This window comes from Saccopteryx bilineata, chromosome 3, assembly GCF_036850765.1.
Source record: "Saccopteryx bilineata isolate mSacBil1 chromosome 3, mSacBil1_pri_phased_curated, whole genome shotgun sequence".
NCBI classification, from domain to species: Eukaryota; Metazoa; Chordata; class Mammalia; order Chiroptera; family Emballonuridae; genus Saccopteryx; species Saccopteryx bilineata.
This window is the reverse complement of record NC_089492.1, coordinates 2,480,784-2,621,155: the sequence shown is the minus strand read 5'-3', so window position 1 is coordinate 2,621,155 and position 140,372 is coordinate 2,480,784. Positions and strand designations below refer to the sequence as shown.

Here is a 140,372-nt window from a genome sequence, read left to right as displayed (position 1 = left end):
CACATGGCCCACCAGAGCTGGCCCACACTGTCCACCACACTGTTACTGCCCAGGAACCCTGCAGGGGAGACAGGACCAAAGCATAGGCTCAGGTCAGCACCTGCAGTGAAGTTTGGACGGGTGTCCCCCCTGCGGGAGTCCTGGGGCTCAGCCCTTACCTGCTGTGGGGACGGGAAGTAGGGGGGTGAACCTGGGTCCATTCCCGGGGGCTACTGCACCCAGTGACCGCAGACTGGCCTGACACAACAGGAGCATGTCTCCCCCTGTTCTGGAGGCCAGAATCTGAGATCAAGGTGTCTGGGCCATGCCCGCTTCAGGCTCCCAGGGAGGGTCCTTCCTGGCTCCTCAGCTGCAGGGGCTCCTGGTGGTCCTTGGCTGTGGCTGTGTCACGTGACGTGGCCCCTCCTCTGTGTCTCTGCGTCCACTCTTCTCCAGTGTGATCTCATCTAGCTCCCTCTGCACAGACCCTATTTCCAAATAAGGTCACATGTTGAAGTTCTGGGTGACCATGAATTTGGGGGGATGCTCTTCAACCCACTGTAGGCCCTGTTGGGGCCACCTCGGTGGGGAAACAGGGCGCTGAGCAAGGTCTCGGGGTGAGGATTTCAGCGTGGCCATCAGAGACCCGGCGGGAGAGCTAAGGTGTGTGGCTTCAGGTGGCTGTGGGTCTGAGTGGGAGTGGGGGACAAAACCAGCAGAAGGAAGACGGATGGAGCCTGGAGACCAGGGTCCCTGTTCCCCACCCTGCTACAAACATACACACGCTCACACACTCAGGTGCACACACATGCACACTCACACTCCCTCCGTTTTGCCTGGCATGGCCCAGGGTCTCTGTCCTGCATAAAGTCCTGCCCAGCGACCCTGGCCTCACAGTGTGGGCTCCCCCCAGCGCAGTCGCAGACCCCCTCGGTCCCCCCTCGGAGGCTCAGTGGCCTCGTCACTGAAATGGGTCATGCACCACCAGGCTGGGAGGGGGTTCAGCCCAGGGGCAGCGAGATGGATGGGCTCTCTGCCCCCCACAAGGAGCACGTGGTCCAGAAAGGCAGGGGTGGGGTCGCCCAGCTGCCAGCGCTGAGCGGGCAGCACCGTGAGCAAAGCCCTCCACCCTGGGGGGCCTGGGCCCCTCGGGAAGGCCTGGGCTTGCACTGAAGTCACGTCCTGGTTGCTATGGGCTCAGCACCACCTGAATCGCCCTTTGCACATGCACAGGTGTGCACACACTCACTCTCACGCTTCCACTGGCCACTCCTTGGAGTCATTTATGCCAGAACCCACCCACCTTCCTCCAACCCAGGCAGCAAGTGTCGAATCAGCTCCTTTTCCTGGAGGTTGGGGCTCCCCTGCCACACTGCTGTCCCCTCCCCTGCCCTCCTCTCCCGCTCTCTAAGCCCCTCCCACTCTCCTGCCAGTCCGGTTTCTGGGTCGTCCAGGTGGATCTCCCACACTCGAGAACTGGTGGTTCCTGGCCCACCCACTGCCTCCCCCCACCCCTTGAGCCAGCTCCCTCCTGCCCCTTCCGGAAGGTCTGGGAGCTAGACAGAGGGAGGCCATTGGGAAAGCCAGCAAGCTGGCTACACAGCAGCGGGGCAGGGGTGCAGGGTCAACCCACAGTGCAGTTTCAGGGCTCCAGCTCTTAGCTGGGGAGGTTGGGGGTACCCCAGCTTCTAGGCTAGGCAGCCCTCCCCACACCTAGCCCCTCCTGCAGAGATGCTCCCTCTCCTGGTCCAGGGTCCCAGTTACGATGACGATGACGGCACTGCCGCATGTCTGCCCTTCAGCCCCAAGCCAAACGCTGTCCTGTGGGCTGGTGGCTTGTATAGGTGGCAGAGGTCAGCCCGTGCAGGGTGGGGCCACGCCTGTGTCCATGGAGGAAGGTCCAGCTCAGCGCACTGAGTCCGTGGGGGACCTTGCACAGTCTCTGTTTCCGGGCCACCACCTCCCCCAGGCTGTCTAACCTCGCTCTCACGCCTGTCCACAGTCCCTTTGCCAAAGCCCTTGCAGAAAATCGTTTGTGTGTACCCTCTGTTTCCTGCTGGGACTGTGACAGATACAATTTAGAAAGGAGACAAGGAGAATAGTGGTCTGGTCCAGAGTCATGGAAGGAGGCCCAGAGGGGCCCTCTGCAGTCCCCGGAGGGCTGGGGCAGGGGAAGGGTGGTGAGGCCGGGGTGGGGACTGGGAAGTGGAGAACCTCCGGGCAGGTAGGACACACACGACCACCCCACACCTCTATGAGAATGTGGCCCACTGTACAGGTGAGGCTGCTGCAGCACAGAGACAGCGAGTGACTTGCTTGAGGGCACACAGTAGTCCAGGGGCAGAGCTAGAAACGGAACCCTAGGCTGCCCATGGCCCGTGTCTCCTTTACCTGTGACCCCTGGGCAGGCAGTCCTCCCCCTGTGGCTCTGTCGCCCTCTGCTCTGACGGGCTCACCCTCCCACCCGCAGCAGACATGGCCAATGCATGACACCAATGCATCTGGGCAGCTGCCCACTTTGTCCCACCAGCCCCTCCCCGCTGGTGACCTTGGCGGAGTCCTGCTGCATCTGGGTGAGGGCCTTGTGTGGAGAGCTCCCGCCTGACCTCTCTGGCTGCAGCTTGGATGACCAAGTACCATTACTCATTCTCTGGCCTCCGCTGCCGCCCGCCCGCTCGCCTCGCTGGGCAGGTTTTGTTTTACTTTGAAAAGAAAATTGATTCAAGGTCTGCAAACCACCCAGCTGGCTTCCTGCATTCGCTCTGTGAGAGATGGCTCCGCACTGGTGCTGCTGGGCCCCCGCCTCTGATGCCACCCCACCTCTGAGGCAGCATTGTTTGTCCCCTGGAGCCCCCCCGCTCCCCTCCCCCCATTCAGCACAGAGCACCCTCTGCCTTCCCCCTGCAGCTCGAGGGACCCTGCTGAACCCTGAGCCCCAGCCTGTCACCAATGCTGCAGGTCCTGCCTGCAGCCCCAGGGTCCTCTAACCAGTCTGGGAGGGGCAGGCGGGTTGGCTACTTAGACAGAGGGGTGCAGACACCAGGTGGGCACAGACCCCCGGGTGAGGATGGGCATCAGGGAGGAGTCAGATCTCGGGGGGGGACACGACCCAGGACCCTGTCCAGGGTGGCTGTTTCAACTCTCCTGTCTGAGCTTTGTGTTCTGGGGACACAGAAACAGACGCTGCTTTTCTTGCCCTCGGGGAGCTCGTGGTCAAGTGCGGCCACAGAGCACAGGGGCACCTGTCACATGGGCTGGGGTAGAGCTGGGGGCAAGGACGGGCAGGGGCCGCCTTCCATGTGAGGTAGTTGGCTGACAGAGACATGGAAGAGACAAGCAAGCCAACACTGTGTGCCCAGGAGCGTCCTTCCAGCTCAGCCACTGACTAGCTGTGTGACCTCAGGTAAGCCCCTAAACCTCTCTGTTTCAGTGTAAGTGCGTGTCTGCGTGGAGAGCTCTGAGAAACACCAGGTCTGATCACCGTCAGAGCCCCGCAGCAGTCTGGCATTGCCTGTGGCCCTGTGAGACACTCCCCGGATGGTGACACCCCCTGGGGGGGCAGATACCTGTCTCACTCAGCACTGTCCCCAAGCAGGTGCCCTCCTGACCTGCTCAGCACGCAGGGTTTCAGGCCAGCCTGCTCACTCCCACCCAGAGCTCTGCTGGGGGGCCTGCCTGTAGAGTGACACAGTGGAACAGGCTTCCCAGAGCAGAGCTGCTCAGTGGCCACCTGACCCCAAAGCCACTTTTCAGCCTCCCACTCACCCCTGGGGACGAGTAACCAGCTGTGGTTTGCCCTCCTGTCTTGGGTCTTTCTGGAGGCGGCAGAGGCTGTCGCCCCCTGCTGGCTATTCCCGTTACTGCAGAAAATAGAGTCATCCCTGACGCCCAGCAAGTGCGTGCCCACCAGGAACCAGCTGGCAATGGTTCCCATTTCACAGGTAAGAGCCAGGACTTAGTGCTTCCGGGTCACGCAGCTGGGAGGCAGCAGAGCCGGGTTTGGAATCGGGACAGTCTCTGCAGCTGATGTGTGTGGTCCCAATTTTCACTTGAGCCAGAAGGCTCAAGTCCCTCTGTCCTCCCTCCTGTCCCCAAGGCCCTACTCACCCTCAGAAAACTCCCTCAAGTCACAAACCTTGGCCAGGCATGAGCTCAAGTGGAGCCTGGCCCAGGGCTGCTGAGAGCTGGGGAGTAGTGGGGGCCAGACCACAGGTAAAGGAGGTGCTGTCCTGCCCAGGGGCCACGCGCTGGTAAGGAGTCAGTGAAGCAGTCCCTCAGTAAATAATTGTTGAATGACTACATGACAAATAAATGTCCTCAGTGACTGGCACAAAGCTCTCACATCCTAGGCCCATTGGCGAACTCCTCCTCATCCTTCAAAACCCTGTTCAGGATCACCTCTTCTGGGAAGGAAGCATCTTCTGAAACCCTTCAAGGGGGTTCATCTAGCATATTTTACTTTAGAGAAGAAGGTGATACTCATCCAAGTCAGGTGCAAAAAGTGCTATGAGATGTTGGGGACAGGGGCAGACACTTGCAGAAGTGACAGTGGGAGGAAAGAGGCAGGGGAGATGCTCAGGGAAGGCTTCCTGGAGGAGGAGGAGGGAGTATTTGAAACTAACCTGGGAGGAGGGGGTCGTATTGGGATGAGAAATGTAGAAGGGAAGTGATCCTGTGGAGGGACCAGGTTAGTGTCATCGAGGACAGTGCCACCGAGACCCACGGACCTGGTGCCTCGGAACGACAGAAACATCTCGTCGTCCCCCCCCCCCAAGCCCTGAGACCAGAAGTCGGAAACCAGGTTGTAGCCACGGCTGTGCTCTCGCTGAGGCCTCAGGAGAGCATCCTTCCTGCCTCTCCCAGCTCCGGGGAGCCACCAGCTGTGCCCGGGCTCCTTGGCTGGCGGACCTCACGCCAGTCTCTGCCTCTTCGCCACCGGCCTTTCCCGCCGTGTGTCCGCGCCCAGATTGCCCTCAGAAGGCCAGCAGTCACGGGGTCAGGACTCACCCGATTCCGTGCGACCTCATCCCAACTCAGCTCCATCTGCAGAGACTCTATTTCCACATAAGGTCACGTTTACAGGCACCAGGGTTAGGACTTGAACACACACACACACACACACACACACACACACACATATATATATATATACACACACACATATATATATATACATATATATATGTATATATATGTATATATATATATTTGCTGAGGGAGGAACACAGTTTTGCACACAACAATACGTAAAGGCGACTTATTCACAGTCAGGGAGTGGGGAGAGAGGTTCAGCTGGGAAGAATCTAAGGGGTCTGAATGTGCTGGGGTCAGGGGCATGAGTGGGACACGGTCAGCCAAGGCACTGGGGCAGTCATCTGAGTCATAACAGCCCCCCAGGGTTGGGCCCCGACTCAGCCACAGGCCTCATGCTTCGTGGTCACTTGCATTGTTCCCATTGACCCACAGGACGGCCTCCTGGGTGGGCGCTGTTATCAGCTCCAGGTTGCAGACAGGAAAATGGGGGGGGGGTGCATCAAGGCAAGGCAGTCAGCTCCAGCCCCCCCCCCCCATTGGTAAATGCTGAGCTGAGGTTTGAACCCGGGTCCTCTGTCTTCACAGCCTGCTGCCAGGCAGTGTGGCTGAGCTGTACCCTCGCCTGTAGCCGTCCCGTGTTTGTGTGTGACCCCTGGCCCGACACACGCACCACCTCGGCGTCTCAGTGTGTTTGCAGACCAGGAGACGTGGGCTTAGCTTCGTAGCCCGTGACTTTGCTGACGCTCCTTGTGCCCGTCACCATCTCTGCGCCTTCTGTGAAGAAAAGTCTCTTCAGAGCCTCTGGAGCGTTTGCATTGTTTGCCTTTTTAGTGGTGAGCGCCAGGGTTCTTAATACGTTCTGGATGCGAGTCCTTGATCAGATGTATGACGTGTGAATATGCTCTCCCGTTCTGCAGGCTGTCTTCCCACTCTCTCTTTTTTTTTTTTTTTCTGAAGCTGGAAATGGGGAGAGACAGTCAGACAGACTGTGCCCGACCGGGATCCACCCGGCACGTCCACCAGGGGCGATGCTCTGCCCCTCCGGGGGGTCGCTCTGTCGCGACCAGAGCCACTCTAGCGCCTGGGGCAGAGGCCAAGGAGCCATCCCCAGCACCCGGGCCATCTTTGCTCCAATGGAGCTTTGGCTGCGGGAGAGGAAGAGAGAGACAGAGAGGAAGAAGGGGGGGGGTGGAGAAGCAAATGGGCGCTTCTCCTATGTGTCCTGGCTGGGAATCGAACCCGGGTCTCCCGCACGCCAGGCCAACGCTCTACCGCTGAGCCAACCGGCCAGGGCCATTCCCACTCTCTTGATGGTGTCCTCAGGGGAACAAAAGCGTTTACCTTGGACGCGGTTTGGTCTCTCCATTCTTTGCTTCTGTTGCCTGGGCTTTCGGTGTCGTTTCTCAGAAAGCATTGCCTGGTGCGAGATCGTGAGGATCACCCCCGTGTCTTCTCCTAAGAGTCTTCTCGTGTTAGCTCCTACACTTAGCTCTTTGGCTCACTTTTTGGAGCTCGTTTTTGTACACGGTGCGAGGTAGGGGTCCAACTTTGTTCATTTCTGTGAGGATGCCCAGTCTGTTGAAAAGATGATATACCCCACCACCACCACCACCCATGGAATTGTTTTTGGCTCCCCTGTCAAAAATCAATTGACCATAAATGTCAGGGCTTATTTCTGTTTCATTGATCTATTCATCTATCCTATGCCAGTACCACAGAGTCTTGGTTCCCCTAAACTGTATAAGTAAACTTTAAAATAAAGACATGTGAGCTCTCCAACTTTGTTCTTTTTTCAAGATTGTTGTAGCTACCCGGGAACCCTCCCATTTCCTTGTGGATCTTAGGATCGGCTTGTTAGTTCCTGCAGCGAAGGTGGCTGGGGTTTTTATAGGAATGACATAGAATCTCAAGATGAACTTGGGGAGTATTGCCCCCATTTTAAAAATTATTTTCCACTGATTCCATTGAGGGTGGGAGGAAGAGAGAGAGAGAAGCATCAACTCATTTGTTCCACTTAGTTGCTCCATTTAATTGTCTGCTCACTGAGTACTTCTTGTATGTGCCCTGACTGGGGATGAAACCTGCGACTTCAGTGCACGGGAATGATGTATATATATAATCCACTGAGTCACCCAGCCAGGGTGGGTATCACCCTCTTAACAATGTTAAGTTTTCTGGTTCATGAACATGACAAGATTCTTTTTCCATGTCATTTTATTTATTGGGGGGGGGGGGTGGCTGGAAGTCGTACATGGTGGAAAACTAGTTTTCACACCATAGAAGGGCCTCAAGGAAGAGGAAGCCACTTGCCCTGTCCCCCTACTTCCTGGGACCTCCCACACCACATTCACTGCCTTTCAGCGATGAGCAAATACAATATGCTTCCTCCAATCTTTATTTGGCCCAGACCGTAGGTCTAGTCATGCTGTCCATCACTTGCTTTCCCCCTTCCGACTAGAAAGCTCCCTCGTGGGGTCCTCCCCTGCTGACCCCGCACCCCTCCCTGGAGCAATCAGCGCTGCTGGGATCCCCTGCTGGCTCCGTTTTAGTCCATAAAGAACCCGCTGGCTCAGAGGTAGAGCGCGGTAGAGCGTTGGCCTGGCGTGTGGGGGACCCGGGTTCGATTCCCGGCCAGGGCACATAGGAGAAGCGCCCATTTGCTTCTCCACCCCCCCTCCTTCCTCTCTGTCTCTCTCTTCCCTTCCCGCAGCCAAGGCTCCATTGGAGCAAAGATGGCCCAGGCACTGGGGATGGCTCCTTGGCTTCTGCCCAGGCGCTAGAGTGGCTCTGGTCTTGGCAGAGCGACGCCCCAGAGGGGCAGAGCATTGCCCCCTGGTGGGCAGAGCTTCGCCCTGGTGGGCGTGCCGGGTGGATCCCGGTCGGGCGCATGCGGGAGTCTGTCTGACTGTCTCTCCCCGTTTCCAGCTTCAGAAAAATATTAATACAAAAAAAAAAAAAAAAAAAGAATTTATAATCAGATTGACCTGTGAGCAAAAAAAAAAAAAAAAAAAAAAAAAAGAACCCGCTCGCTCGCTGCCGCTGCGTTCCGTTCCTTCCACCGCCTGGTTCCCACGGCATTCGCTCCGCGGATAACCTCGTGTCCATGTCAATTCCGCCATCGCGCCCGCGCGCAGGGATAAGTTTAGGATCAATTCCCAGAAGCAGAATGGCAGGGGAGAGGGTCCGTGCATTTTTGTAACCGGGAGGATGTCGCTGCGTGACCTTGCACGGAGGGGTAATCCTAGCTAACGCCCCAGAGGCGCTGGAAGGGACGGACCCACAGGCAGGCCGGGTTTGTTACAGCCTTACCTCTGGCTCCCTCCAGGGGGCGCCCACGCCCTCCGGAATGGAGGGGCAGTTGTCCAGGGGTCCCTCCTGCCTGTGGGGAAGTGGGGGACCAGGGACCTGGATTGGCAGAGCTGGAGAGATGCCCTTCGTTTTCATGTGAGGGAAACTGAGGCACGGGAAGGCGAAGGGACTTTCTGTGTTTTTTTTGTTTTGTTTTGTTTTTGTTTGTTTGTTTTTGTATTTTTCTGAAGCTGGAAACGGGGAGAGACAGTCAGACAGACTCCCGCATGCGCCTGACCGGATCCACCCGGCACGCCCACCAGGGGCGAAGCTCTGCTCCTCCAGGGGGTAGCTCTGCCGCGATCAGAGCCACTCTAGCGCCTGGGGCAGAGGCCAAGGAGCCATCCCCAGCGCCCGGGCCATCTTTGCTCCAATGGAGCCTTGGCTGCGGGAGGGGAAGAGAGAGACAGAGAGGAAGGAGGGGGGGTGGGGGGTGGAGAAGCAAATGGGCGCTTCTCCTGTGTGCCCTGGCCGGGAATCAAACCTGGGTCCCCCGCACGCCAGGCCGATGCTCTACCGCTGAGCCAACCGGCTAGGGCTGGGACTTTCTGTTTGTTCCGAGTGGCGTGCAGCCCTTTGTAATGCCACGCTCAGTCCACGCTGTCGTCTCTCCTGGGACGCCCTCCCTGGCCTGGATCTCGACCTCGATCTCCGATCTCCGGCGTCCGGTCCCAGGGCTGCGGACGGGGCAGCGCACACGGCTGAGGGAAGGCACAAGCGGAGGAGTAACCACAGATGCTGTGACCTGAGGCCAGGAACGGGGCTCCGCCTTCCCGCCACCCCGGGGGCGCCCCACTCAGGGCCTGGGGGCTGGGCGGGACCTCCTCCCGTCCCTTTTCTTCCTTCTGACTTGTTGTGGTGTTTTTTTAATTTGCTACTTAACGTGGTTTTTAAGTGAAGAAAAAAATGTTAAATTTACGTCATTGGTAGTGTGAATAAATACTAAATATGATCGACACTACTAAGAAAATACCCAGACCTTGGAATTTCACTCTCCCTCGTTATAGTTGTGATGCAGTGTTTAGCTCGCACGAGGACGCACCGGAGCCACGCAGTGTGCACACCGCGGTGTGCACGGGCAAACGCATCTCGTTCTCGCAGGGAGGGTGGGAAGCCTGTGCAGAATGAGCCCGCCCTGCTCGGTCGCTCTTGGCCTGTGCACGTTGGGCCTGTCCTCCCTGGAAGCACCACGCCTGGGACCTGCAGGTCCTCCAGCGTCCCAGGCTCACGTGACATCACAAGCACCACGTTCCCACGGGGCCACAAGGAACCGGAAATGCACAAAGCACGGGTCTCCTCTGTCCCCCTGCTGCTCCCGGTGTGTGTTCCCGAGACTGGCCCTCGTTGACTGACAGGTCGAGGAGGGACTGAACACACCCTTAGACATTAGCCGCTTCAGCTCAGGGAACGGACCAGGACAGAAATTCAAGTGTGGGGACTGCTGACGTATAGATTCAGTGCATGCAAATATAGTGGGTGTGAGTGAGGAAGGCAAAGGGCCCCAGAAGAGGAGGAGGAAGAGTCTGGACTTGAAGTCAGACAGTTGTCAGCTCTGTCATTGACAAGCCCTGAGTAGGTGACTTAAACTCTCACCCACCCAGCGACCCCGCCATCCACTAATTCCCCCATTGCTATCCACTCATCTACCCATCCACCCATCCATCCACCTACCCACCATCCATCCACTCATCTACCCATTCATCCATCCATCCATCCATCCATCCACCATCCATCCATCATCCATCCATCCATCCATCCATCCACCTACCCACCATCCATCCATCCATCCATCCACCCACCCATCATCCATCCATTTATCTATCCATCCACCCACCATCCATCCATTCACCCACCCATCCATCCACCTACCCACCATCCACCCATCTACCCATCCATCCATCCATCCATCATCCATCCATCCACCCACCCATCATCCATCCATCCATCCACCCATCCACCCATCCATCCATCCATCCATCCACCCATCATCCATCCATCCATCCACCCATCCATCCACCTATCCACCATCCACCCATCTACCCATCCGTCCATCCATCCATCATCCATCCATCCATCCATCCACCCACTCATCCACCCACCCATCATCCAACCATCTATCCAACCAATACATATTTTTTATAGTCTCCTAGGAGCCAGACACTGTGGTGACATGTGGTTAACTCGGCCTCTGCTGTAAGCGGAGGGTGACTTGCTCGTAACAATATCACGACAAGACCACAAGTGTGAGACATCTGGCACAGGCCAGGCACAGAGCAGGGGTTTCACACCTGGATGGGCCCTAACTCTCCAACGTTCTGCCTCACGTTTCCCCTTGTCTCCCAAATTGCTAAGAAATGAGATGGGCACTAGAGGCCCGGCTTCGCTCAGGGCCAGCTCAGGGCCTGGCAGGAAGGGGACAGGAAGGGGGGCGGGGCAGCAGAGGCTGGAGGCAGAGCTGTGCGTCCCAGGCCACCAGCGCAGAGACTGAGCACAGCTGCCCGTCAGAAGAGGGGGCCCTCTCAGAAGCGCTGAGGGCTGGGCTCTGCTGTGCCCACTTTACAGAGTGGTGCGGCTGCCCCTTGCTAAGTGGCAGCACTGAGATCGGGCCCTGGGTCAAGTACCCTCACTCACTCTGCTAACCTGCCCCTCCCCCAGCTCGGGCGGGTTTCAGTGACAGGAACCAGCCAGCTACCGGCTGGCTGCAGGCTCTGACCTTGCAAACAGTAAGAAAGCACCAGCCAAGTCTTGCTACATCCTGCGAGCAGCTGGGCGTGAAAAAGGGAAGAAGAGGCTGTCCTGAGCAAACGGTGGGCGCCAGGCCCGGGATGAACACAGTCACTTCTCAGAGGTCCTGGCCATCACCTCATTTCACAGATGGGGAAACTGAGGCTCCTGGAGATGAGCTGAGCTGCTCTGCATCCCAAGAACCCTCACACCCCGGCAGCCCACCCCCCAAGACCTGCCCCACCCCATCCTGTCTTCCTTCCTGAGTGTAGTGGATTGCCCCAGCGTGTGACAGCCAGAGAGGAAATGAGAGGAGAAGGAACGCCCGCTCCGGGTCCCCCTGGCCGGGTTCTTTCCAGGCCCCGTCCACATCTGGGCCACCATGTGTCGATGTCACGCTGGGTATGGTGACCTGCAGGCAGAAGGCAGTCACAGGGCTGCTTTTGGCCAAAAGCCCCTTCCCTTCCCTGTGGCCACACCAGCTGTGGAGTGACAAGGTTTTGAAATAAGTGGTAGTTGTTTTTTTCTTTTCTCACATTAGACTTTCTATATAATTACAACAAAAACATTTAAGCAAAAAAAAAATCTAAGCAAAAAGAAATAAGCAGCCCCTGTAACCCCCCTGCTACCCAGCAGTGTAAGCCCTGGGCTTGTTTATTCATTCTGCCTATTAGGCACCTACTATGTGCCCGCGTTGTTAGGCCTTGGGGAATGGAAACAGAAACACACAGGCATCTGCAGATGTGGGCTAGCTTGGTAACCAGGGCCCCTCACCCACTCACCACCACCTCCCCCCAGTGACAGGTCACGGTGTGAACATCTGCACTGGGGGGGGGGGCAGCAAGTTTCTCTGCCAAGCCCATCCAGGTGCACCCCCACATCTGGCCTGGAGCAGAGGTCACCTGCCAGGGTGAGTGTTTGGTGTGGAGGCAACAGGCCGGACGGCCCCCACTCTGGGCCCTGGCTCCTGACCCTGGGGCCCGCCCGGGGGCACCGCATCCCCTGCCCATCCTGGCTTCTGCTGCCGAGACCTTATCTCTGCAAGCAGCCCCCGACCCAGGTGCAGAGCAGAGCTGGGATCCCCACACGTCCCCCGATACTGTGTCCTCTCTCTGGGCGAGGCCCTCCTCTGCGTTCAGGGTGTGCCACCTGCCCCGTGTCTAGGAGAAGGAAGGGCTGAACAGATGAATGGGTGGATGGGAGACTGGGCTGTCTCTGGGCCCCTCTGCCTGAGCTGCAGCCAGGCCTGTGCACCCTCAAGCACACCGCCTCCAGGCCCAGGAGGACACCGTGAGGGGCGTGGGGCATGAGGAGCCTGTCCTCCGTGAACCTGGTCACATTACCCCCTGCCCCCCCGCGTCAGATTCCTCATCTGCATTCCGCCACCTTGCCTGCTCCCAAGTGCCAGCTGCTGATCTGGGGCCGCCCACCTCTCCTGGGCTCGGTCCCAGGTCCAGGCTGTGAGGTCAGCATGCAGCTGGGGTCTCTGACCCTCCCCTTCCTTCAAGTATCCACTCTGTGCGCTGGCCGCTGAGGTGGCCCCACTCCCGTCAGCCCTGGGTGTCGGTCCGCGCAGGGAATGGCTGGGCGCTGTAGCCTCGAACGCGAGGCCCCTGCGGGTGTGCCCACGGCTGTGCCAGGTGTGCCCACGGCTGTGCCCCCCTTGGCCCTGTGGGGACCCGTGCTCTGTCACAGGGAGGTACATCAACGCTCATAACACTGCCTCAGGCCTGGAGCGAAGCTTCAGTCTCCCCATCTGTCTCTAGTTTCCCCCAAACTTTCTGGGGCTCCACTGTCCCCACCTCACTGTCAGTGGGGACTTGGCTGGTGGCGGTGGTGGGGGTGGCCTTCCCGAGTGAGCGCCGCCGTGGAGCAGGCTCAGAGGGCACCAGGCCGATGCCTCCCGTCCACGCGTCCCTGCCGCCGCGGGCACGAGGCAGCCTGGAGTCAGCGCCGCACTCGCTGTAAATCGACCCGACCCGTCATCGTGTTCCCAGGCGTGGAGCCTCAGAGGCTTGCCGCAGCTGTGGCCAGACCCGGGCAGGGCTGTGGCAGGGCGGCAGGAAGTCGGGGGGAAACCCACAGTGTCCATATCTCAAGAGTATTAACCCACTCACAGCACCACAGCACCCACGGGTGCGTGCAGAGACAGGGTGACAGCAGGCAGCCCAGGCCGTGCTCTCGAGGGGCCCAGATACCCACGAGAGGACCGGTCCTGTTCTCATCAGGGGTGGGGAGCCCCTGAGGGCCGTGCCCACGCCATGAACGTTGGGCGGGAGGGGGTGAAGGTGGAGACCACGGCACGTTAGTGTCTAGGGACAGCGGTGAGGACCCGAACTTGGGCAGTGGCTGCTCCGTGAGGTGTGTGGGCAGAGTCAGCAGGGGGCGGGGCCCCAGGTGTGGGCTCCCCACAGAACAAGGTGCCCTCCCCAGCCCTCCTGGCACAGCACCTGGAGCACAGTGCCAGCGCACCTCGGGGAACCGTGGTTTGGGTCCAGACCACGGCTGTAAAGCAAGTGCCACAAGAAAGCCGGCTTCCGGCTGCCGGAGGCTCTGGCCTCTAACTTGCACCCAAGGCAGCGCGTGTGAGGTGCCGTGAACCGGTCTGCCTGTAGGGGCTCACTAGGGGTCAGGTGCAGTGACGGGTCTGCCTGTAGGGGCGTGGTCTGTGAGGGAGGCCGGGGGGCTCACCAGGGGTCAGGTGCCCTGAACCGGTCTGCCTGTAGGGGCGTGGTCCGTGAGGGAGGCCGGGGGGCTCACCGGGGGTCAGGCGCAGTGACCGGTCTGCCTGTAGGGGCGTGGTCTGTAAGGGAGGCCGGGGGGCTCACCGGGGGTCAGGCGCAGTGACCGGTCTGCCTGTAGGGGCGTGGTCCGTGAGGGAGGCCGGGGGGCTCACCGGGGGTCAGGCGCAGTGACCTGTCTGCCTGTAGGGGCGTGGTCCGTGAGGGAGGCCGGGGGGCTCACCAGGGGTCAGGCGCAGTGACCGGTCTGCCTGTAGGGGCGTGGTCCGTGAGGGAGGCCGAGGGGCTCACCAGGGGTCAGGTGCCCTGAACCGGTCTGCCTGTAGGGGCGTGGTCCGTGAGGGAGGCCGGGGGGCTCACCGGGGGTCAGGCGCAGTAACCGGTCTGCCTGTAGGGGCGTGGTCTGTGAGGGAGGCCGGGGGGCTCACCGGGGTCAGGCGCAGTGACCGGTCTGCCTGTAGGGGCGTGGTCTGTGAGGGAGGCCGGGGGGCTCACCGGGGGTCAGGCGCCCTGAACCGGTCTGCCTGTAGGGGCGTGGCCTGTGAGGGAGGCCGGGGGGCTCACCGGGGGTCAGGCGCAGTGACCGGTCTGCCTGTAGGGGCGTGGTCTGTGAGGGAGGTGTGGGGGGGCTCACCAGGGGTCAGGCGCCCTGAACCGGTCTGCCTGTAGGGGCGTGGTCTGTGAGGGAGGCCGGGGGGCTCACCGGGGGTCAGGTGTAGTGACCGGTCTGCCTGTAGGGGCGTGGTCTGTGAGGGAGGCCGGGGGGCTCACCGGGGGTCAGGTGTAGTGACGGGTCTGCCTGTAGGGGCGTGGTCTGTGAGGGAGGCGGGGGGGTGGGCTCACCGGGGGTCAGGTGCAGTGACCGGTCTGCCTGTAGGGGCGTGGTCTGTGAGGGAGGCCGGGGGGCTCACCGGGGGTCAGGTGCAGGGCCTGGTGCTCTCAGGCCGGTGATGCCATCTCAGGAGAGGAATCCAACCTGGCGACACACCGGCAGAGCGCCCTGGGGCAAGTTGCTCCCGCACTCTGAGCCTGTCACCTAGTCTGAGGCTCCCCGTTCGCTGGGTTACCAGGAGGATTAAATGAAACAGGCACGGGAACACGGCAGTTTGGGAGGGGGGCTGGACAGACGGCAGTTTGGTAGCGGCTACAAAGTTTCCCATGTCCTCACATTAAATAAATAAATAAATAAATAAATAAATAAACTAGATGGCAAACCACAGAATGGCACTTAGGACAAGACCTGGCGAGAATGGCCCCAGAAGACATGGAGGTGGGGGTGAAACCGGGTCTTCAGCTTCACAGGGGGCTCTGGTCCCTCTGGTCTCAGTCTACCTGGATCTACCCCACTGGGTGAGCTCCATTGCCCGCCCACCCACCTTTGTGCCCGGGCTCAGCCTGGGCGGTGAGGAGGCCAGGCCTTTCCATGGACCAGACCTGCATGTCCAGTGTCCAGGGCTAGGTAAGAGGTGAGAAAGGGTGCAATGGACTGCTGGTGGGCTGAGACCAGGAGAGCTGCAAGGCACCCCTGGAATTCTCCAGCTGCCTGAGGTCATGGGGTCCCACTCACCCAAAAGCACGTGCTTGCAGGGGCCTGCCTGCAGGGGGGAGGGCGGGCTGGGCCCCTGTGAACCCTCAAAAGTGCCAGGGCGCTGGGTCATGTGCCCTGCAGGGCAGCTGTGAGCGGCAGGGTCAGCCAGCACCGCAGTCCCTTCAGCCAAGTGTGATTCCCCCCAGCAGGGCCCAGGCCTGTCCCTGCGTCCTGTCCTCCTCCGCAGGCTCTGTTCTCACTGGGCTCTGACCTTCTGCGCTGTTCCCTGATGCATCCGCGCCCAGCAATATTCCCAGTTCGCCAAACTGGTCTCCCCTGACCTGCACTTGAAAGGGACTTTTTTCTATGGCAAGATGATAAAAACGGTATGAGCGGAACCTGAGTTTCCTCCTGGGGTGACCGTGCATTCCGCCCTGTTCATTTTATTCCCTGCAATGAAGTTGCGGGCGCGTCTGCTCCCAGGGCAGACTCCGTGGGGGCCCATGGGGGCGGCCCCTGGGGCCTGGTCCTTTCTCCAAGCTCTGGAGGGCCGAGCTGCCTTGTCTGGGACCCCGGACGCCCTGCTCACACCCCACCTGTCCTCTGTCTGCGAGGACAAGTCCTCTAGAGACACTTCCAGGGTTTTGTTTTATTTCCTGAAAATTTTAGACCCATGTTTTTTGGGGTTTTTTTGTTTGTTTGTTTGTTTGTTTGCCTCTAATGCTGGGACCCCAGACGGCGGGAGGGCGGGGATGGCGGCCCTCTAGTCTTAACAATCTCCTTTCACCTGTTTCTGGGGAGCCGCCAGGGCGGCGCATGCTCTCCGGGAGCAGCTGCTGCACCCTCCACCCCCACCCTGGGCGGGCCGCCTTTCTGCGGGTTCTGCACAAAGCAAGGAAGCATGAAGTCACCAGGCGGTGATAAACAGAAGGCCGCTTCCTCTTTTGCACCGCCCCCCCTCCCCGGGCTCCTGCCTGATCCAGAAGGTTCTTGAGCCACCAGCCTGCACAGGGGCTCAGATAGCTCTTCTGGGATCGCCTCTTTGTCGGGAAGAGAAGGTTAAAAACAAACGGAATAGATGAGAGTTCCCAGAGCGAGCAGTGCCCGAATCCCCCCTGAGGTGAGAGCAACGGAAGGAGTCCCCACCCCACCCCACCCCACCCACCCCACCTCTATTTTACATACAGGTGAGGGAACTGTGTCACAGCGGGTTTACATAACTCCTGAGCAGAGAACTGGCCACCACGGGGGACAGAGAAGTCCTCAATACTGTGGCTCTAGTGAGAAAACTCCACGTGCCCCCAGCTGTCCTCGCTGTGCTGGTGCACATGCCCGCACCCCACTGGGGAGTGTCTTCTCCCTGGGACATCCGGGCTGAGGGAGGAAGACACCAGGTTAGGGCAGCTTCGGTGCTGCCTTGGGTGTCTACCTCCATCTCCATTTCCCCTCTCTGACCTCAGTTTCCTTCTCAGCTGTGAGGACGGCTGAGGCAACAGATGGGAAAATCCCCAGCTTGTAGACAGGCCCAATGTCATTTCTATAAAACGGGGGGGGGGGGCCTGGCCGGTTGGCTCAATGGTAGAGCTTCGGCCTGGCGTGCAGGAGTCCCGGGTTCGATTCCTGGCCAGGGCACACAGGAGAAGCGCCCATCTGCTTCTCCACCCCTCCCCCTTCCTCTCTGTCTCTCTCTTCCCCTCCCGTTTGCCCGGGCGCTGAGGATGGCTCTGTGGCCTCTGCCTCAGGCGCTAGATTGGCTCTGGCAGCTACAGAGCGACACCCCAGATGGGCAGAGCATCGCCCCCTGGTGGGCGCATGTGGGAGTCTGTCTGACTGCCTCCCCGTTTTCAACTTCAGAAAAATACAAAAACAAAACAAAACAACAACAAAAAAAACAGGGGAAGAGCTTATACCTCTGCAGCCATTAGGGTGAGACTGGGCAACGTACATCAGTAAGCCTCAAATAAGTGACGTAAGCAAGATAAACACACGTTTCTTTCTCATGTTAGAAAAATCTGGAACTACTCAGCCCAGGTTTGGTGTAGAGCAGGGGTCTCCAAACTTAACTGACCCCCCTTACACGAAGATGGTGCGGAAAGCACAGAAGGGGCCCCTGCCCTCCTCCCAAAGTGAAAGCAGGGTTTGAAGGCCAAGAAGGCAGAACGGAAAGGCGTGGCCGGCACAAAGAAAAGGAAGGTCCGCATGTCGTCCACCTTCGGCCACCCGACATCCTCAGAAGAGTGTCCCAGGAGCAACGAGCCAGAGCTCTAGGCCTCCATCACGTTCCCCCCACCAGGGAGTGGCCGTGACGACGGAACACACGTCGTGTTCACCATGGCTGCCGAGGCTGTAGACACCGGGTCACAGGCTGGGGAAGGCGCTCTGTGACATCGCGTGGCCAAGGCTACCTCCTTGACGAGGACAGAAGGCTCCTGACTGTGAGGGCTTGGATGTTGCTGACAAAATAAGGCTCATCTCTACCGAGTCCAGCTGGCTAATTCTGAATATACTCAGCACCCCCATTACAGAGCCAGCGTGGAGAAGTGGTGGGGGTCAGAGGGCTCAGGGCCACCCCACCTCCCCCCCCCCTCTGCCCAGCTTGGCCTGCAGTGAGGGGCAGTGTCTGCAGTGAGGGCCGGCCCCGGCCCCGGGTCTGAGGCCTGTGTCCCCCTCCCCTGGACCCTTGGCCAGCACGTACCCTGAGGACACTGCCACTAGGGGGCCTGGCCAGCTGTCTGTGACCACAGGGCCAGCTCAGGAGGGCAGGCCAAGGCCCCCGCTGGGAGAAAAGGTGCTCTACCAGGCCAGGCAGGGGACATGGGTGCCAGGCAGGGAGGGCACAGAGGGCTGCCTGGGGGTGGCCACCAGTAGCCATGGACAGGAGGCCGATGGGGGGACCTACCTGCTGGAAGGCCAGGGTAACAAAGATGCTCTGAGCTGAGGCTGTGGCGAGTGGTGGGGACCAGGTTTCGGTCACCGAGGATCAGCGCTTAATTCCACTGCACTTGGACGGCTCTCCAGGCCTCTTGGGATCAGGGGACACGTGGGCTGGACTCCCATGTCCAGGCCCGCCACGGGCCCCCTGCCAGCCCGAGTCCTGTGTGGACTGGGAGTGCGTGGGTCCAAAGGGACAAGCGTGGCCACTGGTCCCTGGACAGAATGGCCGCCCGGCTGACCGCTGCTGTTATCACCAGCCGGATGACACTGGCCAGCCCCAGACCCCGATTTTCTCCGTTGTAAAATGTGATGCTGGTTCTTATGTCACGAAGCGTGGTGAGGATTAGAGAACAGATAAAGCCCATAGATAACTGTCATTCTGCAGATATTTTTTCAAATGTTATTTAAAAAAACAGCTAAGTTTTGTAAGTTGTGAAGAAGCAAGGGCTTCCCAGCGTATTTCTTTTCTATGTTTCTCTGGAGCATGTGTGAGGTCCATCAAATGAGGAGGAGGCGTGTGCTTAATTAACCCCCAGAGGAGGCGCTCAGCTTTCTGGGTAAGTCAGCAAAAGTTTCCATGGCACCAGAAGGAAGAGCTTTTGGGGACCCTCAACCCCAGAGCTCGTGGCTGTCACCATGGTGAGGGGAGGGCACAGCCTTTCTGAGCAGCTTGGGGGTGGAGGGGCCCCGGAGAGAGCTGCAGGCGTGAGTGAGACGCACTGGGCCTCCTTGAGGACAGCCCATCCACCTGGAATGACCATTCGTCTAAAGAAAGGGCTGTAGGTCAGGGGAGAAGCAGAATTGGGGACTGACTTAGACTTTCCTCTCTGTGTCTTTAAATTGGGGTTCATGAAGATAGGGTCGACACGCCTGGCCGGCAGGGGCACAGTGGATAGACCGTTGATCTGGGGTGCTGAGGTCGTCGGTTCAAAACCCCAGGCTTGCCCGGTCAAGGCCCATATGAGAAGCAACTACCGCAAGTTGATGCTTCCCCCTCAACAACCCCCCCCCCCCGCGCTGTTCTCTCTCTCTCCTCTTTCTAAATGAATAAGTGAAGGCCTAAGGGGGTTTAATGAGAATAGCTCCCACACGATTGTAAGGAAAACCCCACCATACATCCTAACCACTGTCGTTCTCTGCATTCTCCGCCATTCCGTTAGGGGGCATGGGGTTGGGGTCCCTGACCCCAGAGGCTGCTGGGTGCCAGCACGGTGTGGGTGTGTCACCCACCCCAGCTCGGTGTACCCCTCGGCCACCCTGGGGACGGCTGCCCCTGTGCAGTGACACGAGACGGTCACTCAGGCAGGGAGAAGGAGCATCCGGGGTGGAGCCTCTGGTCGTGGTCTCCGGGAAGGAGAGGCCGACACCCACGCTGAGCCAGCCACCACACTCGGGGACAAGCCCTGGAGCAGCCCCTGGACCCGGTCTGAGGCCTGTGTCCCCCCCTGGACCTGGGTCTGAGGCCTGTATCCCCCCCGGACCCAGGTCTGAGGCCTGTGCCCCCCCGGACCCGGGTCTGAGGCCTGTGTCCCCCCCCGGACCCGGGTCTGAGGCCTGTACCCCCCCCAGACCCGGGTCTGAGGCCTGTGTCCCCCCGGACCCAGGTCTGAGGCCTGTGTCCTCCCCCCACCGGACCCGGTCTGAGGCCTGTGTCCCCCCCCTGGACCCGGTCTGAGGCCTGTGCCCCCCCCGGACCCGGGTCTGAGGCCTGTGTCCTCCCCCCACCGGACCCGGTCTGAGGCCTGTGTCCCCCCCCTGGACCCGGTCTGAGGCCTGTGCCCCCCCCGGACCCGGGTCTGAGGCCTGTGCCCCCCCTCGGACCCGGGTCTGAGGCCTGTGTACCTCCCCCCGGACCCGGGTCTGAGGCCTGTGTACCTCCCACCCCGGACCCGGGTCTGAGGCCTGTGTCCTCCCCCCCCGGACCCGGGTCTGAGGCCTGTGCCCCCCCCAGACCCGGGTCTGAGACCTGTGCCCCCCCCAGACCCAGGTCTGAGACCTGTGTCCCCCCCTGGACCTGGGTCTGAGGCCTGTGTCCGCCCCCCGGACCCGGTCTGAGGCCTGTGTCCCCCCCCCGGACCCGGGTCTGAGACCTGTGCCCCCCCGGACCCGGGTCTGAGACCTGTGTCCCCCCCCGGACCTGGGTCTGAGGCCTGTGCCCCTCCCGGACCTGGGTCTGAGACCTGTGTCCCCCCCTGGACCCGGTCTGAGACCTGTGTCCCCCCCTGGACCTGGGTCTGAGGCCTGTGTCCCCCCCCCCGGACCCGGGTCTGAGACCTATGTTCTACCCCCCCCCGGACCCGGGTCTGAGGCCTGTGTCCCCCCCCGGACCTGGGTCTGAGACCTGTGTCCCCCCCCCCGGACCCGGGTCTGAGGCCTGTGTGCCCCCCCCCAGACCCAGGTCTGAGGCCTGTGTCCTACCCCCCCCCCGGACCCGGGTCTAAGGCCTGTGTCCCCCCCCCGGTCCCGGGTCTGAGGCCTGTATCCCCCACCAGGACCCAGGTCTGAAGCCTGTGTCCCACCCCCCGGACCCGGGTCTGAGGCCTGTGCCCCCCTGGACCCGGTCTGAGGTCTGTGTACCCCCCCCGGACCCGGGTCTGAGGCCTGTGTCCCCCCCCTCCTGGACCCTGGTCTGAGGCCTGTATGCCCACCCCGGACCTGGGTCTGAGGCCTGTATGCCCCCCCCCGGACCTGGGTCTGAGGCCTGTATGCCCCCCCCCGGACCCGGGTCTGAGGCCTGTGTCCCCCCCCTCGGACCCGGGTCTGAGGCCTGTGTCCCCCCCCCGGACCCGGGTCTGAGACCTGTGTTCTACCCCCCCCCCGGACCCGGGTCTGAGGCCTGTGTCCCCCCCCGGACCTGGGTCTGAGACCTGTGTCCCCCCCCCCGGACCCGGGTCTGAGGCCTGTGTGCCCCCCCCAGACCCAGGTCTGAGGCCTGTGTCCTACCCCCCCCCGGACCCGGGTCTAAGGCCTGTGTCCCCCCCCGGACCCGGGTCTGAGGCCTGTATCCCCCACCAGGACCCAGGTCTGAAGCCTGTGTCCCACCCCCCGGACCCGGGTCTGAGGCCTGTGCCCCCCTGGACCCGGTCTGAGGTCTGTGTACCCCCCCCCGGACCCGGGTCTGAGGCCTGTGTCCCCCCCCTCCTGGACCCTGGTCTGAGGCCTGTATGCCCACCCCGGACCTGGGTCTGAGGCCTGTATGCCCCCCCCCCGGACCTGGGTCTGAGGCCTGTATGCCCCCCCCCGGACCCGGGTCTGAGGCCTGTGTCCCCCCCCCCGGACCTGGGTCTGAGGCCTGTGTACCCCCCTCGGACCCGGGTCTGAGGCCTGTGTCCCCCCCCCGGACCCGGGTCTGAGACCTGTGTTCTACCCCCCCCCGGACCCGGGTCTGAGGCCTGTGTCCCCCCCCGGACCTGGGTCTGAGACCTGTGTCCCCCCCCCGGACCCGGGTCTGAGGCCTGTGTGCCCCCCCCAGACCCAGGTCTGAGGCCTGTGTCCTACCCCCCCCCGGACCCGGGTCTAAGGCCTGTGTCCCCCCCCGGACCCGGGTCTGAGGCCTGTATCCCCCACCAGGACCCAGGTCTGAAGCCTGTGTCCCACCCCCCGGACCCGGGTCTGAGGCCTGTGCCCCCCTGGACCCGGTCTGAGGTCTGTGTACCCCCCCCCGGACCCGGGTCTGAGGCCTGTGTCCCCCCCCTCCTGGACCCTGGTCTGAGGCCTGTATGCCCACCCCGGACCTGGGTCTGAGGCCTGTATGCCCCCCCCCGGACCTGGGTCTGAGGCCTGTATGCCCCCCCCCGGACCCGGGTCTGAGGCCTGTGTCCCCCCCCGGACCTGGGTCTGAGGCCTGTGTACCCCCCTCGGACCTGGGTCTGAGGCCTGTATGCCCCCCCTTGGAGCATGTCCTGGAGCCCGGAGCCTGGCTGCCTCATCCTGCACCCCCGACACGTAGTAGGTGCTCAGTTAACGTCAGTGTAGGGCATCCACGAATTCCTCTGCCAGCCCTCCTTCTCAGGACCAGCACCGTGCGGTAGAAGCACAATGCCACCTCCCAGTAGCCTTAGTGGCCACATTAAATAAGCGGAAAGAAACGGGGGAAAACACTTCGATGTGTGATCAACGCACAGTTAGCAACAAGACTGTTTCATTCCCCCCACCCCCCACCCATGCTATGTACTTGAAATCCATCTGGAGCCAACACGTGTGGCTGGTTGCACGCACTGGGCAGCGCAGGACTGATGACCCGGGGCCAAGGGCCCATGGAGGGGACCCGGGGAGAGCTGCAGGCGTGAGTGGACACCCTGGGCCTGTTTGAGGGCAGCCTGTCCTCCCTGTCATCGGGCCTGCGGGTACCCGATGAACAGCGCCTGCAGAGGAAAGATGGGGAGTACAGGACATCGGCGGGGTCCCCCCACTTGCTCACAGGTGGAGCCCAGAGGGCTGTGCGTGGTTCCCGCGTCCTGACGGGGTCATCATCTCTCGGGGCAGACCCAGTGATGAGTGAGGGACAGGAGGTGACTGAGGAGAGCCAGGGGGCACCTCTCTCACCTGCAGCTGCACTCGGCACCCGGCTGAGAGGGGCCCCTCACCTGGACCTACTCAGTGCTCTGGGCCACCCGTCACCTCTGTCCCTGGGGCCTCACGGCTGACTCCATGTCCAGGCCTGGCCTGAGGGGTCCCAGCAGCTGCTGAATGAATCAACTGTTCCCACTGCAGTTTATGCAGCAATAACAGGACTAGTTCACACAGTGGTTTGCTCACTCACTCACACATGCACGCACGCATGGCGGCCACACTGCTGGGCGTGGACGCTTGCTGAGCCCCCGTCTCAGCACTGGGCCCGCTGATGGAGCAAGTCCCCTAGCAAGGTGTGTGCAGGACCGTGCCCCCCCGCAGGTTCCGGGGAGAGTCCCCCCGCCTCTCCCAGCTTCTGCGGCCACGACCACCCCTGCTGACCTGGGACGTGTGCCGCAGCCTCACGTGGCTTCTCCTCTTAGGAGGAATCGTTGTAATTAGGGCCCATCCTAATCCCTCATGGCCTCGGCTCAACAAATTATATCTTCAAAGACATTATTTCCAAATAAGGCCACATTCTGAGACTCTGGGGGACATGAATCTTGGGGTGGGGGGTCCCCAGCTCCTTCCCCAGGCGTCCTTGATACGTTTTTTCCTGTTCTGTCTGATCCTGTCTGATGTTTGCTTCTCAGGGGACCTGGGCTGACACAGACACTGAGGATGGTCAGGTGTTCGAGGCTGGGGCTCAGCCAGGGGTGGCCAGCAGGGTCCAGAGTGCAGGGCTGAGGCTGGAGGCTGAGACCCGGGGTCTGGCTGGGTCAGCCCAGTGGGGAATAAATGTGCAGTCAGTGACATGGGCACTCCGTGGGGGGAGGGTCTGGATGGAGGGGATGCGTCTAGGCTTGAGGTACTGAGTCTGCATGGGGAGACCTCCACGGGCCCAGGATGTCATTGTGGAAGGCTGGGTTGGCTGCCAGCCTCACTGGTCCCCTATCTGGTGCCAGGGTGGGGACAGCATGAGGTAGAGAGGGTCCTAGAGACACACAGGGCTGGCCCCAGCCTGCAGGTGCTGGCTCTGCTATCCATGGGCCCGGGCTGACGATGCTGACCCAGGGTTCAATGACGAGGTCCAGGTCAGAACCAGGAATGGCCCATCCATCGGGGCACATGGGCAGTGATAGATATGTGTATTCCAAACTGCCCTCTTGATGTTCCGCTTATCTGTCAGACCTCACCCTTACTGGACTATCGCCCCCGAGACAGAGGAATTCCAAAAAGCTGACAAGCTGCCCCAAGGAGGGGTTCCGGACATACCAGGACTTTTGATTCAACACCCACATGCTCAAAGCCCCCCAAGGAGGAGCGTTCAGGACTTTTGATTCAACATCCACATGCTCAAAGCCCCCCAAGGAGGAGCGTTCAGGACTTTTGATTCAACACCCACATGCTCAAAGCCCCCCAAGGAGGAGCGTTCAGGACTTTTGATTCAACACCCACATGCTCAAAGCCCCCCAAGGAGGAGCGTTCAGGACTTTTGCCTCAGTATCCCCTCAGGCTCTCCCAAACACTATATAACTCGCCCCTAGTCTGTAACTGGTGCACTTCTCCTGGAGGAGTGCCCTGGCAGGTCTTTCTCCTCTAATAAAGCCTGCACATCTGGTGATGGAGTGCCGTCTCATTCTTACATCTGGTGCTGAAACCCGGGACAGGGTCGATTGGCTGGCAGTCTAACCCTGTCCTGAAGCCCTGCTGGACCAGAAAGGTAAGGAGTTTCTCCCTTATCCTTCCCTGGTTGGCCTCCAAATTTCTCTCTAAAAACATCCCTTCCTGGTCGGATGGTTTTCTCTGACACGCCTCACGGTTTGAGGGGTTTGACTTTCAGTCTCAGTGGACTGCACGGAAGACTAGGCGCCCAGCCAAACCTCTCCACTCTCTCGGACTTCTCGTCCTCGGAGCTCCCTGACAGGTGGTGACGGCCTCTATCAGGGGCGACTCCCCCACATGGAGATTCTCTCCTCTTGGGACAGTGACAAAAGGCAGGGACACCCCCTCTTGCTCACCTGTCTCCACTATGGGCTCTTCAGAGTCTAAGCCTTTCGACCAGACCCCTCTAGGATGTCTCATAAAAATCCTCACCAAACTCAGTCTCTCAGACCTTAAACCGAAGAAATTAATCTTCTTCTGTAACACGGCATGGCCTCAGTACAGACTAGACAATGACTCCCATTGGCCTGAAAACGGGACATTGGATTACAATATCCTAAGAGATCTTGACAATTTTGCCACCGGACAGGGAGGGCATCAGAAATTCCTTACATGCAGGTTTTCTTCTCCCTTCTCTCCTGTCCTTAATTTCTGTGCCTTCTGTTCTACACGCAGGCCATTTTTGGCCAAAGAAACCTCACCTAAAACCTCTGCTCCTAATCTTTCCTTCTCTGAGGACTCCCAACTCTCTCCTTCTCCTGCCTGACCCCCGGGGTCACCCCTCTCTCGGGACCCCTCTCTACTCCCTCAGCAAATCTTTTTTGCTGGAGTCTCTTCCCTCCAGAAAGCCCTTCCCTTCACTAAATCCTGTTTTCTCATTCACCAGTCTCTCTTTCTCCTCCCCTGCTGGCCAGGGGCCTCTCCCTTCTCCACTGTTCTTCGTCCCCTCTCCCCTCCTCAGAAGCTGTGGCTCTGGCTGCGGTGCCTGTCTCATCTCTGACCTCTCTTCCCTCCTTACAAACTGCAGTTCTGTCTGTCTCCTCTCCGACCCCTCCTCCCTCCTTACAAACTGTGACTGTGCCTCTTTCCTCCTCGTCCTCTCCCCTCTCCTCAGAGCTCTAAATCCTTTTGACTCCTCTGACCACGTGGCACCACACCAGTACTTTAACCTCCTCCTCCTCCTCCTGCAGATTCTGACCCTCCTTCTTTCCATCCAGCTGCTCACACTGTCCATCTGTCTGCTTTCTCTCTTCCTCCCCTCTATGCTGGCAACTCCCTGCCGTCTCGAAAAACTTAAAAAGCAGAATTATATTAAGCTATGTAAGTAATCCATCTTGTCTCTTTTTTTTGTCAGAAAATATCTCTAGTATAATTTTAATTGAAACAAGTAAAGCACGCTCATTTAAATTTCTTAATTCATAATATGTGAAGTCTTTGTTTAATATGTAACAGTGTCTGTTTCTAAGGCCTTAAACCAATAATTACCCACCTCTTAAACCAAGTTTATTCATCCCCATGGACTCTCCCTGCAATACCCCCATCCTTCCTGTTCGAAAACCTTCAGGGGCTTATCGCCTTGTACAAGCCTTATACCTAATCAATGAGCAGTAATTCCCCTCCATCCAGTAGTCCCTAATCTCTATAAATTACTGTCACGCATTCTCTCAAACACCACTCACTTCAGGATCCTAGACCTCAAGAATACCTTCTTTACCATTCCTCCCTGACTCTTACTTTCTGTTTGCCTTTACCCAGACACTAATGCGGCCCAGCAACTTCCATGGATTGTCTTACCCCAGGGGATCAGAAACAGCCCACACCTGTTTCGGCAGGCACTAGCTCAGGATTTAACAGCATGCAATCTCAAAACTAGTACTCTCTTACAATATGTAGATGATCTACTCCTCTGCAGCCTCCCCCCCCCCCGCCTGCCTCAAGGAGACACACCGCCACCCTTCTTAACTTCCTCTCTATGAAGTGATATCGTGTCCTCTCTGCTAAGGCTCAACTTTATTCTCAGTCCCTAGCCCTAGTCTATCTAAGGCATCGCCTTAACCCCCACCACCTGAAGTCTCACCCTAGATCAGGGGTCTCCAAACTTTTTACACAGGGGGCCAGTTCACTGTCCCTCAGACCGTTGGAGGGCTGGACTATAAAAAAAACTATGAACAAATTCCTATGCACACTGCACATATCTTATTTTAAAGTAAAAAAACAAAACGAGAACAAATACAATATTTAAAATAAGGAACAAGTAAATTTAAATCAACAAACTGACCAGTATTTCAATGGGAACTATGCTCCTCTCACTGACCACCAATGAAAGAGGTGCCCCTTCCAGAAGTGCAGCGGGGGCCGGATAAATGGCCTCAGGGGGCCGCATGTGGCCCGCGGGCTGTAGTTTGGGGACCCCTGCCCTAGATCTAACTCAGACCCTCCACAGTCTCCAACCACCTACCACCACAGATCAAATCTTTTCTTTCCTCGGTCTAATAGGCTTCTTTAAACACTAAATTCCCAATTTTGCTCTTAGTCAAGCCCCTCAGTGAGATCTTCTGAGCATGGCTTTTAAGGTCTATAATGACCAAGGAAGTAACAGAAAAGGCAAATAAGGCCCAAAAGAAGTCAGGAAATACCAGCTTTTGGCTCCAGCGCCCTAAGGGGCTTCATAGCATTCCATCAGCGCCCTACTTCAAGAGTGGAAAGAAAGGTCATTGAACTGAAACTTGCCAGGCTTCCCGGCCCCATCAAGGGACACACCTCTGCTGTGGAAAGAGGGACATGAGAAGGTGAGCTGCCCCCTTGCTCCATGGAGGGAGGGTTCAGTCTCTTCTAGCCCTGCTCCAGCTACCTGTGACCTGACCTTGCCCAGCATCCTGGGAATTGCCACTGAAGGCCCAAGGACATCGTTCACGAGCCTAAGGTATTTCTTCCAAATAGCAGATAATCTAATCTAATTTCTAATCTAATTTCTTGTAAACACAGGGCCGTCTACTATGCCTCGTTTGAATATTTAAGTTTTATTTATCCCTCAAAGATCTCTGCTGTGGGTATTGACAACCTAATTTTGTTACTTTATTTAATGTATAGTATCTTGGCCCTGGCCGGTTGGCTCAGGGGTAGAGCATCGGCCTGGCGTGCAGGGGACCCGGGTTCGATTCCCGGCCAGGGCACATAGGAGAAGTGCCCATTTGCTTCTCCACCCCCCCCCTCCTTCCTCTCTGTCTCTCTCTTCCCCTCCTGCAGCCGGGGCTCCATTGGAGCAAGGATGGCCCGGGCGCTGGGGATGGCTCCTTGGCCTCTGCCCCAGGTGCTGGAGTGGCTCTGGTCACAGCGGAGCGACGCCCCGGAGGGGCAGAGCGTCGCCCCTGGTGGGCGTGCTGGGTGGATCCCCGTCGGGCGCATACGGGAGTCTGTCTGACTGTCTCTCCCCGTTTCCAGCTTCAGAAAAATACAAAAAAAAAAAAAAAAAGAATTAATGTATAGTATCTCCTTTATTCGTCTTATCTCAATGCCTTTATTCCTCTTATCTCAATGCCCCATGCCTATTGTAGGCTGGGACCTGCTGCTAATTCCAGCTAAAAGCAGTGGTCACAAGGACTTAAACTCTAACTGCAAAGTGTAGAAATGTAACACCCTTTCCCTAAGTACTTGCAGGATTTATAGGTTACTCAGCAAACTGTTCAAAGACTGTCCAAGAGGCACTTCCAGCATTACATCACCCAAGGACTGACTTTCACATGGACAGGTCCACACACCGTGATCCTGACAACTCCCACTGCTGCTAAAATAGAAAAATGGCATGCCTTACTCCAACCACAAACCTGAAGCTGGTTGGTCTACGTATGGCGAATATATGAAAAAACTAAGGACTCTTTTAGTCAGGCTTTGGGAAAAGGGAAACTAGGATAAAAAGAAAGTCAACTTAATTCAGGAGTTCTGACTAGAAAGGAATTGTATGGTTTTGATAATAGAAGGTATAAGGTATGGAAATACTTTTGAAAGGAAAAGGAAAAGCAAGTTGTTATGAAGGCCAGTTGTTTCTGGATAAGAAAGTACATGAAAGCTGAAGGTTTATGTAAGTTGTAGAAGGTTTGTGCAGGTTATAGGTTTGTACCAAGAAAAAAAAATTAGTACAGTCAGAAAACTGGTTTTCAAAGAATGTTTAATCAGTCACCCTAGCTAACAATCCTCTACTCTCCCCACTTATTGGGGTGACTCTTTCCTCCACCCTGACCTGAGCTCAGAAACAGAGAAACGAAACCGACCCCTTGTCCTTCTATTCTCTACTCACCTCTCAGCCTGCCTCACCCAATCAAGGGCTTTCTACTTGTATGAGACCAACACCTATATGTGTCTCCTTACTAATTGTACAGAAACCTGTACCCTAATCTGTCTCACCCCAAATATAAACCTAATCCCACCCCATGAGCCTCTTCCAGTTCCTAATATACTATCCATCTATCTTAGGACCAAATGAGCTATACAGGTAATTTCTTGTTGCTTAAAAAATTTCTATAAAAGTAGATCTAGGGACAGGGAGACTAGCCACACTGCCCTGTCTTATTCCTACTCTCTCTCTCTCTCTCTCTCTCTCTCTCTCTTTCTCTCAAGCCCAGCGAATTTGTAAACATGGAGTCAGTGGTTTTGCACAACCTGGGTATCTTGACAATTGCCTTTCATTGGCCCACTCACTCTCCTATTTATTTTTCTAACTTTTGAACCCTGCCTCTTATGTTTGTTTACTAGTTTCTTACAGAACCACATGCAGACTTTCGCCAATCAGAAAACTGGAAAAATCTACCTAACCCTACACACCAACCCTGAAACCTACCCTTGCGAAACAGAAAAATCTGAAACCCTATATTAGCAAACCTCCTAAATCCTATCTTTCAACCCCTACAGGTCCCCTAACCCTAAAGCTCTCCCGTATCCCTGAAGAACTAGGAGAATGAATAGCATTCACCTCTTAACGCTTCTCAGTCTTTTTACCCTTCAACATAGTAAAAGGACAAGACTGCTGGGTCTTCTTGGCCGAAGAAGAGCCTACAAACGGACATGAAACATTTCTTTTAACTCAAGCTAACTGCTCTCTCCAGGGCTGCCAGGAAAGAATATCTCTAACTTTACCATGGAAAAACTTTCACCCCTGCTATACAACCTTCCTTATCTCTGCATTCCTAATCTCCAAATACTTGCCTCTTTTTAAAATCAAATTCCTACAGGCCCAGATGAAAGAAGTCTCCAGGATTACCTACAATCAAATGCTCCTACACTCCTATTCCCCAGTACCCCAAAGGAGAACTTCACGAGGGAAATATCAAATAGGTAGGAATGACAGCAGGAAGAAGCCGCCCCTCAGCCCGAGAAGTTCCCTCCTGAATGTTCTCCAAACCCTTTTCCTCTTTAACCACACATATTCAGTCCTTCTAAAAACTTACACCAACAGGTTCCCTGTCTCCTAAAATCTCCACATGTCCTCCCATTTGAGAGGCACCAGACCAACACATCTCATGAGGCTCAACCAGGAGACCATGTATCACCATGTCACCCTGTCCACTCAGCACTCGCAGCAAGCAACTAACAATTATTACCTCGCAAATTTTTTTTACTTCCTCACTCAGGTTTTCGGAGATATCGCCTGGTTCAGATCTTACAGCATGGAAATTGACGACCTCCTTAACTGGATGAGGGACTTGGCAAGGTTCCCTTCTCGAGTTCTCTCCAGAAGAAGCAATAATTTTCCAATTTTTTCTCCTCTTTCTCCTCATCACCCCTCACCATATATTATAAAATTAATAACTGCCTTTCTTTTATATGTAACCACAGAGTTGAGAAATGATAGATACGTGAATTCCAAACTGCCCTCTTGATGTTCCGCTTATCTGTCAGACCTCACCCTTACTGGACTATCGCCCCCGAGACAGAGGAATTCCAAAAGCTGACAAGCCGCCCCAAGGAGGGGCTCCGGACATACCAGGACTTTTGATTCAACACCCACATGCTCGAAGCCCCCCAAGGAGGAGCATTCCAGACACACCAGGACTTTTGCCTCAGTATCCCCTCAGGCTCTCCCAAACACTATATAATTTGCCCCTAGTCTGTAACTGGTGCACTTCTCCTGGAGGAGTGCCCCGGTAGGTCTTTCTCCTCTAATAAAGCCTGCACATCTGGTGATGGAGTGCCGTTTCACTCTTACAGGCAGGAAAGGAGCAGAGAAGGAAAGAGGGTCAGTGAGGGACGGCCAGAGGTGAAGGCCGGGGCTGATTTTGTGGAGACAACTGCAAGGCCATTGTAGGTTCCTGTGACCCTTATCCTGGGGAGAAGTGGGGGCGAGTGAAAGACAATGAAAGGTGAGCAGAAGGACCTGCCCCGCCCACAGCTGCCCCACCCACCCGCAGGGGGCAGCCCTCCTGGGGCAGTGGCGGGCGGAGCTGGTGTGCAGGGCCCTCCTGTTCCTCCCATGTCTGGCCCCCAGGGGGCCGGTAAGAAGCTCCCATAACCGAGACCGCAGCTGTGAGCCCACTGGCCCTGCCTGGCTGCTATTTCAGGTACTGAAACATCCGGGGCCCCAAGTCTGCAGTTTTTCAACAAACTCAAAACCAGTCTCAGCTGAGTGCCCAGCAGGTCTTCTGGATCCTTCGACCAGACCAGTCTGAGGCCGACGTCCCTGTCCCCAGTTCTCCGGTGTGGGACAGGACTCTGCTCAGGCTGTGGCCCCGCCCTGCTTGGGCCATTCCTAGATGCACAGGGAAGTGGGGAAGTGGGAGCCGCCCTCCTTCCGTGGTTCTTGGAAGGGCTCCAGGGCCTTTGAACAGAACGTCTCAGGGTCAAGGCTGAGTGGGGACGCAGGGGTGACTCGGATCCCAGGGACCACCCTCACTCTGGCCAACACTCCCCTGGATGGCCCCTGGATGTCCTCCCCCCACCCAGACACACACGTGCTCACGGGCACGGACACACACGTGCACACACCTGGCAGCGGTGGCAGCGGCTCGGTCAGTGGTCAGCTGGAGCAGGAGCAGCGGGCCGGGCAGCAGCTGGGCCTCCAGGCCTCTGCCCCGCCTTGACCCTGGGTCAGCCAGGCTCGTGCTTGGAGGCAAACAGGGGCGGAGACAGGACAGGACAGGTCGGGAGAGCCTGGCTGCTGCTCTGACCTGAGCCGGCCCAGGGGACCCAGAGGTGTCTGTGGTTGGGGCCAGATCTGCCGGGTCGCCTCCAGCCCTCCATTCCGGCCGGGCCCTGAGGCGGGACCCTTCCTCATGGGTGGGTGCGGACAGGGCTGACTTCTTCGGGGCCTGGGAGACCCCTGGAGGATACATCCTTCTGTCTGGGCATGTGCGTCGGTGGGAAGGCAGTGGTCTAGTCCGGCCCCGGGGGGATCTCTGGGGGGCCCTGAGCCCCTCTGCTCCCCAAGCCTCCTCTCTTGATGCTTCTTTCAGGACCCGCTGGAACCCCTGCCCTGGGCAGCGGGGAGACAGGGAGGCCACCAGCCTACCCTGGCATCTCCGCCAACTTCTGCCATGTGCGAGAACGCCCACCTCAGTTGAAGTTTTACTAAGTGCTGTGGGAATGAATTCAAGGAAGCACTTTTGATCTTTCTCCACCCCCACCCCCCCCAGTGAGTTAGAGTTGATGGGAGTTTGGCCAAGCAGAGGTTCAAAATCCCTTCTAAGGAGAACATTCCAGCGTAGTGTGTGTGTGTGTGTGTGTGTGTGTGGGGTTACTGTTAACTACTGAGCAAATTTTAGAACCACTTAAAACTTCAGGTGGTAGAGCGTCTGGGGCCCCAAGCCTGTGCAGTTTTCAACAAACCCACTGGCTGGCTGACTGCCCAGCACGCCCTCTCAGTCATTTGACAGAACTAATCTCAGGGGCTGGTGGGGTTCGGTGGGGCTGGGCCCGTACGGTGCCAAGACCAGCCTGGGAAGGCTCTGGCCACACGTGGAGAATCAGAGCAGCCCAGGTGTCCATCTGCGTCCCACACTGATCACATTGTGCCCGTGGGTGTGAGTGTGGAGGGCCCGACAGGAGAAGGCTCGTGTCCGTGTGTACCTCCAAGAGCCCATGAGAGGAGCGGTCTGAGTCACTGCCATCACCATTGCTCCTTGCCTGTCTGGCCTGGCCCGGCCTTGCAGCCCGCAGAGGGTCTCAAAGAGGGGAGAGTGTTGGGCAGATAAAATGTATTATGCTCACTTTGTTAAAGATAACAGAAGGAGGCCGTCGCCCAGGTGATATTAATGTGTGTTGGGGTGGGCTAAAGGCAGGCAGAATCCTTTAGCTTGGGGCTTGGTTTTGGGATTAAGCCTTTCCTACCCTTTTTGATGTAGGGCGGTACAATCCTATCATGCCTCAGAGGGTGACTTTGTATTAGAGACTTCCCTGTTTTGTATATTGGATTAAGGGTTTGGATTTCTGCACTATAAAATGGGGATGGAATGAGAGTTTGGCTCTTGGTTCCTGAGATTATCATTAGAAGAGAGAGCAGAGGAGAGCAGGAGGAGGCCAGGGGAAGCAGCCAAGATGGTGGAGTACTGAGTGAGATGCCAGTTTGTACAGAGTTTGTATCTGGGATAAGGAAGGAGATGGGGAACTGAGGAGAATAAGGCTGGTGAGCTAGAAACCTTTGATTCTAGGAAACTCGGATAAGTCAGTGGCTTTGTGAGCACCAAATGTGACCGGGTTTTGGAGCCCAGTGTGTATTTTTTTACTTGCCCGCCGGGTGCAAGCTAGGATTAAAGGCTATGGCCCACCAGTTTTTGGCTCCTTTGTTTCTTTACCGACTGTCCGAATCCAATGCGAACCTGCATGGGCCAGGCTGCTCTGATGATGGCCCTGGCTTCTGGCTTTACAGAGAGTCCAGGGCAGGGTGGGGCAGGGCCTCGGCCTTTGCCCGGCCTCGCAGCCCGCAGAGGGTCTCAAAGAGGGGAGAGTCCATCACCATTGCTCCTTGCCCGTCTGCCCCGGCCCGGCCTCGCAGCCCGCAGAGGGTCTCAAAGAGGGGAGAGTCCAGGGCAGGGTGGGGCAGGGCCTCGGCCTTTGCCCGGCCTCGCAGCCCGCAGAGGGTCTCAAAGAGGGGAGAGTCCATCACCATTGCTCCTTGCCCGTCTGCCCTGGCCCGGCCTCACAGCCCGCAGAGGGTCTCAAAGAGGGGAGAGTCCAGGGCAGGGTGGGGCAGGGCCTCGGCCTTTGCCAGCCTCTTGGGGTCCACATCGCTACCTACCCGCCCTTGCAGCTGCTGAACGGTGGAGCTTGGGTTGGTAGTGGGTCTTTTTCCTTCTCATGCTGGTGCCCTTTCCACTGAGGGGGAGGGGCGTGTGCAGGGCAGTACCCTGTCTCCTGGGAAGTACCCACGTGAAATGGGACTGGACAGAGGCCCTGGAGGCAGAAACAAGTAAGGGTCAGGTCAGTTAATAGGTTGAAGGCCCAAGGTCAGGCAAAGAAGACAGGCACCTGCCCACGTGGCATTTGTGGTCAAAGGAGGCGTGATGAGGGCCTAAGAGGTGTGATGGGATGTACAGGACCGGCCTTCCCAGCCTGGCTGGGAAAAGCAGAGAGGGCTTCCTGGAGGAGGTGGCGTCTGAGCCAATGTAAGATGAGTCAGTGATCTGGGCAGGAGAGGGGAGAGAACAATCTAGGGCAGTGGAGACAGCAGCTGCAGAGGAACATAACCTTGAGTGACCTTGAACTTCCCTCCGGGGCCCTTGAGAGCCAGGCTGGTACCTGACTTCCCCTTTCCCACCCATTTACTGTCAGCTATCTATTTTTAATTGTCTTGATTCCCAGCCAGTTAAGATAGTTCTCATATCTGTCTCCTTCCTCTCTGCCCAGCACACAGCAGCAGCTGACCACAGCTTCCGGTCTTTCTTCATCCGGCAGAGGATCCGTGCAGCCACCCCTCAGCCCCACTACCCCTGGTGCAGGCTCAGGGTGCAGGCTCAGACCCGCCACTGCCCGGCTGCTCTGCTTGGGGGCCCCAGCCCTGCAGGACACGGGCTTGAGCTGCCAGGAGCCAAAGGTTCCGTGGGGCTCCCCCAGTCCGCTCCCTCCCTCCCCCCTCCCTTCCCGGAGTTTCCTTCAAGCCAGACCCTTCCGAGGGGCGGTGGAGCTTCTGATCCGGTAGCCAGTGAGAACGGGAGACAGAGCTGGGTGTAAGGCACCCCCCTGGGCCTCCGTGTTGGGACCTCAGAACAGACCGCGGCAATCACATTGTGTGAACACAATACTCTTCCAGAAATAGACCAGACCACGGATTTTCTTTCTTCTCATGAGGTTTCTCATCTATCACAAAGAACATGTTTAACAATTGTCACGTGGGCGCCCTGCCCCACCTGCTGAAGCGTCAGAGGGCTACGGAGACCCCTCCCGTCCTGCACTTGGGGTCATCATCCCTTGCTCTTCTTAATAGCTTTTATTTATTTATTTATTTATTTATTTATTTATTTATTTATTTATTTATTTAGGTGAGAGAGGGTGGTGGGGGAAGGGAGACAGATGAGAAGCATCAGTTTGTAGTTGTATCACTGAAGTTGTTCATTGATTGCTTCTCATGCGTGCCCTTACTGGGAGGGGAGGGGTGGGCCCAGGCGAGTCAGTGACCCCTTGCTGAAGCCAGTGACCATGGGATCATGTCGATGATTCCACGCTCAAGCCGACAACCTCGGGGTTTTGAGCCTGGGACCTCAGCGTCCCAACTCAATGCTCTTTTCACTGCACCAACACGGGTCAGGCTCCTTAATAGCTTTCCCCTGTGTGTGTTTCGTCCATGCTTGGAGCTTGTTAAGGGGTGTCACAGGGTGTGGTTTCCTGTGGCATGGTCCTTTCCCTCAGTTTTGGGTGGGTCAGTAGCTGCGGAGCAGCACCCACTGCACCGGTGGAGCTGGGTTCTTTTATTCATCAGACACTCCTGTGTGCCTATTACTCTGTGCCAGACGTACGGCTGGGTGCTGGCAACTCACGGGCGCGAGAGGGGGTCACCCAGCCTGTGGGCACTGGACCAGGTCCACGTGGGGCGGATTGCAATTCAGTGCATAGATTCAGCCCCACTACGCGCCAGACCTGTCAGGCACAGCAGCGGTGAGCACATAGTAGGCGCACAGGCAGGGTTGAGCAGACCGTATGCTTTCATTTGGGCGAGGGAAGTACCCTCACTTCTGTCCTGCAGCTGATGAAAGGGAGCCCGAGCCCAGCGGTGTTGAAGCCTGGCCCCGCCTTCGGTGGCCTGGGGTGTCTGGGGGGCCGCAGCTGCCAGGCCCGCCCTGGGACTGTCCCACCGGAGTCTGACCGCGGCCAGAGTTGAGAGCCACCGTCTGCATCCATCACAGTCCCCATGAGAGACCGAGCTCAGGGGCGGCAGTCCCCATGGGAACCTGGGCGGGCAGCATGGACCACACAGCATGTGACTTCTTCTAACTGCTTTCTTTTCAGAGGAGAAAACAGCCTGACCTGGGGTGGCGCAGTGGCTAGAGCGTCAACCGGGCATGCTGAGGCTGCAGGTTTGATGAAGCAACTATGAGTTGCTCCACCTCCACCCTCCGGTAAAATCAATAAATAAAACCTTTCTTTAAAAAAGAGAGAGAGAAAACAGCTTTTGCCAGCCGGGTGACAGCTCGTCGGGCAGGCCGGGGCATCGGTCAAGGTGGCTGCCTCCCACAGGTGGTTACCGTGCGGGTTGCTGCCACACCACTATTTCCATCTCGGATGAGGGTTGGGGCTTGTCACCTGAGGCCCGTGCCCAGCCACCGCCGACCGCCCTCTGGTCTCTATGACTCTTCGGTCCTTTCCTACCTGAGGAGAGGGATGATAGCATCCCGAACCTAAACACAATAGCGCACGCACACGCACACGCACACACATGTACGCACGCGCACACACGCACAGCCTGGGGGACATCTTGCTTAGCTGTCCACAGGCTGTCAAGGTCACCTGTCTCTCTGAGGGGTCTCCCTACCTGAGTGAGAACTGGCTCTGTGCCTGCTCTGGGGACAGAGCAGGGGACACCTGGGCCACAGTTGCTGCCCTCGGGGAGCCGATGGGCCTCTATCTAGAGCACAGTGTTGTCCAGGTGGGCCAGTTTGTCTGGGGGGCAGGGAGGAGAAACCTGGGGTCACACTTCCCCCTTTTACCCGCCTCCCTGTCCCGGCCCCCTCCCCCCTGCACCCCTGCCTGAGGGCTGCAGAATTCACGGGCTCTCCTGTCCCCGCACTGCAGCCTGAGCCAGCTTCCCCCCATACCAAGCCCGCCCCATCTCTTTCCAGGCCAAAGTCCTCAGCCACCTGTCACAACCCCCAGGACCAACGCCAGCCTCCCAAGCTTGGTTTCCCGCGCCTTCCCCAACGGACCCCTGCCCCCTCTCCAGCCATCTCCCTCCCCGGTGTGCGTGGAGCCCCCACCATGCTGTGGGCACTTCCAGGGGCCAGGGAAGAGACAGCTCTCACCTGCTCCCACAGCCCAGGCCCCCCAAGAGCTTGCTCGTGAGCCTCTGCACCCCCATGCCGCTCCCTCTGCCTAGCCTGCTGTGTCCTCTGGACGTTTTTCTGCCTGGAAGATGCCTCTTCCGCCTTGGTGGTTGGTTTCAGAGGACCTTCCTGTTGCCTGAGTCTTCTGCTGGGTCACTTCTCTGATTCCACAATAGCGTCCTCTTCCTTCCCTCTACTGAGAACACACTTACTCGGCTGGGGGTCCCTGGGAGGGGGTGGATGTTTGTATTTTATTCTTTGCATTTCCAGCTATTAACACAGGACCGGGCATATATAGTCAGTGCGCCATAAACACCCCAACAGAAATGAGTAAACGGAGGCTTGGAATGAGAGGTGGTTAGTTTCTCCACTGTTATAGTAATTACACCTTCTCCTCTGAGCTTTCTGCAATGGCTTTTCCACCTCTACTGGTATATTCCATCTTTCCAGCACCCTGAGAGGTGGGCATCGCCCTGAGTGACACATAAGGAAAACTGAGGCTCAGAGAGGTGGAATGAGTTACCCAGAATTACGCCCCCACTCGGGGGGCAGAGCCAGTCATCTGGTTCTCAACCTGGCACCTCCAGTCAGGGACAGGAGGCTGGTGGAGGGAACAGGGCAGGCTGAGGTGGGCTCCGAGCAGCCTTGAGCCCATGTGCTGTTACATAAGTCATCGCCAGACCCTTTTCTCCCCCTCTTCAAGGGACAAAGGGACGTCAGTCTGGAGAGAACCCTGAACACCCTGCACACGCACCCCCACTTTTTGTCGCTGTTGCAGTGAGGTTTTTATGTGGAGAAATAAGACCCTGTCACTTGCATGTTGCCCAGCAAGTCCTCAGGACACCGGTGAGGTTGGCAGGTTTGTGTACATGTAAAAATGGCATGTCATATCAGATGTTCATCGTAGAGCAGAGGCGGGGGCGCGGTGCCCTGTGCACTGAGCGGCTGGGGGAGGCACGAGCCATCGCATGGCGGGCTGGTGTTCACCTGGTCCCCTGTAGAGACCCGCAGTTGTTCCACCTTTGATGTATTGTGAGTAATGCAGGGAGCAGAACATGTGACCCCCCCCCAAACTATGCCTCTGGGCGGGCGGATCATTTCGAGCTGAAGGCAATGGAGACCCTGCAGACTCAGGAAACACTTGTGCCTCTCCCTGAGCTATCTAAGAGAATGTAGGGAGGAGGCCAGGCCCAAGAGAGAGCTGTTCCCAGAATAACTTTTATCGGAAGGATCGAACTGGAGGGCAGGGGGGAAACTTCTCATCACCATCCTGTGAGTGACCTGCCCCTCCCCCCCGGTGGCACATATGCCTGAGCCGCCGGACTTGTCCTTGGGAGGGCAAAGCTTTCTGCAGGTTCTTTGGAAGTCCCTCCTGCAGCGGCGTGAGCACTGGGTGCAGGTTAAAAAGCGCCGAGTGTGGAGCGGGGAGCCCCGTGGTATTGAGGAGGGGAAAGGGAGGCCTGGAAACAGAGTGGCTAGCCCTCGCCCAGCTGGAGCCGGTCTGGGCTGTCCACTCCAAGCTGGACCTTTAACCCTTCTACCGCTCAGAGGGAAAGAGGGAAAAGAGACACGGGCTCCTGCTTGAGTCCGACCGGGCCACACCGTGCCAGCTGCCAGCTGTTCCCCTCCTGAATCCTGGCCACACCAGCAGCGCCCCACACAGACAGGAAGCCGGGGTTTAGGGATGATGGGAGCTTGGCGGTCACACAGCAGCCCAGAGCAGGTCCCTGCAAGCCCCAGGCTCGGCTGCCCACCGGGGAGATGCTCAGGCCCCTAACTGGTCCCTTCCAGCCTCTCTCCCGAGCCCTGGGGAGTCAGTCCCAGGTGGGACTGCACCCTGCCCTCTGATGAGGCCACCGGCAACGAGGACAGGGCGCCGTGCAGAAAGCCAGCGAAGCACGCGTAAAATCTGCCCTTCTTTTGAACTCAGTGACTGTAACTGCTTGTCAGCTCACCGAGGAGAGCCATGGCTGCCAGGCCACCTGAAGGCCTGACTGAGCACCAGCGGTGGGTGACTCGGTGGGTGACTCACGATCCTTGGGTGACTTAATATCAGGGGGAAGACAGATTCCCAGGTGTGAGTCAGGCTGTGGGCCTCACCAGCCGGAACAGATGGAGGACTCCTGCCCCTGCAGACCCAAGCCCACCCCACCCCCTCTGGCCCTGTGATTTCCACACTGGGTGTTGTGAATCATGCGGGGAGAATATGGAGTTATTGTCTCTTTTGTACTCGGGCTGATGGCAGATGTTTGAAGTTATTACTAAGCATTGCCGATTTTAATATCATAGATCATTAGAACTCGTACAGTTCCTTTGGAATCGTTTCCCTTTCGGTTTTACAGATGCCTAGGCTGGGGTTCAGTCGGGATCTGCCCAAGGTCAGCTGGGACCCTGGCCCCTTCTCGCTGTGTCCAATAACCAGACAATAAAGCCGACCCCTGAGTACGCAGATACCCTGTTTTACTGGGCCCGGCGTGGCGCTTAGGGAGGCCCACAGTCCACAGAGATCAGGCCAGGCTTGGAGCTGGCCAGACCAGGGCCCTGCCTGGCCTTAGACCCTCCTCAGTCCTGTGTCCCCAGGGCTCCATTCACATGGCACCCACCTTGACCCGTTTCCTGCTGCAATTTACTCAACATCTCACTGGACATAGCCAACCTTGGGTTAACTGCCCAGAATTACTAAGCAGGAATAGATCTTTCCACCCGCTTCCCACCGGCTCTTCCTGCTGTCCACTCCTGGCTTCCTCACAAGCCCTGAGGTCTGGAGGGCTTCCTGGAGGAGGAGGCGCGCGGGGGTGGGGTGGGTGCTGATGGTGGCCCCCGGCTTTAGTTCGTTCCCGTCCTCCAGGGTGAGTACGGGAACTTGCCAGAACACGGGATGCTTTCGCTCTCAGCGTGGGGGGACTGGGTGCCGTCACCCACCACCTGGGGACCTCACCTATTCCTTCTTTGGTGGCCGGGAGAGGGAAGCGCGCGCGCACGCGCCGGGACCGCCAGTCCGGTTCGGAAATGACATCCCCGCACCGGCCCTGTGTCCGCCCCTGCCAGCCGGGCCCCGCCTCTCTTTAATCGGCCAGCTCGGCCTCTCCAGACCCCGCCCCCGAACAGGCCGGGTCTTTGCTCAGGTCCCGCCCCGCCGACGGCGCTCTTGGCGGATCCGGCCAGTTGCGGGGTTGTGCGCGCGCGAGGCCGGGCGGCGGCGCTGCAGGGGCGCAGGGTCGTTGCCGAGAGGCCCGAGCGGCCCGAGCAGGGCTCCCAGCTGGCCGTGGCCGCGGCCCCGGAGGAGCCATGGCGGAGACGGCGCCGCAGCATCTAGCGCTGCCCTCCGGGCTGTTGGAGCTGTGCGCGCTGCTGGGGGCCCCCCGGGACAGCCTCCGCGGCCTGGAGCCGGTAAGGACCCCGCGGGGAAACTGAGGCGGGGCGACGGTGGCAGAGCGGGGTCAGGACCCTGAGCAGCACCCCGAGACAGTGCCTGGAGGACCCCTCCCCCCCCCCACCCTGCACCCCCTCCCTGTACCTGCGCCGTCTTCGTGGTGTGGACAGTGCGCCCGAGGTCCTTCCAGGCCCGGCTGCCTCCAGCCTGCCTGGTGCCGAGAACAACAGGTGTTCTCCCCAGAGGTGGAGTCGCGGGTGGCTGCCGCTAGGCCCCCCACCCCCAGCACCCCTGGGGTGGGGACCCGCTGGAGTCGGTCCAGAGATGACTGGGCAGGAGAGCGCTGGCGTCCATCCCGCGTTCCTCTAGGACGCTTCGCCTCCCTGGCTGCGGTCTTAAGGACTCCGACCAGGGCGAAGTCGGGATGGGCGAGACCCAAGCGGCCTCTTGTACCGAGTCCTGGCCTGTTACCATTAAGTAATTTAACTCGTTGCACACGTTCACTGTTCAGAGCATAATGAGTTCTTTTAGATGCGAGAGCCTTTAAATAGCCCGCATTTAGTGGTTTTACGACGAAACCTAGCTGTTTCTCTCACTTGCAGTCGAGACTGTCCCACCGGCCGCGCCCCGCCCCCCTTCTCTCCTTCTCTGCACGGAGCAGCCCAGGCGATAAAACAAACGTCCCTTTTTCCGGGAAAGCGGCAGTGTGGACATTCTCGCCTCATTTCTTTTCTGTGCTCTCACTTTTTCTGTTTTGGAACCGGCTGTCTTTTGAACGGGCCCAAGGTTGTTTTCCTCTTGCCGAGGGTGCCCCTGACTCTGTCTTTTTTCCTCTGGTTAGAGGTGATGCTGCGTGCATCAGAGACTCCCCGCCTTGACCAGCCAGTTCTGTGGGCAAGTCCATGGAAGGGCAGAGAAGGGAGATGGTGTATTTTAAGACTGGTGGAGCCGATGCCACTAAAGGTTTAGATAAAAGTTGCTAACATTAACCGGATTTAATGTCTGCAAATGCATTGCTGGTCTCTACTCCTTGGCCAATAGCGATGCTTTCTGCATTTCCCTCCCCATGCTCACTCCCCGAACCCCCAAAATGTATGTGCCCCCTTTTTAATCTGCCTCCTCTGACCCTTTATGGGTTTGGTTAAATTGTCTCCCTACCTCTAATTTGTCAAGTGGCTGTTCTTCCTTTTTCTTTTTTTTTCTAATAGGAAATGGTCTGTTTTCTGCTGTGGTGTTCCCGCAGTTGGGCGTCTTTCTTTGCTTCTTGGGCAATTACCACACAGGGGTTAGTTGCCTCCATGGGAGACGTGTTTTGAGAGCAGGTGGAGTCCACTGAGTATCTGCAGCACTGCTTCTGAGCCAGCCGGACGGCGACATCTTCCCAGGCCGAGTGGGCAGTGTGCTGTGCTGCCTCTGCTTCAGTTCTGTTAGGGGTTTGGCAAAGGGCGGGGAGGGAAGTATATCGTTGAAGGAGTAGGAAAAACAGAGTGTGAAGACAAAAGTTACACTTCCTGGGATGATCCTCCTTGTATGATGCACATTAATGTGAAAATGAACCAAACATATTCTTTTATTTAGTTTTTATTTATTTGTTTATTTTTCTTCTTTTTTCCAAGTAAGAGGAGGGGAGGCAGAGAGACAGACTCCTGTATGCAATCGAACTGGGATCCACCCGGCAACCCTCCATCTGGGGCCAATGCTCTGCCCATCTTGGGCCATGCTCTGCAACCAAGCTATTTTTAGCACCTAAGGTGGAGACTCCTTGGAGCCACCCTCATGGCTGGGGCTGATGCGTTCGAACCAATGGAGCCATGGCTGTGGGAGGAGAAGACAACAGAGAGATAGAAAGGGGAGGAGGAGGGGTAAAGAAACAAATGGGCACTTCTCCTGTGTGCCCTGGCTGGGAATCGAACCTGGGACATCCACACGCCGGGCAGATGTTCTACCGCTGAGTCAGCCAGCCAAGGCCTTGTTTTATTATTATTATTATTTTTTAAATAGCAGTTCTGTTTTGAATGTCTAACGCTTTTAAATAACTTTTAATTTTGCTTTTTTAGAAAATACTATTTCTCTGTGATTCAGGCATGCCTCTTTGGGGAGCCTAGAGGTATGAGAATATCCAGCTTAATTCCTAGGCTGGTGCAGTATCCTAACATTTGGGCTTTTTAAAAAAAAATTATTTCTTAGAGGGGGTGGTGTTTGTTTTGTTGATGGTCGTGAGAGAATTGGAGGATGCAGTTCAATCCCCATGTGAGTTACATGGTCAGTGACATTTCCTCGGTTGCTGTGGAGACCAAGCATAGATCCGTTCGCACAGTGAACTGGGTGCACCGTTCCTCGTGCAGGCCACTCGCGTCGTACTTGTGCGTGAAGGCGCGTTTGCGGTTTTTAGTGGGGGGCATCCTGGCTTTCTGTTTCTAGGCCAGCACTACCCAAGAACTCTGTTGGCGACCGTCTGTGTTCTTCATCTCTGCCGTCCAGTACGGGGGCTGCTGCTACGGAGGAATGTTTCATTTGATTCCATTTAAGTGTAAAGAGCCATGTGTGGCTACTGGCCTAGTAGTTCTAGAGCTTTAAAAAAAAAATCACTGATTTCTGTTCCATTTTACAAACAAGACACTTTGCACAGTAAAGGTCAGGGCTGCTGTGTACTCAGTCCAACAGAAACCTGTGACTCAAATGAGTTAACAGTGTTGTGGTTTTTACTTGTTAGATATTAAGTGAGAAGAGGGGAGATAGACAAACTCCCACATGCGCCCCAACAGGGATCCACCTGGCAACTCTGGGGCTGAGGCTCACAACTGAGCTATTTTTAGCACCTGAGTGGAGGCTCCACAGAGCCGTGCTCAACACTTGGGGCCAGTGTGCTCAAATCAATCGAGCCATGGCTGCAAGAGAGGAAGAGAGAGAGAGAAAGGGAAGGGGAGGGGTGGAGAAGCAGATGGTCGCCCCTCCTGTGTGCCCCAACTGGGAATCAAGCCTGGGACATCCATTCACCAGGTTGACACTCTACCACTGAGCCAACCAGCCAGGGACTAATTAGATTAAAAACCCCCACAAAAAACGAAAATGATGTTTTTTGGGAAGGGATTTACTAAGTCCCCGTCTGCAAGAAAAGAGCAGGAAATCACTTTTCCAGTCTGTGGGAATGGAACTGCCTTCCCAGGGTTAGGGTGGCAGCAATGTGTGTCAGAAGTAAGAGCTAGACGCCCTGGGATTAAGGGTTGTGCTTTCAGGGGTTGATCCTGATGAAGGAGTTCTCACACCTGCAGACACGCATCAGTTTATTGGCGGGAAGACTTGGGAGCAACCCAACTGTCCCTCAGTAGGGGGCTGGGCAAATACATTGCGGAATTGTCACAGTGTGACACCATGCAGTGTGAACAGGGAAGTTAGCCACAGTATGTGGTTAAGGGGGGGTGGACCCATGGCTACATTTAAATAGGATGACTGTATTTATGGAAAAAAATGCTATTTATATATTCATAAAAAGCAGGAAGAACGTAGGCCAGGCTGTGCAAAGTGTGTCCCCTGTGAACCATGGAACTGTGGGGGAAGGCCTCATTTCTAGAAAGAGCCTGTACCTGCTTATCCAGTCAGAAGGAGGAACAACGGAAAAGATGTCCACTTTGGGGGAAGAAGAAAAAGCTAGATGAGTATTGACCTGCTGAAGGCCAGCTTGGCTGGATTGGGCCACATCACTCTTAAGTGACCACAGATAAAGAAAGGGAACCACAGGCAGTTTATTGGCTTCAGGGTGATGCCCAGTGTTCAAACCAGATGAGGGTGCCCCTGGCAGAGGGGGTCACCGAGTGCGCAGGGGCAGCCACTAAGCCATCAGCTCAATCTGGGGACACAGAGGAGAACAGGGCGGTCCCTGCCTCACTCCACCCACACCTCCAAACTCCAAAGGTGATGCGGTCCCACTGCGCAGGGCAGCCATGCTCTGGGGGGGACCAGGGAGGGGGGGTGGAGGGGGTGATGGGGGAGGGGGACGGAGAGCAGAAGCTTGTTTTGTTTTTTTTTTCTAATTTTCTTATTCTGAAGCTGGAAATGGGGAGAGACAGTCAGACAGACTCCCGCATGCGCCCGACCAGGAATCACCTGGCACGCCCACCAGGGGCAATGCTCTGCCCCTCTGGGGGGTCGCTCTGCCGTGACCAGAGCCACTCTAGCGCCTGGGGCAGAGGCCAAGGAGCCATCCCCAGCGCCTGGGCCATCTTTGCTCCAATGGAGCCTCGGCTGCGGGAGGGGAAGAGAGAGACAGAGAGAAAGGGGGGGGTGGAGAAGCAAATGGGCGCTTCTCCTGTGTGCCCTGGCCGGGAATTGAACCCGGGTCCCCCGCACGCCAGGCTGACGCTCTACCGCTGAGCCAACGGGCCAGGGCCAGAAGCTTGATTTTTGAAACTAAATTTAAAGGACTCCCGCAGGTCCATCAGAGGCACTTGAGTGTTGTCTGGGACTGGGAAGGGGTCTGGGCTGGGCTTAGGACCCTGGGAGCCGTCCCCATGTGTGTAGATGGAACCACGTGAGTTTTGAGAGTATGTGAGGAGGGACTGGGGCCAAGGGCTCAGCCAGAAGGGGGTGTGCAGGGGGCCTGTGAGGAGCAGGAGGGAGGGGACTCGGGGAGGCTTCCAGAAAGGGGCCCATCGCTGTCTCCTGTGTTGCCTGGAGTGAGCCTGTGTGCTCCGCTGGCTGTCATATCCACGGAGACTGTTCACCTGCGCCATCTCGCCCACTCTGCGGATGTAACTCTCGCGTGAGGAAGAAATAGGAAGCATAGGTTCATAGTTAAATAGGTCCGAGCCGCTAGAGTTTGACAGTTGTACAAAAGAATTCATGTAACCAAAGAAATGGGTTTCTCTGGGTACGATACGCAGAGATTTTAAAATTATACAGTGATTTGGATTTGCCCTGTTTGGGCTCAGTTCCTACTGGTATTAAATTCTGTCCCCAAGTGTAAAGAAATGACTGTGTTTGAATTCTGTAGCCTAATGACAAGAGTGCTGGCTTCACATTGGATTTAGTGACTGGAAATGCCGTCACCCTATACATATACATACATACACACACACACACACACACACACACACACACACGTCGTCTTAGGCGTGAGAGTCCCCTGTGGGAACCGCTGGTTCTAACCCAGATGTTGATGTGGGCTGTGCCCTTTCTGCTTGGTCAAGGTCATATTCCTCCAGGCGACAGTTACGTCCATCCTGATGCTCTTCCTAGGGTCCTGTAGTCCTCCATTACCCACCCCCACCCCAGCCTGGCTGTCTGTCCCCTCCACTTACCATTCTATCCAGAGGATCCTGCTTTAGGTGTGTCTATTTTTAGCTGGCTGGTCACCTGACCACTTCCTTCTCACACAGGCTGTTTCCTACTGGCCTTTTTTTTTTTCCCCATTGATTTGAGGCAGGGGAAGGGAGAGAGAGTAGGCACTCATTAAATGGTGGTGGGCAGGTGATGACATAACCAGCTGTTTCCCGGCTCCTCCCCTTACCTGAGAGAGAGAGAGAGAGAGAGAGAGAGAGAGAAGCATCAACTCACTGTTCCACTTAGTTGTGTGCTCACTGCTTGCTTCTCGAATGTGCCCTGACTGGAGATCAAATTCATGACCTCGGTGCGCCCAGACAGTGCTCTATCCACTGACCAACCCAGCCAGGGCCCCTATGGTTCCTTTGAGACGTCTGAAATGAGTCTGGCCAGCAATATGTGGAGTCCTAACTCGACTAAAGAAATCCATCAGTCCTCTACTAGGGAGCCCATGTTCATCATTTGGGGGAAGGATGAAAAGAGGTTAAAAAAAAAATCTTGTCTCACGTTCAAGTTTAGAAGAATTCAGGTGACAGGACCCCCTTTGAGTGGTCCTGAGAGACGCCTGGCTGAGTGGGGAAGGACATGTGTTCTTCCTCTGTGTCCTTACCGTTCTCTCCATCTTCCCGGGTCAGTGGGGACGGCCCTGCTGGCGTGGCGGGCATGCTGTCCGTAACACCACGTGTGTGTCGGGCTGGACACAATACAGAGCCTGTCGCTGCCCGGCCTTCCTCCCCCGCCTGGGAGGAGATATGGGGACTCCCTGGGGACCCAGAGGGGTTGAGCACTTGACCTGTGGCCTCTCCTGTATTTCCCGCGCTCACCCCTGGGAAGGTAAGCTCAAGGCTGTGAGGACGTAACTTGCTGTCCTGGTTGGAGACGGCGCCTGTAGATGAAGTCTGAGGTCAGGTCTGTCCATCATAGGACTGAGCTTTTGTTCAGGACGGACGAGTCGTTGTGTCCGTTGTTAGCAGCTGTAGAACCGGGCTCGGGGTCGGACCTACTGACCTGTGTGTCAGGCCTGAGACGTTCCTAAACGTAGCTGCCAAGGGGCCCACCCTGTCCTGAGCCCCCGGTGGGAGAGGCCACAGCCACGACCACACTGCTGCCCGTGGAGCGCCCGCGGGGGCGGAGGGGAGATGCAGACGGACAAGGGCCGGCGCCCTCGCAGTCACTGTCCCCTCTCCCGTTCCAGGGTGCCCGGAAGAGGGGAGCCCACGGCCTCTCTTCCCTCGACCCGGAGGTCCTGTCCATCTTCGTGCCTCCGTTTGTCGGCAGGGAGGACGGCCAGCCTGCCGTGGCGAACTGCGGGACTCTGAGCAAAACCCAGAGGCGCTCCTTCCGGAAGAAGCGGGAGAAGCCCAGAGCAGAGCCCGGCGAGGGCCTCGCGGCGGCCCCGAGGGGGCTGGATGCCGACAACGTCAGTGTCCCCAACGGCGTGGACCTGCTGGCCCTGCCTCAGCTCTGCTTCCCAGGTGCGCCGCGCCCGCGGGCCACACCCGAGGGCCACGCCCGGGGTTTCCGTCTGGAGGTCAGCCTGTGTCCGGAACGGGCAGCCACAGGCGAGCTGGCCGCCCCTCAGGCCCCCGTGTCCTGTCACAGGACTGAGCTTCCTCGTTCTTGGGGGTTTCGAAGCTAAAAGAATTTAGCCCGGCCCCGTATTTTTTTTTTTTTAACTTGAGTGTTAGAAGCCAGGGATGACTGGGTCAGGCTGTATGTTGCTGGTGCTTTCCAAGGGCTTTCAGCTCTGGCAGGGGGCTAAGTGGTGTCCAGTTAGCCAGTTCTGCCCCCTCCCGCCCACCCTGTTTCCTGGGTCCCTGGGTTCAGAAGCACGGGTTGTGTCCCCCCCCCCCCAAACTGGCCAGTTCAGCAAACCAGGGGCTCATGTTTTGGCTGGTCTGGGAGAAATGTTCAAGCAGCTGACGTGGAAAACTCAGAGTGTGGCCTTGACGTCCGTGCCTGTCTGGTCGTCTCCACGAGAAACTGAGGCTGCCGCTGCCTGGTCTCGGGGAGTATACACCGGGGATCAGGTGGGACACGGCACCCCCGTGGTGCTCGGCAAACAGCTGCCACCCCAGGCGTCACAGATTCTCTTTTTTTTCGTCTTCAGGGGGCCTGTGTGTGGCCTCTGAACCGAAGGAGGATTATGTCCACTTCCTGGTGCTGACCGACGTCTGTGGGAACAGGACACACGGCGTGGTCGCCCGGTTCTACCGACCGCTGCACGTAGGTGGCTCCCACGCCTTCCCCCGGGAGATTGGGTGTGGGTTGGGGGTATCAGGACCATCCCATTTCACAGATGAGACCATGGTGGCACAGAGAGGCCAGGTAACTTGCCTGAGGTCACACAGCAGCCAGGGTTTGAACTTGGGCACACCTACTGTAGAGCAGCAGGCACTCGTTAAATGGTGGTGAGGTGATGACATAGCCAGCTGTTTCCCGGCTCCCCCCCTTACCTGGCCATCTACAGTCCCCTCAGGGTCAGCAAGTCCCACACAGAAGCTGTCGTCAGGCTCCCCCATCCCTACCCAAACCCCCAGAGAGCCCCTCCTGAGGGTCCAGGTTAGGAGCCCACGTGTTGTACCATCTGTGGGCTGTGCCTTCTGCTGCGTGGCTTCTCTGGCCGGGGTCCCCTTGCTCCCGCCGGTGACAGCCACCTGGTGCCCGGGCACCCACGAATGCGGCATTTGTCCTTTCTCAAGCCAAGCTCCATGGCCCCTTCTGCTGCCTTGCTGTGTTCTAACTGAGCGTCCTTCTCGCCTGAGGCTGTGAGGTCTCCAGGGTGGGGGCGCACCCACTGGGTCACCACGGCTGAAAGGCCGGTGCTCGCTGGGCCGGGGCGGTGGGAGGGGAGGACTCCGTCCAGCCCCTGCCGTCCTGTTTGTCTGGGGACGCTGGCGCTACGGAAGATACCTGCCGAGATCCACGGACAGGGGTGACCGGCCGCCGCGGCTGCCTTTTCTCCAGGACGAGCACTGTTTCTACAACGGCAGGCCGCACTGGGAGTCGTCCCGGCCGGCCGTGAGCGCTGCCGGCCGCTTCGTGCCCTTCGCCGTCTGCGTGGTCTCCAGGTTCCCCTATTACAACGCCCTCAGGGACTGCCTGTCCTGGTGAGCCGCCCCCCACCCCCACCCTGTGCCCATGGACCCGGGGGCCACCTCCTAAAACTGACGGCTTGTGAGGGCGGGCTCAGGGTGGGTCCCACGCGCTTGTGAGAACTCGAATCTTCCGGAAATGGGACTGACGTGGGGACTAGCGTGGGGAGGGCGTGTCGGGGTGAGTTTTGGAAACAAGCTGCTAAGCGCTGTCCTTTGAGAGGTGGTTCGGTCCTTCCTGGAGTGTGGCCTCTACCGAGAAACGCAGGCACTCGAGCAACTTCCGCAAGGGGAACACAGGCGTGTAACCAGCACCCCGGGTCAAGGAAAAGAACATGGCCAGCCCCCCAACCCCCCCAAAGCCCCCCACATGCCCTCACGCCCCCTCCAGGCACTGCTCCGGCCCCGGGAAGCCGCGGTCCTGCAGGCTGACGCGCTGTCCAAGCCCTAGAATTGCAGATGTGGCCCCACGCAGATTCCCGCTTCGATCAGATATGCCGAGGGGGGCGGCTGGATTCTCAGACTTATTTTGTGAAATGACGTGACTTCTTTTTCTTTTTAAATTTCAGTTTATTGACTCATCTGAAGCTCTGCAAAGACTTTGAAGTAGACAACCATATAAAAGATTTTGCCGCCAAGCTGTCTCTGATACCTAGCCCCCCGCCGGGACCGCTGCACTTGGTAAGACTGTGTTTTCTTTTCCTTTGCAGAGTTAAAGGAACGTGCTGGAGGTGGGTTACAGGCATTCCAAGGCTTTGTAAGCTCTAGCCGTGTGTAGATTTTGCTTCTCTAGTTCCTCACGAGCATTTTATGCACGATCTCTCAAACCAGAAATTTGTTCCCTCATGGATGTGTGTGTGTCCCCTGTGTACGCGCTCACTGGTTGCTCCGTCAGTGCTGTGACCGGGGATGGAACCCGCGGTCCTTGGCCTGTCGGGATGATGCTCTAACCCAGGGGTCCTCAAACTTTTTACACAGGGGGCCAGTTCACTGTCCCTCAGACCATTGGAGGGCCGGACTATAAAAAAAACTATGAACAAATCCCTATGCACACTGCACATATCTTATTTTAAAGTAAAAAAAACAAAACGGGAACAAATACAATATTTAAAATAAAGAACAAGTATATTTAAATCAACAAACTGACCAGTGTTTCAATGGGAACTATGCTCCTCTCACTGACCACCAATGAAAGAGGTGCCCCTTCCGGAAGTGCGGCAGGGGCCGGATAAATGGCCTCAGGGGGCCGCATGTGGCCCGCGGGCCGTAGTTTGGGGACCCCTGCTCTAACCAATTGAGCTACCCAGCCAGGGCTGTCATGTTATTTTATTTTTTTTTAATTTTTTTTAATTTATTTATTTTATTTTTTTTCATTTTTCTGAAGCTGGAAACAGGGAGAGACAGTCAGACAGACTCCCACATGCGCCCGACCGGGATTCACCCGGCACGCCCACCAGGGGGCGATGCTCTGCCCATCCTGGGTGTCGCCATGTTGCGACCAGAGCCACTCTAGCGCCTGGGGCAGAGGCCACAGAGCCATCCCCAGCGCCCGGGCCATCTTTGCTCCAGTGGAGCCTTGGCTGCGGGAGGGGAAGAGAGAGACAGAGAGGAAGGCGCGGCGGAGGGGTGGAGAAGCAAATGTGCGCTTCTCCTGTGTGCCCTGGCCGGGAATCGAACCCGGGTCCTCCGCACGCTAGGCCGACGCTCAACCGCTGAGCCAACCGGCCAGGGCCTGTCATGTTATTTTAAAATAACATTCAGGGGAAAAAAAAAAATGAAGCGTCTCTCTTAAAATTTTTAAAATGTCACGTCTCTACGGAACTTTGTTACGTTGCACGCCAAGAGGAGACATGCTACATGGTAACGGGGCTGAGGTCCCCTCGCTACGAGTGAGTCGGACGTGTTTGGTTCAGAGCCGGTGCCCGTGGGGACGGCTGTGGTTATTTTCGTCAGAGCGGGAGGGAGGTTGGCTGAGAGAACCGTGCCGTGCCCCGTTGACGTGCGCTGCACGGTGGCCGGCCCCGTGTCCGTCTGGGCTGTTTCTCTGTGACACGCGCGGGGACGGCCCGTGTCCTCTGACGTGCTTCCTGGCTCGGCACCGTCTGAGCCGCGGCCGGGGTCCCGGCGCCTGTCCGCCCCCGTTGGGCGCAGCCCCCTGATCCTCACGGGAATGGGTGTTTGCAGGTCTTCAACATGAAGCCGCTACAGATCGTGTTCCCCTCGCGAGCCGACCCCGAGAGCCCCCTCGTCGACCTGGACCTCCACCTGCCCTTGCTGTGCTTCCGTCCCGAGAAGGTGCTGCAGGTGCGCGTCCGGCCACCCTGGAGCGCCTCGTGCCCATCGGCCCCCGGGGGGCACGGCGGGAACTGCTGTCGTGTCCAAGATGATTCGAGCCCACGGCGTGTTGAGAGCCCGGACTCGAGATGTTAATGTTTTGGCTTAAAGCCGACATGCACTACAGCACATGTTATTTGCAAATGGCACTTTTTTGGGGGAGAGGGGGCGTGGGGGGGGTCCCAGTGGCTATGCTTACGGCAAACGGAGCTGGGAAACCAGGTAGAACCTGTACCCCAGGTGCTGGCTTTGTTGTGGGGGGCGTGCTCACAAGCGTCCTGAGCGGGCTGTGCCCAGCGGGACACATGCCCACGGTCTGCCATGCCCCCCCAGGTCCCGACCCCAGGTGCTGGCTTTGCTGTGGGGGGCATGCTCACAAGCGTCCTGAGCGGGCTGTGCGCAGCGGGATGCGTGCCCCATGCCCCCCCCCAGGTCCCGACCCCAGTTGCTGGCTTTGTGGTGGGGGGCATGCTCACAAGCGTCCTGAGCGGGCTGTGCGCAGCGGGATGCGTGCCCCATGCCCCCCCCCCCCAGGTCCCGACCCCAGTTGCTGGCTTTGTGGTGGGGGGCGTGCTCACAAGCGTCCTGAACGGGCTGTGCGCAGTGGGACGTGTGCCCAGTGCCCACGGTCTGCTGTGCCTCCCCCCCCAGGTCCTGACCCCGGGTGCTGGCTTTGTGGTGGGGGGCGTGCTCACAAGTGTCCTGAGCGGGCTGTGCCCAGCGGGACACGTGCCCACGGTCTGCCGTGCCTCCCCCCAGGTCCCGACCCCAGGTGCTGGCTTTGCTGTGGGGGGCATGCTCACAAGCGTCCTGAGCGGGCTGTGCGCAGCGGGATGCGTGCCCCATGCCCCCCCCCCAGGTCCCGACCCCAGTTGCTGGCTTTGTGGTGGGGGCGTGCTCACAAGCGTCCTGAACGGGCTGTGCGCAGTGGGACGTGTGCCCAGTGCCCACGGTCTGCTGTGCCTCCCCCCCCAGGTCCTGACCCCGGGTGCTGGCTTTGTGGTGGGGGGCGTGCTCACAAGTGTCCTGAGCGGGCTGTGCCCAGCGGGACACGAGCCCACGGTCTGCCGTGCCTCCCCCCAGGTCCTGACGTGTCTCCTGACGGAGCAGCGGCTGGTGCTCTTCTCCGCCAGCTGGGCGCTGCTGACGCTGGTGGCCGAGTGCTTCCTGGCGTACCTGCACCCCCTGCAGTGGCAGCACACGTTCGTGCCCATCCTGTCGGGGCAGATGCTGGACTTTGTCATGGCTCCCACGTCCTTCCTCATGGGCTGCCACGTCAGCCACTTCGAAGAAGTCAGCAAGGTCAGGTGTGGAGCCGCCGGGCCCTCCTGGTTGGGGCTCACGGGAAGTCGCTTTATCAGCAGGTGCCCAGAGCGAGGGCTGAGTCCCCAGGGCCACAGAGAGGTCGCGTCACTTCCGTCTCGCGTCCCTCCTTGTCCTTGGGTGCCTGACACACACAGCGCGCTCCCCCACGTGTCCTCGCTCCGGCCCCCTGCGGGCCTCATGTCTGCTCAAGGCCACCGTGTTCTCAATGCTGTGTCCCTTCTCCATCCACGTGGGGTCACGGCGCCTCTACTGGCTTCCCAGAGATGGTCTGTGAGGAGAGTGTAGGCGTGGGAGTCAATAGAACCCTATTTCAAGTGTCACCTCTGCTGTTAACTAGTTCTGCAACTGGGAGGGAGTTACCTGCCTTTGTCAAGCCTCAGTTTCCCTCTCTGTGAAGTGGGCAGGGCTCTGAGCTGCAGACACTTCCATGCCCCCATCCAGTGCCCGGCATGTGACTGGGTCTTGGATGACAGCAGCTGCCGTGGTGACAGCAGCTGCCGTGGTGACAGCAGCTGCCGTTGTGACTGCTCCGTAGTCTTTCTTCTAAGAAACTTTCATTAGGCTTCTGTTATTCTGTGGACCTTCTTCCTAGAAAATACAGGTGGACACAGCGTGTGTGGCTCAGCATTAGTGAGGCTCATGGGCCTTGCTGAGGTCAGTGGCCACGCTCCTGCCGTGTGGCTGGCCTGTGACAGAGTGTGGAACCCTTTGGTGTCCTAGTTGTGAAAGGATATTAAGTGAGCTGGCCTCGTTGTTATGGCGATGATTAAAGGAGTGGATGGATCCTTGCGGAAGTAGCTGTTTGTACTGCTACGCTGCCCCGGACGGCGTGCATTTTGACGGTGAACCAGCGCCACGGATTTGTGATAAATAGGGAGAGGGCAGAGCGGGTTAGGTTGTTTCAAAATAGCTTCATTCAGATACAGTGTATGTCTCATGAGGTGTGCCCAGTTACAATGTACAGTTCAGTGGCTTTTGGTAACTTTATATCGTGTTGTGCCAGCTAATGTTAGATGTTTTCTTTACCCCCACAAAGAAACCCCGTCTCATCCTCCCCCGGCCCCCCGGCCACCACTGTCTTCTTTCTGTGTCTCTGGACTCTCCTGTCCCACGTCCATGGGTTTTATATCAATGGAGTCGGTCAATACGGCCTTTCGTGCCTGGCTCATGCACTCAGCACAGCGCTCTGAGGGCGTCCACGCTGCGTGCACCTGGACTTCGCCTCTCCTGCTGAATGGGACTTCCTGGGGCCAGCGTAGCGCAGTCAGCCTCTCTGTTCACCAGCTGATGGGCACTGGAGCTGTCTCTACCTCTTCACTATTTCGAATAGTGCCGCTGAGAAGGCCCCTGTGCATGTCTGTGGCTGGGCACACTCTGCATCCCCGCAGGAGTGGGTGGCTGGCCGGTAGCGGCCGCGTTGACCCCTCTCAGATGCGGCCAGACTGTTTTCCGCCCCATTTTACAGCCCCCCCCCCCAGCTGCCTGGAGCATTCCAACTTCCCCACGTCCTCACCAGCACTTGTCACTGTCTGCCTTTTGCAGTTTAGCTGTCCTGGTGGTGGGCGGTGGGGTGTCATTGTGGCTGTGATGTGTGTTTCCGCAGTGGCAGCCAGTATGGAGCACTGCCCACGGGCAGTTCCTACCGGGCAGGTTTCCAGGTAAACTCCTCACTTGGGAGGTCCTGTTAGAGCAAGGCCCAGAAGGCGGAAGGTGCGGTGCTGGCCCGCGTCCTGGGGAGGAGCCTGGCCTCTCCCGGTGCCTGCCAATGCCTGTGACTCACCAGGATACAAACACACTTTGAGAAAAGGCCATTCAGACCTTCACGGAAGGAACGGAAAAATCTCACCCGGTCCGCCCTGCACATTAAAAAAAACAAAAACAAAAACATGGCTATACTCTGAAGTTTAAAATTGTTTCTCTTTGTAGCCATTGGGGGGGGGGGGGGGAGAAACCATCTTGTTTCAGACCCTTGAGAAAGGAACACTTTGTTGCATTTACTTAACTGCTGCAGTCAGCCTCCGGGGAGGAGCCGTTAATGATTTCCCCATCCGAGAGGGCACAGGTCGGGCAGCTGGATTAACAGATAGCCGCCGGGGCTCGGGTGTTTTGTCCGCAGTGCTGGCAGCTCGGATGCCAGCCTGTAGCACGTCTGTGCCGTGGCCTGCGGCATCCGCACGGATGATGCTGGTCCCCAGACTGACTCGTTACCCTGTGCGTTCGCCCTGGAAGACGTCGTCTGTGTGTTTCACGCGAGGTGGGACCCCCCCCCCCCCGCATAGGAGCTGGGAGTGGCGACCTGCTGGGGACCCCACGCCACATTCCAGGGACAGTGGAATCTCAGGACCCTAGGGCATGACGCATTACTTGTGTATTTTGACCCAGATAAGACTTCACAAGTAAGCCATGTCCCTATTTAAAAAATTTTAAGTGTGCGCGGGCAGAGATCCCAGGGCCCTGCCCACGCCACTGAACCAGCCTGGTTGGGTGTTGAATGTTGGTGTTGCTCTCACCGGGGTTCTGGAATGTTCTCTCCGGTTCCCTGAAGTAGCCCCTGCAGTGTTTGTCCCTGGGCAGGGAAAGCTTGATGGTGTGTATTATTGGATTCTTGACTCAGAGACAGAGGCATGTAACTCATTGACGTAACTCGTGGTGTTGACTGCACCCTGGGGGGGGGGTCACCCTAGGGGGGGGTCATGCCCAGCTCTGCGTCCACACGCAGTCAGGTCCTGGACAGCCGACGACACCGTGTCAGCGGGTGTGGGACGGATGGCTGTGTGTTCAAGGATGTGCTCAGGTTCTTACGTCCATCTGTGCGCGTCTTTTCCAGGAAGCTGACGGTTTAGTTCTGATCAATATCGATAGCGGGAGCATCACCTCCTCGAGTGACGATGGCCTGGACGTCCCTGACATCCCCTTCCTGGCTGCGCAGACGTTCATTCAGAGGTAGAGCTGGAGGTCGCCTCTGGTCCGGTTCTTCCGGGCTGACCTCAAGTCCCTTTCCCAGTCTTATGTTATTGATAGATGGTTTATGTATTTATAGTTTGGGAAATTATTTGCGATTTTCTTTTCAAACTAAAAGTCCTTTGTCTTTTTTCTGAGCTTATCTAAGTATTAATTATGGCCTTGTAGAGGCTGGGGATGTCACCTCTCTTCCAGGGACCCTGCCTCTTCTGTGCCCCATGATCCTGTGCCTGTGATCTTAGAAGTTCTCTCTTGTTCATTCACCCAACCATCCATCTGTCCATCCATCCATCCATCCATCCCTCACCCCTTCCTCCCTCACCCCTCCCTCTCTCCCCATCCATCCGTCCATCCATCCATCCAACCATCCATCTGTCTGTCCATCCATCCATCCATCCATCCATCATCCATCCATCCCTCCATCCATTACCCATCCATCTATCCGTCTGTCCATCCATCCATCCATCCATCTGTCCATCCATCCATCATCCATCCATCCCTCCATCCATTACCCATCCATCCATCCGTCTGTCCGTCCGTCCATCCATCCATCTGTCCATCCGTCCATCCATCCATCATCCATCCATCCCTCCATCCATTACCCATCCATCCATCCATCCGTCCGTCCATCCGTCCACCCCTGGGTAGGTTTCCAGTGCTGGTTATGCACGGCCCTGCCCTGGGACACGGTCAGTCTTGGGGTCCCACGTGGATGTTCTTCCCCACTCCCCACACTTGGTTGGTGCTCTTATGTTTTCACACCTGGTTATACAGCTGTGGTGGGTTTTTGCATCTCTCTTGCTAGGCATCAGCAACCTTCGTCAAAAAAGGACCAGGTTAGCCTGACCTGTGGTGGCACAGTGGATAAAGCGTCAACCTGGAAACACTGAGGTTGCAGGTTCAAAACCCTGGCTTGCCTGGTCAAGGCACATATGGGAGTTGATGCTTCCTGCTCCTCCCCCTTCTCTCTTTCTCTCTTTCTGTTTCTCTCCCCCCCTAAAATGAATAAATAAATAAATAAAAATTAAAAAAATAAACACCTTTATAAAAAAAGGACCAGGTTAGGCCCTGGCCGGTTGGCTCAGTGGTAGAGCGTCGGCCTGGCGTGCAGGAGTCCCGGGTTTGATTCCCGGCCAGGGCACACAGGAGATGCGCCCATCTGCTTCTCCACCCCTCCCCCTCTCCTTCCTCTCTGTCTCTCTCTTCCCCTCCCACAGCCAAGGCTCCATTGGAGCAAAGTTGGCCCGGGCGCTAAGGATGGCTCCGTGACCTCTGCCTCAGGCGCCAGACTGGCTCTGGATGCAACAGAGCAATGCCCTAGATGGGCAGAGCATCGCCCCCTGATGGGCAGAGCGTTGTCCCCTGATGGGCATGCCGGGTGGATTCCGGTTGGGTGCATGCGGGAGTCTGTCTGACCACCTCCCCATTTCCAACTTTGGAAAAATACAAAACACACACACACACAAAGGACCAGGTTATAAATATTGTAGGCTTCGCAGGTCCTGTGGCCTCTGTCGTGGAGCTGAGAGGCTTGGCGGGGGCCCTTCTGGGGAGGACAGCAGGGGTGTGGTGACTGTTGTGTCGTGTCGAGGTGCCTCCAGGGCATCTGCCAGTCGGGAGAGCAGGTGTGGACGGGTGGGGAGTGGTGGGCGCAGTCTGCCCCCGGTTTCCGACTCGGTGCTGCAGTCACCTCGGGCTGTCACCCACACCTGTGTTGTCCAGCGGTGCTGGAGGCGGGGGTCTGAGGTCCAGGTGTGGGCAGGGCTGGCTCCTCCGACGCCTCTCTCCTTGGTGTGTAGATGGCTGACCCGTCCTGGTGTCCTCACATGATCGTCCCCTCTGTGTCCTAAGCACCTTCTCCTATAAAGACACCAGTCACAGTGGGGGGTCCCACCCCACCCCAGTGACCTCACTTTAACATAATTAGTTTCCCCCTATGACAGTCACATCTGAGCAACTAGGGGTTAGGACCCCAACGTGACTTTGAGGGACGAAATTCAACCAATGGTCCTTCTGCCTGTGAGGTTTCTGTGAAAGATACAGGGGCCCCACCTCTGTGAGCACCCCACCCGCTTAAAGAGAGTGGCAGGCCCTGCACCCAGGCGGGCCACACCCGTCCTCCTAGGGGGCTGTGCCGTGGAGTCCGCACAGCTGTCCTCCGGGGCCGCTGGCCGGCTCGTGCCCAGGGGCCTCAGCCATGTGTCCTGGGGGGCACGTGTGTCTGTAGAACCGATATTCCCAGTCGCCTGATCACTTTCCGATCAACAAAAGCCACTTGGCCGTGGTGTTCAGGGGGAGACATGCGAGGGCTGGGGTTTGCTCGTGTTTGGAGGGGCGTCTTGTGCTCCCATTGGTTAGGGGTCCCCATGGGGACCTGCTCTGCCCCCCCAGCAAGACCACGCGCCCCACGAGGCCCTTTGGCAGCCGGGTGCCCTCCCCCCATCACTCACGGCTGGGTACACGCTGCCTCTCACTGTCCAGGACCACTGGGGCCTCTCTCGAGCACCGGCTGGCCGCCTCCTGGCCATCACCTCACTGACTCCCCACTTCACTCTCGTGAGCTCGGGTGTTGTGGGGCACCTGTCCGTTTTCCTGTTCCTTCCCACTCAAACGTGAGCCCCACACACCACACAGCTCACTGGGCTGGCGTCCATGTTGTCTCCCACTCACACAGATGGTGCCCGGATTGGCTGGTCAGGGCTCGGAAATACTGGTGGGACGTGTGTGGGGGGTGCGTTTATTTTGTGTATTTAAACCTGGGAACACCTGGGTTTCCCAAGTGTCAAGTGCAGCTGTGGGTAGTGTTGGGGAGGCTGGGACCAGCTCATGGTTTAGGACCTCTGGACAAGTAAGTGGCTGTCCCCCGGCAGGCCAGGGGTAGGGACTCAGGACGTTGGGCGCATCTGAGCATGCCTGGCAGGGTGTGCGGTCAGGAGGCCGGGCGGCAAACCCTTTGGCCACTAGGAGGGGGTGTGTATTCCCTCACCGAGCAGAGCATGGGCCTCAGAATGGTTCACTTTGGGTAAAAATGTGCAAAGTCATGGCCTCCCCTCCGTGAGTTCTGCACTGACTATTCCTTTGTGTTGGGAGGGGACACACTCATGGGGGGGGGGTGTTGTTAACGCTCCCCACCCGCCGTTACTGGTGGGTACTCTGAGCACCTGGGTTCCCGCGTGTTCTCTCCACCGTGACCCCGCGCCTGTCCCTTCCAGGGTCCAGAGCCTGCAGCTGCACCATGAGCTGGACCTCGCCCACCTGGGCGCCAGCACCGACCTCAGCGACTGGCGAGCCCGCCAGCGGGCGTGGCAGCACCGGCTCAACGGCCAGATCCAGCAGCTCAGCCTGCAGCTGCTCGTCGGCATCTTCAGGTGCGTCCCGCGTCCCCGGGTCTGTGAGGGGCGCGTCCTGTAGGAGGGGGCGGCCAGAAGGGCCCTCCGCCCCGAGGGGCTTAGGCCAGAGCTGGCCGGCTGGTCCACACGCCATTCTAATGGCCGAATTCTTTTGTGTGTGTGTGTGTGTGAGAAAGAGACAGAGGGAGGAAGGAAGAGAGACGAGAAGCATCGCTTCTTCGTTGTGGCTCCTTAGCCTCTTCAGTTGTTCATCGATTGCTTTCTCATATGTGCCTTGACCGGGGGGTGGGGTGGGGGGCTACAGCAGAGCAAGTGACTCCTTGCTCAAGCCAGCGACCTTGGGCTTCAAGCCAGTGGCTGTGGGATCACGGTTTTGAACCTGGGACCTCAGTGCCCCGGGTTAATGCTCTGTCCACTGCTCCACCACCAGTCAGGCTGGCCACATTCCTCAGATGTGTGTATTTACATAAAACAAATCATGTACTAGGAGGAAACGGGATGGTGTCTCATAGACAAGTTGTGTTACCTTTTTGCTCAAAGCAGTATAACTTGGCCGTAGAAATGTTTTCCTTTTCTTCTTTTAAGAGGAAATCTTTCACGAGCAAGGTTTTTTGTGTTTTTTTTTAAACACTTGAAAAGCTTTCTGAGTTCATAAAAAAAAAGCAGAAGGTGTGGTTATATTATAGATAATAAAACTTTGTCCACTCCTCACAATGGAAGAAAACACCCTATTCCATACTGACTGTCACTGTGAGATCATGGGTTGTATTTGTAGATTGTTACTTTAGATCTGGGAGACCGTCTGCCAAAGTCCCCATGGATTTATAGATGAGGACATGCGTAGGGTGGGAAGGTGGCCTGGGGTGGGGGGTCAGGCGGCGGCCTCGCGGGGTTAACACCCGGAGTGCGGCTGCCCTTCCTGGCTCGCCATCGGAACCTGGGTTGGTTTGTGTGAACAGTTATGGGTTGTTGCACCTTCAACTGTGTAAGGGACACCGTCCGGGGGCCGGACGATGACAGTGACATGCCCTCTTGGGTCCTCATCCCGGTGGGAGGGAAAAGGCGCACCTGATGTGGCTGAACAGCGCGGCCACAGAGCACAGCCACGCGCGTCCCTCCGGCGGCCGGAGTGGTCTCCCCGGGGGCGGGCTCTGCTCGTGTCTCCTGTGGCCACTCTGCTTCCGGTCGGGACGCGCGTTTGGTGTGTTGAGAGATGCTTCCCCCGCGGGACGCTCTGTCTTTGTCAGGGAGGTGAAGAACCATCTCAACTACGAGCACCGAGTGTTCAACAGCGAGGAGTTTCTCAAGTCGCGGGCTCCCGGGGACCAGCGCTTCTACAAGCAGGTCAGAGGCGTGAGGGCGCGGGGCGGCGGGCGGGCGGGGCCGCTGCTCACGTGTTTCCGTGGTTAAGTGCGGGCACGCGGGCCGGTGGGCGGGGCTGCTGCTCACGTGTTTCCGTGGTTAAGTGCGCGTGCGCGGGCCTGCGGGCGGGGCTGCTGCTCACGTGTTTCCGTGGTTAAGTGCGTGTACGCGGGCCAGTGGACGGGGCCCACTGCTCACGTGTTTCCGTGGTTAAGTGCGGGCACGCGGGCTGGGGGGCGGGGCCCACTGCTCACGTGTTTCTGTGGTTAAGTGCGCGTGCGCGGGCCGGTGGGCGGGGCCCACTGCTCACGTGTTTCCGTGGTTAAGTGCATGTACGCGGGCCGGTGGGCGGGGCCCACTGCTCACGTGTTTCCGTGGTTAAGTGCACGTGCGCGGGCTGGCGGGTGGGGTCGCTGCTCACGTGTTTCCGTGGTTAAGTGCAGGTGTGCGGGCGGGTGGGGCCCACTGCTCACGTGTTTCCGTGGTTAAGTGCAGGCACGCGGGCCGGTGGGCGGGGCTGCTGCTCACGTGTTTCCGTGGTTAAGTGCGTGTACGCGGGCCAGTGGGCGGGGCCCACTGCTCACGTGTTTCCGTGGTTAAGTGCGGGCACGCGGGCTGGGGGGCGGGGCCCACTGCTCACGTGTTTCCGTGGTTAAGTGCGCGTGCGCGGGCCGGTGGGCGGGGCCCACTGCTCACGTGTTTCCGTGGTTAAGTGCATGTACGCGGGCCGGTGGGCGGGGCCCACTGCTCACGTGTTTCCGTGGTTAAGTGCAGGTGTGCGGGCAGGTGGGGCCCACTGCTCACGTGTTTCCGTGGTTAAGTGCGGGTGCGGGGCCGGGGGGTGGGGCCCACTGCTCACGTGTTTCCGTGGTTAAGTGCAGGCGCGCGGGCGGGTGGGGCCCACTGCTCACGTGTTTCCGTGGTTAAGTGCGGGTGCGGGGCCGGGGGGCCCACTGCTCACGTGTTTCCGTGGTTAAGTGCAGGCACGCGGGCGGGCGGGGCCCACTGCTCACGTGTTTCCGTGGTTAAGTGCAGGAATGCGGGCGGGCGGGGCCCACTGCTCACGTGTTTCCGTGGTTAAGTGCAGGAACGCGGGCGGGCGGGGCCCACTGCTCACGTGTTTCCGTGGTTAAGTGCAGGCGCGCGGGCGGGCGGGGCCCACTGCTCACGTGTTTCCGTGGTTAAGTGCAGGAACGCGGGCGGGCGGGGCCCACTGCTCACGTGTTTCCGTGGTTAAGTGCAGGAACGCGGGCGGGCGGGGCCCACTGCTCACGTGTTTCCGTGGTTAAGTGCAGGCACGCGGGTGGGTGGGGCCCACTGCTCACGTGTTTCCGTGGTTAAGTGCAGGCGCGCGGGCGGGCGGGGCCCACTGCTCACGTGTTTCCGTGGTTAAGTGCAGGCACGCGGGCGGGCGGGGCCCACTGCTCACGTGTTTCCGTGGTTAAGTGCAGGCGCGCGGGCGGGCGGGGCCCACTGCTCACGTGTTTCCGTGGTTAAGTGCAGGCGCGCGGGTGGGTGGGGCCCACTGCTCACGTGTTTCCGTGGTTAAGTGCGCGGGCCGGCGGGCGGGGCTGCTGCTCACGTGTTTCCGTGGTTCGACCGCGCTCTGTGGCCAGTGTCGTCGGCACCTGTTAATACTGAACGGTGCGTGAGCCTTTCCCAGGGGGTCGTTTAGCCTGGCTCCTGTCCGTCCTCTGGCCGCATCTTCTTTGTAGAATAATTAACGAGGTGCACCCGTGTTATGTGTTGCGTGTGATGAGTTTTGACACGGGTGCCCACCTGGGCCACCTCCGCAGCCTGGAGGGAGACTGGCGAGCCTCCCACACCACCCCACGCTCCCCTGCCCCCCCCACATGTCACCGCGGGTGCGTCCGTCGCTGGCCGTGCCCGGTGGGCCCCCCCACCCCTGGCAGTACTCCACCGTCAGGGGCAGCGGTCAGTGGTCAGCGTCCCTCTCCACCTGCTCACGGGCGTGCGGCTCGTCTCAGGTCTTGTCTGTCGCGAGGGGGTGGTGTTCTGGGGCCTCTTCGGGGGCCTCGCAGCGCAGCTCTGAGCCCTTGGCGTCTCCACACTTCCAGGGGAGGCCGAGCCCCCGCATGTCCCCCTCTGTGGGCCGGCTCCGTGGCCGCCCCTTTGTTCCTCGCCTGCTGTGGCCCGCCGGCCCCTCCGGCCGTGGGGGCAGCGCTCATGTCGCGTCCTTCTGCACGGCCCCTCTCTCCCTTCACCTTCTTGCGGGCCCTCACTCGCTCACTCGCTCGCCTGCGGGGCTCCCCAGCCCCCCTGCGTGGACCCCAGTGTGGTGGCCGCCCCTCCCTGCCTGTTCTTGTCCTTCCCGGCATGCCCGCCCACATCCCAGGGGCTGCAGGACGCGGGTGTCGCCGTGGAAACAGCCCTGCTGTGGGAGGCTCGCCCTCGTGTGGGTGGCAGGAGCTCGGCTGTCCCTCTGCAGATCCAATGGAAGGCAGGCGGGGGGCTGCTGTGAGGGATGGGGGGCAGGGAGAGTTGTGGTCCCCACTGAGCCACCTCTGTCTTCTCCTCCAGGTCTTGGACACGTACATGTTCCATTCCTTCCTCAAAGCCCGGCTCAGCCGCAGGATGGACGCCTTTGCTCAGATGGACCTCAGCACGCAGTCCGAGGAGGACAGGTGTGGGCCGCTGTGCGTGGGTGCACGGCTCTCTGGGGACAGACCCTCCCGCCCTGTAGCCTCACCTGCACGGATGGACGGTAGATTGGGTCGGAAGACTCACCTTCAGCAGCTCGTGACGAGCTGGGCCACAGGCAGGCTCCGCCCTGCGCTGCGTGCCCACGGCGGGGTCTGCGGTCAGCCCCACCCCCAGGCTTCCTTCTCGCTCCCGTCGTCGCGGTGCTTTCCCTGAAGCTTCCAACATGCACCCCTGCGGGCGATGCCCTCGCTGGTTCTGCGTGCCGTGGCCTCTGGGGGGGCGCCGTCCCTCCTCCAGCCTTCAGTGCCCCCCCCGGAGATGGAGACACGCCCCATCCGCTGGTGTGGGAGCGCTGACCACCCCCCCAGGGACCGGCGCAGTTGAGGCTCCTTCCTCTGTCACTTTTCTGCCTACAAAGCGTTTCTTTCTCCCCCAGAATAAACGGGATGCTTCTGAGTCCTAGACGGCCAACCATAGAGAAGATGGCCTCCCGCAAACCTTCGCCCCAGCGCGCGGCCCAGCGGCGCATGGTGGTCAGCATGCCCAACCTGCAGGACATCGCCATCCCCGAGCTGCCGCCCAGGAACTCGTCGCTCCGGAAGGTGGACGCCCCGGGCTGTGGCGGCGGCAGCACAGGTGACGGAGCCCCTGCCCTCCAGGCTGTGGGCGCGCACATCGCAGGTTGTGGGAGACAGCAGAGCGCGCGTTTGTAGGAGGGGGCAGGCGGGCTGTTTAAAAATTTTTAACAGAGTATCTGTGATATTTTTAGATGATTCACTTTGCAAAAATGTTTCTTGCCCATATATCCCATAACCGATCTCGCTGCCCAGGGTCACGGCTCTGCGCGGGGTGTCTTGCGCACATACGTGCAGACGTGCGCGTGTACAGTACACGGTGACATCTGATGGCCCCAGTAAGTGCCAAGTCCATCCTGACCCCGGAGCGCAAGGGGCCTGTGCGCCCGCCCTGTGGCAGTGAGGTTCGTGGGGGGAGCAGACGCCCCCTGGATCAGCCCTGACGTGGGTCCTCCTGTCACCGTGCGGAGGTGGCAGGGTCGGGGACACGATGGGGCTCTGAGTGTGGGAGCGACGTTTCATCAGAGACAGGAGGGCGCGGTCCCTGGGGGGAGTGACGTGTCAGCAGAGTCATGAGGGCGCGGTCCCTGGGGGAGTGACGTGTCAGCAGAGTCAGAACGGCGCGGTCCCTGGGGGAGTGACGTGTCAGCAGAGACATGAGGGCGCGGTCCCTGGGGGGAGTGACGTGTCAGCAGAGACATGAGGGCGCGGTCCCTGGGGGGAGTGACGTGTCGGCAGAGACAGGAGGGCGCGGTCCCTGGGGGAGTGACGTGTCGGCAGAGACAGGAGGGCGCGGTCCCTGGGGGAGTGACGTGTCGGCAGAGACAGGAGGGCGCGGTCCCTGGGGGAGTGACGTGTCGGCAGAGACAGGAGGGCGCGGTCCCTGGGGGAGTGACGTGTCAGCAGAGACATGAGGGCGCGGTCCCTGGGGGGAGTGACGTGTCAGCAGAGTCAGGAGGGCGCGGTCCCTGGGGGGAGTGACGTGTCAGCAGAGACAGGAGGGCGCGGTCCCTGGGGGAGTGACGTGTCAGCAGAGTCAGGAGGGCGCGGTCCCTGGGGGAGTGACGTGTCAGCAGAGACAGGAGGGCGCGGTCCCTGGGGGAGTGACGTGTCAGCAGAGACAGGAGGGCGCGGTCCCTGGGGGAGTGACGTGTCAGCAGAGTCATGAGGGCGCGGTCCCTGGGGGAGTGACGTGTCAGCAGAGACAGGAGGGCGCGGTCCCTGGGGGAGGCGTTCGGCAGGACGGGCACGCGGGAGCCCATCTCCGCCCTGTGAGACTCAGCGGCTGTGTCTCTGAAGCAAACCCACGAGCGCAGCTCCCGAGGGCGGCGTGGGGCCTCCTCAGCGCATGGACTGCTGTGAGACATCTTTGGACGTGTGTGAGCCCGTCTTATTTCTGTGTGACCTGCGGCCAGCCGCGTGACCCCGGGGACTTACACTCAGGGCCCCTCTCCGAGCGGGTGGACTCTCACTCCCCCCAGGGCGCTGAGGCCGGGCGCTGTGAGCCGCATGGGCCCCCGTGGCTGCTGTCTCGGGCTAAGGTACCAGGTACCGGTCGGTGCCTCCTGATGACGGAGGGCTGGGGGCTGGAGGCAGAGCCGCCGCCCGGGCACCAGAGTGTCCTCTCTGAGAGGACCTGGAAGGCAGAGCCGCCGCCCGGGCCCCAGAGTGTCCTCTCTGAGAGGACCTGGAAGGCGGAGCCAGCGTTCTGGGGCGACTGCGGGGCCCGCGCTGCACCCCTGCTTCCCGGCTGTGACCTGCGCACCTGTGTGGCGTCTCCTCTCCGGGCCTCTAACCACGCCCGCTCCTCTGTGGGGACAGTTCTGCGGCCTCTGGGCCGTCGCCCCGAGCTCCCTGCCCCCTCCTCCAGGCCACACGGCTGAGACCCCAGTCCCCTGGGCCGAGCGCCTGCCGGCAGGGGCTCCCGGGAGGTCCTTGGTGGCATTTGCTGAAGGACAAGGTGTGGCTCTGGCACTTGTACCGGGGTCGGTTGGGAGCCTGTCTCCACATCTGTAAGATGGGCGTAACCACACCTGTCTCTCGGAGCTGCGGCTGAGGGAGTGAGATGGCGCCGTCCAGGGCGGAGCGTGGCCTGGTGGGGATGCCTCAGTCCTCCCCGGAGACTCGCGGACCGCTGCCACTCAGCACGATTGTTCCACCAGAGACAGTCGCCGGCCTGGTCTCCCAGGTGCCCTGGAAGCAAAGCGCGGGCCTCCTGCTCAGCTGGGGGCTCTGCGGAGCTTCCCGGAAGAGGCCGCGGGTTCTCACTTGACGTTGCCAGGGATCCCTGTTTTCCTGAGACAGCCAGCGTGAGGGGTGGGGGACGCGGGGTCGTCGGCAGGCCTGTGCTAACGGTCTGCTTCTCCCCTTTTGCTTCAGTTCTGAGCGTGAACCCCGCGACGACGCACACATTCAAGATCCCGGAGATCCACTTCCCGCTGGTGAGCCAGTGCGTGCGGGCCTACTACGCGGACTGCGTCGCCCTGCTGAGCAAAGCCATGGGCTGCCTGGCTCCCGACAGCTCCGTGCTGCTGGCCCGGTACCTGTACCTGCGGGGCCTCGTCCACCTGATGCAGGGCCAGCGGCTGGAGGCCCTGCTGGACTTCCAGAGCCTGTACAAGACGGACCTCCGGATCTTCCCCGCTGACCTGGTGAGGAGCACGGTGCAGTCCCTGGCGGGCCCCGCGCGCGCCCAGGCCGAGCGCATGCCCGAGCTGCGGAGGCTGGTGAGCCAGGTCCTGGACAAGCCCGGCGAGGCCCCCAAGGCCGACGAGCACGTGAAGAACTTCGAGCTGCCCAGCAAACACCTGCCGCTGGAAGACTTCATGCAGAGGGTCCAGGAGTCCGGCATCGTCAGGGACATCCACATCATCGGCCGCCTGTTCGAGGCCTTGACCGTAGGTGAGAGGGGGCACACGTGAGAGCCGGTCGGCTCCCGGGCGAGACCGCGCGGCCCGGGCTGTGCCGCCGGCCTGGGCGCTGACCGGAACGGGCGGGGTGGCCGTGCCTTTCAGGCAGCGATCCTCCCGCCACGTCCGACAGCAGAGGCCGCCCTGGGGTGGGAAGGTCTCGGCAGTCTGATGGGGGACCAGGAAGCCCCTGCAGGTCCCCTCCTGTCCTGTGGGGTCCACTCCCAGTGTGATGGTCCCGTCCTTGGATGTGTGGCAACGTGTGTCACCTGGAGCACTTCAGACACACATGGAGGGCACAGGATCGGCGTGACAGACGCCACCCGCCGCCACCGTCCCACTGCAGCGAGCACTGCAGTTTCGCATTCACTGCACTTGTCTGCTTTGCTCAGCACCCTTCTGCCCTCAGCCCAAAGGGACCCCTGTCCCCAACTTGAGGGTCTCCTCTGACCACGTTCCAATGCACTTTCCACAAACGGGTGTGCTAGAGAACTGTCCTCGGGTTGTGTGTTTCACTGTGTCTGAGTCGACACGTGTTGGGGGACGGTGTTGTCGTGGGCGGGAGTTCACCTCCAGGCACTGTCCTGCGTGCTTGTCCTCTCGTTGCCGGCACGGTGACTCCACTCTGCCTGTCCCCGGGTGTGCACGTGGATGGCTTTCCCCAGGATCTGTGCAGGAAGCTCGGCCTCGGGAGCGGGGACCCATCCTGACAGTGGGTGGCCTTGTCCCCCGAGGGGCCGCAGCCCCTGTGAAGTGCGTGTCTCCCACGCCTGGGCGTCACTTCCTGCTGCAGCCTGCCTGTCGGGTGACGCGGTGTGGTGGCTCTCGGGGAATGTCTGCTCACAGCTGGGAGACACTCCGGGTCTTTCCCTGAGCTGCCTTTGTGTCATCTTTGTCCATCTCTATGTGGGGACACGGCTCTTTCCCTCTGCTGTGTGGGGCTCCCGTGCACCCAGGAAGGTCCTCCTTTGCGGGTAGCAGGGCTGGCAGGGCCCCCCGGTGACCACAGACTGCGGCGTGGGGCGTGTCTGTACACGTCTGCGCTGTCTTCCTCCAGGCGGCGGTGGGCCAGTTCGCTGCTCTGTTCACGGCCCCAGTTAGTCTGACGAAGGGGCCAGCTGGTCTGTGCTCCCTGGTCACTCCACATGCTGCTCTGTGTGGACACTGAGAGTAAACAGCACACGCTGGCGCGGGCAGGCGTGGGGGGCGCGTGTCATTGGGGGTCTCGGTTTGGATGGATGTGCCCAGAAGATACCCATGGGGCTGGGCAGCATGGGGCAGTGAGCTGTGCCCCAGGGGGACAGGAACCCACAGGGACCCGAGTAACAGCACCCGGGGCTGCCGTGAATGGAAGCCAGGACATCTGGGGGCTCAGCGCCTCTCAGGGTCCCCTCCCCCTGTGGGGTCGTACCAGGACACGGTCCCAGGCATATGCAGAGGGCGTCAGCAGACTGAGCCCCGTGGTCACTGTGGCTCCGTTCACACCGCAGAGGTCACTGAGTGGGCTTGACTCTGGGACGTGAGTACTACCAGAGTGTGGCTCCAAATGTACATTTCGGTGTCAGGACCATGTGGTAGAAAAGAGTTATTAAGTCAAAGCTGCATGTCACCCACTTGGAATGAACTGGTGTGAATAAGAACACGCCTGCTATTTTATTCCAGAGTGACGTCAGTCAGGTCTGGGTTCTGCAGACGGGGGAGAGTGCAGGTGGGCGCCCCCTGGTGGAGATTCTCCTCACAGCACGGCGCCTGTGCCTGGCATCTGACTGCCAGTTTTGTTTGTTTTGTATTTTTCTGAAGCTGGAAACGGGGAGAGACAGTCAGACTCCCACATGCGCCCGACCGGGATCCACTCGGCATGCCCACCAGGGGCGACGCTCTGCCCACCAGGGGGCGATGCTCTGCCCCTCTGGGGCGTCGCTCTGCTGCGACCAGAGCCACTCTAGCGCCTGAGGCAGAGGCCAAGGAGCCATCCCCAGCGCCTGGGCCATCTTTGCTCCAATGGAGCCTTGGCTGCGGGAGGGGAAGAGAGAGACAGAGAGGAAGGAGGGGGGTGTGGAGAAGCAGATGGGTGCTTCTCCTATGTGCCCTGGCCGGGAATCGAACCCGGGTCCCCCGCACGCCAGGCCGACGCTCTACCGCTGAGCCAACCGGCCAGGGCCTGACTGCCGGTTTTTAATTCTGACAGTACCATCCTTTCTTCTGCTGAACCCCTCCTCTCACAGTTGGCTGCTGTGACTGCTGGGCCGGGCCGGGCTGGCTCACTGCGGCGTGGTACCAGGTCCCCTGATCCCTGTTGCCCAACACTGTTAGGTGGGGACATGGCCGCACACCAGGCTGGGGACAGGGGGCTCCCGCCGCAGAGCGAGGCTCCAGCAGGGAGGCAGACCGAGAGCGCACAGCAGTGGGGCTGCCCGCCTGGCCTCAGGCCTGCCAGCAGGGGCTTCCCGCCCCATGCCTCAGTTTCCCCACTCGGGCACGCGCCCGACAGGAGTGTCGCCTCCGAAGGCGGCTGGGAGGATTCCACGGAACCCGTGTCGTAGGCGGAGCACAGGGAGTGTTGCTGAATGTGGCGGCTGCAAGGCGTTGGATCTGGGCCTTGGAGGATGGGTAGGAGTTTTCCGGCCCAAGCACTCCACACCTAGGTGTGCAGGGGCATGTGACAACACGGCCCCTCTCAGGGCACACTGGGTGAGACTGGAATGTGGGGTGTGGAGGCATCTGGGGCCTGCCGTGGACGAGGAGCCCCGAAGTGTTTGCACAAGGCAGTGGAGCCCCTGCTTGTGTCTGGTAAGCAGGCTGGGAGCGGGGTGGGCCATCTAGGAGCGGCTTCCTGCGCAGGACAACGGTGGCGGATGGACCGAGCTGGGGCGCGGCACGGAGACAGGACAGAGCCAGGGCGGGAGATCAGAATGGGCCGGACCTCCCAGCGGTCGTGTGGTGTCGTGCCAGGGTTGTGGGGCGCGTTGTGCGGGGGTGGGGTCGTCCCACCTCTGCGGAGCTGGGCATGAAGACATATCTGTAAAGGGTGCCGCGTCCATCAAGGTCACCTTGGTCAATAGTAACAGAAGTAATTCGTTCGCTCGTGTAACCGAAGATAGTGAGCTGGCTTCTAGCACGGCTTGACCGATCCCGGGATGGGAACGTCGCCAAGGACCTGGTCTCTGCCGTTAGCTTCATCCGGGCACTGGCTCCCCTCCTGGCCCCGAGGTGGCTGCCACCAGTCCTAGTGGTGGCACAGATCCTTGCCACCATAGTGTCCTCGTCCCCGTGTTCCCACCGGATGTCCTAAGTTATAGTGACTACCTGGGTTAGGTCACAGGAGGACCCCCGTCCCTGGTCAGGGGCTGGGCAGGGGAAGGATAGCTGGGCTGGGTCTAGACCCAGTGCCCACCCTGGGCACCTCAGGTTGCAGGGCACGGGAGGGGAGAACGCTCTCCCAGGTGTTGTTTCCCGTCCAGTGGGCGAGCACTGGCGCCACCTGCTGCCCCGTTCGGGGACTGCGCTGGTTCTTCAGGGAACGTGAAAGTTCTTGCCGTAAGAAATCTCTCTTTTTCTCCATAAAACTCAGGACAGCAGAAACTGATCGACCCAGAGACCTTCAGAGATTTCTACACCTGCTGGAAGGAGACGGAAGCGGAGGCCCAGGAGGTCAACCTGCCTGCGTCGGTGATGGAGCACCTAGACAAGAACGAGTGTGTCTACAAGCTGTCCAGCTCCGTGAAGACGAACCGCGGCGTGGGCAAGATTGCCATGACCCAGAAGCGCCTGTTCCTGCTGACGGAAGGGAGGGGCTACGTGGAGATCTCCACCTTCAGGGACATAGAGGTGGGCGGAGCCGGTGGCCCCGCGGTCACGGTCACGGGATACTCTGCTGCCCAGCCAGTTTCTGTCCTTTCCCCGGGGTGGGGGTGGGGGAGTCCAAGTCGAATCGGACTCAGCTTGTGCCTGGTCTTTATTTTCCAAACCCAGGCGCGCTGGAGGTGTGCTTTTTGCTGGCTGTTCAGAGGCCGGGAGGCAGGGACCCCGCGGTGCTGTGGCAGGTGTGGGGCCATGGACCCATCTCTTGTGTGGTTCCCACCGGCTTTCTTTTTTTTAATTTAATTTTTATTTTTTTTCAGAGACAGAGAGAGAGTCAGAGAGAGAGGGATAGACAAGGACAGACAGGAAGGGAGAGAGATGAGAAGCATCAATCATCAGTTTTTCGTTGCGACACCTTAGTTGTCATTGATTGCTTTCTCATATGTGCCTTGACCACGGGCCGTCAGCAGACCGAGTAACCCCTTGCTTGAGCCAGCAACCTTGGGCTCAAGCTGGTGAGCTTTTTGCTCAAACCAGATGAGCCCGCGCTCAAGCTGGCGACCTCAGGGTCTTGAACCTGGGTCCTCTGCATCCCGGTCCGATGCTCCATCCACTGGGCCACCGCCTGGTCAGGTGTTCCCACTGGCTTTGCTCGACTTGCCCCCTGAACCCACAGGGAGAGCTGCCTAAGGAGGTACAAGAAGGAACCCCGTGTACACGTGTGGACGAGGCTGTGTGTGGACAAGGCCGTGTGTGTGTGAGTCTGTGTGGACAAGTGTGTGTGTGTGGACGAGTCCTTGTGTGGACGAGTCCGTGTGTGGACGCGTCCTTGTGGATGAGTCCGTGGATGTGTGGATGTGTTGATGAGATCTTGTTCGTTTCTGAGGCCAGAGTCACATGGAGGCTCCTGCCCCTGCCGGCCCCTCCACTCCCTTCTGGGAACAGGGTCATTTCAGGGTCTTCTCTGTCCTGCCCGGACCCCTCTCCCGCCCACCAGCAGCCCAGCGCTGGCCAAGCCCCAAGGGCTCTGGGCCTGCTTTCACGCAAGGACGGCGCCCGCAGGCCCCTCGGCGTGTGTGGATGAGGACGGCGGTGTCATTAGATGGCCACCGCTGCTTGATTGCCCGTCCTCCATGCCGCCCGTCTCAGCCCGTGTCCCTGGAGGGGAGGGTGTTGTGCGCTCACTGTCCCCCTCCCTTTCTCTGCCTCCGCAGCAAGTCAGGAGCACCACGGTGGCCGTCCTGTTTCTCCGAATACCCACCTTAAAAATTAAAGTGGTGTCCAAGAAGGAAGTCTTCGAAGCTAACCTTAAGACGGAGTGTGACCTGTGGCACCTGATGGTGAAGGAGATGTGGGCTGGGAAGAAGCTGGCGGATGACCACAAGGTCCGGGGACAGGGCTGCCCCTGCCCCCCCCCCCGCCCCGGCACCCGCCTGTCCCCGGGGGAACACTCGGCCCCTAGAGCTCAGCGGCCTCGGTCTGGCCAGGAGGCCCCAGAGAGGCCACGGTTGGCGAGACCCAGTAAAAGGCCTTGTGGGTGGCTGCTCTGTGTCCCCCTCGTGTCCCCGCTTCCCCTATTCTGATGACGTCCCAGGAGTGGAGGGACGGGGGCTGGCCTCGGCAGGTCCAGGGTGTCTGCGCTGGGGGCTGGCCCCGGTCTGGGCAGAGGCACCCTGGGTTCCTGCCGTAGCGCCACGTTAACGGCCGACTCCCTCATTCACTTCGGGCCCATCGTTGACCGCTCCATGGTCACAGAGGAGACCGTGCACAGCGGCAAGGGAGGGAAGACATGGGGGAAACGAGGTGTTGTGTCGAAATGGCAGATGAGACAGGAACACCGTCAGAAAACGGGCCGAGAGCGTGGACAGGGAGCTCCCCCGGGGACGCGTGTGTAAGACGCCCCCTGGTCAGCGAGGTGGGCGACAGCAGCTCCCGTCGCAGCGGCGGACGTCAGGCAGACCGCGTGTGCAGTGGGGAAGTCACTCGGGACGGGGTGTCCTCATCACGGGGGGTGCTTGAGACGCGGATCCCGAGCGAGCGACTCTGTGTGGCGTGGGCGGGGCCGCCGTGACCACGCAGGGCACCTGTCTCCACTCTGAACAGCCGTGGGACATGACGTGACGTGAGGTGACACCCCTCCCGGGCTCCGGCTGCTCGTGCTGCGTGGAGAGCCTAGTCCCTGGGACGTCGGGCCGGCGCTCAGGGACCTTGTTTCCACAGGACCCTCAGTACATCCAGCAGGCGCTGACGCACGTGCTGCTGATGGACGCCGTCGTGGGCACGCTGCAGTCGCCCGGGGCCATCTACGCCGCCTCCAAGTTGTCCTACTTCGATAAGATGAGGAACGAGCGTAAGAGCCGCTTCCTGACTCGCTTTTGTCTTGGGTGACATGCGTTGTGTGTCACCCAGACCCACAGTCGGCAGACGCTTCTCTTCTGCACTTTGTAAATCTGGCTGTCCCGTGTGCCTGTTCCGCCCCTGTCCTCGCCGCACCTCTGACGACCGCCCGACCCTGGGCGCTCTGCTTCCCAGGGTCCCATCCCCTGGGGTCACATCCCCCGGGCTCAGCCAGGTCTCCCGTCAGCCGGCGCTACCCCCCGACCCTGGGCGCTCTGCTTCCTGGGGTCCCATCCCCTGGGGTCACATCCCCCGGGCTCAGCCAGGTCGCCCGTCAGCCGGCGCTACCCCCCGACCCTGGGCGCTCTGCTTCCCGGGGTCCCATCCCCCGGGGTCACATCCCCCGGGCTCAGCCAGGTCGCCCGTCAGCCGGTGCTACCCCCCGATGCTGGACGGCTGCAGTGTGTGCCCTCACGGGGTGGGCTTGGGAGGGTCCCCACTTCCCGCTGTTGGCACTTGTGCTGGGAACACATCTGCTGGGAAGTTTGTTTGGCCGTTTCTCTTGCGGCTGCAGCCAGGGGCTCTGGTGTCCAGAACGTCCCAGCATGAGGACACACCTCGGGAGCGTCTTCATTTCAGCATGTTCGGCCCTTTGCCACCTCTGTCTCTGCTCCCTCAGGCTTCCTGTCCCGGACTCCCTCTCTCCTGGACAGTCAGATGCTCCGGTTGTCACCAGACGGGCACCCCAGGGTGGCCTGGGGGAAGCTCTTGTCAGTTGTCTAGAATGAGATGTTGAACGTGGTCTTTTTTCACAGTTAGAAGCAAAATCGAGCCAACCCTGCAGTTGGGTGTTAGAGCCCCCCCCAAACTCATGCCTCATCTGCGTGAAGTCCGCAGACAGTGCCCGGACGTCCTGCTGTCACCCAGCAGGGGCAGCTCCCTCTCAGCGGGCAGAGGGACACCCGCCTGGGCTCTGTGTGCGCCTGGGTCCCTCGTTACAAACCAAGAACTGGTTTCCTGTCTGTGGCGCTAGTGGGGCCTGGTGCCTGTCCCAGGTCACGTTAGTAGCTCATGGTGGGAATTCTGAAAACTCACTTCTCAAGTTCTCACCCTCCACCTGGTGGGGGGGGGCACTGGCCTCCCGGGCGGGGCAGGGATGCTGGTGAACACCCTTCCGCGCTGGGACGGCCCCAGCCAGGCTGAGGGCCCCGTGTCCCCAGTGCCGAGGCTGAGCAGCGGCCCCTGGCTCTGGGGACTCCTTAGTTGTAGAGACACGTTTTCGGTCCTCTCTGCCAGGCCCGGGGTGACGGTGGCGTGCGGTGGTCAGGCTGGGGAGTGGGAGGGAGGCTAGCCAGCCGCAGGCCCTGCGTGGCTTTGCCCCGGGGTCTGCTTCCAAAGAGCCTCAGCTCACAGACTGCGAAGTCCCCCCGGGGCCTCTCCCGCAAGCCACAGCGCGCCCGTCGGCTACGGCGGGTTCCGAATCGGCACACCGACCGCGGTGTCTGTGTTTCAGTGCCCATGGCTGTTCCCAAGACCACCTCGGAGACCCTGAAGCACAAGATCAACCCCTCGGCCGGAGAGACGGTCCCGCAGGCCGTGGACGTGCTGCTGTACACGCCAGGTACGCGGCTCCCCTCGCCCGTCTGGTGTCCGCACGGTTGGACGCGTGCAGACTCGCGTTCCAGGGCCACGGGACGGCGACGCAGGGTGAACGGGGCCAGGTGGGTTCTGTGTGACCCTTCGTGACCGTCACCTCGCGGGGGCCAGACCCCAGGGAGCCCAGGGGAGAGAGGGAAACGGGCCAGGCGCTCCGCCCGGGGCCCGCGCCACGGTGACCGTCCCCTGACTCTCCGTGGTGGTGCGGCTCACAGAGCACAGGCGCTCGCGTCCTCTCCTGTGCACTCAGTCCGGCCCTGTGGTCATTGTCCCAACGTGACGACACCCCAGATTCCCGTCTCAGGACAACACGCTTCCTGGCAGGACGGCCCTGTCTGCACCCAGGAGTCTGAGCTGCCTGCGGCTCGCGTCGGGATGAGGCAGAGGAGACGGCTGCGGCCATCATCTAGGGAGACACAGGCCGCCCGGGTGTCGAAGGTTTAACACCGTCCGAACGCTTCGTTGACTTCTGACGTCAGAGGTGCAGCTGCCGCGCTTCCCTGGAGGGTTTGGCGTGTTGAAGAGAAAGGCCAGTGAGGCCTGGCACACGGACCCCTCCCTGGAACAATGACAGAGGGGGTCCACAGCTCAGGGCTGGGGACAGTCGTCACCAGGAACGGCGTGGGGACGTTGTGCCTCGTGTGGGTAACGTGGAGCTTGTCTGCTGCTTGGATCATAGTCACCCGTCCCACATGGACTGAAATCCCAGCAGAAAACCCGAAACAGACGTCAGCAAAGCCCGTGGATGGCTAGAAGGCCACGGAGAATGTGGCCACGAGCCCGTGGTGAGGAAGACACTCTGTATATGAAATACACCGTCGGGACCCACAGAGATGAAGATGGACGATGCTGACGAGGTGACGTGTTTTACAAAGACACTCTCCAGAGCGGAAATGGGAGTCACAGCTGCGAAAGGACATTCCTACACGCAGCCTACACGCAGCCTACACGCTCGCGTCTGGGATAGAAAGGGGAAGGAATGGAGGGGAAGAAGACCAGCCAATTCAGGGGCGGTGAGAGGGACACGCTTCACTCGGGGTACCCAGCTGGCCAATTAGGGCCACCAGCCTCGTGAGCAATTACGGAAATGCATATCAGCCACAAGGGAAAAACCAAAGTCTTCACCCGTCGGAACGGTCCAGAGGAGGCAGACTGACCACACCCGCTGGCGAGGGCGGGGCCGGGGCTCCGCCGCGGTCCAGGCGGGCGCGCTGGGTGCGGGTGGTGCTGCTGCCCGGTCCGCGCTCACCTCCCTCCTCCCTCGCTGGTGCCCCTGCCGCTCCTGGTCCCTTGCCCCTAAACACCCCTGGGTAATAAGCTCTCTGGTGCCCCCCTCCCCCCGGTCCTGGCTCAGTGACGCCGCTCACCCACGTGCCCTCTGACTTGTCGGTGTGGGTGGGTCTCTGACCGGAGCCAGCGAGCTCCCAGGGCTCTACGCTCCCTCCGGGGAGGGCACGGTGGTCCTGGTGGCACTGGTCTTTGTGCCCTGGGCGCTCAGCATGGCGCCTGGCGGGGCCTCCTGAGCCACAGGCACAGCCCCGATGCCCTGCAGGGGTTTCCTCCACACGTTCTTGGGCTTTCTCTTCAGGGCGGCTTGACCCGGCAGAGAAAGTCGGAGACGCCCACCCCAAGCTGTGGTGTGCCCTCCACGAGGGCAAAGTGGTCGTCTTCGACGCCTCATCGTGGACCATTCACCAGCACTGCGTCAGAGTGGGCACCGCGAAGCTGGTGAGTAGGCGGGGCGCCGTGAAAGGCACACAGTTTTCGGCGAGCCTCCAGGATGAGCTGTGGTCTTAGACGGGGGCCCGGGGGCCCGGCCACGGCGGCAGGACCCTCGGTTCTGGAAGTGGGAGGAGATGTCATTTCTCGCTTGAGTTCTTAAATTCAATGTCAGCTGGTTCCAGCCTTTACTCCAATGTTCTTCTTCACATGAGCGGGTGAAAGCCACCCCCCACTCCAAAGTGTTCACCTGGACTTAAGTGACATGGAGCTCACCAGGGCAGACAGACACTTGGAGTTTTAACGTGCTTGGGGGTGGAAACCAAGAACAATTTAAGTCAGATTTGCACGATACTATCATCTCTTGGTGGAGAAATCTTAATCCTTGGAGCTTTTAGACTGATTGCTTTTTTTGGCTTTGCAAGATGTTTTTTTTTAATTAATTTTAATGGGGTGACATTGATAAATCAGGGTAGATATGTTCAGAGAAAACATCTCCAGGTTATTTTGACATTTGATTATGCTGCATTCCCATCACCCAAAGTCCAATTGTCTTCTGTCACCTTCTAACTGGTTTTCTTTGTGCCCCTCCCCTCCCCCAACCCCCTCCCCTCTGCTCCCCCCTCCCCATAACACCCACACTCTTGTCCATGTCTTTGAGTCTCATTTTTATGTCCCACCTATGTATGGAATCATATAGTTCTTATTTTTTTCTGATTTACTTATTTCACTCAGTATAATGTTATCAAGGTCTATCCATGTTGTTGTAAAAGATCTGATGTCATCATTTCTTATGGCTGAGTAGTATTCCATAGTATATATGTACCAAAGCTTTTTAATTCACTCGTCCACCGATGGACACTTGGGCTGTTTCCAGATCTTCGCTATTGTGAACAATGCTGCCATAAACATGGGGGTGCATTTCTTCTTTTCAAATAGTGCTATGGTGTTCTTGGGGTATATTCCTAAAAGTAGGATAGCTGGGTCAAAAGGCAGTTCGATTTTCAGTTTTTTGAGGAATCTCCATACTGTTTTCCACAGTGGCTGCACCAGTCTGCATTCCCACCAGCAGTGCAGGAGGGTTCCCTTTTCTCCACATCCTTGCCAGCACTTATTCTGTGTTGTTTTGTTAATGAGCGCCATTCTGACTGGTGTGAGGTGATATCTCATTGTGGTTTTAATTTGCGTTTCTCTAATGATTAGTGATGTTGAGCATTTTTTCATATGCCTGTTGACCATCTGTATGTCCTCTTTGGAGAAGTGTCTATTCATTTCTTTTGCCCATTTTTTGATTGGATTGTTTGTCTTCCTGGTATTGAGTTTTACAAGTTCTTTATAAATTTTGGTTATTAACCCCTTATCAGACGTATTGTCAAATATATTCTCCCATTGTGTAGTTTGTCTTTTTATTCTGTTCTTATTGTCTTTAGCTGTGCAGAAGCTTTTTAGTTTGATATAGTCCCATTTGTTTATCCTGTCTTTTATTTCACTTGCCCTTGGAGATAAATTGGCAAATATATTGCTGAGAGAGATGTCAGAGAGCTTACTGCCTATGTTTTCTTCTAAGATGCTTATGGTTTTATGGCTTACATTTAAGTCTTTCATCCATTTTGAGTTTATTTTTGTGAATGGTGTAAGTTGGTGGTCTAGTTTCATTTTTTTGCAGGTAGCTGTCCAATTTTCCCAACACCATTTGTTGAAGAGGCTGTCTTTACTCCAATGTATGCTCTTACCTCCTTTGTCAAATATCAGTTGTCCATAAAAGTGTGGGTTTATTTCTGGGTTCTCAGTTCTGTTCCATTGATCTATATGCCTGTTCTTATGCCAGTACCAGGCTGTTTTGAGTACAGTGGCCTTGTAGTATACCTTGATATCCAGAAGTGTGATACCTCCCACTTTATTCTTCCTTTTCAAGATTGCTGAGGCTATTCGTGTTCTCTTTTGGTTCCATATAAATTTTTGGAATATGTCTTCTATATCTTTGAAGTAAGTCATTGGTATTTTAATCGGTATTGCATTGAATTTATAAATTGCTTTGGGTAATATAGACATTTTAATGATGTTTTAACCTAACCATGAGCATGGTATATGCTTCCACTTGTTTGTATCTTCCCTGATTTCTTTTATCAATGTTTTATAATTTTCTGAGTACAAGTCTTTAATCTCCCTGGTTAAATGTACTCCTAGGTACTTAATTTTTTTGGTTGCAGTGGTAAAGGGGATTGCTTCCTTAATTTCTCTTTCTGACAGTTCATTGTTAGTATATAAAAATGCCTCTGATTTCTGAGTATTAATTTTATATCCTGCCACCTTGCTGAATTCATTTATCAGGTCTAGTAGTTTTTTGACTTTAGGGTTTTCTATATACAATATCGTATCATCTGCAAATAATGATAGTTTTACTTCTTCTTTTCCAATTTGGATGCCTTTTATTTCTTTTTCTTGTCTGACTGCTGTGGCTAGGACTTCCAGAACTATATTGAATAAGAGTGGTGAAAGGGGGCACCCCTGCCTTGTTCCTGATCTTCAGGGGATTGCTTTTAATTTTTGCCCATTGAGTATGATGTTGGCTGTGGGTTTGTCATAGATGGCCTTTATCATGTTGAGGTGTGTTCCCTGTACTCCCACTTTGCTGAGAGTTTTGATCATGAATGGGTGCTGGATTTTATCAAATGCTTTTTCTGCATCTATTGAAATTATCATGTGGTTTTTCTCTTTCCTTTTGTTTATGTGATGAATCACATTGATTGATTTGCAAATATTGTACCATCCTTGCCTCCCCAGAATAAATCCCACTTGATCATGGTATATGATTTTTTTCATATATTGCTGGATCCGGTTTGCTGATATTTTGTTGAGGATTTTAGCATCTAAATTCATCAGGGATATTGGCCTATAATTTTCTTTCTTTGTGTTGTCTTTGCCTGGTTTTGGAATCAGAATTATACTCGCCTCATAAAAGGAGCTTGGAAGTCTTCCTTCCTCTTGAATTTTTTGAAATAACTTTAGAAGGATAGGAGTTAGTTCTTCTTTGAATATTTGGTAGAATTCACTTGTGAAGCCATCAGACCCAGGTCTTTTCTTTTTGGGGAGATTTTTGATAACTGTTTCAATCTCATTTGTTGTAATCGGTCTGTTTAGGTTTTCTGATTCTTCCAGATTAATTTTTGGAAGATTATATGTTTCAAGGAATTTGTCCATTTCATCTAGGTTGTCTAGTTTTTTGGCGTACAGTTCTTCATAGTATTTTCTTACAATATTTTGTATTTCTGTTGTGTCAGTTGTTATTTCTCCACTCTCATTTCTAATTTTTTTATTTGAGTCCTCTCTCTTTTTTTCTTGGTGAGTCTGGTTAAAGGTTCATCGATCTTCTTTACCTTTTCAAAGAACCAGCTCCTGGTTTCATTGATCCTCTGTATCGTTTCTTTAGCCTCTATGTCATTTATCTCTGCTCTGATCTTTATTATTTCCTTCCTCCTATTAGCTTTGGGCTTTACTTGCTGTTCTTTTTCTAGTTCTTTTAGATGCAGAGTCATGTTGTTTATATGAGGTTTTTTTAGCTTCTTGAGGTATACCTGTAATACTATGAACTTCCCTCTCAAGACTGCTTATGCTGTGTCCCATAAATTTTGAGTTAATATATACTCATTATCGTTCGTTTCTAGGAATTTTTAAATTTCTTCTTTGATCTCATTGTTAACCCATTTATTATTTAATAACATGCTATTTAGTTTCCAAGTGTTTGAGTATTTTTCAGTTTTTCTGTTGTGGTTGATTTCTAGTTTCATTCCGTTGTGATCAGAGAAAGTGCTCGATATGATTTCAATCTTCTTAAATTTGCTGAGACCGCTTTTGTGCCCTAACATGTGGTCTATCCTATAGAATGTACCATGAGCGCTTGAAAAGAATGTATATTCTGCTGATTTAGGATGAAAGGTTCTGAAGATATGTATTAAATCGAGTTGATCTAGTATGTCCTTTAAGTCTGCTGTTTCTTTGTTAATTTTCTTTCTTGAGGATCTATCTAGTGATGTTAGTGGAGTATTGAAATCCCCTACTATTATAGTATTGCTGTTGATCTCACCCTTTAAATCCATCAAAGTCTGCTTTATATATTTAGGTGCTCCTATATTAGGTGCGTAGATATTTATAACAGTTATATCTTCCTGTTGGATTACTCCTTTAATCATTATGTAGTGACCTTCTTTATCTCTTACTATAGTCTTTGTTTTAAAGTCCATTTTGTCTGATATAAGTATTGCTACCCCAGCTTTTTTTTCATTTCCATTTGCATGAAATATCTTTTTCTATCCTTTTATCTTCAGTCTATGTGCATCTTTTCTTTTAAGGTGTCTCTTATAGACAGCACATGTATGGGTCCTGTTTTCTTATCCATGCAGCTACTCTATGTCTTTTGATCGGATCATTTAATCCATTTACATTTAAGGTTGTTATTGATATGTAATTGTTTATTGCCATTTTATTCTTTAAAATTGTATTCCTCTTTTGCTATATTCTTTTTCTCCTTTGATCTGTTTACAACAGGCCCCTTAGCATTTCTTGCAGCCTTGGTTTGGTTGTAGTGAATTCCTTGAGTTTTTTTTTTTTTTTTGTCTGGAAAGCTTTTTATTTCTCCTTCAATTTTAAATGATAGCCTTGCTGGATAAAGTAGTCTTGGTTGTAGGCTCTTGTTCTGCATTACTTTGAATATTTCTTGCCATTCCCTTCTGGCCTCAAGTTTTTCTGTTGAGAAGTCGGAAGTCATCCTTATGGGGGCTCCTTTGTAGGTGATAGCCTTTTTTTCTCTAGCAGCTTTTAATATTTTCTCTTTATCACTTAGCTTTGGTATTTTAATTATGATGTGTCTTGGTGTAGATTTCTTTGGGTTTCTCTTTAATGGAGTTCTCTGTGCTTCTTGAACTTGTAAGATGTTTTGCTGCCTTAATTGAAGGAAGTTTTCAGCTATGATATGATTGAACAAAGTCTCTATCCCTTGTTCTTTCTCTTCTTCTTCAGGAACCCCTATGATGCGGATGTTATTTCTCTTCATGTTGTCACAGAGCTCTCTTAGAGTTTCCTCAGACTTTTTGAGTCTCTTCTTTTTTCTGCTCTGCTTCTGTGCCTTCATTTATCTTGTCCTCTAACTCGCTGATTTGAGTCTCAGCTTCATCCATCCTGCTTTTAATTCCTTCCATTGTGTTCTTGATTTCTGATATTATATTTGTCATTTCTGACTGATTCTTTTTTATTATTTCAATATCGGTTTGTTTGTTTTTTGTATTTTTCTGAAGCTGGAAATGGGGAGAGACAGTCAGACAGACTCCCGCATGCGCCCGACTGGGATCCACCCAGCACACCCACCAGGGGCGACGCTCGGGGCGTTACTCTGCCGCGACCAGAGCCACTCTAGTGCCTGGGGCAGAGGCCAAGGAGCCATCCCCAGCGCCCAGGCCATCCTTGCTCCAATGGAGCCTTGGCTGCGGGAGGGGAAGAGAGAGACAGAGAGGAAGGAAGGGGGGGTGGAGAAGCAAATGGGTGCTTCTCCTATGTGCCCTGGCCGGGAATCGAACCTGGGTCCCCCGCACGCCAGGCCGACGCTCTACCGCTGAGCTAACCAGCCAGGGCCTCAATATCCTTTTTTATATTTGCTATCTCTTTATTTAGGTGTTCGTAATGACCATCTATTGTTGTTCTAATATCTTTGAGTATCCTAATAATCATTATTTTAAACTCTGCATCTGGTAATTTGATTATATCTGACTCATTCAGATCCTTTTCTGGGGATTTCTCTTGATTCATTTGTGTTGCATTTCTCTGCCTTCTCATTCTGTGTAAAAGAAGGTTTTGGCCACTGGAGTCCACTGGGTGTGGCCTCTGTGTTCCCTAGGTGTGGTCTGTGTGCAAGCTGGCCACTCCCTCTGCTGCTGCTGCCTAGGGCGTTCGGGTATGGGCATTGCCAGTGCCTGCCCACTGGGGCTGTTGCTGTGTTCTCTACCTCTCCTTCACGGGAGTGCCTGTGATCACGTGCTTGGTGTACAAGCCTCAGTGGCCTTGGCTTTCACCCTGCTCCAACAGTGGCGTTATGCTCGGCCCTGAGGGCAAGGGTGAGCACCTTTGTTCAGCTGCAGGTCTCCGCCTGATTCCAGGCTTTCACCCCACCCTTGCAGGAGGAGCCCGCTTGTGGGAGGGCTGCAAGCCTTAGCTCCACAGGCCGGGCGGGACTGCGTGCCCATGCTCAGTAGCAGGACTCCGCCTGTTCTGGGCTTTTGGCTCCACCCCTGTGGGAGGAGCTGGCTCCTAAGTCAGGCCACAAGCCTCGGTTCTGCGGGTGGGTCAAGGCTGTGCTCCTGCGCCCTTGCTCAGGGTGGGTCTCTACCCCTTCCAGGGCTCCTGCCCTTCTCCCGCAGGCTAGATTACAGACGGCCAGCAGCTGGACTTGACCACTTTTGCATGCCCCCTCCTCCCCAGCTGGGCAAGACTGAGCTCACACCTGGGCCTCGGTGGCCAGCCGGCTTCTGCCCTTGCCGACAGAACCGCGCTTCTGTGTCCTGCTGCCAGCCGCCCTTGGGCGAGCCCTCAGCCCTGTGGGTGGGGGTGCTGCAGCTCAGACCCTAAGACTCACTACTGTAGTCCCGAAAGCTCCCTCCTTCTAAGCAACTCTGCTCTGAGTGCCGCGGGAGAGCTTGTTTGGCTGGTGTCCTGCTTCCCTTTGCTGGTATTGCTATTTCCAGGGGAAATATTTGCTTCAGATTTGGGGAGTGACTTGTCCCAGAGGTTAGGGTGGCTGTCTTTCTCCCTGTGCCTCCTAGATTACACTCTCTTCCTGCTACTCTGGTCCTCTCCTCTCTCCCCGTTCCCTGGAGCCCCAGGTGAGTGGTTGTGAGAGGTGTTCTGTGTGGTCCCTTTAAGAATTCTGGGTATGAGAAATCAGTCTCTTTTTCACAAACAGTATCCTGAGTGTTTCCAGCTAAATACTGTCCATACGCCTCTTCTAGGCTCTGGGGCTGCAGGCTGGGGCTTTGTTCCTGGGGCTCAGGACCCTTCCCTCTCTGCTAAACTCACTTCCCGCCATGCGAGTCTCTCCCAGCTGCCGTTCACTCCGGGGAGCTGGGCAGCCCTCTCTGCGTTTCTGCTTTTTCTACCAGTCTCGGTGCGGCTTCTTCAGTGTTCCTTGGTTAAAGAGTTCTCTTAGTTTAGTCCAAAGTTGGTTTTTCCAGATGATGGTTCTTAAAATTAGTTTGTAATCCACATTGGTTCTGGGAGGTGCAAGTTGGTACGTCCGCCTGCTCCATCGCCACCTTGTCTCTCCCCTGATTGCTTTTTTTTAAAGTTAGATAAAATTAATTCCTGCAAACCCTGCCCCCTTCCCTTCCTCCATCACACACACAGATAGCCAAAGACAGGTTTCAGACCTGCAGCCCTCAGACCCACAGAAATCTGCCCACTGTTTACCAGAGACTTCTGAGGGCCCTGTGTGGATCTCTGAAAATCGCTCCTTACATCCCACAATGCGTGACAAGTGTCCGCCCTACACACACACTCCAGGGCCTTAAGATGACCCAGGGCTGGGGCGTTGCAGGAGAATCCTGGTGTTTCCAGGCAAGAAGGTGACCAGACCAAAAGACAAGGCGCTATGACCGCCACCCCGATGGTAAAGTGACAGGGTGTAAGATACAGTAAAGTAGAACAGTTAGTGGAACAATGCTTTAGACCAGACAGTCAAGCCAGGAGTAATTAAGGGAATCGTTCTTAGTCTACACTTAACTTTGTTCATTCTCAGTTGCAAGCATTTCAAAGACTTTTTAACGTATAGTAGAGCAGCGAGCACCAACTGGAAGCAGAAGGCTGTGTGTGCTCACCACGCCTGTCACCTCTGCGTCAGGCCAGGTCATGAGGCGGATGCTGTCCCAGCTGTGAGAGAACGTCTCCCTACTGGTTTTTCTTTCTTTTGTTTTTTAGCGAGAGAGAGATGAGAAGCATCAATTCTTTGTTGTGGCACCTTCGTTGTTCATTGATTGCTTTCTCATTTGTGCCTTGGCCAGGGGGGAGGGTGCAGGAAGACTCCAGCAGAGCCAGTGACCTTGGGCTCAATTCAGCTACCATGGGGTCATGTCTATGATCCACGCTCAAGTTGGCGACCCCGTGGCCCAAGCTGGGTGAGCCTGTGCTCAAGCCGACAACCTCGGGGTTTCAACCCTGGGCCCTCCACATCCCAGGCTAATACTTGATCCACTGTGCCACCGCCTGGTTGGGCCCTGCTGGTTTTACAGAGGAATTTTGTACTGTTGAACAAGAAACCAGCCTGGATAATTGTCCCAAGATGCTGCGTCCTCTGAAACTTGAAGATCAGAGTAGGCGACGCACGGTGGCTGTGAGCCCTGAAGGAATGGCGTTCTACTAAAATGGTGCCGACGCCCAGGGAGGCAGGTGCCTCTGTTGGAAGGGCTGTTTTATTTATTTATTTTTTATTTTTATTTTTTAGTTTATTGATTTTAGCCAGAGAGGAAGTGGGAGAGATAGAGAGAGACAGGAACATAAATCTGGTCCTGCATGTGCCCTGACTGGGGATTGAACTAGGCAACCTCTGTGCTTCAGGTTAATGCTCTTACCAGTGGAGCTATCCAGCCAGGGCTGGAAGGGCTGTTTTAAAAGCGAGTGGTTGTGAAATCAGTCAGTGAGCATCTTTCTCAGACTTTATCTTCGCTGGTAACATCAGGACCCTCCACTTTTGTAAGCGCTCTGTTCTGACATCAGTGGCAACCTCGTCGATGCCCGTCGGAGCTGGTGTGCGACTGGCCCCAGCCCCGGCACCGTGGTACCTCGTTCTGCTCTACGACACGTGCGTGGGGAAACGGAAGGCATCTGTTCACTTACCAGAAAAACGCCACACGTGCTGTGAAGGCAGCCCAGGCGCTCAACACGAGGAGGCGGGGCCGCTCGCCCAGGGTCCCTGTCCCGCCGATGCCCGTGGTGGGGGGCAGAGGGAGGGACTTTCCAGCGATGCGGTGGGCTGGCCGAGGGCTCTGCACGCACGCACAGCTGCATCTCACGTGTTTTTAGTTGAACCTTGTATTACGAGTTTTGGAACCCAATGCCATCTCGGGCTGCAGGAAGGTGCAGGAGCCCCTGGGTTTGCAGATTCCACGACTGCCGTTCACGTGCTCGCTAGAACCTGTCATGCCGAGACTTACACGCAGGGCGCCCTCGTGGTGACGCACAGAGGGGGACATGCGAGTTTCTGGGTGCGGAGGTCCCAGCCGAGGTGGGACAGGTCAGCGCCCAGCCTCATCCAGGCGCCTCCTGTAGACAGGTGTCCTTTCCGTGCCCTGTGCAGGGCCAGGGCTGGTCCTCACACTTCTGTGCTCTGTACTTGGTGCTGCGGCTGTTGGAAGGGGCCCCCACGCGTGGAGCCGAAGGACTGTACCGAGTTCCCCAGGGAGGAGGGCGGAGCCGTGCCTTCGGACGGGGCAGGAGGGTGGGTCAGCTGCTCAGACACGAGGCCAGTGTCGTTGGCCGGGAGCTCTGTGTTAACGAGTCAGCGGTTCATAGAGGATCCGATGTGCCGATGACAGTGTGAACAGGAGCCCCCTGCCCGCCCCCCAGGAGCGGCGGCGGGACCCCCGTGAGTGACGGGGCCGCCCCCATTCCCCCGCTGTCCACAGAACTGCATGGCGCTGGTGGAGCAGAACCAGGTGTGGGTGGGCTCCGAGGACTCCATCATCTACATCATCAGCATCCACAGCATGTCCTGCAACAAGCAGCTCACTGACCACCGCGCCAGCGTCTCGGGCCTGGTGGTGCAGGACGGGCCGGAGGCGCCCAGGTACGCGCGGCTCTGCGGGAGGAGGGCTCGCTGTCGCTGTGGATGGCTGGTCACCTGTAGGGCCAGCATGGTGAGCGAAGCGGATCTGGGATGAGACGTCAGGTGACCTTGGTCCATTTCTGGTCCGGGGTACAGAGAGGCGTGGCTCTCCTGCAGGAACAAGTGGGGGGTTTCCGCTGGTTCCCTCCACCACCTTCCCCCTTGCTCCCTAAGTCTCAGGGGTGCTGTCTGTGCTCAGTCAGGGGGACGTAAGGTGCTAACGATCTGAAGGTAAGGGCCATGCCTTGCACTGGCTAGAGCCCACCCTTCCCACAGGTGCCAGTCACCCACTGGGCTAACCCCTGAGCCTGGGCAGGGGGAGCGCACGCGCTCTCCAGCCCTTTGTGGAGGGGGTGACATTGTAGCTTATAAGGTGCTGTTGCGGTTGGGCTCACAGACCTGCCTTTCCCCACTGACTCGGTTACATTTTAACGGAGGCTGCCTGTCATTCAGTCCATGTTGCCAATCATGAATGGCAAATTTGTTCGTGACTAGATTAGATTACAACGGGAGGTGGGGGTGGGGACACCCTCAGGTTTGTTCGGGGTCCAAGTGGAAAACGTGTTTGTGCCTCCAGCCAGGTGTACTCGTGCAGCGTGGACGGGACGGTCCTGGTGTGGAACGTGAGCACGCTGCGAGTGACCAGGAGGTTCCAGCTGCCCGGCGGGGTCGGCCTCTCGTCCATCAGCCTGCACGACGGCTGCCTGTGGTGCTGTGAGTCAGCCCCCTGGCGTCCACCTGGGCCCCACCCGTTCCAGGGAGAGCAGAGGGAGCGCTGGGCCGTGTGCTTCGCTTTACGTGTTTCCAGCCTCTTGTTCTAGAAGTGCGCCGTCTCCTACTGCTCTGGCCCCTTCTCACTGCACCCTGCTCCCCCCGGGTCCCCACACACAGCCGACGGGACGCCCCTGGGGCCCGCCCCTCCTCCCCCTTCTCTCGCTCTGCCCTGCTCCCGGCGTGAACACAGCCCCTGTGCCTCGGGAGTCCTGTCTGTGGGGCCCACGGGCGACCGTGGCGGAGGGGAGTCCGGGAGCTGAGCCCGCCTTTGCCAGGGGTGTGACGGGAGACTGAGCATCTCAGGGCACAGAAGCCGCCGGCACGTGAAGTCTTACCCAGTGTTTGCTGGAGGACACGGGGGGTGGCCACTAATGCTTTAGTAGAATATTCTACATAGGGTCACATGCACACAGTGTCCAGTTCTTTTTGGCTCTGACAACAGCAGACGCCACACGGCCTGCCAGCAGTTAATATACAGAGAGCTCTGCCATCCCGGCTAGACGTCCCGCGGTGCCCCCTGCGGGCTGCGCCCCTCCAAGGCACCCCTGTTCTGACTTGCTACTTGGGACCCGTTTTGTTTGTTCCTGAGCTTTCTGTAAACGGACACCGGGGCACATGTCCCTTCTGTCTGGTCCTGATCAGTCATCGTGACGCTGCTAGGATGGACCTGTGCTGACCCAAGCACCGGGAGCCGAGCAGGGCTCCACGGACGGGGCGCCACGTGGGTGACCCGTCCTCCAGGGCATCTTTGGAGAGATGCCTCTGCCCACTGGTCAGCTCACACTTTCCACGCTGCTAGTGAGATAAGTGCCCGGAGGGCTACTCCTGTGGCCTGAGGTCTGGCCCTCCCCCTCCCCCTTTCCCACCTTCTTTCGGGTTGAGTGTCTTTCATATTCAATTCAGAATTGTCCTTTTTCAGCTCCACGGTTTTTGTGTGGCTCCCTCTAGTGGCTGCTGTAAGGGTTGCAATGTGCAGCCGTCCCCGGCACAGTCCCCCTTAAATAACCGTCCCCCCACCGCCGATCCCGGGCGGCAGCGGCTCTCAGTGAGGTCAACCCCTTTGCCTCCGTCCGGCCCTCATGCTGTTGTTAAAGGCAGGATTTTGGTTTCCACGGGCGTGTGGTAAACCGCATACTAACTAGACCGTGAAGGTTTTGACTTCAATGCCTGGTCAGAGGTCTGCGTCTGGGAGGTGCTGGCGGAGCCCGTGGGTCAGGCTGCAGTCTTCGTGTGCATTCGGAGTCAGAGCCAGGCTCCGTCCCGAGGCGGGTGGTGACCCTGGTCAGGTCCCTTAAGCTCCCGGTGTCTGTGGGCAAGCCACCCATCTACCTGAGCGCTCAGGGCTGCGATGCCAGGGGCAAGAGTGGCTCGGGCCTGGGCCGGTGCACACGAGGGGTTACTGACAGCGGCTCTGATGAGACGGGCACCACACCCAGGACACAGAACTGGCCAGGCCAGAGGGTGAGGACAGGACAGGGTGTCCCAGGGGGACAGGCAGCAGGGCAGCAGGAGAGGGCCTCCCCTCATGGGGTCATTTTCTGGAAAAGCCTCCAGATCCTCCCCCTCCCACCTACCAGCCCACCCACACAGGTCACCCCATGCCAGCGCCCCTGCCATCCGGGCCTCAGTGTTAGCACAGGCCGAGCCTGGAGCCAGCTGAGCGGCTGGTTGGAACCCCAGAGGGAACTGTGGCCAGAGGACCTCTGGAGGCCTCCAGGGGGCAGAGGCTTCCCGCAGGGCCAGCATCTGAGAGGGCCCGATTCCTTCACCCACGGGGGTGACAGCCTCCCTGGACACGAGGCTTCCTGCAGGGGGCACTGTGGCTGCCCAGCCTCGGGAAACGCCTCGACCAGCGGCTTCCTGCAGGGGGCACTGTGGCTGCCAGGCCTCGGGAAACGCCTCGACCAGCGGCTTCCTGCAGGGGGCACTGTGGCTGCCAGGCCTCGGGAAACGCCTCGACCAGCGGCTTCCTGCAGGGGGCACTGTGGCTGCCAGGCCTCGGGAAACGCCTCGACCAGCGGCTTCCTGCAGGGGGCACTGTGGCTGCCAGGCCTCGGGAAACGCCTCGACCAGCGGCTTCCTGCAGGGGGCACTGTGGCTGCCAGGCCTCGGGAAACGCCTCGACCAGCGGCTTCCTGCAGGGGGCACTGCCCGGCTTCGGGAAATGCCTCGACCAGCGGCTCCTAGAGGCAGGAGAAGTGACCATGGCAGCTCTGCTTTCCACGACCGAAAGCCCAGATGTCCCGGTCCTCAGGGCGGCCTAGGACAGAGGCTGGTCACTTCACTGTCAGGCCGAGTGCTGGGGGGGCTGGCCGGGGGCCCCCCTCTGCCTCCCAGGCTGCTGCTGCTCCGGCCTCACCCCACCAACCATGCCCAAGGGCAGGGCTGTGTCTTCCTGACCTGGGACACTGGCTTGGTGGCTGCAGCTCGTGGAGCAGGGGTGGGGTCACACGCCACAGACTCGGACAGAAGGACAGGCCCGCACACTCCCGCCGCCCGGTCCCTGCAGACACGGTCACCTCCTCCCCAGGGGCCTGGCTGGGAGGACCTGTGCTCTCGGGATGTGGGTGGAGCCGCCTGGTTTGTCAAAGACATTTGTGCTGAGTGACAGCAGCAGGTGGACAGAGGCACCTGAGCACAGACAGGTGTGCGTCGGTATGGGGGGCTTTTTCTCTAGTGCTTCTTCTCACCACGTCTCCCAGAGCCGGAGACGCAGGCTCCTCCTCCCCGAACGTGGGTTGATGGTCACGTGTGTCCCTGTGAGGAGCAGCGTGGGTGGGAGCGTGGGCGCACCCTCCCCGGGCTGGCGCCGGCCTCGTGTGGCAGAGTGCGGGTCACAGGTGGCAGCTGTGCGGCCAAAGCCTGGGGCCGGGGCCAGTGGCCCAGTCACACCGTCACCTCCCGGCTGCAGGAGCCTGAGGCTGGGCCCTTGCTCTGCCTGTCCCTCAGCCACACTTCCCGGCCACAGGTACCGGCAGCAGCATCGTGGTTGTGGATGGCTCCCTCCGTCAGGAACTGAAGGTCGACGAGAGCTTCAAGGAGAAAAGCACCTCCTTCGTGGCCTTCCAGCTCGTCCCCGAGGTACCGGCAGCGTCCGCCTGCGCGGGCCACAGCCCCCGGCCACGGCCACCGGCGTCATGACTTCTGTCTCAGCAGGGGCAGCTGTGGGCGGCGTGCTCGGGATACGACCACGTCTATGTCTGGGGCCTGCAGGACCTGGCCCAGCCCCCCGGGAGGGTCCACCTGCCCGACTGCTCCAAGATCAACTGCATGATCAGGGTGAAGCAGCAGGTAGGGCGGGGCCACGCCTCCCCGGGGCGCCCGCGGGAAGGACTCGGTTTGGGGCGAGCCGTTCCACCCCAAAGTGTGCACCTCTCGGGCACGAGGGGGTCCTTCCCGGGCCGGGCGCCCGCCTCACGTCCGCTTCTCCTGGCAGGTCTGGGTGGGTGGCTCGGGGCCATCGCAGGGGAGACCCAGAGGGAAGATCTACGTGATTGACGCGGAGAGGAGGGCGGTGGAGAAGGAGCTGGTGGCCCACGTGGACACGGTGACGACGCTGTGCTCGGCGGAGGACAGATACGTGCTGAGCGGGGCCGGCAGGGAGGAGGGCAAGATCGCCATCTGGAAGGTCGAGTGAACGCGGGCACACCGTGCCCAGGGAGCCACGCCCACATGCCCGCTTCCCCGGAGAGGGCCGGCCCAGAGCCCGTCTGGGAAGGGAGGGGCGTCCACGGCAGGGCCTTGTCTGGAAGTGACACTCCTGATTAAAAACTGGACCAGTGGTGGGTCAGGGTGGCTGCCTTCCAGGCAGGCAGCTGGGTCCACTCTGTGGGGACTCAGCTGAGACATGGCGTCTAGCAGGTTCCAGAGTCCACACCCGGCACCACAGCCAAGGGGGAGCCGTCCAGCCGGTCGCACCTGACCTGCAGACGCCGTCCCATCCCTCTCTGGGTTGGCCTCTCCTGTACTCCGTTCACTCGCTCACCAGACACCACGCACCAGGCTCACGGGGGCCCCGCCGCGGACGCAGACGTCCTGTCTGCAGTGAAACTTGGCAGCGGGGGTGTTTGAAGTGACCGCTGTGCCTGCCCCTGCGGTCCCCCATCAGAGCTGGTGACCGAGGCCCGCCCGGGGAGAGGACGAGACTGGGACGAGACTGCTGTGGGGCGGGGCCTGGGGCAGCGAAGGCAAGACTGGGTTTTATTTATTTTCTTTTTAACTAATGCACATTTTTATAATGAAGAAACCTAGAGAAACCTTTTTCTACCCAAGTTCCCTCTAAAACAGCCTTAGATTCTACATTGTCTTCCAGTGGGCTGCTGGCAGGGAGCCCCTCACCAGATACTAACGTGCAACTCACTGCGTGGGTGTCGTGCGTGCACACATATGTATATATATGTAGATAGTGCTGTATTATTTCACTAACGAGGATCTTATTAGCTATAAATAACTAAATATTTGCAAAAACCGACCTTCTGTGCATGTTTACCATGGTGTTGAGGTTTCGGCCCGGTGGCTGGGCACAGGGAGCATGGCCGGCCGGCAGTGGGGCCGCCTCGGGGCCGCTGGACCCCCCCGGGCAGGGCGCCAGCCCTCACTCACCCCGAGGTCTGAGGGGCCGAGTGTCAGAAGCACCTGCCCAGCCTCTAGGATGAGACCCGAGTGCTTGGGAAGGTCCTGACCACAGGCCGGCATTTCGGGGCGTTTGGGGAGTGGGGTGCAGAGAACTGCCCCGTGGCCCCAACCGCCCACCCCCACCCCGCGTCTGCTTACCCATGAGCATGTGTCCCCGACTCCAGGACGGCTCGGCCAGCGGCAAAGGTGAAGGTTGAACTCTGCTTATGTCAACAAGTGATGAGGTCCGGTAAAAGCCTGTCAGAAATAAAGGGTGTAATGCCGCCGCCCACACGGCCGGTATTTTCACCTTGCCAAGGATACACCTGTGTTTCCCAAACACAGACACCTGCCTCCCTCTGTGCGGCAAGCACCTCTGGGAGAGCGTGCCGTCGCTGTCACCGCGGGGCCTTCCGAGGCGGCTCCCACGTCTTCCCGGGCGCCCGCCACGTGCTTGCAACACGCGATTTCCTCTGCTCTCGGGACTTCCAAGATCTCACTCGCCAGGTGTTGCATTTGAAACGACCACAGAAAGCCCAGGGGCTTTCAGGAAAGGAGGGGACACGGTGACGCTGCAGTTGAAGGGGACTCGGACGGCGGCCTCTGTGGGCCCCGCGTCACAGCTGGGCTCCCGCCGGGGGTGTGAGCTGGAAAGGGCACTCCGCCTTCGGGGCCCCCTCCGCGCTCTGGAGCGATCTCGTGGTGTCGAGCTGTCACAGGGCAGCCCCACCGCGGGGACCTGAGCCAGACCCATCCCCTGAGCAGACAGTGACGCCCTCTGCCTTGGCTTTGGGGGCTTGAATCCAATCGGTACCAAAACAGCATCCGTCTTCAGCGAGAAGCGCCTCTGTGCAAACATAGTTGTGCAGTCGTATTTCAGGAGCCAGAAGAGCCGCCCGCTTGCCTCCACCGGGCTGGCACGGCTCCGCCACACCGGGGAAGGCTGGCCCTGCCCCCAGGACCACCGTGGAAGCTGCATGATGATCACACGGTCACGTTCTCATGATTTGCTCTCGGAAGACGTGATCGCACGGCGGCTCTCAGATGCCAGCCTGGGAATCGGATGTCACTGTCACATCTGAATGAGAAGTGCATGACGTGGTCCCTCGTGGGACAGTCCTGAGGAAGAGGAGGGTGGCTTCCGCCCGCATGGCTGGGGGGACAGCAGGGGAGCCAGGCCGAGTTGCCCGGCGGTGTCTGCTGCCCGCTGATGCCTGTATTTCTTACAGTGATGCCACGGGGTCCCCCGGGGCTCACGGACATAACAAGAGCTGGTTTCCGCAGTGTGACCTTGAGCAAGCACAGGTCTCCGGGAAGCTCTGGGCATCTGTGCCTTGGAACAGAGGCAGCTGGGCCCCCAGGGCAGGGCAGGTAGACTGGGCTGGCTCCAGGCCTCCTGGGGGCCAGGCCACATGACCCAGTGCCTATGAAGTGGAGGCATTTTCTTACAGGGCTGGGTTGGAGACGGAGAAGGAGAAGGAGACTCCACTACGGGGCCCGAGAACCACGCAGGGAACACTCCATCCTGGGCTCCTGGCTGGGCTCTTGTGGAACTATGAAGAACAGATAAAAATGGGATAGCTACTGTTTGGGCTAATCAGTCCCTCAGACAGACATGTCCACATCCTGACCATGGATACCTGTGACTGTGACCTTGCTCGGAAAAGGATCCTTACAGATATAATTAAGTTCAAGACCCTAAAGCCAGTTTCCAGAGGAAACAGAGACAGACACTTGCGGGAGAGGCCCCACCACACGTTACTCGGGTGTACATGCGCGTCCAAACTCACAGAACTGCCTGACCAGGTGGTGGCGCAGTGGATAGAGCATCAGACTGGGATGCGGAGGACCCAGGTTCGAGACCCCAAGTTTGCCGGCTTGAGCACGGGCTCATCTGGTTTGAGCAAAGCTCACCAGCTTGAGCCCAAGGTCACTGGCTCGAGCAAGGGGTTACTCGGTCTGCTGTAGCGCCCTGGTCAAGGCACATATGAGAAAGCAATCAATGAACAACTAAGGTGTCACAATGAAAAGATGATTGATGCTTCTCATCTCTCTCCATTCCTGTCTGTCCCTATCTATCCCTCTCTCTGACCCTGTCACACACATACAAAACCCCCCCCCCAAAACTCACAGAACTGTACGTGTACACCTGTGCACATCACTCTCCATAAATTCACCTCAATTAAAAGAAAAAAGATGGCCTGGCCTGTGGTGGTACAGTGGGTCCAGCATCTACCTGGAACCCTGAGGTTACCAGGTTGAAATCTCTGGGCTTTATAATCAATGAACTAAATAAAGTGAAACAACTGTGAGTTGATACTTCTTGCTCCCCCAACCCCTCTCTCCTCTCTCCGTAAAATCAATAAAATATTTTTTTAAAATCACAACAAATCCTACAAGAGTATTTTAAATTTGACGTGAATACATTTACTAGTTTAGACGGAATGGAAAAATTATTTGAAAGACACAACCAAAGTTCATTCAAGAACAAACAGATAACCTGAATAGTGTTAGTTACCACAAAAAAATTTAGCCCACGGTTTAAAACCTTCACATGAAGAAAAGTTGACATAAGGAACTCACTGATCAGTTTTCCAAACCTGAGGAAGGAGAGGAGTGAATGCTCCCCGTCTCATTTTATCAGCCCAACATCACTTTGCTACCAAACCAGACGAGATACTACATTTTTTTTTTTTTACAGAGACAGAGTCAAGAGAGAGGGATAGACAGGGACAGACAGACAGGAACGCAGAGAGATGAGAAGCATCAATCATTAGTTTTTTGATGCGACACCTTAGCTGTTCATTGACTGCTTTCTCCTATGTGCCTTGACCGTGGGCCTTCAGCAGACCGAGTAACCCCTTGCTCAAGCCAGTGACCTTGGGTTCAAGATGGTGAGCTTTTGCTCAAACCAGATGAGCCCGTGCTCAAGCTGGCGACCTCGGGGTCTCGAACCTGGGTCTTCCGCATCCCAGTCCAACGCTCTATCCACTGCGCCACCGCCTGGTCAGGCGAGATACTACATTTTTATGAGGTCGCTGGTTAGAAACCCCGGGCTTGCCCCGTCAAGACCCATGCGAGAAGCAATCATTGAATAACTACAGCGAAGCAACTAGGAGGTGATCTCTCTCCTTCTCCTGCTCACCCCCATGTCCTCTTGCTGTAACATCAACTAAGTAAAAATCTTTTTTTTTAAAAAAAGGAACCAGTCTCAAAAGACTGTACTGTGGGGTTCCATTTATATGAAGCTCAAGAAAAAGCAAAACCTGGAGCGACCCAAAGCAGTTCAGTACCTTCCCAGGAGAGGGCGGGAGGAGGGGGCCTTTTTGGTGGCAGACACGCTGCCGTGACGTGTATGGAAGGTCTCGTGCAAACATGCGCTTTCAAGTGAGGTTGTATTCAAATGACACGTGTGTCGTGAACACAGCGGTGGTCACACTTTCAGCACGGCTGCCCGGAGCTCTGCGCTTCAAGTGAGCTCTACTGCGTGTCAGTGACACGACACCGTTCGTTTTAAAAGCAGAAAGAGAAATAAATCGGGATTAATCCTGGGTTACACGCTTGACTGATGCAGCGCTGAGAACAACAGGGTGATGACCAGTCTACTCACCTTGTGCTGCCGTGTAGACGCAGCGAGTCTGAAGTCCCTGCGTCAGTGCTGGGGCAGGTGTGCTGCCGGGAGTCCTGTCTGTGGTCCCTGGGTCCCCGCGTCGGCGCTGGGGCAGGTGTGCTGCGTGCTGGCACCTCCACGCCCCCGCCCCCAGCACTCAGACCAGCTGCCTCTGCTCTCCCGCCCTCCGGGAGTCCTGTCTCTGGTCCCTGGAGAGTCCCACTCTCATCTTTGAATGTGCATGTGTTCCCGGTCACTTCTGAGGACCTGGGATAGAACTAACATCTTTCCACCTCTGGTACCTCTCAGAGCTCCGTCTCTACAAGGACCGTCTCCTCTCCGCACGGCTGGAAGGACCAGACACGTAATGACATTGAAATGTACGCAGGCAGCAAGTAGGAGGCTCATCACGAAAGCCCAGGAGCCCCCCGGACTGAAGGCCGACCGCGGGCCTTCTCATCACGATGGACCTTTACCGATGAAACCTGAGGCCTCCCTCTCCTCCCAGAAAAAGCCTGAAGTGGTTTCACCCAGAAAGACAATCGAGTGCTGAGTTTTTAGAATGATTGAGGAGATACAAAGACACGTAAATATGTTTTCTAAACACAGAAACTCCGAACAGAAGAACCCCTGCTCACCCTTTGTCCAGGAGCGTGGTGGACCTACGTGTGCAAATGAGGCAAGGTGGCCAAGTCCTTTGCTGGACAAGAGTGGAGACTGGACACTCGACCCGGCATGGTTCAATTTTTGTTTTAAAAATCCTTTGTTCTGGAGGAGAGAGATGGCGCTGGAGTAGGCGGACGTACCAACATCCACCTCCCAGAACCAAAGTGGATTACAAACTAATTTTAAGAACTATCATCTGGAAAAACCAACCAAGTTGGTGATGGGGCCAACTTTGGACTAAACTAAGAGGACTCTTCAACCAAGGAACACTGAAGAAACCATACAGAGACTGCTTAGTGTATCCCAAGGTTCTCTTTACCAAGCCACAGTCGCAGAGCTCCAGGGAAGAGCAACCTGGTCTCATCTCTCCAGGCAGAGGAGAACAGAAGCTCCATATCCACGCATGCTGCAAATGGCTTTTCCAGTCTACCTGAATCATTACCAGCTAGAAGCAGCGGTCATTGGGACTTGGACATGAGCTGCAAAGTATAGAATGGTGACAACAATTCCAGTGCCATGAGGACTTTTCCTGGATGTGGACTTTTCTGGACTCCTGCTCCCTGTGACAGCTCCTAACAGACTGAACTGTGGTTGGGTTGCATTTTTCAGGGATTTGGCATGGTGATGGGGCCAACTTGGACTTGGCAAACATGTTAAGGACACTACTCTTTTATGGATTCTTGCTGTATTGGCCAAGAGTTTGCTTAAAGGCTTTTAATCACTGTAAAAAAAAATAGAAGACTGGATAAAGAAGATGGGGCACATATACACCATGGTATACTATTCAGCTAGAAGAAATGATGACATCGGATCACTTACAGCAGAATGGTGGAATCTTGATAACAGTATGCAGAGTGAAATAAGTGAATCAGAAAAAAACTGCAGGATTCCATACATTGTTGGGACATAAAAACGAGACTAAGAGACATGGACAGGAGTGGGGTGGTTACGGGGGGTGGGGGGAGGGAAGGAGGGAGAGGGGGAGGGGGAGGGGTACAAAGAAAACTGGATAGAGGGTGACGGAGGACGATCTCTCTTTGGGTGATGGGTATGCAACAGAACTAAATGACAAGATAACCTGGAAATGTTTTCTTTGAATATATGTACCCTGATTTATTGATGTCACCCCATTATAATAAAAATTTATTTATAAAAAAAAAATCCTTTGGTCTTTTGCCTCTTCAGAGACACAGATGTACAGGTAAGCGGGTGAGGGGGTTGTGGGCACTGGTCTTGTTATCTGCTGCCCACAGCCCCAAGAGACCGCCTTGGGCACAGGCTCCCTGGGACCAGTGCCCGGAGTGGGGCTGCCCCCCCCTCCGCACGCAGGGTGGACAGCACGGGGCGCTGCGAGCTGGTGTCAGGCTGAAATGCAGGTGGTTCCCTTCCCCAGCAGGGGGCACTCTCCTGTCCCCTGCTGTCCCCACAAGAGGGGGAGCAGTGCAGCCTGTAGTCCCCACCATCGGGAGGCATGGCCAAGTTCTGCCCAGAGTGCCCAGGAGCCGAGCAGGACCCAGGTGTTGGAGGGACAGCAGGGGGCGTTGTGGCCTCCATGCCCTGATGTTCAGGCTGGAAGTGGACACTGCCCCCAACCCTGCGTCCTGGGCAAGTCCCTTCTCCCTCACTCCCTTCCTAGGCCAGGCCCCCTCGGGGCCCCCTCCCACCCAGAATCAGAGAAGCTTTTGAACAAGTTGACCTGTCCCAGGTTCGAATCTCACCAGCTGTGTGACTGTGGGCAAGTCCCAATGCCCTTCAGTCTCCCCGCAGAAACTGGGGGTAGGGGGCTCTGTGGCACACACCTCCCACCCACGCCTAACGGCTGCCTAGTGGTTTGCAGGCTGGGGGGGCCCAGGGCCCAGGTTCCGAGGCGCCAGTTCCTCAAACGCTCTCTCTAGGCAATTAGGAGCCCACCCACCAGGAATGGCTGCCAGCCTGTGGCCATACCTGCCTAGGACCTGAATGGGCCTTTGAGGGTAACCGAGCATGGCCAGTGCCCCTGCCTGGGCCAGGTGAGAGGCGCATGGCCGAGACCCCCCACACACACACCTGGGCCTGGTGAGAGGTGCATGGCCGAGACCCCAAACACACACACACACACACCTGGGCCAGGTGAGAGGCGCATGGCCGAGACCCCCACACACACACACACACACCTGGGCCAAGTGAAAGGTGCATGGCCGAGACCCCCCCCACACACACACCCGGGCCAGGTGAGAGGCGCATGGCCGAGACCCCCCACACACACACACCTGGGCCAGGTGAAAGGTGCATGGCCGAGACCCCAAACACACACACACACACCTGGGCCAGGTGAGAGGCGCATGGCCGAGACCCCACCCACACACACCTGGGCCAGGTGAGAGGCGCATGGCCGAGACCCCCCACACACACACCTGGGCCAGGTGAGAGGTGCATGGCTGAGACCCCCCCCACACACACACCTGAGCCAGGTGAGAGTTGCATGGCCGAGACCCCCCACACACACACCTGGGCCAGGTGAGAGGCACATGGCCGAGACCCCCCCACACACACCTGGGCCAGGTGAGAGGTGCATGGCCGAGACCCCACACACACACACACCTGGGCCAGGTGAGAGGTGCATGGCCGAGACCCCACACACACACACCTGGGCCAGGTGAGAGGTGCATGGCCGAGACCCCCCCCCACACACACACACACCTGGGCCAGGTGAGAGGCGCATGGCCGAGACCCCCACACACACACACACACACCTGGGCCAGGTGAAAGGTGCATGGCCGAGACCCCCTCCACACACACACACCTGGGCCAGGTGAGAGGCGCATGGCTGAGACCCCCCAACACACCTGGGCCAGGTGAGAGGTGCATGGCCGAGACCCCCCACACACACACCTGGGCCAGGTGAGAGGCGCATGGCCGAGACCCCACACACACACACAGCTGGGCCAGGTGAGAGGCGCATGGCCGAGACCCCCCCCCACACACACACACCTGGGCCAGGTGAGAGGTGCATGGCCGAGATCCCACACACACACACCTGGGCCAGGTGAGAGGCGCATGGCTGAGACCCCACACACACACACACACCTGGGCCAGGTGAGAGGTGCATGGCCGAGACCCCCCAGCTCTGGCAGATGGCACTGCCCTGGAGGGGCTGGGGCTGAAGGCACGCAGGCATGGCCCCCTTTGTGAGCCCACACTGGGACCCCTCCCTCCTGCAGCCCTGGCCACAGCCTGAGGCCCTGCCCTCCCCAGAGGGAGGAACTGACACAGACACGGACCTTATCACCTGATCAAGAAAGCTTTATTAAGATTGAACTGCAAAGTGACAAGAAGGGGAAGAGACATGGGAGGCCCTGGTCTGCATCCAGGGTGGCGAAAGCGTCACAGAACAGGGCACACCCGCAGGAGCAGAGCTGAGACCAACATCTCCCCACAGGGAGCAGTGAAGCCCAACCCCGCGTCCACACACCTGCCACCTAATAAAAAATTTAAGCAATGTGCGACATAACTCTTCTTTATAATCCCTTTTCCTCATAAAAGGTTATGTGTTTAACACACACAGATATCGTTGCTAAAATCAGCAAGAGCTATTATAGTGCTCCAACTTAATAAGTTGATAAAAGCTTGTCCTGTGGCCAGTTCACAATGGAACTAAATATTTTGTTCCGAGACGCCTGGGGGGTTTCTCTGGTAACAAGAACATTTCCAACAAACCAGTCTTTCTGCCTCCAGGAGATGATGTGGCCCTGGCAGCCCCGGAGGCCGAGGGGGTGCGTGGTGGGGCGGCTGCACGGTCCCGGAGGTCTCAGCGAAGCCGGCACTCCGGAGGATGGGGGTGCAGGTCAGGTCTGGCCGGTAGGCTTCCCAAATGGAGGTAACAGGAGGCTGCGCTGGGCCCCCAAAGTGCCCTGTGTCCCAGGGCCACGCTGAACGGACACCATGGGCAGCGGGCACTGGCCGAGCCTCACCCGTCACACCCCAGCAGTGCTCGGGAGGTGCCCAAGCACCCGGTGGGGGCAGGAGGATGGAGGGTTGAACTTGCTGAGGTCACATGAGAAAGCGTGTCTGTGTGCGCCTGGCACAGCCTTTCTGGGAGGACCCCGTAGCTGGAGCTCTCACTCAATCTGGTGGCTACGAGTGGACAGAGCCAGACTGGGGAACGTTACATTGGTGCATCTTTTCAGAAGTTGGTTTATGTCTAGAGTTTGGTGTTTCCCAAGCATGGTCTGGGACAGGCTTCCTGTCACTGCTGCCTGAACCACTGGCCACAGGAGGAACACTGGGTACTTTTTAGAGCAGCCCTCCAACATGCCACACAAAAGCCCCAGGCTCTGGCGGCCTGTGCCCAGATGGCTGGAGGGAGCTGCCCTTCACACAGGCCTACCAACCCTTCCTGACGCCAGCAGCCCTCGCCAGGGGGCGGACCTGCTTCTCCACATACTGGTGCCTTCAGGACACACACCTGAGCACAGTGGAGCCCCTGACCCTCTGAGGGCCCCGCTCGCCAGCCTGCCTCCCTGAAGGGCACTGCAGGCCGGGGCCTCCCCACCTGGCCCTCGCAGCAGCTCTGAGTGCAATGGAGAGGGGCTGGCATGCTCAGGGCTGATTGGACCCTTCCAGCTGGGACGCCTGCCCCGATGGCAGCTGTTCAGCCATGGGTAACATCCCTGCGCCACATCAGGGGAAACGGGGTGCAGAGGTGGCCGGCCTGGCACCACCAGCCTTCCTAGCCCCCCCCCAGCGCAGGCCAGACCTCTGCTGCACGCTTCGGCATCTGTTTAAAATACTCTTTACTTAGTTGACCTTTGGAGGGAACAATAAATGTAAATCAGACCAACGTTACCCGATTTTGGTACTAAGTCCATGTTACACAGCAGCCAACCACGCTCCTATCACACGTGCTTCCGGTCCTCTGCTCACGGCACCGGCCCACCAAGCCCAGGACCTCTGCCAGGCCAACTCCAGGCTGTGCCCAGCACCTGCTGCCAGCCAGCAGGCCTAATGGACACTCACAGGGCCTGGCCCAGCCCATCCCTTCAGTCAGGGCTCCAGACAGAGAGCCTTTCAAGTGACCAGGCCACAGAGGAACTGCGTCCCCACCGTCTCTCTGAGGTACAGTGTCGGGAAACACGCCATCTACAGTCACACTGTGCAAACAGCCAGCCCTTCCTCTCAGTTTTGCTTAAGACACAAGGTGACGACGCTCAGTTTCAAGTTAGTGCAATCTTGAAGTAATCTTGCAGGGATGGGGCCGAGGAGAGAGGACGCGGCTGTGCGCTCCTCCCGAGCTCACCGCACAGCGGAGGGGCCGGGGCAGCCCCACAGCGCCCCCTCCGAGCCGGCCCTGGGTCTGCAGGCTGCGCAGGCCACACAGGCAGACAGACTTTGGTCACAAACATCCAAAAGGCTTCAAGAGCTTTAAAAATCTACCCACACACAGCCGCTCCCCGTGCTGAGGGGCAAACAGGTCTGCCCCTTCTGGCTGTCACACGAGTGGCACACAGACGTGGTTTTCAGTGTTGTTACTCCTCTACCAGTGACTTCCACAAAATGTCCTTTGAGGTCTGTTATTTCAGATCATGGTCAAGTTTAAGGCTGGGATGTCCAGGGCTGGTGGCCTGGCCGTGAGCCCCTCCTGGTCCTGCCTCCGCCCAGCAGGGTGCATCAGGCCTGGGCCGGGCAGGCCATGGAGGAAGGCCGTTGGGGAGCTCTGGGCATGCGCACCGGAGTCCCTTCTCCCCGACCCCATGTCCCCTATGCCCCCGCCGCCTCCTCGTCTTGATGGTGGGAGACCCGTGGAGGTGCAGGACTGAGCAGCAAACAGAGGCTGCGAGGTGAGTGGCCGATGTCCTGAGACAGTGCGGAAGAGCGCCCCTGGTGGTGGTGCTGTCGAGCGAGGAGAGCCGCCTCCTTGCGGCCTGCCGGGCGCCCGACACAGCGGGACGCACAGCCAACCGGGCCAGCTCCCGCGGGCGCGCTCCCGCCCCAAAGCAGGAGTCAAGGCCGCTCCCGAGGTTCACGCAGAAAAGGCTCGTGTCCGGTGGTCGGTTCTCTGGGATCCTGGCCTTCTGAGGGAGGGCGCCCGGCTGTGCAGTGTCTGACGTGGACAGGCACCCAGAACAGGGGCCACCAAGTGCCACCAGCAGCTAAGATGCGGCAAGAACAGCGGCCAGTCAAGTACATTAAACAGTCATTCCTTTAAATACACAGGAAATTCAAGTAATTTATTTCAAAACTGTTTAGTTTCATCTTGAAATATATATATATTTGCTTTAGAATCATCATATTGCAGCATGATTCTCATGCATGTAAAGTACTTTATTTAAAAACCATCCACTTGAGGCAGCGAAGTATTACAACGGTCTACTCTATCCGGGGGCTGCGGGTGCCTCCCCTCCTGAGACTGCCTGGTCCGAGCCCGCAGAGGCCACCTGCCGTGGAGACCGTGGTCGGACACCATTCCTCCTAAGAGCCTCGGCACCAGACGGCTGGCTGCTCCTCCCCCGGAGCCCAGGGTGGCTTCCAGGCTGAGCTCAGAGACACTGCTGGGCGTCCTGTACAGGGACCCCCGTCTGTCCAGACAGACCCCTTCCTCATTGTGCAACTGCTGTGATTCCAGCATCAAGCAGGGGCCCGGGAGAGGAGGCAGGAGGTCCGCAGTGTTCAGCATGGTCGCAGGTGCGGGCGGGGCGCACACCACAGCAGGCTGGCGGCAGGACTGGGCAGGGCCCCGTGGAGTGTGGCCATCGCTGTCTCCCAGTAGAGGGTCAGGAGGGGGGTCAAAGTGCAACGACAGGGTCTGCCACCTCGCCCAGGAGCTGGGGCACGGACATGTGCCTGCAGGAGCCACGCTGCTCGCTCAGACGCCACCCCGGAAGTGTCCCGGTGGGCAGGGGCCCCTGCAAATAGCCCCGTTCTACCCACAGCGAGCCTGGGCCCTGCCTCCTCCCCGCAGCCCAGGGACAGGCACGATCTGTCAAACTCTGAGAGGAAGAGGAGATGCTGTTAGATAAAAAGGCAGTTTTGGGAAAGAGATTTCCCCCCTCAAATAATCGTCAAGCAAAACACTCCCACAGCTGCAGCACCAGCGCAAGGCGGCAAAGCCGACGGTCGGTCCCGGACCACGCGGCTGCCACCTGAAGTGTTCAGATGAGACGCAGCTCACACATCAGTATTCTGTGTTCAATTATACTTCAAAGATGCAAACTCTTATCTTTTTCTAAATTGCTTATGGTCTATATTGCAAATCTGGCTTAAATTTAAAAACATGCAGAATATACCTGCAGAATAAAAGATAAAGTTGAACTTAAAAGATTGTTTATCAACTAAAAAAAGATTTCAAATGATTTTTTTAATTTTAGGGAAGTTAATCAGCGTGGTAGTTTGGCCTACTGGCTCAGACCTACCCTACAACTGAGTGTCCCCTCCACGGGAGAGGGACCACGGGTGTGCGGACCCCGCACTGGCGGCCACCAGCCTGCCCCCCACGCCCGGCAGGATGTGTGCGCGCAGGGGCGCGGCTCAGACCATCGACTCCGTCTCCACGGACCCCCGCGGGCCCTCTCTCCGCGACAGCCTCAGCACGGTGGGCTTCTCGAGGGGGCCGTCGCCCGCAGGCTGGGAGGACAGGCCCCTCTGCTCGTCCTTGGCCTCTTCCGACACCTCTGGGTAGATCACCAGGAAGGTGGCCGTCAGGAAGCCCAGGAAGGAGCCCACGGAGGCCACCATGGGGATGACGCGCACGGTCTTCACGGCGTCGACCACGCTGCCCAGGGCGGACGCCACCAGGATCTGCGAGATGTAGACCTGGCAGGAGAGGATGGCACAGTCTATGCCGAAGCCGCGCCTGGAGTTCCCGGGGCTGTGCTGGACGTACTGCGGGAGGAGAGAGCGCGGGTGAGGCGGGCGAGGCGGGCGAGGTGCCCACGGGCGGCCTGCGCTCGGACGGGGCTCCGGAACCTGGGAACCAGAGCTCGCCCCACACTCAGCCCAACTTCCACACCCGCCCCGCTTCCAACACCACTGGGGGCTCCGGCCACTGCAAGACAGGACACTGAGCGAGACATCAGGGGTCAGCGAGGAAGAACTAGAGCCCACGGCCACTGCAAGACAGGACACCGAGTGAGACATCAGGGGCCAGCGAGGAAGAATAGAGCCCACGGCCACTGCAAGACAGGACACCGAGTGAGACATCAGGGGCCAGCGAGGAAGAATAGAGCCCACGGCCACTGCAAGACAGGACACCGAGTGAGACATCAGGGGCCAGCGAGGAAGAACTAGAGCCCACGGCCACTGCAAGACAGGACACCGAGTGAGACATCAGGGGCCAGCGAGGAAGAATAGAGCCCACGGTGCACAGAGGTGTGACTGTGTGTGCAGAAAGTCCCCCAGAATCTCCACGTACGCGAGGAGAACAGGGTCTCCCACACCTAGGGACAGAAAAGGCTCAATGACACAGAGTTGTTACACCAGGCAACGTTTCCGATAAAACGTCCCAAAAGCTGATTCTGACATTTAGAGGAAACTGGTCAGCACAGCCAACAGTCCTGAAGAGAAACCACATTGAAAAAATCAAACTACCATGTTTCACATCTTACTAAAAAATTACATGTGCTGATTGGCTCAGCAGTAGAGCATCGGCCCAGCATGTGTAAGTCCCGGGTTCGATTCCCGGCCAGGGCACACAGAAGAAGCGCCCATCTGCTTCTCCAGCCCTCCCCCTCTCCTTCCTCTCTGTCTCTCTCTTCCCCTCCCGCAGCCAAGGCTCCATTGGAGCAAAGTTGGCCCGGGCACTGAGGATGGCTCCATGGCCTCTGCCTCAGGCGCTAGAATGGCTCTAGCCACAACAGAGCGACGCCCCAGATGGGCAGAGCATTGCCCCCTGGTGGGCATGCTGGCTGGATCCCGGTAGGGCGCATGCGGGAATCTCCCCGCTTCTCACTTCAGAAAAAGACAAAAGAGAAAAAATTTACATGTGATACTGGACACTCTGCCCAAGGACAGCCAGCCCAGCGAAGAGAACAGACCACAACACCCCCCAGACGGACCTGTGACAAAGCACCACGCACGGGGTCATCGATGTGGAAGAAACCAACCACAGGGACGGGAACCTGCCCCACGCGGTGCAGGCCGAGTGCATGTGCACAGGACCCCAGCATGGGGGAGCCCCACAACGGGGCGGGGCGGGGCACCAGCTGCGCAGGCAGAGGCCTCAGATACAGGAGGAGAGAGTGCCCCCGTAGGCGTAGGCATCAGCAGCTCTCCACGCCTGCATTAGAGGCCGGGAGATGACGGCCTCCTGCTCGTTTCTCGGTCTGTGCTGGTTTGTACAGGTGTGTTCTGCCTCTCAGAAAGCCACTAAGATGTTTGTCCAGGGTCTGCGTGTTTCTGCAGTCACACTGTACTTCAACTAAGCTACGTTTAAAAAATAATGTTGCCATTTAGACTTTCATTAGTTTGGTATTTGGCAGGCAGCTAATCAGCGAGTTCCTTCTGCTTTAGGCAGTGTGAGAGGTGAGATGGCTACACAGGGGACGGTTCAGAAGAAAGACGTGAGCTTCCTGTGTCCTCCCTCCCCTTGGAAGGGTCCGAGTGGCAGGTGCGAGAAGCAGTCTGCACCCGCCCTGTGGCTACCGAGCTCTAGGAAGCGGCTCGTGGCACTAAGAGGTGCTGCAGGCGCACAAGGCACCGCATTTTAAGGACTTGGCGAGAAGGAAGTCTCTCAACTCCCTACACTGGGTGCTAAAGTAACAAGGTCCCCAGGGGCTGGGCTAAGTGAGCCAGTACCGTGTGGCTTCTCCTGTCGTTCCCGTTCCAAAACCAGTGCACCCTGCTCGAGGCCCCCAGCTGCCCCTCCCCGGGAAGCGTTCCTCTCCGCAGAGGCAGACACCTGTTCTTGTAGTGCACGCCGAGACTGGACGGGACTTTCTGCAGACGCCGTTCTGTGTGAGGGCGGCATGGGGCAGGGAGCCCCTCCCACTCCCCCAGCCGCAACCCCAGAAATGCCCCAGCCGCCTGCAGGGCCGGCCAGCAGCCTTTGTGGCCAGAGCGGACGGCAGCTCTGCTGGCCCCCAGGGCCTGTATGAGAACTGCGGGCCCAGAGGACAGTCCGGGGCTCAATGTCCTGTGCGTAAGTGACGAGTGGTCCGGAGACGAGTGGGGAAGGACACAGGCTGTGGAGCCGGGTGTGCAGTGACCCACCCCGTGCCTGTTCCTGGCTGCGACCTTGTGCCCGGCCCCCTGCCTGCCGGCCCCCACGCCGCGGACGCACCTCCTTGATGTCGTGGTACTGCCCGAGCAGGGCGTAGGGGCAGTAGGAGATGCTCATGGACACGACGCCCATGGTGCTGATGGTGACCATGGCGACGTAGACGTTGTCGAACATGGCCATCACGGCCGTGCCGATGGAGAAGCCCAGCGTCCCCAGCACGTAGATGACCCGGATGCTCAGGTCGTAGTTGTTCAAGTATTTCTGTAACAGGGCTGCAAAGAGAGCATGGCCACGAGACAGTGATTGACAGGCACAGCTTGGCGAGCTCATGCTCACTGACCTCCTCCGTACCCTCAGCCTGGCTCAGGAGCTGGCAAACATCCCTCCTCTCCACCCGCACGGCGCCCTCCCCATGTCCAGGGCACCAGCTCCTTAGGGGTCGGTCCTCTCGGTCCCAGGCCTCTCTCTGGCCCGTCCTCGTTCCCGGGGCCTCCCTGCCCGGCCCTGGCAGCCCGGCCCAGAGCCTCCCACCAGCCCAGCCCGGCCCAGAGCCTCCCACCAGCCCAGCCCGGCCCAGAGCCTCCCACCAGCCCAGCCCGGCCCAGAGCCTCCCACCAGCCGGCCCTGGCGGCGGCGCTCCTGCCCCAGCCCAGCGCTGCCCTGGGAACTCAAGCTGCTGCTGGCTCCTCCTGGGCACCCCCTTGGGGCTGGAAAGACTGAGCTGTGCTCAGCCTTCCTGACCCAGCAGTTCGATGTTCAATGTCCAGGAGGCGTCAGGGACGCTGTCGAAGCAATGACAGCTGTGACGGTCGTGCCAGCTCGGGCCGTGCTCCAGTCTAGGTGAGTGAACACAAAGCCGCTGCCTCCCCCACGACTCAGGCAGAGATGGGAAGAGACCCCGGCTGCAATGACGTCCCATTTCTGAAGGGAGGCGTGCAGGCACGTGGCTTCCAGGGTGGGGCCTGCTCCTCCCCACCCTCCGGGAGGGCCGTCTCCAGGGAAAGGCCTGTCCTGTGTGGCAGCAGTCCTGCAGCTACCCCGACTGACCACCAGCAGGTCCCACACACCCTGTGCCCTCACCTGGTCCCTGTCCTCCCTCCCTGCCCACCTGGCCGAGCCCCCGGCAGAGGCCTGTCCGAGGAGCCCTGTGGGGGCCGGCACACAGACAGCTGCAGTGGGCTAGGCGACAGCAGCTGCTCCCGAGATGAGCTCGTGGCCCCCCTCAGTCAGAGGCGGAGTCCCCTACCGTGAGGCAGGGTGGCCTGGGCCACATCCCAGTCACCGAGCACTTCCTGGGGTGACCTGGGGACACTTACCTGAGCAGATCGCCCCCGTAGCCGCGTAAATGACCAGGCCCCAGCAGCCCATCTTCACACCGGCGTTGTAGGCCTGCCAGGCGGTCGAGTTGGAGGCCTGCCAAGCAGTCAGGTTGCAGGCCTGCCAGTCCGTCGAGTTGATGGAAGCCTGGCACAGAGACAAGACTGGGCTCAGGGGCGGGGCCACACACCACACCCCCCACCTCGAGGGCAGCAAGCTGCTTATTTTAAAGGAGGTGACAGACACGGCATCGAATGGACCACCAGCCTCCAATCAAGTCAGCTCTGCTGGACGCCTGCACCCTCCCAGCCTCACTCGTCCCGGGTCTGGGCTGCCCAACTGGCCGCTATCGCCTCTGCCCCTCAGAGCCCAGTGGCCACAGGAGCAGCTCTAGAGGCCCAGAGGGCAGGGACGGGGGAGGGTGGGGGACAGGGGAGGGCAAAGCCTGAGCCTGTGCCATCCCAGCAGGCCTCACAGTGAGACGCAACCTTAAGTGCAAGCCAGCTGACCCACGGGGACAGTAGCAGTGGCCAGCTGAGCCATCCACAAGTAGGAACATCATTACTTCCTCTTCTCTGAATTATTGAGTGATGAGAGAGAAAGAATCACGGATTTGTTGTTCACTTACTCAGGTCATGACTGGTTGATAACTGCATGTGCTCTGACCCGGGACTGAACCTGTGAGCTGAGCGTGTCAGGATGACGCTCTAATGGGCGGAGCTGCCCAGCCCGGACAACAGACTGCCGTTTTGAAGTGCTAGGCTTGGGGCTGCCTGGTACTCGGCAGAGGGGGCGGAGCTCCGTCTCCGCTCTGGCTTCTCGAGGGCCCCGCCCTGGGCTAGCTCCTGGTGACCTAACTGCCGACCCTGGGCCGGCAGGGAATGGCCTCACCGGGCCACACAACGGCCCCAACCATGGTAACCGGCGCCCGCTGGCCAGCTGTCGGCAGAGAGCCACCCTCCCTGACACTGAGCCGTGCGCCGGGCCGTCCCCGCCACCCACCTCTCCCGGTACCCTCTCAGCCCCGTGCCGGCCGCGAGGGCCCCCCGGCTGGCGCACCTCGGGGCAGCCTTTGAAGATGACCTGGCCCATGAAGTCGGTGTAGAAGACGGCCTCGGCGATGACGGAGAACCAGGTGAGCAGGTGGCAGAGGCAGAGCCGCATGAGCTCCGGGGGCATCCTGAGCATGGACAGCCACAGCAGCCGCACCGTGGTCTCCGCCTCGCCCTCCTCGCTCTCCGTGTCGCCGCTGGAGGTGGTGGCGCCGCTCGGGTTGCGGTGCCGGCCGCGCTGCCGCTGCCGCTTCTGCAGGTCGTACAGGTCGCTCATGCTGCGCGAGGGCTTGATCAGCACCACGGCGTTGGCACGCCGGAAGCGGTAGTGGTGGGAGCCGATCTTGCCGTAGTAGGAAAAGGTGCTAGAGGCCTGCCGGCGGAAGCCGTGCCTGCGTCGCCGCGCGGCGCTGGCCGCGGCCGAGGGCTTCGGGTCCCCCCGGGCAAAGCCGGGCGGGCCGTCGGCCCGAGGCGAGCCGCTGCCATTGGGGACGCCGGCTCTGGTCACGTGGTTGTCCAGCAGCGCGGCGTCCTCCTTGGCGGTGTCCCCGCGCAGGGAGAGGGAGGGGAGGCGAGGCGGCCTGGCCCTGGCGAGGTCCTGGCTGGTGCTGCAGGGGGTGCCGGGGCCAGAGGCGTCGTGGAAGATGGAGGGCTCGATGCCGTGCAGGAAGAGCAGCTCGGGCTCCAGGTCCAGCGCGGCGTCCGGCACGTGCAGCACCGAGTCGCTCTTGCTCCGCACCAGGTCCACGTCCAGGAAGTCCAGGGGCAGCTCGTGTTCCGACTGCACCTCGTCGGGAAAGGGGGCGCCGCCGTCCAGCAGGCCGGGGTGGGGGGCGGGGGGCAGGGAGGCCTCCGCGCTGCGCTCCTGCTGCGGGCTGTACTGCTCCTCCTCGATGCTGAACAGGTGCAGGGCCACCGAGGCCGTGAACACGATGGCCGCGAAGAAGAACAGCACCTGGTTCTGGGTCCGGAACCAGGCGCCCAGGAAGGTCTGCGTCCAGTCCAGGCCCCCCAGCACGTAGCCGACGGCCCCGCCGAGGCCTGTGGGGGACGGACGGCAGCCGTGAGTGTGGCTGGTGCAGAGGCCCGGGCGGAGAGGCCAGACCTGCCGGAGCTCTCGGCCTCTGTGGGAACCGAGCACCACCCAAGTCACAGCACGGGTTCGACCTTTTTTTTTTTTTTTTTTTTTTTTTTTTTTAATGAAAAAGAATTTTTTTAACATACTGGCTTTAGAGAGAGGGGATAGAGAGACAGAGACAACATCGATCTGTTTCTGTGTGTGCCTCGACTGGGGATTGAACCTGCAACCTCTAAGCATTGGGATGACGCTCTAACCAACCAAGCATCGGGTCAGGCATGTCTCCTGCTTGGAAGGGAGAGCGAGGAAACAGCAGGAGAGGCAGCACTGGACATCCCAGCTGACCCTGGGTTTGGAATTCTGAGCCAGCAGTGTCCTGCGTCATAAATTAGGACAGATGACAGCCAAACTGGGAAAGTGTCGCCCGTCCCTCACCAGCACCCCCTTGCTTCAGGAAGTGGGCATTCCCGTGGCATGTCAAAGCTTCCTGACTACAGAGAGTGCCAGCCCAGGCCCCCGGCGAGGCCAGCTGGCTAGCACAGCACCCCCACCAGCACCAGTCACTGGGTCTGCGGGGCTGGGGGCCCCTGCTGTCCAGCCCGCTGACCCCAACCCTGATGCGGGGTTCTGGCCTCTGGGGAAGAAGAGGGGTCCACTCTCACCAGCAGAGAAGGCGTGGATGTTAAGGGCCATGTCCTGCTCCTCGCTGTCCACCACGTCCAGCAGGTAGGCGCGGATGGGCCCCTCGGTGGCGTCAGCACTGAAATCCAGGACCACCACCCCCAGCACTGTGAGGACGATGCCAACGGGTTGCCGGTTGGGGACATCACCAAAGAGCAGGCCTGACGGAGCACAGGGGCAGTCAGACGTCGGCTCCAAGGCCGATGGTCACCTCCCTGGGGAGCCGGCCACGCTCCAGCCCCAGCCAGAAAGGCCGCGCTCCTCGGCACAAATGGCTGCTTCAGTTCCTGCTGCTGCCGCCTGGTTTCTGCCTCCCGCTCACGTCTGCTCTGCGACCTCCGAGAGCTCGCCTGCTCTGTGTTTTATACTGAACAGCAGCGAAGGGCGTCCTGCCCCTGCACTGAGGGCTGGGAGTCCCTGCTCTGCGACCTCTGAGAGCTCGCCTGCTCTGTGTTTTATACTGAACAGCAGCGAAGGGCGTCCTGCCCCTGCACGGAGGGCTGGGGGTCCCTGTTGGCAGGGGAAGGTGTGACTCTGGGCCTCGCACCCCAGCCACGCGCACGCCCTGTGTCTGGGCCGCTGGAGGGAGGGTGCGCTGACCCTGCAGGGCCGCCCGTGGGCGCTCACTGGACACAGGTGGCAGGAGGGCGGTGCACTGGCTTCTCCCTGGGGCCCCAGGGCTGGGGGAGTCCACGGGGCTTAGTTCAGGGGGGGCATGGCACCTCCCTGCTCTTCCCAGTGTCTGCGTCACTGCCCCCTGCCCGAGGGGTGGGGGTTACGTGTCAGAGCACAGACTAAGCCTCCGTCTTAAAGCCGTTGCCAGAAAACAATGGTCTGCTTTCCTGCTCTAGCGGTGCCGCGGCAGGAACCCGCTCCCACACAGAGCTGCTGTAATTAAAAACACAAGACAAAAAGGACCAACCACGAGTACATGAGACAAAACAAGTATCAAATGAGCTCTGCACATTTTCAACACCAAGTCTAAGGAAAAAAAGAGGAAAGATAATTTCTGAAATAATGCTGGAAACAGGACGTGGTGTCAGATACGCATTAAAAACAAATGGGTCACAACAGGAAACGCTTCCCTGTGAACAGGTTTCTCGGGTTTTCCCACATGGGGCCCGGCTCCAGGGCTGCCAAGCATGCCCACGGCGAGGCCACCGCCCGCGGGAGCCCGGTCCGGGCTGGCCACTCGGAATGGCTGGCACAGCTCGGACGTGACCGAGGGGAGGCCGTCCCCACCAGGACCCAGGCGCAGCGGGAGCACTCACCGATGGCGGAGCCGTTGAGGAAGAGCGCCACACCGAAGAGCACGCCCACGCAGAGGGCGAGGATGAACGGCCGCCGCCGGCCCCAGCTCAGGGTGCAGCGGTCACTCGCGGAGCCAATGAGGGGCGTGAAGATGAGGCCGAGGACGGGGCTCAGGAACCAGGTGAGGCTGTAGTACTGCTTCGGAAGGCCTGCAACAGACACGCGGCCGTCACACACGCAGCACGCGGACGCGCGCTGGCCCGCAGTCACGAGACACCCACCGCCATCTGTGCGGGACGCGTGGGGACAGGATGCCGCTGGGAGACTTGTCGGGCCAGAAGGTCCTGCCTGCCAGGCAGGGGGCCTGGGAGCCAACCGGGCCCTTGTGCCCACATGCAGAGAGGGAGGCTGGAGCACAAAGGTGCAGGCACCCTGCCCGGGGGTCACACGGGGAGAAACTGCCAGCCCCGGGGCTTCACCCCAAGCCCCATGTGGCTGCAACCCCCAGGCCGGCGCCCTGGCACACACACCCAGCGCCCCTCAGGGGGACGGAGGAGCAAGTCTTCTGCTGAAGCACCAGGAGGCCACTAGAATGGACAAGCCACAGTCACCCAGTAGTGCGCTGACTCTCACAGCCTCTCGGTGCTGTGGGGCCGTGTGGCATGCAGAGCAGCAAAGGGGGTCTCTGCGGGCAGAAGCGGGTGGCTCTGGGCTGCTCTGTTCTGTCCTTGACCTGGGCAGGGTCCCTGGTGACAACTCAGCCAGCGGGGACTCGGATCCTGCCCCTCCGTACATTCTACATCAGTGAGAGCTGACGTAAAATAGAAGGTGCCTGGCACACTAGAACTCACTCGGCTGACGTTTTATACCGACCAAGGCGCGGACAAACGGAATACTGTGAACTGTAAGACAACCCGTGTCGGAGGACGAAATCACTTTCAGAGCTGGAGGGAAGAACCTTCCAAAATCACGATCGTGCCCACAAAAGTGTGTGTCCCGCGTGGAACCTGGGTGGCCTCTGACCCCCACACTGCAAGAACCCTGCCCAGCTCGTCAGCAGAACACGCTGCAGTTTCAGGAAGTGGGAGCTTGCTGAGTGTGTTCCGCTGCTGAGCTCTGCTTCACACGGCAGCCGGTTCCTCTGTCGCCACTGATCAGCAGAGGGGACAGTGACTGCGCTGCCGGCCACGCCAACACTGCCCACACTGGACGAGACACACTGCCGAGCCCGTGTCTCACACAGGACTGCACGGCCAACACTCCACAGAGACTCTCGCTAACACCCGCTGCGGAGCCCGGGGCAGGTGGCTCCCTGCAGCCCCTCTGTGAGCACAGACATGCAGAGTGCCCCCGCCACACCTGCCTTCTCTCCTCGGTCCCCGCCCCCCACTTCAGGCCACAGCCAGTCACCGTAAGGTGTGAGCCAGCATCAAGAGGCTCCAGGGCCTGCCACGGGACAAGTTTATTACCACAACCAGCCGTCCCTCACCCCAGACACCCTGAAAGCCTCTGTGAGGGGCCAGGCTCCACGTCCCGGGAGTAACTGAAGCCTGACCACACAGTACAAAGTGCCACCCCCTGTCCTGAGTGCCTGGTGGGACGAGGCCCTGACCCTCACCCCATCTCTGCCAGCTCACTGATGACTGCCCACCGACCAAGCACGGGACATGCCCGAGCTCTCCCCTGGTACATGCTATGACACACATGTGCACGGGACATGCCCGAGCTCTCCCCTGGTACATGCTATGACACACATGTGCACGGGACATGCCCGAGCTCTCCCCTGGTACATGCTATGACACACATGTGCACGGGACATGCCCGAGCTCTCCCCTGGTACATGCTATGACACACATGTGCACGGACCATGCCCGAGCTCTCCCCTGGTACATGCTATGACACACATGTGCACGGACCATGCCCGAGCTCTCCCCTGGTACATGCTATGACACACATGTGCACGGACCAGCTGGCTGTGCAAGGTGACAAGAAAGTGGTCTCCACTGAAGGCACCCTGGAACACACGGCTCCTCACACCTCCACGAGAGACTGCAGCACGAGTGGGAGCCTGGACCCGCCCCGGGACGGCTGCCTGTGCAGCAGACTCGGGAGACGCCTGCTGGGGACAGGTCATCCGGTGTGGCCCCCGCAGGCTCCTGAGGGGCGGAAGGGTGGCTGGATTCGAGGAGGGCCATTTGTTTCCGGGGCCATACGCTTGCTGTAAGGAGCTCCCGCGGCACAGAGGGGGCCGCGAGCCCACTGCCCAGCTAAGAGCACGTCCGCACATACGGCCCCTCCCACTACTCCTGCCCCTCGCTGGGTTCTCAAGTCCAGGGTGGCATTCCCGGAGCTACCACACTACTGTGGAGTCACCCGTGCACCCTGGCACTGACGGGAAGTACCTGCCTGCCCCCAACGGCTTCTTCTCAGTGAACTGTTCCCTGTGCTGCCTGTGCTGTGGGAGGACCCTCTGAGCAGGAGTGCGGGCCCATGTGGGGCTGCGGGCACCTCCCCCGGGACGAGGTGACTTCTGGTCCGCAGGGGCAGGGGGCCAGTGTGGCTTCTGGTCCAGCTTCAGACACAGAGTGTGGAGTTCTGCACTGCTTTCTGAAGCCTGGCACACAATTTAAACCCGAATCTTAGAGACTCATTAGGCAATCTGTCAAGCTGGAGGCTGGTCAGCAACTCACCCCCCACCCGTGTCCTCTTCTAGAAAAACCGCTGTCAGCGGGCCCTCGTAGGAAGTGGAGGGTGCAGGCCTGCAGGCCGGGGCCCTCTCCCCCCGGCACGGAGCCACTGCTCGACCCAGGACACCCTCATCCTCATTTCCCGCGCTCCTCTCTCCAGGGCCGCCTACCTGCCAGCCCGCTGGGCCTCCCTGTCAGCCTGGCTGCGGGCCTGAGGGCAGGGCGTGCGGGCACAGGGGTTCTCCCAGTGGCGTCCTGCCCAGCCTGCAGCAGGTGCCAAGCACGTGCTGGGTGTTGATGCCCGAGGCCCCCCACCTGCACCCCAGGACCACCCAGCCTGGCGCCCCTCACCCTGCCTGGGCCCCCTCCCTCCCACCACACGGCTGCCCCCACATTCTGGGAAGGCCACCTACAGAAGGGTCCCCACAGGGACCCAGAGCAGGGGAGCCCTGGGACACAGAACCAAGGGTAGCTTCTGCCTCTTGTCTTCCCAGCTCTTCAGAAAGCAAGCTCTGGGCCAGAGAGACTGCAGCCCCAGGACGCTGTCTGCTCCTAAGCTCAGTGGTCAGTCATGGGACCTGCACAAGGGCAGTGGGCTGGCCCCATGCCGGCCCCCGGAGCTGGGAGCGGTACAGGGACACTGGGCGAGGGCTTTGTTTAAGTGCATTAGCAAGAAAAAGAACCCTTTCCCACCAAGTCCCAGAGCCACCCGGGCGCCCCCGCGCAGTGAGAACAGCCCCATCCCGGCACGGCTGCTGCAGGGACACGCGGGCGTGGTGTTTCCCAGCCGGGCCCCAAACAAACGCAACGTGGTGTAGTAAATAATTTTTGTTTTCTTCCAAGGAAAAGCTGAACAACAATGGTGGGGACCAGGAAGGCTCCCCGTTCACAGGAAATGCTTAGTGTGTCACCGCTTGTCTGAGGGCTGTGTGAGGTCACGGGCACGGCGGCCACGCCTGGTCACAAGCAGTGGCTCCCATTCAGCACTGCATCTTTCTTGATAAACTGCGCTCGGGGGGGCGGGGCCGGGGGCGGAAAGCCGCCTGTAAGGTTGAACAAAGGCCTGCGATGGGAATAGGAACTCCAGTCTTCCAGCAGACAAAGCCGCCAGTCTAGATATGCAGTGTTCTCAGACACACACTGCTCCACATCACACCCTGAGCCTGCTCTGTGGGAAATGCTCGAGAGCCCTCAGTGACCTCTGAAGAGGTCAATGGACCCTGCCCCCCCAGGGTGAAAAAGTCCCGGATCAGGACATGCACAGGACCCACGCAAGGGGCAGGGACAGGTGGCCACCAGCTCAAGTGCTAGGGCCCCTCTGAGCAGAGGTAATGTTTGCTCGGGACATAGAGAGGGGCAGACGACAAGTCCAGCTGGAGGCAGGGCCACAGAGCTGCAAGGAACATTCCAGAATCCCAGAGCCATAGGGAGGAGGAAGGGTCAAGAGGAGGGAGTGTGAGTGGGGGTTCTCTCTGGGGCCCGCGCACGGAGCGGTCCTGCAGCCCTTTAGGAGAAGAGACGTGGGGCTGTGAGTGTGCGTGGGGCCAGGATGCATCCGGACTGGGGCTCGCCTAGGAGGGGGGAATGACATGCAGATGCCCAGGCACCCAGCCGTGCTCCCCAAAAGTCAACATTCATCACAGTGACAAGGAGCAGAGCGGATACTGGAAGGTGGGTCCCCCGGGGTCAGAGACACGGGGTCAGTGCCGGGTGAAAGCCAGGCGAGCCGCTGGGGCCCTCGCTGTGTGCCCCCCGGGGCTGGACCGCCCTGAAGGGGGCCTAAGAGGCTCTCTGTGGCTGAGGATGCCGTTTTAGAACGAGTTATTCTGGACAAAGCAACAGTTCAGAAATGGCTCCGGCAAACCTACTACAGGCTCCAGCGACAAATTCTGGTAGACACAGCTGTTTTTTCTCCTGGTAACAATGTTTTCCGCCCCTGAGGTGGGGCTCAGTCTCCAGGGAGTAACGGCCCAGCCAGGGCCACACTGGGGCTTCCCCAGGAAACTCAGTGACAGGGGTCCTGGTCCTACTTTAAACAAGAGGGGGCCTCAGCAACTCGGATGCACTGGCCAGAATCAAGCAGGACCCCGACCGGCTGGCAAGCTGGGGGTGCCCTCCTGCTCCGTGCGTGCCTGGCGTGGGTGTGCGAGTGGGGGCCTTCCCTTCCTGCCTCCCCTCAGAGCATGGCCACTGCCACCAGCACCACCGCCTGGCCCATGGCTCTTTAACAGGAACGCTGCGATTAGCAAATACCCTGCTGATGACAGAGCAGCGTCCCCTCAGGTGTGCCAGAAACTGCCTGGCTCTCAGCTTGAGATTCCAAAAGCTCCCTGCAGGTCAGCCAACGCATGGCGTGTCCAGCTGCCCCGGTCTAAATGTGCGGGTCAACATCACCCACAAATCCCTGCTGTCTCTCACAGCCACGCAGCTTGGTCAGCCCCAGAAGCCCACAGCCACCCATGAAATGGACAGGGCTTCCAGAGACCCAGGCTCGAAGGAGCAAGACAAAGGTTCATCAAAGTCAACACGTCCAGCACCTTCTTCTTCATCTGCTACTCCAAATCCAGAGCTCCTTTGGGCCCCCTCCTCAGACATCACTCTCCACCAGGCATGCTGGCAGAGGCCTGGGAGCCACCTCCACCTCCCCGTCCACCAGAGCCAAGCACTGCTGTCACGTAGCAGTGCTGGCTGTGTCTACACGTCCCCACTGCAGACCTGGTGAGGAGTTCCCGACGGGCCCTCGCCTGTCCGTCATGTCCTGCCATCCACGGCAGGGCAGGCTCAGAGTCAGCCCCGTGGACAGCCACCTAGAATGCGTGCAGGACCCTCACCAAGTGACAGACTGCCAGCCTGGCCCGGTCTGTTACTACCAGCTCCCCTAGGGACACACGTGCTACAAATGACCTCGTAAGGGCAAAGGACACACCTAAGACGACGCATCTTGACCTAACACTCAGCGGGTGCTATCCACTTCCACTTGCACTTTGCAGACATGCTTTTCTGCCCTCCCGAAGAACAACCTTCACTTCACGTGTCTAGGGCTGACGGCACCCAGAAGAGGCCTTGCGGTGTCATCTGGGAGGGGAGAGCCACAGAGGACAATGAGAGGTGGCTGAAAAGTGCCAAGGACACTGCAAAACAGAAGCAGTGGACGCAGAGCAGGCGTGGCCCCCGCCGGGCGAGGCCAGAGGTTTTGGTTTGGGAAGTGGTGACACAACCCAAATGCAGAGCACGAGAACAGGGGGCACGGGGGCAGGTGAGAGGCCTGTTGTGGGGGGACACGTGACCCAAGGGCAGCAGCGTCCCAAGGTCACAGCCAGTGGATCAGATCACGAGGTCATACAATCTAGGTGCGGGATCAGGACACGCTGCACCACCACCCCAGGGCTCTCTTCACACCGGTCACAGCATGTCAGGCCCAGGATGACCCAGTGTGGTGTCAGACCCAATGACTCAGGAAGGCCACACTCCTGGCCCAGGTCCCTGCGCCAGACTCAGCCTTTGCCCTCCCCCCCAGCTGGGAGAGGTCGTCCTGTCTGGTGACTGTGGGTCAGGCTAAGCATGCATCCTTCCTCCAAATGCGCTCAGCCCCGAGCAGAGGAGCCGTGTGGTCACCTGTGGCGAGTGCCCGGTGAACAGTGAGTGCCCAGTGCGTGGCGAGTGCCCAGTGGGTGATGCCCCCTCCCAGGGGAGGGAAAGGCCCAGGCTGGGCATGCCCCGAGCAGAGGAGCCGTGTGGCCACCTGTGGCGAGTGCCCAGTGGGTGACGCCCCCTCCCAGGGGAGGGAAAGGCCCGGGCTGCGCATGCCCTGAGCAGAGGAGCCGTGTGGCCACCTGTGGCAAGTGCCCAGTGGGTGACGCCCCCTCCCAGGGGAGGGAAAGGCCCGGGCTGGGCATGCCCCGAGCAGAGGAGCCGTGTGGTCACCTGTGGCGAGTGCCCAGTGGGTGACGCCCCCTCCCAGGGGAGGGAAAGGCCCGGGCTGGGCATGCCCTGAGGCCGAGCCCCACCCCCAGCAGCCCGCATTCACACAGGAAACCAGGGGAGAGCTCACAGCGGGCAGGCCGCCCTGCAGGAGGGGCAGTCAGGGAGCAGGAGGTCTGTGGAGCAGGCGAGTCTGAGAGCAGGGACTGCAGTTCTGGCCTGGTGAAGCCGGCCTCGCCGTCCCGGTTCAGCAGGATAACCGTGAAGAAAATGAGGACAGGTCCACGCTCTGGAGACTGTGGGGACCCACGCCTCGTTGCCCTGCGAGGACACTAAGCGCTGTCGATGAGAACAGAGGTCTCTGCCGGGATAGGGAGGGCATGTGGCGTGTGGGCACACACGCCATGCCAGTCAGCATTCCAATTCACAGGGACAGCAACATGGATGTCTGTGAGAGTCTGAGAGCTATCAAGGTGGGACAGAGCTGGCTTGAAACTGACGACATGGGGGAACCACCCCTCCCCTGGAGCACAGCCTGCCACCCTCACCCAACGCTCCGTGGCTCTGGTCACTTCCTGCCTCCACCTTCTTCGGCCACCATGCAGACAGGCATGTGGCTCTGGTCACTTCCTGCCTCCACCTTCTTCGGCCACCACGCAGACAGGCATGTGGCTCTGGTCACTTCCTGCCTCCACCTTCTTCGGCCACCACGCAGACAGGCATGTGGCTCTGGTCACTTCCTGCCTCCACCTTCTTCGGCCACCACGCAGACAGGCATCCACAGAGTCCCCCGGGCTGCTCTCGCGTCCAGCCCTGACCGCCTCGAATGAAAACGTCAGCTGTGTCCCTGGTTCCCATGCTGTGATCTGACTCCAGCTAGACTTGCAGAGAAAGCTCTACACAGTGACTTCCAACGCAACACATTAGGCTGACGTTTCCAAAATAGTGTGCAAGCTGTAAGAGGCACCCACATCTACTCATTAAAAGGCGGCAAATGCCCTGGCTGGTTGGCTCAGTGGTAGAGCGTCGGCCCGGCGTGCAGAAGTCCCGGGTTCGATTCCCGGCCAGGGCACACAGGAGAGGCGCCCATTTGCTTCTCCACCCCTCCCCCTCTCCTTCCTCTCTGTCTCTCTCTTCCCCTCCCGCAGCCGAGGCTCCATTGGAGCAAAGATGGCCCGGGCGCTGGGGATGGCTCCTTGGCCTCTGCCCCAGGCACTAGAGTGGCTCTGGTCGCAACAGAGCGACGCCCCGGAGGGGCAGAGCATCGCCCCCTGGTGGGCGTGCCGGGTGGATCCCAGTCGGGCACATGCAGGAGTCTGTCTCTCCCCGTTTCCAGCTTCAGAAAAATACAAAAAAAAAAAAAAAAAAAAAGGTGGCAAATGACGTATACTGCATCGTAGACACATCTGTTTACCTGTGGGTGCACTCGTGTTCTGTGCAAGACAGTGTTTTCATGATGCAATCACCATCACATGGAAATACACGCTGTACTGATTGTCTTAACTGATATACTTTTCTGTCTCCTTTAACCCAAGTATGTGTATGGTTCATATTCTCTTTTTCTTCAGTTACCCTGCTAGACAATGACACTATAGTTTTGAAAATGACCTAGTAAGTCTGAAATGGCTGTAGCACAATACAATTCTAACTATTAAGGCTTCTAAACACCATTGCTGCTTTATCAGTGTTCATATGTGTAATGATGGAAAAAGGCAAAATGGCTCAGCTTTCCTGTAAATCACCTCCTTGGAGTGGCCTCCTATGATATGATCCCTGCCTACCACGGGACAGATCTCTCACACCACTTTCACACAGCCTCCCCATTGCCTGTGCCCAGCTGAGCAGCTTTCTGTCCTTTCCCCACTATCCCCCATGCTCACCTTCCTCAGACTGGGCAATGGCTGGAATTCTGTGTGTCCCCCCCTCTGCTTCTGCCGACCACAAATCACAGCCTTCATCCTAGGCCAGGCAGAGCTCCTCGCACAGGACACCACAGCCTCAACGCGCCTACAGACAGCCTCCGACCAGCAGCCACGCGTCTGGGACCAGGCCCTGTGGTCGCCTGTCCACTCCCAGACCTCTTCCCTCATCACACTCGCTGTGGTCGCCCAGTCCTCGTCACCACGGGCACCATGCGCCTCCAGCGCCTGGCCTGGCGCCCAGCACTGTGCAGGCAGGACCCACACAGCCTGACGAAAGAAGAGTGGGCACTACCGTACTTCCCCGTGTACACAACGCTCCCATGTATAAGACGCACCTTAATCCTGGGACTCAAAATTGGAAAAAAAATATATTATTACATAAAGTTGTTAAACTCAAGTTTTATTCATCATAAAATTCATACAACTCCTCATCACTGTCAAAAACAAGTAAAAAAAAAGTCTACAACCACTGTATAAGACACACCCAATTTTTAGACCCCAAATTTTTCAGAAAAGGGTGCATCTTATACATGGGAAAATATGGTAATTCCTTAGCTGACTTTTCATTGTTTCTGAAAAACAGTGACCTGAAGCACAGGGAAACCCAGACTTTCCAGCCAAACACACTCTTGTCAAAATTCAGGAGATTCTGACGGAGCCGGCCTGAGCCCCCGCTGGCCCCTGCAGCGCTGCTTGTGTCTGCAGGGGTGTGACGCGTGTCAGAGGCACCCTGCACTGCGGCCCCGACCCCGCGGGCTTGCCCGTCAGGACCCCCGGCAAGGACCACACACCAGTGTGTCCTGAACTCTCTTCCGCGACGAGGGCGGGCAGCCAGCCATCTCCAGCCTGGCCGTGGGTCACCCTCAGATCTCAATCTCTATGCAGCAAGAAGTCCAGTTTTCAGCTGGACATTCTACAGAGCCCATTCCACTTGTTCATGTTTTAAAAATAGTGGAGAAATGTACATAATCTAACATCTATCAATTAGAACCTTTCCCAGTGCGCAGCTCAGTGGCCCTAAGTGCATTTACCCTCTGGAACTCACCTTCCCAGACTGACCGCCCAGAACAACTCCCGTTCCCACCCCACCCCTGCTTTCTGTCTCCACGGATGCGAGAGCTCCAGCCAGGGACCCGACCGTGAGCAGTCACGCAGGGTCTGTCCGTCTGCGTCTGGGTCTGACATCTTAAGCCCCCCCCCCATTCTGGCCACTGACCTTCCGTCCTTCCTGGCACCACCAGCTGTGACCCCACCTTGCAGACGGCCCTGGGCCCAGCCTCTCTACACGGGAACAACTGACCGCTGGACCGTCCTCCCTCACACCGCAGCTGGGGCAGCCTGAGCACCCTCCCTGCACAGGGAGGATGAAGATGCTGGACTCTGACACCAGGCACAGGACTCGGGGCGTGGGGAGCAGAGCCCGTGGCGGCCTGGACACACAGCCACCAAGAAGCCACAGGCTGAGCCCAGCACTGGGCAGGGGAGCCGTCCCAAGAGCGCCTCTGGTCAATTCCCCCAGGACATTCTCACACGTGCATCCAGTGGTCTGAGCACGGCCAGGGAAGAACCACAACAGAGGAAACCTGGAGGAGAGTGGCTCCGCCTGCTCTGGTTTTGAGCTTAAGAAAATGGACAAGTCAAACGTGGAGTCAAAATCCAAACACTGCAACCTGTCCTCAGCCAAGAGAGTGGGGGAAGGGTCTCCCTCCGTGCAGGGAAGGGTCTGTACACTGTCGAGTGGTGGCACACGGAAGGGCTGGACCCTCCGTGCAGGGAAGGGTCTGTACACTGTCGAGTGGTGGCACACGGAAGGGCTGGGCTCAGCATCGGCCGCCCTGGGACCTCCCTGCCCACTGTGCCTAGGGGTGGGCTGCCTGCCTTGAAGCCTCCTGCCCTGGGGCTGGAGGGCCTATGGGCATCGCCTCCGCTTGGGTCACAGCTCCAGGTCAGTTGTAAGCCAGACCCTCTGTCACCTACCGTTGGGCTCTGGCCCTCAGAGCCACTGCTCACACCTCTGCCACCTGCCCATTTCCAGGGGTTCGGGGACAAGGCCTCCAACCTTCCTGAGCCAACATTTCTTCAGGCCAATGTGGCCGCCTTATTCTTTGAAATATCCCTTAAGGCCCTGGCCAGTTTGTTCAGTGATAGAGTACTGGCCCAGTGTATAGATGTTCCAGGTTCGATTCCCGGTCAGGGCACACAGAAGAAGTGACTATCTGCTTCTCCACCCCTCCCTCTCTCACTTCTCTCTCCCTCTTTCTCTTCCCTTCCTGCAGCCATGGCTCGATTAGAGTGAGTTGGCCTGGGAGCTAAGGATGGCTCCATGGCCTCTGCCTCAGGAGATAAGAGCTTGGTTGCTGAGCAACAGAGCAACGCCCCAGATGGGCACAGCATCGCCCCCTAGTGGGCTTGCTGGGTGGATTCTGGTCGGGCACATGTGGGAGTCTGTCTCACTGCCTCCCCTCCTCTCCCTGAATACATTTAAAAAGGAAACAAATACCCCTGATGCAGCTTCCTTCCCAACCCAAGTGCCGTGAGCATCCTGCAGACCTGGGTGTCCACAGCTTGGCCGAGTCCAGACCGTACGGGCCCGCTACCAGCCCTGGGGCGCCTGGGTGACTCGCCCCTCACCTCTGGGCGTGGCTGCCTGGTCACAAGGCCCAGATGCTCACTGTGATGAAGTGACGTGGGTGAGATGAGGCAGGTGCGTTTTAGGAATTCCTCCTGCACAAAGGACACAGTGCAGGCAGCGAGCGGCTAGGCCTGCTCTTCCGAAACATGAGAACCAAACAAGAACACCCTCTGCACAGGCTCCCATGGGGCCCGTCCCTTTAGACAAAGGACAGCGGGTTTCACTGAACCCTCTTCACCATGTCCTCACACACTAAGGGTGTTCCTGGAAAGGTACTGAAACTACAGGAGACTGTTCCTCACACCTGGTCAGCAACGTCTGTGCACACCTGGGAGGGTGCAGCTGTCCTGGTCAGCAACATCTGTGCACACCTGGGAGGGTGCAGCTGTCCTGGTCAGCAACGTCTGTGCACACCTGGGAGGGTGCAGCTGTCCACGCGCTGGGTCAGGACAAGGAGTCCCTTTGAGCATCTGTCCACATACACATAAAGAAACAAGATGCATTTTCACTTTGGCTACAGCATGATCCTGTACTCTGAACTCTCACTGACCACTGGTGTCCAGTGTTCCACCTGGTGGGTTTTAACCGCTCAGCTAGGAGACAGATGCCCAAGAAGGCAGTTGGCCTCAGAGGTGAGGCCCAGAGTTCCTGCAAGGGCCGGCTGTCCCCTGAACTCCTGGAGGACGAGGGACCGAGCCTGGACAGCAGGACAGTGTGGGTTATCCGGAGGACTCAGCGCTGCTGCCAGCCCGGTCATGGACCTCCTGCCCGGCCCCCGGCCGCCCCCGCCAGCTGCACCCAGGGCGCTGCACGACTAACGCTCCTTCACGCAGGCTCTTAAGGCGAGGCTATCCCCGCAGGGAGAGGAGGCACGCGTCAAGCTCCACCAGATCTTATTCCAGGAACCCACATTCTCAGTAGGCTATAACAGAAAATGGAAAAGTCGCCTGACCAGGCGGTGGCGCAGTGAATAGAGCGTTGGACTGGGATGCTGAGGACCCAGGTTCGAGACCCTGAGGTTGCTAGCTTGAGCGTAGGCTCATCTGGTTTGAGCAAAAGCTCACCAGCTTGAGCCCAAGGTCACTGGCTCAAGCAGGGGGTTACTCGGTCTGCTGAAGGCCCGCGGTCAAGGCACATATGAGAAAGCAATCAATGAACAACTAAGGTGTCGCAACGAAAAACTAATGATTGATGCTTCTCATCTCTCCGTTCCTGTCTGTTCCTGTCTATCCCTCACTTTGACTCTCTCTCTGTCTCTGTTAAAAAAAAAAAAAAGTAAAAGTCTCGTTTAAAAAAAACAAAACTGACACAGACAAAATGAATGTAAGCTTCACCCTCCCTCCGGAATGAGATGGGTTAAGTCTGACTTTCCGCACGGTAAGCCTCCCACCTCCGTGGTTCATTCTCGGGCGCCTTGGCAGTCCCAACGGCGACCAGGCAGGAGGGACTCCGTGCTAACCCCGCTCACACGGGCAGCAACAGGTCCTTTTACTTTATGTGATCTTCCTTTTCCCCCGAGGCTACTTCCGGAACCCAGAGGAAAACAACACGTGTGTGTGGCAGGGCGCCCAGCTGCCTCCTCCCCCAGGGAAACACCGTGGGGACAGACTGTGCCAGCAGGAAGCACGCCCGAGGGGCTGGGCAGGCTGCCCCCAGACTCTCCTGAAGACTGACCCCTCACGGCAGGCTGCCCCCAGACTCTCCTGAAGACTGACCCCTCACGGCAGGCTGCCCCCACCCCAGACTCTCCTGAAGACTGACCCCTCACGGCAGGCTGCCCCCACCCCAGACTCTCCTGAAGACTGATCCCTCACGGCAGGCTGCCCCCAGACTCTCCTGAAGACTGACCCCTCACGGCAGGCTGCCCCCAGACTCTCCTGAAGACTGACCCCTCACGGCAGGCTGCTCCCACCCCAGACTCTCCTGAAGACTGACCCCTCACGGCAGGCTGCCCCCAGACTCTCCTGAAGACTGACCCCTCACGGCAGGCTGCCCCCAGACTCTCCTGAAGACTGACCCCTCACGGCAGGCTGCCCCCAGACTCTCCTGAAGACTGACCCCTCACGGCAGGCTGCTCCCACCCCAGACTCTCCTGAAGACTGACCCCTCACGGCAGGCTGCTCCCAGACTCTCCTGAAGACTGACCCCTCATGGCAGGCTGCCCCCATCCCAGACTCTCCTGAAGACTGACCCCTCACGGCAGGCTGCTCCCACCCCAGACTCTCCTGAAGACTGACCCCTCATGGCAGGCTGCTCCCATCCCAGACTCTCCTGAAGACTGACCCCTCACGGCAGGCTGCCCCCACCCCAGACTCTCCTGAAGACTGATCCCTCACGGCAGGCTGCCCCCAGACTCTCCTGAAGACTGACCCCTCACGGCAGGCTGCCCCCAGACTCTCCTGAAGACTGACCCCTCACAGCAGGCTGCCCCCACCCCAGACTCTCCTGAAGACTGACCCCTCACGGCAGGCTGCTCCCAGACTCTCCTGAAGACTGACCCCTCACAGCAGGCTGCCCCCACCCCAGACTCTCCTGAAGACTGACCCCTCACGGCAGGCTGCTCCCAGACTCTCCTGAAGACTGACCCCTCATGGCAGGCTGCCCCCATCCCAGACTCTCCTGAAGACTGACCCCTCACGGCAGGCTGCTCCCACCCCAGACTCTCCTGAAGACTGACCCCTCATGGCAGGCTGCTCCCATCCCAGACTCTCCTGAAGACTGACCCCTCACGGCAGGCTGCTCCCACCCCAGACTCTCCTGAAGACTGACCCCTCACGGCAGGCTGCCCCCAGACTCTCCTGAAGACTGACCCCTCACGGCAGGCTGCTCCCATCCCAGACTCTCCTGAAGACTGACCCCTCACGGCAGGCTGCTCCCACCCCAGACTCTCCTGAAGACTGACCCCTCACGGCAGGCTGCCCCCACCCCAGACTCTCCTGAAGACTGACCCCTCACGGCAGGCTGCCCCCACCCCAGACTCTCCTGAAGACTGATCCCTCACGGCAGGCTGCCCCCAGACTCTCCTGAAGACTGACCCCTCACGGCAGGCTGCCCCCACCCCAGACTCTCCTGAAGACTGACCCCTCACGGCAGGCTGCCCCCACCCCAGACTCTCCTGAAGACTGACCCCTCACGGCAGGCTGCTCCCACCCCAGACTCTCCTGAAGACTGACCCCTCACGGCAGGCTGCTCCCACCCCAGACTCTCCTGAAGACTGACCCCTCACGGCAGGCTGCCCCCACCCCAGACTCTCCTGAAGACTGACCCCTCACGGCAGGCTGCTCCCACCCCAGACTCTCCTGAAGACTGACCCCTCACGGCAGGCTGCCCCCACCCCAGACTCTCCTGAAGACTGACCCCTCACGGCAGGCTGCTCCCATCCCAGACTCTCCTGAAGACTGACCCCTCACGGCAGGCTGCTCCCATCCCAGACTCTCCTGAAGACTGACCCCTCACGGCAGGCTGCTCCCATCCCAGACTCTCCTGAAGACTGACCCCTCACGGCAGGCTGCCCCCAGACTCTCCTGAAGACTGACCCCTCACGGCAGGCTGCTCCCATCCCAGACTCTCCTGAAGACTGACCCCTCACGGCAGGCTGCTCCCACCCCAGACTCTCCTGAAGACTGACCCCTCACGGCAGGCTGCCCCCACCCCAGACTCTCCTGAAGACTGACCCCTCACGGCAGGCTGCCCCCACCCCAGACTCTCCTGAAGACTGACCCCTCACGGCAGGCTGCCCCCAGACTCTCCTGAAGACTGACCCCTCATGGCAGGCTGCTCCCATCCCAGACTCTCCTGAAGACTGACCCCTCACGGCAGGCTGCTCCCATCCCAGACTCTCCTGAAGACTGACCCCTCACGGCAGGCTGCCCCCAGACTCTCCTGAAGACTGACCCCTCACGGCAGGCTGCTCCCACCCCAGACTCTCCTGAAGACTGACCCCTCACTCCCCCGTCCTGGCTACCTGACGCCAGGTCGGCCAGCAGCTCACACGTCTCACGCTCACACATCCGCCCATGGCTGGCACCTCCAGTCACAGGGCTGAACTGGGTCTGCAGAAGCCTCCAGGCAGCCCCTCCCTGGCCCTCCAAGGGCTCAGGGCAGACGGGACGGTCCCTGGGCAGCGGGCGGGAAAAGCCTGGCTCTGCCGGTGCCCTCTGCTGTGGGGCAGGGCCAGAACCCACCTTAGCATTAACAAGACCAAACCAAACCCAAACACAGGTTTTGAGGTGCTACTTGGATCTCCTGTGTTTGACTATTTGAGTCTGGGGCCTGGGAGTCCTCCTCCGGGGGAATCCCCACACTGAGGACACCAGCAGGAACAGGTGGCGGTCCAGCGGCACCTCAGCTCCAAGGTCAACTGGGGGAGGCGGGCGGGGCGGATGAGACCGGCCTTACCCTCCTCCACAGACGACGTGCGGACAAAAACTAGCTCAACGTGGATGCAGCCCTACAGGTGGGACCACAGCAGTGATGCACCTGGGGAAACCGTGAGGAAGCAGCATGACCTTGGGCCCAAGGTTTCTTAGTTTAAAAAAAAACAAAAAACAAAAAAAATGGCATATCAGATCTCACCTAAATATAAGACTTCTGATTTTAAGGTACGAACTACTAAGTCACCGAAAGGGAAACCACAGATTGGGGTAAAACACTTGCAAACGTATTATCTGATAAAGGGCTTTAATGAAGAATGTACAAAGAATCTTGTCGCTGATTAAAACATCTGCCAACACCCAGAACACACTTCAGCTAAGACGCTGTGACGAGCCCAATAAGAGCAGGGAAAGACACTGTTAGCATCAGGACAGCGGTCCCTCAGTCGGCGTGGGACACTGGTTCCCGGGACCCCCGAGGGTACCACACCCAAGGGGACTTTCAGGTCCCTCAGGGGCCCTCTGCAAAGGCAGAGCCCAGGGGATGGATGGCCTATGGCTGCACTAGGGAGTCGCCCAGGGCAGGAGGAACAGGACTCGAGTGCTCACGCCACTGGAGGGACCACTCTGACAGAAGGCAGACTGCCCTCAGCACGTGGCCCAGCAGTCCCACTCCCAGGAGACAATGACACCCGCACACAGACTTGTGGGCGAATGCTCAGAGCAGCTTTATTTACAACAGCCCCCAGACCTCGCTCAGCAGATGAGCGGCTAGACAAAGGGGTGTGTCCATTCAGGACTCTGAGTAGGCACTACCCAGTGACTCCTGGGTGAGGAATGACCACACCAAGGCACCCGGCCGAGTCAGACACCAGACTCCATATGTGTGCTTCTGTTCCTACGGAATTCCAGGAGGGGCCCCACTAGGGCAGGGCCAGGCTGGGGTGGCTGGGGGGGTGGGGGGCGCTGGTGTGAGGGCTACAGTGAGCCTCTGGGTGTGAGTGCATTCTGGGGTGGTGGGCCCACACTTGCAGCCATCTGTCAAGCAGCTCAAACTGCGCACTGAGCGTGGGAGTATCACCACTCCAGTGCCAGCCTCGGTCATCAGCACAGTCGCCCAGGAGGGGACTCTGACCACTGGGCATGGCAGACTACTTGCTAAAGTTATGACTCACATCAAAATATTTTGCTCACCATGTTGCCCTTATGAGTCCAACCCTGAGAAATAAACTGGACTTTTGTTATCTGGACTTCATCTAAGAACAACTATGTGGTCAAAATCACGCGCACAAGTGCTATTTGCAGAGGTCAGCCACCCTGTGCCGGAGACGGAACCTGCTGTCGGACAGCCCAGGGCCTCAGCCGTTCCCAGTGGAGGGAACATGTTTGCAGATCCGCACTCTTAACTGACCCACAGAGCAGGGCCCAGGTAACGCCCACTGGACACTTCATTATGTTTGGAGAAAGGAACACTCCTAAAGCAACCAAGATAAGTAGACTTCAGAAATACCTTTCCAAGCACATGTGAAATTCTAGAGTGAATCTGTGCTTCTAAATGGCTCAGACCCTTCCTCAAAGTTCTTCTCAATTAGAGAATTCCAGATTTTTAAACTTCCCTAGCCAGTGGTCGGCAAACTCATTAGTCAACAGAGCCGAGTATCAACAGTACAACAATCAAAATTTCTTTTGAGAGCCAAATTTTTAAAACTTAAACTATATAGGTAGGTACATTGTTATTAACTTAGGGTACTCCTAAGCTGGCCCTTGAGCCACACTCAAGGGGCCAAAGAGCCGCATGTGGCTCGTGAGCCATGGTTTGCTGAGCACTGCAACAGGGAAATGACAAAATTCTTTGGGCCCAAGGTAACCTGGAGGGATGCGAGCGCTCAGCAAGGACCGGGACGCCACCCCGTGTGTGATGTGAGCGCCAGGGCTAGGGATGCGAGCGCTCAGCAAGGACCAGGACGCCACCCCGTGTGTGTGTGCGTGTGAGCGCCAGGGCTAGGGATGCGAGCGCTCAGCAAGGACCGGGACGCCACCCCGTGTGTGATGTGAGCGCCAGGGCTAGGGATGCGAGCGCTCAGCAAGGACCAGGACGCCACCCCGTGTGTGTGTGCGTGTGAGCGCCAGGGCTAGGGATGCGAGCGCTCAGCAAGGACCAGGACGCCACCCCGTGTGTGTGTGCGTGTGAGCGCCAGGGCTAGGGATGCGAGCGCTCAGCAAGGACCGGGACGCCACCCCGTGTGTGATGTGAGCGCCAGGGCTAGGGATGAGAGCGCTCAGCAAGGACCGGGACGCCACCCCGTGTGTGTGTGTGTGTGAGCGCCAGGGCTAGGGATGCGAGCGCTCAGCAAGGACCGGGACGCCACCCCGTGTGTGTGTGCGTGTGAGCGCCAGGGCTAGGGATGCGAGCGCTCAGCAAGGACCGGGACGCCACCCCGTGTGTGCGTGTGAATGCCAGGGCTTCCAGAAACACTGTCCTTCGGGCACCAGAGGCCCCACCATGAATACACTTGAATCAACATCAGCAATGCCATCAGAGTCCCAGTCACGTGCTGGTCAGTGCCTTCCACACCAGCTGCCCCTTTGGGCAGCCCTTCCTACCACGGCTGGTCTGAGATGACCCACACTGGACAGGGAAGGAACCTGAGTGTGAGATGCAGGAAGGCCCCCGGCTGCTAAGGACAGTACCGCTGGTGCCCGTGACCAGGAGGGCTGGACGTGCTGGGAGGTACTATGGGAGAGGGGTGCCTACACCCCCTAGTTCATGTCGACACCGGCGGGCCATCCCCTCCCCCGCCCAGGGTCAGACAGGAGTGGTCAGAGCGGCTGAAGGCAGGGGGACCAGGACGCGGTCTCTGCGCACACTCCCAGCCCGCGTTCCGGGCTCCATGTGCCGAGCTGGCAGAGGGCTCCGCGTTGCGGGCAGCACTTACCAATCTGCAGCAAAATAGGCGTGACCAGGGCCGTCTCCATGGCGTAACAGAACTCCCTGCCGAACATCACGGCCCCGTGCATGACCCACAGGCGCACAGGGATGCGGTCGATGGAGCCCTCGCTGACGGTCTCGTCCCGCGGCTCGGCGCTGGCGGGCTTCTGCAGCGCGGGCAGGGGCACCGGCAGCTCCTGAACTTGCATAGACTCCGAGTCGGTGTTCTGCGGGGCCATTCTCATCACCACCGAAAATATATATAAACTTCTTCACTCTATCTATATAAATAACACTATCATATAGCTATATAAATAATACTATCATATAGCTTTAAGGATAAATTAAGACATCTTCTCTTCCTGCTTCCGCTGCGTTTCCCGGCAAGTAATACTTATATTCCTCTTTGTACAACTCTTCACAATCAGATGTGGCTCGCAGCAAAACAAAGCGATTTTTGGTTGGATTTTTGACACATGGCTTGTGGGATTACTGTGAATTAGAGTTAAAAATCCATGATTGCCATTCAGTTAACACCAGCGTCATCATCATGACCGAGGAGGTGCTGACGCGGCTTCTCGGGCTGCAGAGAGGAGGGACGGCGACACAGGAAGGGGCTCCGCCGCTGCTCCCCATCGAGTGACTGGCTGTTCTGCAAGAGAGAAACCACCCAGCAGTCAGGGGCCACCCTGGGAGCAGGGCCGCGGCCACGCAGGAGACCTGGGCCCTGGCCGCCCCGGTGCTCCGCGGCTCACGCTGGGTCACCTGCAGAAGAAACAAACCCTAATTTCTAGAGAAACACTTTCTTCCATGGAGTGTAGTCCTGGGGAGAACAGACAGGGACAAAGGGAAGCCACACCAGAGGAAAGGAGTGGACAGAAAGAGCTCAGAACTCCTCCCAGTGACAGTCACTGGCTCTGGGGACGAGGACGTGGCCTCAGGCCTGGACGTGCTGTGACAGGACCCGGGGTGGAGGGGCTGGGGCCTGGGGACAGACTGGGACCAGGAAGGAGAGGCTGCCAGCAGCGGGGCAGAGGACAACAGAGCGATGTCTGGAGACACTGGCTGTCACAACTTGGCCGAGGTCAACGGCACCCTGCGGGTGGGGCAGGGAGCCGCGCAGCCTCCTACAGAGCACGGGCACCACACACCAGTGACAGGCCTGAATGCCAGCTGTGCCCGAGCTGAGAAACTCTGACCTAAGGTGACTTTATAAAAGTTTTCTTTAAGAATGCTGAAGCCCTTGAGCATTACATTTTGAATCAATCAGCTACACCAGACATTGCAAAGTCAACCTTACAACCTCTTTGTTTTTAAGAAGGAAGTGGCAGTCCCCAGGGCCAGGTATGTAACAGGGACAAGGGTCCACAGGCAGTGACACGTCTTGGCTTTTCACAGAGAAGGTAGGGCAGGAACCACTAGGCATTGAGACACCCCCAGAAGGCGGCCATGGCCGCCACACCACCCGTTCAGACGCTGGGCTCAACCACAGCCTTGGTGACACGTGCTGACAGCTCTAAGGACTCAGCCAGTGTCCTAAGCAGGACGCCTGTGCTGAGAAAAGTTTGAGGTGGGCACAGACCTGTCAGTGCAAGCTGGCACATCTGAGTTATAGGTCAACACTATCCAACCTCTACACGTGGTTCAGCCCAGACAGGAACACGGGTGACAAGGAGGAAAGTGAGCACCCGGCGGTCTGTGCGCAGTGCCCATCACGAGGCCGAGGGTCCAATCGCCTGCCGTTGCCCCCACAGTCAGGGCTGTGAAGCCCCTGAACAGCCCTCACAGCCACCTAACCCGTGAGCACTCTGGTTTACACCTGGAATCCTGCTGAGTCAGTCAGGCAGCACACACAGGTCCCACTCTAATCTTGGCCACACATGTGGTCGCCTCAAAGAGGAGAGCCTGCCAGGGGTCGGAACACACCTCTCAAGTCCTCCTGGGACAGGGCTGCAGTCTGCTGGGGGCTCGGCCGAGGTCCAGTCCCTGTCCTGCTGCTGCTTGTGGGTGGTCGAGGGAAGGCTTCCCACCCTCCAGGGCGGGACACCAGCTGTCCTCTGGTCCTTCAGTCTCCCCCGCCCCCACCTTCAGGGTCTCTCCTTGAGGCTCAGCCCTTCCTGTGGAACTCCGACAATCCCTCCCTCCCTCCCTGTCCAAGGCTCTCACAGCTCCTGTCCTTAGGTGACCCAGGCTGCCTGGGCCAGTGAGACACATCCTGGGCACTGCCACCAACCAGCCTTCACCTTTTTTTCTCAGACTCCACTGTGCCAGCCCGCACCAGGCCCGGGGAGGTCACTGAAAGAATGAATGAATGGGTGACAACGATCAGTACTCACTGGGGGCTGTCTATACTGGAAAGCCGCCCCCACCCCCGTCAGCAGTCTTGAAGACAGTCACACCCTGGTGACATGGGTGCCAGCCACCAGGTTCAAGCCTCCTGGAAGTTCTCGTGCAATGGTGTGCCCGTGGTGTGGGGTTTATCTGCCTGTCCAGGCGTCTGGGCATTAACAGCTGGTTTCCCTCCCTCTAGCAGCACAAACACAGTGACCCGGGGAATGGATTCTACCCAGGTAGCTTCACTGTCGTCTATACTGACGAAAATGACAACTACCGTTAGCATCAGCAGCAGTGGTGAGTAAGCAGGGTCTCCCGTGTGTCTCCTGGCTCCATGAACTTAGCCAGCAGCTTTCTCAAGTGAGTGTGGGAACACCACAGTTGTCAAACTTTCCAAGAGCAGCTCAGCTTTTTAAAAGCATTGAGGGAACTTTCCAAACAGTAATTTAAATGAGGCTGAACAACTTGTGCTTAGCAACCACCGGTTTCCTCAGAGATGCACACTGACACACGACCTCATTTAGGATCAAGGCCCTGGAAGGTCACACCCAATGCTCATTAGCCCCCGTCACCTGGCAGGGCCACTGGGACCAAACACTCCTCTCTGCATAGCCCTGGGAACTTGACACATATTTCAGGGATGCCACAAAATCATTTTGAAATCAACCTGAAGCATCATTCACTTAGAAATCAGGTCAAATCACCTGACCGGGCGGTAGTGCAGTGGATAGAGCGTCGGACTGGGATGCAGAGGACCCAGGTTCGAGACCCCGAGCTCGCCAGCTTGAACGCAGGCTCAGGCTCATCTGGTTTAAGCAAAAGCCCATCAGCTTGAACCCAAGGTCGCTGGCTCCAGCAAGGGGTTACTCAGTCTGCCGAAGGCCCACAGTCAAGGCACATATGAGAAAGTGGTCAATGAACAACTAAGATGTTGCAATGTGCAATGAAAAACTAATAATTGATGCTTCTCATCTCTCTCCGTTCCTGTCTGTCTGTCCCTCTCTCTGACTCACTCTCTTTCTCTGTAAAAAATAAATAAATAAATAAAAATTAAAAAAAAAAAGAAATCAGGTCAAATCACCAAGAAGTTGGCTGCCTAAGGACGTAAGTTGTGGAGCTGGGGAGGGGCAAGAACAGACGACTGTGGTGACCCAGGGGGCATTTCTGTTAGAAAGCCATGGCAGAAGGATGGGTCCTGGGTCGGTACCCATGGCAAGTGTGCCATCCAATTCTGGCGCATGGACAGGACAGGACCCTGGGTCCACAAAGACGCTGCACACGCAGACGGCACCCACGTCCAGTCGCCGTCAGTGCCAGTGAAAGTCTAGCAGAAATGTTTCAGGCCCCTGAACCACACTGTGTATGAGGCTGGGGGTCAGAGCCGCTGCCGCCTGTTCCCGCAGCCAGCCAGCCGTCTCACTGTCCCTTTCTCAGTGCATCCCCGGCACCCTGAACCACACTGTGTATGAGGCTGGGGGTCAGAGCCGCTGCCGCCTGTTCCCGCAGCCAGCCAGCCGTCTCACTGTCCCTTTCTCAGTGCATCCCCGGCACCCTGAACCACACTGTGTATGAGGCTGGGGGTCAGAAGCCGCTGCCGCCTGTTCCCGCAGCCAGCCAGCCGTCTCACTGTCCCTTTCTCAGGGCATCCCCGGCACCCTGAACCACACTGTGTATGAGGCTGGGGGTCAGAAGCCGCTGCCGCCTGTTCCCGCAGCCAGCCAGCCGTCTCACTGTCCCTTTCTCAGGGCATCCCCGGCACCCTGAACCACACTGTGTATGAGGCTGGGGGTCAGAAGCTGCTGCCGCCTGTTCCCGCAGCCAGCCAGCCGTCTCACTGTCCCTTTCTCAGGGCATCCCCGGCACCCTGAACCACACTGTGTATGAGGCTGGGGGTCAGAAACTGCTGCCGCCTGTTCCCGCAGCCAGCCAGCCGTCTCACTGTCCCTTTCTCAGGGCATCCCCGGCACCCTGAACCACACTGTGTATGAGGCTGGGGGTCAGAAGCTGCTGCCGCCTGTTCCCGCAGCCAGCCAGCCGTCTCACTGTCCCTTTCTCAGGGCATCCCCGGCACCCTGAACCACACTGTGTATGAGGCTGGGGGTCAGAGCCGCTGCCGCCTGTTCCCGCAGCCAGCCAGCCGTCTCACTGTCCCTTTCTCAGGGCATCCCCGGCACCCTGAACCACACTGTGTATGAGGCTGGGGGTCAGAAGCTGCTGCCGCCTGTTCCCGCAGCCAGCCAGCCGTCTCACTGTCCCTTTCTCAGTGCATCCCCGGCACTCTGAGGGCCCTCCCTTGTCGTGGATCACACTTGCAGGCACACTTGGGTCTGCTTCTCAGCTGTCCACTGCTCTCGAGGGCGGCCTGCCCGCATCCCACACCAGCGCTGTAAGCATGGGCACATCCAAGGAGGTCAGGCCCTGCTGCTGCCTCGGTGGGCCCTCTCCTAGTATCCTCACAGGTGCATCAGCAAGCACTTCATTCCAGAGCCTGACTAGCTCTGGGGAAGAGAAGCTTGGCTGGTATTTTTATTGGGCTTCAGTTAACTCTCTGTTGGGGAGGGAGAACAGCCCCCCACCCCCGGGCTGTGCAGACCGAGTGGGCGCCTGCCTTCCCGGAGACCTTCACAGGTAGGTCTTTTCCAGGGTTTGCTCATTTCTCAAGTTTCTGCCTAATTCTATATCTCTTTGGTGACCACAGTAATTGGGACTTTCTCTCCTCCTGTATTTTCAGCCGTTTGATTTGCATGCATAAAGTAAGTGGTTACTCAGATAAAATTTACATACAGTGAGCATGTATCCTTCAGTCAGTTTTTGCTAATTTATATCAAGATGTGGAACTCTTCTGACACCCTGGACAGTCTTCTGTGTCTCTTCCCATCTAATTAAGGCTACTGATCCATTTTAAGTTGATAACCTAAATGTTTAATTGTCTGAGAAGGACAAAAAACGATACCCAACCTAACAACAACTCCATTAACAATTACCAGAAGGCGGCCAGTTCCAGGTCAGCTTCCTGGAGGCTATGCTCTACACCAGGGGTCCCCAAACTTTTTACACAGGGGGCCAGTTCACTGTCCCTCACACCGTTGGAGGGCCGGACTATAAAAAAAACTATGAACAAATCCCTATGCACACTGCACATATCTTAAAGTAAAAAAACAAAATGGGAACAAATACAATATTTAAAATAAAGAACAAGTAAATTTAAATCAACAAACTGACCAGTATTTCAATGGGAACTATGGGCCAGCTTTTGGCTAATGAGATGGTCAATGTGCTCCTCTCACTGACCACCAATGAAAGAGGTGCCCCCTCCGGAAGTGCGGCGGGGGCCAGATAAATGGCCTCAGGGGGCCGCATGCGGCCCGCGGGCCATAGTTTGGGGACCCCTGATCTACACGGACAGGCACCCTGTGTGGGACTCGATCCTTCAATGCCTCAGCGGCTGGACCGGGGTCCCATCGCACAGTAGTTGGTCAGGGCACAGAGCAAGGGCCCAGGTGGCACAGGAGCCCACTCCCCGGGACACAGAGACCCACAGAGACCCGGGAAAGGAGTCTGACACCCTTCCCCTCACAGCACCTCCCGGACTCTGTCTCCAGCCTCTGTCTCCGGGCCCTTCACCTCTTCACCTCGGGGAGCCAGGGAGAGGGAGGGGAGGCTTCGCGAGGAGGGGGAAGGAGCCCGCAGGGGCGGGGCTGTGGCTGCTCTTCCATCAGCCAGTGCCTGGCTGCCCAGTGTCCTCATATTTAGGGGACAATCGGATACCATTAAAGCCAGGTTTATCACCCAAAAAATGATATCCATGAATTAATCCTACAGCATGCAAACTGTAAGTACGTATTCTACACAAACCCCGGAGCATTAACTATAATACCTGTAAGTAAGTATTCTACACAAACCCTAGAGCATTAACTATAATACCTGTAAGTAAGTATTCTACACAAACCCCGGAGCATTAACTATAATACCTGTAAGTAAGTATTCTACACAAACCCCGGAGCATTAACTATAATACCTGTAAGTAAGTATTCTACACAAACCCCAGAGCATTAACTATAATACCTGTAAGTAAGTATTCTACATAAACCCCGGAGCATTAACTATAATACCTGTAAGTAAGTATTCTACATAAACCCCGGAGCATTAACTATAATACCTGTAAGTAAGTATTCTACACAAACCCCGGAGCATTAACTATAATACCTATAAGTAAGTATTCTACACAAACCCCGGAGCATTAACTATAATACCTGTAAGTAAGTATTCTACATAAACCCCGGAGCATTAACTATAATACCTGTAAGTAAGTATTCTACACAAACCCCGGAGCATTAACTATAATACCTGTAAGTAAGTATTCTACACAAACCCCGGAGCATTAACTATAATACCTGTAAGTAAGTATTCTACACAAACCCCGGAGCATTAACTATAATACCTGTAAGTAAGTATTCTACACAAACCCCGGAGCATTAACTATAATACCTGTAAGTAAGTATTCTACACAAACCCCGGAGCATTAACTATAATACCTGTAAGTAAGTATTCTACACAAACCCCGGAGCATTAACTATAATACCTGTAAGTAAGTATTCTACACAAACCCCGGAGCATTAACTATAATACCTGTAAGTAAGTATTCTACACAAACCCCGGAGCATTAACTATAATACCTGTAAGTAAGTATTCTACACAAACCCCGGAGCATTAACTATAATACCTGTAAGTAAGTATTCTACACAAACCCCGGAGCATTAACTATAATACCTGTAAGTATTCTACACAAACCCCGGAGCATTAACTATAATACCTGTAAGTATTCTACACAAACCCCGGAGCATTAACTATAATACCTGTAAGTAAGTATTCTACACAAACCCCGGAGCATTAACTATAATACCTGTAAGTAAGTATTCTACATAAACCCCGGAGCATTAACTATAATACCTGTAAGTAAGTATTCTACACAAACCCCGGAGCATTAACTATAATACCTGTAAGTAAGTATTCTACACAAACCCCGGAGCATTAACTATAATACCTGTAAGTATTCTACACAAACCCCGGAGCATTAACTATAATACCTGTAAGTAAGTATTCTACACAAACCCCGGAGCATTAACTATAATACCTGTAAGTAAGTATTCTACACAAACCCCGGAGCATTAACTATAATACCTGTAAGTAAGTATTCTACACAAACCCCGGAGCATTAACTATAATACCTGTAAGTAAGTATTCTACACAAACCCCGGAGCATTAACTATAATACCTGTAAGTAAGTATTCTACACAAACCCCGGAGCATTAACTATAATACCTGTAAGTAAGTATTCTACATAAACCCCGGAGCATTAACTATAATACCTGTAAGTAAGTATTCTACATAAACCCCGGAGCATTAACTATAATACCTGTAAGTAAGTATTCTACACAAACCCCGGAGCATTAACTATAATACCTGTAAGTAAGTATTCTACACAAACCCCGGAGCATTAACTATAATACCTGTAAGTAAGTATTCTACACAAACCCCGGAGCATTAACTATAATACCTGTAAGTAAGTATTCTACACAAACCCCGGAGCATTAACTATAATACCTGTAAGTAAGTATTCTACACAAACCCCGGAGCATTAACTATAATACCTGTAAGTAAGTATTCTACACAAACCCCGGAGCATTAACTATAATACCTGTAAGTAAGTATTCTACACAAACCCCGGAGCATTAACTATAATACCTGTAAGTAAGTATTCTACATAAACCCCGGAGCATTAACTATAATACCTGTAAGTAAGTATTCTACACAAACCCCGGAGCATTAACTATAATACCTGTAAGTAAGTATTCTACACAAACCCCGGAGCATTAACTATAATACCTGAAAGCATTAGCATGTTCTCTGCTGACGTGCGGGATCAGAAGTGCCGCCCGGGAGCGTGATGGCCCAGTGAGGCAGCCGGTGGTGGCCGGCCTGCTCCTTCCCGCCAGCACAGGCAGTCCTGGACTCCCGAGAGCCGCCCGCATTGTTGAAAAGCGGGAGAAAGTTTAAGCTGTCCCCTAGTCCGGGAGTACCTTCTAGAAGACCAGATAAACTTTTAAGAATGGCTTTCCCCTCGCAGAGAAACAGTTCCCAGCTGTCCGGTGCTCAGCGACAGCAATCTGGTCAGGATTCGCAGATGCACTTAGATAAGTGAAACTACAATTGTTCCAATCAACAACTTCCTCTATTGTCCTGTTTCTAATTTAAGGGTAAGTGATGCCAAAACATATGACTTCCTACAATTCGCCATGTGGAAAGCCGGCTGCACACGGGACGTCACTGAAGGTTGACTGCAGAGCCCTTTCTGACGGGCACCCCAAGCCCAGGTCAAGTTCCAGACCCCCCAAGAACCACAGCGGCCGATGGGAGACGATGACGGCATTCGGCGATCAGCTCTCCTGGGAAGGTGATCGGTAGGGAGGGGACACATGCTCACGCTGTGACTTAAGCACGCCCTGAGCACGTGCACGCGTGACACACGCACACACAGTCACACGCCATGGGCGTGATGCAAATGCTCACGGGGGCTGCTGTGCAGCAACGCGGCTTGCTTTACACACCCACCACTGAAACCAGGCAGCCCACCCTCAAACAAGTTTCTAAAACGGCATCAACTGTTAACTATCAAAATATCACCTGACCGGTGGTGGCACAGTGGACAGAGCATCAACCTGGAATGCTGAAGTCACCAGCATTTGAAACCTCGAGGTAGAGACTTGAGTGCAGGCTTGCCAGCTTGAGCACAGGATTATCAACACGGTCCCAAAAACCGTCAGCTTGAGCCCAAAGGTCACTGGCTTCAGCAAGGGGTCACTGGCTCAACTTGAGCACCCTGGTCAAGGCACATGAGAAAGCAATCAATACACAACTAACGAGATGCAACTATGAATTGATGCTTCTTACTCTCCCTTCCTCCCAAAATAATAATAATATTAAATGTAAAACTATAACTGAAAAAATGTATATTAACTATTAAACCTGTCTAATAGCTACTAGCACTCTCTCCAGAGAACCATGGCAGAGAAAACTGACTCAGAGATAACACAGAGGCCAGAGAACCAGACACACAGCAGCAGGTAATAAAGATCAGCTTTTAGACCAATAAAAAGACGTAACATCAAACCAAGCAAGTTTCAAGCACCCTTGATAGGAATGAAGAAAAAGTATTCTGTCAAACCTGTTTCTAACATTATTTCCTGAACTCATTTAAGAAATCCCACTGATCACCAAAATCAAACCAATGTGTCATGAGAATGACAGGATGAGCCACACGCTGGGAGAAATATTTGCAAAGACACACCTGATAAAGGACTGTTACCCGAATTATAGAAAAAAGAAAAAAGGAAGAATGAAAGAAAGAGAGAGGGAGGGAGGGAGGGAGGGAGGGAGGGAGGGAGGGAAGAAGGGAAGGAGGAAGGGAGGGAGGGAGGGAGAGAGAAAGAAAGAAAGAAAAAAAGAGAAAATAAGCAACTCAAAAAATGGGCAAATATACTTGGCCACCTCAGCAAAGAAGAGCAGGCGGCAGAAAAGCACACGGGAGAAGCTCCACATCTCCTGCCTCAGGGAATGCACTCACACAGGAGGCACACGGCACACCTGGTAGGATGGCCTGAACCCAGAACACTGACTGCACCAGGTGCCGGAGGACAGGAAGCGACAGGACTCAAGTCACTGCTGGTGGGCATGCACAATGCCACAGCGCTCTGGGGGAACAGCTTGGCGGTCCCCTACAACAGTGGTCCCCAACCCCCGGGCCGCAAACCCGTACCGGTCCGTGGGCCATTTGGTACCAGTCCACAGAGAAATAATAAATAACTTACATTATTTCCATTTTATTTATAGTTAAGTCTGAACGATGTTTTATTTTTAAAAAATGACCAGATTCCCTCTGTTACATCCGTCTAAGACTCACTCTTGCCGCTTGTCTCGGTCATGTGATACATTTATCCGTCCCACCCTAAAGGCCGGTCCGTGAAAATATTTTCTGACATTAAACCGGTCTGTGGCTCAAAAAAGGTTAGGGACCACTGACGTACAACACTAAAATCCTCTCTCTCTACAATCCAGCCATTGTGCCCTTTGCTATTTATCCACAGGAACAGAAAACTTATGTCTACATGAAAACCTGCACACTAATGCTTATAGCAGCTTTCTTTATTCACCAAAACTTGGAAGCAACCAAGATGCCCTTCAGTAGGTGACGGATAAACTGTGGTCCATCCAGACAATGGAACATTATTCAGCATTAGAAAGAAATGAGCTATTATAAGCCGAGAAAAACCTAGGAACCTTAAATGCATGTGACTAAGTGAAATAAGCCAATCTGAAAAGGCTCTACTACACTGTGACTGCAACTATATCAAATTTCAGAAAAGGCCACACTATGGGGACAGTAAAGAGATGTATTGCTAGGGGTGTTGGGGAAGATGAGGAGGTAATCGAGAAGATGTTAGGGCAGTGAAAACACTCTGTGTGACAGTGATAATAAACTATTATGGATAACATGGACACATGTTATCATACATTTGTCCAAACCCAGGCTAGAAACCAAACTATAGACCCTGGGTGGCTACAATGTATTAAAGTAGGTTCACCTGCTGTAACAAACTTGTCACTCTGGTGGGAATGATAACAAAGGAGACGCTGTGCATGTGTGAAGATGGGGGGTGTGATATATGGGAAATCT

General features: G+C 57.8%; 2 protein-coding genes across 7 annotated transcripts in view; one reads left to right on the top strand and one right to left on the bottom strand.

Annotated features, from left to right (window-relative positions):
* Positions 1-40,121: 40,121 nt before the first annotated feature.
* DENND3 (DENN domain containing 3) lies at positions 40,122-90,850 on the top strand. Of its 2 annotated transcripts, none has more exons than XM_066265579.1 (23): positions 40,122-40,352; positions 46,850-47,129; positions 47,765-47,880; positions 48,622-48,764; positions 49,319-49,430; positions 50,934-51,053; positions 52,167-52,385; positions 55,237-55,352; positions 58,583-58,738; positions 59,968-60,064; positions 62,624-62,727; positions 63,183-63,382; positions 65,701-66,222; positions 69,802-70,058; positions 71,246-71,416; positions 72,252-72,381; positions 73,882-73,989; positions 75,613-75,752; positions 85,406-85,566; positions 86,183-86,319; positions 89,348-89,460; positions 89,536-89,670; positions 89,816-90,850. In XM_066265579.1, exons 1-23 carry the CDS (start codon positions 40,251-40,253, stop codon positions 90,014-90,016), a joined length of 3,840 nt encoding a protein of 1,279 aa, XP_066121676.1. In that variant the 5' UTR covers positions 40,122-40,250; the 3' UTR covers positions 90,017-90,850. The 2 variants fall into 2 exon arrangements, with proteins under 2 accessions (XP_066121676.1, XP_066121675.1); XM_066265578.1 differs by having other exon boundaries at positions 89,533-89,670.
* An 11,143-nt stretch (positions 90,851-101,993) lies between these two features.
* Positions 101,994-140,372, bottom strand: part of SLC45A4 (solute carrier family 45 member 4) — a 78,913-nt gene continuing 40,534 nt past the window's right edge. For 3 of the 5 annotated variants that reach the window (XM_066265580.1, XM_066265581.1, XM_066265582.1), the window contains exons 2-8: positions 129,312-129,956; positions 110,861-111,049; positions 109,571-109,750; positions 107,838-108,871; positions 106,778-106,925; positions 105,522-105,733; positions 101,994-103,126 (exon numbers count right to left, since the gene is read on the bottom strand). In XM_066265580.1, coding sequence (XP_066121677.1) covers positions 102,773-103,126; positions 105,522-105,733; positions 106,778-106,925; positions 107,838-108,871; positions 109,571-109,750; positions 110,861-111,049; positions 129,312-129,549 — 2,355 coding nt within the window. In that variant the 5' untranslated portion in view covers positions 129,550-129,956 and the 3' untranslated portion in view covers positions 101,994-102,772. The remainder of the gene's footprint in view (positions 103,127-105,521; positions 105,734-106,777; positions 106,926-107,837; positions 108,872-109,570; positions 109,751-110,860; positions 111,050-129,311; positions 129,957-140,372) is intronic. The other 2 variants (XR_010730188.1, XM_066265583.1) reach the window with 2 other exon arrangements.

What these genes read in the sequence shown, in the direction of transcription:
- DENND3 (XM_066265578.1), top strand. Translation starts at nt 40,251, where the DNA reads ATGGCGGAGACGGCGCCGCAGCATCTAGCGCTGCCCTCCGGGCTGTTG. An exon ending in GTTCGAGGCCTTGACCGTAG is followed by an intron (nt 66,223 to 69,801) that starts GTGAGAGGGGGC and finishes CATAAAACTCAG; the next exon opens with GACAGCAGAAACTGATCGAC. An exon ending in CCACCTTCAGGGACATAGAG is followed by an intron (nt 70,059 to 71,245) that starts GTGGGCGGAGCC and finishes CTGCCTCCGCAG; the next exon opens with CAAGTCAGGAGCACCACGGT.